This window comes from Magnolia sinica, chromosome 3, assembly GCF_029962835.1.
Source record: "Magnolia sinica isolate HGM2019 chromosome 3, MsV1, whole genome shotgun sequence".
NCBI lineage: Eukaryota > Viridiplantae > Streptophyta > Magnoliopsida > Magnoliales > Magnoliaceae > Magnolia > Magnolia sinica.
The window spans coordinates 47,446,984-47,591,162 of record NC_080575.1 but is presented as its reverse complement, the minus strand read 5'-3'; the positions used below and the strand labels follow the sequence as shown (position 1 = coordinate 47,591,162).

The following is a 144,179-nucleotide window of genomic DNA, read 5'->3' as shown; positions in this document are numbered from 1 at the left end:
TATTTCAAAAAATCCTATTCAGCATTCTCGTACTAAGCACATTGACATTAGATTTCATTATATAAGGGAATTAGTAGAAGAAAAAGTTATATCTCTAGAATATATTCCTACCGAAGATCAACGAGTTGACATTTTCACAAAACCTCTCGATAAAAGCAGGTTCAAAAAGATGAAATTTGATCTTAGCATGTGCATTTTAAATTGATTATCTATGCCTACTTGTATTATAGTGTATATATTTACTAGATTGAATTCCAATTTCTATATAATTTGCAAGAAATATGTATTTTTGGGCATTCTTCGACCAGTCGTGAGTATACACGACCAGTTGTCCTACGACCGGTCGTAGATACCCACGACCAGTCGTAGAACTCGGGAATCACTTAAATTTGAGAATTTTTGCTTTCTTCCTCATTTCGGTTTTCTTCTCTAAAGAGCCGTGCTTCGACTTGTCGAACCCATCTTTCTAGTTCTTCAAGGTTAGTGTTCCAAATCACTTTTTCTTGCAGATTTGTGTTTAGATTGTTTTCTTTTCAAGCTTTAAGCTTTCTATTTTGGATTTCATTGAGATTTGGGGTTTGGATTTTGAAAATCTGTTTTGAGTAAACCCACTTCTCAATCCTTTGCAACTTCTTAATTCCTTGATATCCTTGTTGCGAATGGCTTCTAGAGGTAGAAAAACTACTTCCCGTGGTCCTTCTTCTTCCTCCAGATCGACCGCTATCTTTAAACGTCATCTTCTTGTTCCCAATGATGATCCATCATATGTTAGGGACATTAGATTACGTAATGTTATTGTTGAACATCCTGTTGATGTAAATCATATTGCACCTTTTGACATCCTTCCTATGCTTGAAGCTGTAGGTTGGGTTAACTTATTACATTGGGGTGGGCCTGCATACCGGTCCATTGCCCAATCCATGTTTACATGTATTAGTGCTTTCTCACAAGATAATTTAACTTTTAAAATATCTATTAGAGAAGGGCCTTTTGACATTGATCGTCATTTAATTTCAGCCCTTATGGACATTCCTGTGAATGATGAGGGTATTCCTATCCATAACGTAACTAATAAACCCTCAATGTCTGAAAAATGCATGCTCACTAGAGACTTGTGCAACATGGATGTCCAATAGACTCAAAAAGGGAATGCGCTTCCCGCAAGGTATTTGTTACCCAAATACAGAATTCTCCACAAAATCTGTGTCTAATCTGTATCCTCGTTCGGGTAATAAATCCGACTTGACTTCGTTTATGGTTCGTGTTATCCATGCTATTTCTAATGGTACTCAGATTTGTTTACCATCCTTAATCTGTCATTTCATTCTTCAGTTTAGACTCCATCCTGGTCATAGTGACATTCCTTTTGCCTATTTAATGACTGTATTGGCTACACATATGTTAGTCGATATGCCGGTTGATGAGACACCTACCCATCATCTGATCTTCAACAATACTAATATCAATAAGATGAAGCTGGATCTACTTCCTGAACAAGGTGGTGGTGGTGGTGGTGGTGGTCATGAAGAAGCTACTGATGACATTAATATGGATGACATTTTTGAGGAACTAGATTCTGACTAAACAAATGATCCAGATTTTGAACCATCTGATGTTGATGCACGTCTAAGTGCATTAGAGGGTAAAGTTGAGAATATAAATGTAAAGTTGGAAAACATGTCTGTTGCTCATGATTTACAATTCAAGTACATGCGCAAATATCTTAGGCGATTGAACAAAGGCATGTAGCAACTTGATCCCTCTATTCCTGCTCCATCATCTGGTTCTGGTTCTGACTAGTTTATTTGAGACTTCTGGTCTGTAATAACTTTATAACTTGTCTCTTGGTTGACTGATTTTGAGTTGGATACTATCTATGTTTTATGCTGGATATTTATTCTATGTGAAGCTATGCTGAGTATCTCTATCACTATTTTACTATATTCTCATAACTCCTCATGTTTACTCTCATATATTCCTTTATTTAGTTCTCCTTTGTCATATTGTGACAAAAAGGGGGAGAATGGTTTGTTCTTAACAATGTGATTATGAGAGGAGTAGCATTGATTATGTTACTCAGGGGGAGTGGGGGAGTATATGTTTGAACTAGTTGAATGAAACTGGTTGAATGTTGAATGTTGAATATTGAATATTGATTTGCAGGTAAGCTAGTTGATATGACCTGGTTCATAACTCTTTAACCAGTTGTTATGTTTATCTTGGTTATGTGTTTTGTCACAAATTTGACAAAGGGGGAGATTGTAAGTGCTATAGTTTATATCCCTGTTTGTTGTCAAATTTGTGGTGCCAAAATCACTATTATACTCTGTTATAAGCTCTCTCAAGGATCAACATTCATAATCAAGCTAAAGCTCACATCAAACAAAGCTCACAAGTACAAGAATCAATCTTGAATGAAAGAACTGCTCACAAGACAAGACTCAAGCTGCAAGACTTCAAGAAGAATACAAGGCAGTTTGTAAAGAACTCAAGACTCTTTCAAGATTGAACTACATCAGGACTTCAAGGCTCATACTTCAAGGTCACTAGTTCCTAATGTTTCAATGTCCTTACTTCATGGTTGAGGTTTGACTGACCTTAGGTTGACCTTAGAAGTAGGTCATTTTGGATACATAAGTCGAATGTTTATTTTACATGAGTTTGGTCTGTTCTTCGACTAGTCCTAGAGTTACTTCGACCAGTCTAAGAAATTCCTCGATCAGTCGTGAGTTTGTTACAAATTTCGGATGAAATCTGTTAGGCTTCGACTAGTCCAGGAATCTGTTCGACCAGTCGAAAGAACAATGTCGACTGCATCTTCGACCATTCGAAAAACTTCGACTCAAAATCTAGCGATATGTTTTAGATTCTTCGACCTGTCGAAGGAAACCTTCGACCAGTCGTAGGTGACCTACGACCAGTCGAAGGAGACCTACGACCAGTCGTAGAACGGTCAGAGCTTATCCCGCCGGATCTTTCAAATATCTGTTATTACTTCGACTAGTCGAAGAGCTCCCTAGACTAGTCGAAGACGCGATCTGCTCACCTATAAATAGTGCACGAATCTCAGAAGAAATCATTGAATTAATTAATCTATCCAAGCCAATCTTCGTCGAACTTCTGAGAGATAATTTTGTGCTCCATCTAAGCTAAGTGTGCTTATTTAATATTCTCTTTCCTTAGCTTTATTTAATTGATTTTATTTCTGCTATTCCAATCTAATTTGATAAGAGGAATTGTTATTCCCTTTCTTTGGAATCAAAATCAATTAAGGCAAGCCCTATTTGGTTTAATTTAAAATCTATTAGAATTAGAACCATTGTAATCGAGTACTGGACATTGAACTTGGACATTCAATCATCTACTCTGATTTGGTTCTACCGGGCTGCTACAACGAAGGAGATAATCAGGTATTTTACATTTAATTGTAAATTCCTTTCTGTTTTGGTTTCTTTCAAGATTTGCCAGAAAAATCTTGTTGTATTGGTTATCTGAGGAAAGCCAGGAAAACTTAGAAGTGGGGTTTTTTAATTGTGTAAGCCCACAGACAAAGACACAATTGTAAAGTTTTGGGTGAACCTGGAAAAACCTATTTTGTTAGTGAACACTAATATCCCCTGTGTGAGGATATTAGGAGTGGAGTAGCATTCTGTGTGGCTGTTGTTTAACAGTTGGTGAACACACAGGCGAACCACTATAATCCCTTGTGTTGTGGTTGAATGATTTATACTTCTGATCTTTAATTATTCTTTTGTGGGATGTATGTATGGTGGTGAATGTTGTAATTATTTAATTCAAGCTTTGTGAGAATGTTGTGATAGTTTAGAATTTATTTTCTGCTATTACTTTTTCAGCTTGATTTTCTATTTCTTTTAAAAGTTGTTCCAGCAAGGTTGCCCTGCCATTTTTATGGTGTATGGCTGTCCCTAGAACAATACATTTGTGATTACATTTTATTTCAATTCAGTTTGTATTTATTTCTGTATTCCTCTTCGATTTGAGATTTGATACAAAGATCTTTCTAGAAATAAGGTTGTCCTACCATAAACTCTGGTTTTTGGTGTAAGGTTGTCCTTAGAACAACATTTGTATCAACCTCTCAAGATCTGAATTTTGAGGTTATTTTACTTTCCTGTATTGTGATTTACTTTGGCTATCATATTCTTTTTAATTCCGTTGTTTTAAGTTTTATTTGGCATTGTCCTATTCACCCCCCCCCCTTATAGCTAGGCCTTTTCACATATCAAAAAGGGCAGACAAACATTTGCACTAGTGATGATAGAATACAAGATACAAACCATGAATACAGTCAGTTCTGTTTTGTTACCAGAACGAGGATACAGATTAGAAGTAAAGATACGATCCAAAACTTTGTATCTGGGTAACAAATATTTGGTTGCGAGGGCATTCCCGTTCTGAGTCCATTGAGCATCCATGTTACAAAGTGCTCTAGTATAAATACGTTTTTCAAATTTAGAAACTTTCTCAGCTAGATTGCTAGGTGGAATACCATCATCATTAACAGGTATATCCATAAGGCCTGAAATTAAATGACAATCAACAGGAAAAGGCCCTTCTCTAGTAGCAATAGAGAAAGTTAATTGTTCAGTAGAAAATTCAGATATGCATGCAAACGTGCTCTGCACAATATATTGGTATGCCGCCCCGCCCCAACATAGGATGTTATCCCAACCTACAGATTGGAGAAGAGGAAGGAGACCGAAACGAACGATGTGATCTAAATCAACGGCTTTTTCCACAATGACATTATGAAGACGCAAATCACGCACATAAGATGGATCATCTTCGGGAGACCGAAGATGGCATCTTGTAATAGGAGTTGATCTGGATGACGAGGGACCTCTAGTATTTTTCTTTTTCCCTCTAGAGTCTATATTCTTGAATAAAAACAAGAAATCTCAAAGAAGTAGAGATGGGTTTTTCTAGATCAGTGAATGGAGAAGAAAATCCCAAAAAGCTCAAGGCAAACTTGAATCAACTACTCCAATGAAGAAATTGAAGAAAATAAACCATGAATCTACAAGAAAGACAATCAAAATGCTCTAACCTGGTTGCATTGAACACTCGGGTTCGACTAGTCGTAGCTCAACTTGTTGGAGAGAAAAGTGAAAATAAGGAAGAAGTGAGATTTCCCCAAATTAAAGAGGTCAACGCGCTCCACGACCGGTCTTGGGAAATACACGACCGATCGTACCACGACTGGTCGAGTACCGGCCAAAAATTGCATTTTTCAGCGAATTTAAAAATTTAACCACAAAAATACATAAACATATATACAATATGTTACAATTATGCAAGAATATTCAATATAAATTACACATACCGAGGTCAAACTTTAATTTATTGAACCTGCTTTTGTCGAGCGGTTTAGTGAAAATGTCAGCAAGTTGAGTCTCAGTTGGAATGTATTCCACAGATATTGTTTTTTTCTTCCACTAATTCACGAATGTAATGATACTTAATGTCAATGTGCTTGGTACGTGAATGCTGGATTGAATTTTTAGAAATATTTATTGCACTAGAATTATTGCAATATAAAACCATTGAGTCCTGTGCAATTCCATAATCGCTTAACATATGTTTCATCCAAACAAGCTGAGTACATGCATTTCTTGCTGCAATGTATTCAGCCTCAACAGTGGAAAGCGATATAGAACTTTGCTTCTTGCTAAACCAAGAAACCAAGCAATTTTCAATATAAAAACAACCACCACTAGTTGATTTTCTGTCATCTATATTACCAGCCCAATCAGCATCTGAGTACCCAGCCAACTGAACACTAGTATCATATGGATACCAAAGACCCAAATTAGCAGAACTTGTGACATATTGCATAATTCACTTAACAACAGTTAAATGAGATTCTTTAGGATTAGACTGATATCTAGCGCAAATACCAACACTAAAAGCAATATCAGGTCTACTAGCAATTAAATAAAGTAAACTGCCAATCATGCTACGATACAATTTAGGATCTACATCTTTACCTGTAGAGTCTTTTGAGAGTCTTAAAGTTGTACTCATGGAAGTATCAAAATTCTTACCATTCTCAAATCCGAACCTTTTAATCAAGTTCAAAGCATACTTGGTTTGAGAAATAAAAATTCCATCAGGTTGTTGTTTTACTTGCAACCCTAGGAAATAATTTAATTCCCCAACCATGCTCATCTTGAATTTAGATTTCATTAAATCTGCAAACCAATAGTCATGTTAGTACAAGTTGATCCATAAATAATATCATCAACATAAATCTGAACCATTAAAATATCATTGTTGTGTTTCTTAACAAAAAGCATCTTATCGACACTACCCATTTGAAAATTATGACTGAGTAAAAACTTAGTCAATTTCTTATACCATGCCCTGGGAGCTTGTTTTAGACCATAGAGAGTCTTTTTAAGACGGTATACATGATCAGTTAACTTAGGGTCTTCAAACCCTGTAGGTTGTTCAACATATACCTCTTCATGTAAATCGTCATTCAAAAAGGCACTCTTTACATCCATTTGATAAATCTTAAATTTTCTATAGCATGCAATGGATATAAAAAGTCTGATTGATTCAAGGTGAGCAACTGGGGCAAACGTTTTATCGTAATCGATGCCTTCAATTTGAGTGTACCCTTTTACAACCAGTCTTGCCTTGTTTCGAATTATATTTCCAAGTTCATCAGACTTATTTTTGAAAATCCACTTTGTTCTGATAATGTGTTTATCTTTAGGTCTAGGAACGAGATACCAGACATCATTATGAACAAATTAATTAAGTTCTTTCTGCATGGCAACTATCCAGTTTTCGTCAGAAAGAGCTTCTTTTACGTTAGTCGGTTCAATTTGGGATGTAAAGCATACATAATTATATATGTCTTCTAATTGTCTACAAGTGCACACACCAATGAGAGGGTTTCCAAGAATCTGAGTAGTTGGATGATCTTTAATAGTCCTTAATTCAGAATTAACTTGATTTGATGAATTATCTGGTTTGTTGATTAAAAGAACTTCATCATTATCTGGACTAGGGGCAGGTGTATTCAATTGATCATCAATGACCACATTAATGGATTCTTGAATCACACCGGTCCTGTTGTTCAGTACAAGATATGCACGACTGTTTAAAGAGTATCTTAAAAAGACCCATTCATCACTCTTAGTGTCAAACTTTCTCATATTTTCACGGTCACGTAAAATATAGCACTTGCTGCCAAAAACTCGAAAGTATTTGATAGTAGGCTTCTTATCAAACCAAAGTTCATAAGCCGTTTTATTATTAGATTTATAAGTATAAACCCGGTTAATAATATAGCAGGCAGTATTCACTGCTTCAGCCCAAAGATTTCTATGGAGCTTCATACTATTTAACATTAAGTTTCCCATTTCTTGAAGCACTCTATTTTTTCTTTCCACAATTCCATTTTATTGTGGTGTTTTGGGCGCAGAAAATTCGTGCGATATTCCCTGATTGCTACAGAATTTCTCAAAACTACTATTCTCGAATTCAGATCCATGATCACTATGGATCTTACTGACATGAGAACCTTTTTCAATTTGGATTCGCTTAATGATCTTTTTCACTTTATCAAGGGTTTCTGATTTGTCCCTTAAAAACGTTACCCAAGTGAATCTGGTATAATCATCTATGATAACCAAGATGTATTTTTTGCCACCTCGACTCTCCATTTTGGTTGGTCCTACAAGATCCATGTGGAGCAGCTCAAGTGGTCTTGATGTGGCATTGGAGTTTACCTTTTTGTGAGAGCTCCTAGTTTGTTTACCATACTGGCATTCACAACATATTTTGCCTACTTTTTACAACTTTGGTAGACCTCTAATTAGTTCTCCTTTGCTCAATTTGTATAAATTCCGATAGTGTACATGTCCAAGGCGTTTATGCCATAAATCTATCTTCTTGGTATGGACCATGTAGCACGATTGATTAGAAGAGCTACCATCGCTTACAATATAGCAGTTTGCAGAAGTTCTGCGACCAATTAATATAATAGAACCCTATTTGTTTATTATTTCACAACCTCGATTTGAAAATTTCACACTATGGTTGTTATCACATATTTGAGATATGCTTAACAGGTTGTGTTTTAGTCCCTCAACATATAAAACGTCTTTAAATAAAGAGAGGTTATAGAGTTGGACCGTACCTTAGCTAATAATCTTGCAATTGCTACCATCACCAAATGTGACTGACCCATCAGTCATATCTTTTAGATCAGTGAATAAAGCCTTGTCTCCTGTCATATGCCTGGAGCATCCACTATCTAGGTACCACTTTGAATGGCTTGTTGCTTTGAAAGTAGTGTGGGCAACCAAGCAGGCAACTTTAGGAACCCATTTCAGAACTGTTTTGGGTTTAGGAGTATAATTGGTCTTCTTCTGTCTGTTGTTGTAAGAATGACCTACTGAGTTAGATTTTAAGAGCTCCTTGAGTAAATCAACTATCTTTTCAGCTAGTGGGTTTCGGTTCTGATTTTTAAAGTTGACATAGCTGCTTTTAGGTTTTTGAAAAGTTTTTGTATTTTTAGAAACTTAGGAGGAGTATTCTTTTGTTTAGGAGGTATATTCTTATCATAACCTAACCCAGATCGATCGCCACATTTTCTGGATCCGGATAATAGTTTTTCTAACTTTCGATCACCTTAGGCATATCTCCATATGTCCTTTAAACTCAGAAGAGAAGATACTTCATTTTTAAATTTCTCATTTTTAGATTTCAGATTTTCAATTAGGGAGGTTTTGAATTCTAAATCGCATTTTGATTTTTCAAAACAATCTGTAATTTGGGATTTTTCTAAAAAAAGTGATTCAAAACATTCTTTGAGTTTAAAAAACTTTTCTTTTTGAAGTTTAAGTTTGACAGCAATTTTACAACTTTCCTTGTATAGGGCATTATAAGCATCTTGAAGATCCTCTTCATTTTCACATTCACTGTTCAGATTTTCCTCACTAGTTGAATCATCATGATCTGAAAAAAGTGAACTTGGCTAAAGTCATAAGGGCTTTAACTTCATTACCTGACTCAGTTTCAGAATCTTCTGATTCAGAAGAAGATTCAGGATCAGACGATTCATCCCAAGTAGCCAACATACCCTTCCTTTTTGTTTTGTCCTTTTTAAGACATTTATTTTCTAAGTGCCCGTACTCTTAGTAGCTGTAACATTGACTATCTTCCAAAGATTTCCAATTTTTAGATTTAGATTTAGATTTTCTTATCATTTGATTTTTGAAAATTTATCATTTTCTTGCTTTTGAAAATCTTGTAAAACTTTTTCGCTAAAAGAGCCATGTCGTCTTCAGAATTTTCTAAATCTGAGTTTTCTTGAGAAATACCTTTAGAAGATTTAAGAGTGATGGATTTACTTTTAGGAGCTTTAAAGTTTAACTCATAGGTTTGTAAAGAACCAACTAGTTCTGTAACATCTTGAATTTTCACTATTTTGAATTTTCAAAAATCCTTGAAATTTTTTTTAATTAACTTATATTATCACTTACTGACCGTTAGTACTCAACGTTAGCTTATACACGAGTGGTCCAGTCTGGTCACGATCAGACCGTGTGCAGGCCATCAAGTCAGATGATCGGTTTGTACTCAGCGACAGCTTGTGTAGGCCGTGCAGCAGCCGAGGAAGGTCAGAAAAATCTAAAAATTTGAGAAAACATAGATCTCACTGGGCTTGTGGTCCATCGCGGACCATGGACCCAGTGGACACCCAGAAATAAACTATTCAGGTCGTCCCAACGACACTTGCCAAATGCAACCCACCAATGCCAGAATTGGAATCTGGCACTGGTAAATAAAACTAGGATTTTAGGAATTTCAGCCATCAGATTTCTTCCAAATTTATGGTAAAGGTCTAATGTATCTGTCTACGCGCGCCCACAAAATCTGGGTGCCGATCATGGCAGGGTGACCGTTGATCACGAATCGGACCCGTGCGACCAAACCCCATATCCGATCGTCCCCAAATTTTGCATGGCCCTTCATCGGGCCATGGAGCACCTATCCTATAAGTTTCATGGCCAGAGGGCCACCAGAACTGCCCCGATTCTCCAAACAAACTCTAGACTGCTCGTTGGTGGGCCACTAGTTCCAAAACTATAGAATAATGTCCATCTTACTGGGCTTGACGACCATCGCGGGAGTCGAACCGGGGTACTGTCCAGAACCACTCAACTTAAGCCGAAGGATGAGTGCATGAAAAGTGCAAATACCCTAAAGGAATGAGTTGGAACTTAAGTGAATTAAGTAGTCCACTCTTATGCAAAGTTGAGGATTTCGGACCTTCGGTTTACGACCAAACTTTACACGTGGAGTGAGTATATTTCTCTTCTCATATCTGTATAGCCGCGGCCCCGATCGATAGTCGGTGACCTTTGAACTGAATTTTGATCCTACCCGTCGATCAACGCATCTAAATGACAGGCCGTTCGTGTCTACATGTAGATCATCGCTAGGGTTAATTATCCAATGGTAGGTGTCGACCCTACGCCCCGTAATAGCCCCAAAATGGTAGAAAAATACCCCCCTAGGGCTAGTATGGTAAAAACCCATCCCTTAGGGCCATTTACACCATACCTGGCATTATATAAAGGCCCTATTTGGGCACCCCCTCTCTCCATACGAATTTGCCCTAGGTGGAACAAAGGGAGAGAGGAGAGATAAAAATAAAAAAAAGGGGGAAGGAGGAAGCAAAGAGAGTAAAGAGAGAAGAAAGAGTGTGAAGGAGAGTCAAGGTGGGCCAAAGATCAAAGTGGGGCCCAAGGGAGTCCGCTTCTTGCAACTCCTCGCCTCTTCCTCAATAAGCCCTCCACCACAACCGAGAACTGCTTCCGTTGCTTGCATAGGTAAACCCTCACCCTTTTTTTCTTGAAACCCTTGTGTGAGAGATGTTTTGCATGAGATTCTAACATGCAAGTGAAATCTCTTAGGATTCCGGCCGATCGGCACCGGGTTCGGCGTTTCTAGGTCGTTTTTCAAGACTTCAACGATCCATAGGTGCGAACTATTATTCTTAGGTGGCCTAACACCAATTCTAGTATGAGTTTAATGATTTTGATTGCTTAGATGCTATACTTGAAGAATCTAGAGAAACCTTAGGAACTGCATGTTTGTTGAGATTGTATGGAATTGTATGTTTGGCTCTCATATGATGTTATTCCTGCCTCTCACTTGATTTTGTATATGGATGATTACATGCTCATGCCTTGTTTGATTTTCTCAAATGATGTGCCCTATAACATGTATGATTCATTGATTTTTGTGCATTTTGGTTCTAACGGAGGTGGGAAGTGCTTAACTTCCTCACCAACCCACACAACACACACGCACCTTGTTCATGATATTATTAGCTTTACTTGTTAGTAGAAATTTGAAATTGAATGTTAAGAAGTATGAGAACATGATGTTATTTATGCTAGATGATACATTGATAGTTGACATGTTATGAATCACCACCCAAACCCTTGGGTTGGTCAGGAATACGAGGAGAACGAAGGCGGCCCCGTTGGTAGGACCGCATTGAAGGTAAACCCATGGATGTGGGCGAGTGTGGATGGGCGACAGTAGTTAGACTACATGGGTCACTTGCATCCGATGTCGTTCTCCCACGTACTTGCCTGGACTCGTGCGGTCTAGCCTCTTATCTGACCAACCTTGTTTGTTAACCCTGTTTGGTCACACATGTATGGAACCTAAAACACCCTACAACCATTATAGCTCATCAATAACCCACTTGAAATTGGTCCATAGCCTCATGAGCCGAGCATGGTGGAATGGGACACTGTGTCCGAGCTATCGGCCTACGCTAGGGTACCGCGCCTCCCCGTAGTGACCACGAGCGATCCCTTTCTCTCGGCACTCCTCATGTGCTTGAAGTCGGGGATAAGGAACCCGACGGGATCACGGACCGCGGGGTCTCGGCCTCACGCATTGGGGCGTCTTGGCCTCGCACCCAGTTTAGGGCATTAATACGTGGGGTGTACCAGATTCCCCAATCTACTGGATGAATGGACCTAACTAATAACTCGGCTAACACGATCGCATTGTATCGCACTAGTTAAGGTGGCGACTCGGCAGTCAAGGTCGCACTGAGGGAGTGTTGTCATACGCGATCATTAGATGGAGTCGCTCGAGGGAGCGTTGTGGTGAGGGCATGCATCATATCATCCTGCATGCATGCGCATTAATAAGACTATTTAGATGTTTATGATTGATGTGTTTCATTAAGATTATATTATAATTGATGCCTGTGATAACTTAAGAGTAATAGCACCCACTGAGTTGATCACTCACTCCCACTCTCGGACGGTGTTTTAAAACACCAACCAGACCCGCTCGTAGATGCAGGAGATAGAGATTACGTGGAGCATGGTGATGCGAGTCTCGAGGAGGAGGACGAGTTCCCTTACTTCCAGTTGATGAGCGGGACCCCGTCGGATTAGTAGATGGGTCATTGGATCGCCGAGCAGCGGTTTAGCTTTATTCTTTTTGGACATGCTATTCTTTTTATGATTTTGTTGGGCGTCATCTTGTGTGCCCGTTTATATTCTTTTGGACATGTATATATAGGTATAGTTGATTTTCTTCTATTTCAGTAGACTTATGTGGTTGTTCTTCATGTTCTAGAAAATTCCAGAATGCACATTTAGACTGGATTAATCACATATTAATGAAAACCAGTTATAAGTGACCCCGAGAACTCGGGAGTCGAGCGTATGCACGACCCCCGATTTCCAGGGCATTACAAGATGGTATCAGAGCAATAGTTTGGAATCCATTGGGCCATGGGTCATGATCTCACTAACGCGTCCGCTGACTTGAGAGGATACATAATAGAAAACGCAATAGGGACTTAGAACACTAGGAACCATCCAGGGCCCTGAACCAACAACTGTAGACGAAGGGTAGGACTTCCAAGGACTTAGGAATGGGTAACGAGAGAGGGAATAGTGACGCTAGAGAATGAGATCCGAGATTCTTACAGTGCCACGGCCCATTCCTGAGCAAGAAATTGGGAACTTGATGGCAAGATTCGATTCGATTCGATTAACTAGGAAATTTAGCTAGTTTAGTCCGCCAAGTTCCTAGGGCCCGTTGGGCCAACTGAAATAGGTGGGATTAGGGTAGAATGAATTTTATAGTAACGATAAATGCAGGTAAGGTATTGTCCCTGGGATGAGTACATCCCATGTTCTATAATGCCCGTTGGAATGTATTCAATTAATGGTAAATTCTGGGTCTTCCTTCCCAATTATGCTTAGAAATTCATCATCTTGGGATTTGAAAATCCCACTTACACCTTCCAACGCAAGGCTCAGTTTGCAAAGCCTATGAAATTAATTTTAAATCCCATCCCACACTCATTCCAGACATGTCATTCCCAATCTGAGTTGGGAGTAGCATTGTAATCCCATTTAGTACAACTAAATGCCCATAGCTAGACAAGCCTAAGTCAAAATTCCTCTTTCTAACGTATCTCCTCAAATAATCCCCTGACATCATTCTATCCTAGAACTTCCCCAGTACATTGGTAGGAACAAGTCAGAAATCGAAAGATTTGACGGTCGGAACCATCGTCCTTGACCAAATGAGCTAATACCAGGCTGAACTTAGTAGTTCCGACCCATTCGAGGATAGAGAATTAGGGGTAAACACAAATTTACTGGAATTAGTAGGAATGTAGGAAAATTAGATTTTTGGCCTCTAATTAAGGAGAATTTTATGAAATAGATAGGTTCATTGCATATATCAGCTCATTCTACCCCAAAATCATATATGGCATGACCTGAGGGGCCTTATTGGCGCCCGAAAATAAAGGGACCCAAGCAGGGCCCCGGCGTGCCCACGCCCAATCCCAACCCATTGCCCACGCCCAAGGCTCGGCGTGACCACGCCCGGAAGTCCAGAGGCTCGGCGTGGCCATGCCCAGCTGGCGTGGCCACGCCCAAACCTCCAGGGGCTCGGCGTGGCCACGCTGGAATTTCTTGGTATTTTAGGCCAATTTCAAAAATTCATATCTCCTTCATTACAACTCTGATTTAGGTGATTCAAAAGCAGATTTAAGCTTGATGAGTCTAGTTTTGTATAAAAATAATAAAATAATAAAATAAAAATTATAATATAGATAAACTTAGGATGTTTTACCAACTGTTAAAAAAATTATTAATTTCGGACGGCTGTTGCTCCTAGAATTTTAGTAATTTATCTACAACTTTGAATGAGATGAAATTTTGTGGTATGATTTTAAACTTAATGATGAAACATTATAAAAATTTTAAAAATAATTCAGTTACCAAATATACCAGAAACGTTACAAGATAGGTCCCCTTTAGTACGTGAACACGAGCGGGGTCCCCTCTCCTTGCAAATAGGACTCAAACCACTTCATTTCCTTCCATTTCCTTCCTCTCCATTGCTCCCAAACACTTGGAAAAAAAATCCTCTCCCCTCCCTCATCTCCAAACTCCATTCCAAAAACCCATTCCTCCAAACCATTTTCTTCTCTTTCACAAAACCCATTCCTTCTTGTTCCACCCATTCAACATCAAACCCACCTTTGTCTCTTGCACATTTCCCATCCTCTCTCACCACCCATATTTCTTTCAATACTCATTCACCAAAACCCCACTCCTTTCACTCTCTTCTTCCCTATTCAAAATTTAATTTCCCAAGACCCATCTCAAAACCCTTCTTAGCCATTTCTTCAAACTCACATCTCAACTCCCATTCTCCAACTCCATTTCTCATAAAAACCCATCTCAAAACCCTTCTCAAATCCCATACCTTCAACCCATTTTCAAGTTCATTTCTTCAAACCCACACTCAACCCATTTCCCCCAAACCACATCTTTAAAGTCCATCTTCCTTAATAAAAATAAAATAAAATAAAATAATAAAAAAGAAAAACCATCCTTCTCCCATTTTCACTTCCATCTCCCTAACCCATCTCCACTCTCTCATTTCCAAAAATCCCCTCTAACACCTAATATCCATTTCCACCTAAATCCCTCATTCACAAAACCCAACCTCAACCATCCACATTCAACCCATTCCTCCCCATTCCAAGACCATCCTCAACTTCATTTTCCAACCCCCATTCCAATCTCACTTTCAAAACCCATTCCTAAAACAAACTCCCAAAACCCCTTCAACAAAACCCATTCAAAACTATCCACTCATTCACTCCCATAAGCTCATTTACAAAATCCAATGATTTGTAAAAATTAATTTTATATACTTTAGCATACATTGATCATTAGATTGTTGCAATTGAAAATTTTTATATAAGGTTTGATAATAATTAAGAGGCAACAATTTACTGTCCATTTTCAACTTCATTTTAGCCTAATTATTAATCTTTTCTATTCTCTTCCTTTCATAGGCCAATTGGTGTTGTTGCCACCAAACGAGCACACCCTTTAAGTTTTGCGGCCACAGACTTTAATTTCTTTCCATTCTCCAAAACTTTCCAGATAAAGAAAGTTGTTAAGGATGCTATTTAGTCTACATAATCAATGGGATTTAAGTTGCCTCTAGGATCAAAAACATCGACCTGGATGGTGTGATCTAACCCTTCAACAGCTTGGGTAGGTATTCCATTCGATAAGTTGCCTTTGTTGTCCTGTTGGAGCTGTAGAAGGAGACTTGATTGACTCCATTAGCTCTCTCCAAACCACCCTCATTTTCTACACCCTCTCTCCAAACCTCCTCACCTTCAACACTCCTTCATTCTCTTCATCTTTCTTCTCCCAAAACCCACTCCCGACATTTATTTCCATCCCATTCTCAACTTTCTTTTCTAAACTCATTCATGAAAACCGACCTCAAACCCATTTTCAAGAGACCCATCCAAGAGCATCCAGCCACTACCCATTCCTCTTCATCTTCTCCAAACCCATTGTCAAACCTAATCCAAAATACATTCCCAACACCCATCTTAAAACCCAAACTTCAAACCCCATTTCAAATTCATATCGAACCCACATTTCTCAATCTCATTCTCAAATCCTTTCCCAAACCTGTCTCCTAAATCCATTTCCCTCTACTCCCACTCCATCACTCTCACTCTCCCATCCTCAAACCCATCTCCTCCTTCTTCTTCTTTTCTTCTTCTCCAAACCTATCATCAAAAACCCATTACTTCAATCCTTTCTTCTTCTTTTCTTTCTTCCAAAGGCAACCATTGAACTAGAATATAATCATTTGAAACTCAAATGAGCCATCTCATGGAATAGTTGAGAAGGAACATCCACTGTTAGTTATATACGGGGTCTACCATGGTCTTTATCTACCACCCAATCCATTCATCTAATGTGCTTCATCACAGATAGGTAAGGTTGCTATAAATGAAAATAAATAAACTGTGATTCCATATACACATCCCCATCTGAATATTACGTTGTCCACAATTAAAGATACTTTGTAGCCATGGACATTCAATGCTAGATTTTGGTACCAATGTTAGGTGTGGAAGTGGCTAGGAAACAGATCAGTTATGAAGATAAATGGTTGATTGGTGAAGACTCTGCTAAAATAGGAGCTGATAAGCAAGTTCCAGGATAGGCTATGGGTGTTGGAAATAGTTCTAGAAGCAGAAACTAAACAACAAGCTGAATCTATTAATGGGTTTTGTTGCAAATGCAAAATAGGTTATAATAGATTGAATTTAAACAGGTCTGCAGTAGAAACCAAGTATGCGGTGAAAGATAAAAATATTATTTCTAATAATACTAGGAATCATCCTATGATTAGACTAATTTTTATATATGTTTTTCTATTTTAAGTAGTTTTCAATGCAATCGAATTAAGACCCTTGAGTAGGATTGGGTTTCACAGTTTAAGGCTCCGAAAGTTCGTATTAAAGGCGGACTATGGAAAAATATGTCAAGTTTTCCTATTCTGTTAAAGAATTAAGGTTCGTACCACATTGAGAAGATGACATTCTTCGTCTTTCCTTTTCTGCATCCTTCTTAGCATTATTAGCACTTCAAACCTCTGAAATACCTTAGAACTTTCGATTCTTCCTTCCCTCTCGAAGTTTAGGAAACTGAAGTGCAGTCTGCTCCTAACTCACTAGACATGAGATCGAAATGGTGATATACATATAAGATTTTATACTATTAGAAATCTTTTTAGGATAATCATTTGACTATAAGCACCGTGGGAGATTTAAATCACTAAGTTAGACAAGAATTAAAGTGAGAACTCTCTCGGACCAAGACCCAAAGGACAACTTTATAAATAGGAGATTCAAACTTTTCAATAATGGTCATTCCCTAAACATTTATATTGATCGGACTACGGAATTATGGAAGTATACACCTGTGAAGTATTCGCGGCTTGACTCAATTCTCAATCCTGAGTGACTACCAATGGACTCACTACTTTGACCAAGTAGAAGACCAGGATCCACCAGGACAAAGAAGGGATACGATGAGTCTTCTACCCTGGTCAGGTTGATGATCGACGTATCGGGTTCAAGCCCACTATAACCGTCTCTCCGTATTGGTCTAACATTGAAAACAAATATTTTTATTCTAGATAGAGGAAAACTGTCGCCATGAATCTAAATCTTTAAAAATAAATAGATAAATAAATAAATTTTAGCAAACCATCAGGGCAAAAAAAAAAAGGATTTTAAGGGGAGTAGACTAAAATGAGCCAGCCTAGCATAGATAGTATACACCCTACCACACATATAAACTTGAAATCAACAAACCTAGGCAAATGAAATAATGAAACCTTTACTACTACCCTTAGGCAATTTCAGGGACGAAATTATTTTTAAGGGGGGTAGATTGTAACATCCTGAACTTTCACTATTTTAAATTTCCAAAAATCCTTGAAATTTTTTTAATTAACTTATATTATCACTTACTGACCATTAGCACTCAACATTAGCTTATACACGAGTGGTCCAGTCTGGTCACGATCAGATCGTGTGCAGGCCATCAAGTCAAATGATCGGTTTGTACTCAGCGACAGCTTGTGTAGGCCGTGCAGCAGCCGAGGAAGGTCAGAAAAATCTAAAAATTTGGAAAAACATAGATCTCACTGGGCTTGTGGTCCATCACGGACCATGGACCCAGTGGACATCTAGAAATAAACTATTCAGGCCGTCCCAACGACACTTGCCAAATGCAACCCACCAATGCCAAAATTGGAATCTGGCACTGGTAAATAAAACTAGGATTTCAGGCATTTCAGCCATCGGATTTCTTCCAAATTTATGATAAAGGTCTAATGTATTTATCTATGCGCGCCCACAAAATCTGGGTCCCGATCATGGCACGGTGACCGTTGATCACGAATCGGGCCCGTGCGACCAAACTCCATATCCGATCGTCCCCAAATTTTACATGGCCCTTGATCGGGCCATGGAGCACCTATCCTATAAGTTTTATGGCCAGAGGGCCACCAGAACTGCCCCGATTCTCCAAACAAACTCTAAACCGCTCGTTGGTGGGCCACTAGTTCTAAAACTATAGAATAATGTCCATCTTACTGGGCTTGACGCCCATCGCGGGAGTCGAACTGGGGTACTATCCAGAACCGCTTAACTTAAGTCGAAGGATGAGTGCATGAGAAGTGCAAATACCCTAAAGGAAGGAGTTGGAACTTAAGTGAATTAAGTAGTCCACTTTTATGCAAAGTTGAGGATTTCGGACCTTCGGTTTACGACCAAACTTTAGACATGGAGTGAGGATATTTCTCTGCTCATATCCGTATAGCCGCGGCCCCGATCAATAGTCGATGACCGTTGAACTAAATTCTGATCCTACCCGTCAATCGAACCATCCAAATGGCAGGTCGTTCGTGTCTACATGTAGATCATCGCTAGGGTCAATTATCCAACGGTGGGTGTCGACTCCTACGCCCCGTAATAGCCCCAAAATGGTAGAAAAATATGCCCTAGGGCTAGTATAGTAAAAACCCAACCCTTAGGGCCATTTACACGAAACCTGGCATTATATAAAGGCCCTATTTGGGCACCCCCTCTCTCCATACGAATTTGCCCTAGGTGGAACAAAGGGAGAGAGGAGAGATAAAAAAAAGGGGGGGAAGGAGGAAGCAAAGAGAGTAAAGAGAGAAGAAAGAGTGTGAAGGAGAGTGAAGGTGGGCCAAAGATCAAAGTGGGGCCCAAGGGAGTCCGCTTCTTGCAACTCCTCGCCTCTTCCTCAACAAACCCTCCACCACAACCGAGAACTGCTTCCGTTGCTTGCATAGGTAAACCCTCACCCTTTTTTTCTTGAAACCCTTGTGTGAGAGATGTTTTGCATGAGATTCTAACATGCAAGTGAAATCTCTTAGGATTCCGACCGATCGGCACCAGGTTCGGTGTTTCTAGGTCGTTTTCCAAGACTTCAACGATCCATAGGTGCGAACTATTATTCTTAGGTGGCCTAACACCAATTCTAGTATGAGTTTAATGATTTTGATTGCTTAGATGCTATACTTGAAGAATCTAGAGAAACCCTAGGAATTGCATGTTTGTTGGGATTGTATGGAATTGTATGTTTGGCTCTCATATGATGTTGTTCCTGCCTCTCACATGATTTTGTGTATGGATGATTACATGCTCATGCCTTGTTTGATTTTCTCATATGATGTGCCCTATAACATGTATGATTCATTGATTTTTGTGCATTTTAGTTCTAAGGGAGGTGGGAAGTGCTTAACTTCCTCACCAACCCACACAACACACACACACCTTGTTCATGATATTATTAGCTTTACTTGTTAGTAGAAATTTGAAATTGAATGTTAAGGAGCATGGGAACATGATGTTGTTTATGCTAGATGGTACATGGATAGTTGACATGTTATGAATCACCACCCAAAATTCTTGGGTTGGTCAGGAATACGATGAGAGCGAGGGCGGCCCCGTTGGTAGGACCACCTTGAAGCTAAACTCATGGATGTGGGCGAGTGCGGGTGGGTGACAATAGTTAGACTACATGGGTCACTTGCACCCGATGCCGTCCTGCCACGTACTTTCCTGGACCCGTGCGGTCTAACCTACTATCTGACCAACCTTATTTGTTAACTCTGTTTGCTCACAAATATATGGAACCTGATCCACCCTGCAACCATTGTAGCCCATCAATAACCCACTTGGAACTAGTCCACAGCCTCGTGGGCCGGGCATGGTGGAATAGGACACTGTATCCGAGTTGTCGGCCTACGCTGGGGTACTGCGCCTCCCCGTAGTGACCGCGAGTGATCCCTTTCTCTCGGCACTCCTCATGTGATTGAAGTCAGGGATGAGGAACCCGACGGGATCACGGACCGCGGGGTCTCGGCCTCACGCATTGGGGGGTCTTGGCCTCGCACCCAGTTTAGGGCATTATTACGTGGGGTGTACCAGATTCCCCAATCTGCTGGATGAATGGACCTAACTAATAACTCAGCTAACGCGATCGCATTGTATCGCACTAGTTAGGGTGGCGACTCGACAGTGGAGGTCACAATGAGGGAGTGTTGTCATACGTGATCGTTAGATGGAGTCGCTCGGGGGAGCGTTGTGGTGAGGGTATATATCATATCATCCTGTATGCATGCGCATTAATAAGACTATTTAAATGTTTATGATTGACTATTTTTCATTAAGATCATATTATAATTGATGCCTATGATAACTTAAGAGTAATAGCACCCACTGAGTTGATCACTCACTCCCACTCTAGGACGGTGTTTTAAAACACCAACCAGACCCGCTCGTAGATGCAGGAGATATAGATTACGTGGAGCCTAGTGATGCAAGTCTTGAGGAGGAGGACGAGTTCCCTTACTTCCAGTTGATGAGCGAGACCCCATCGGATTAGTAGATGGGTCATTGGATCGCCGAGCAGTGGTTCAGCTTTATTCTTTTGGACATGTCATTCTTTTTGTGATTTTGTTGGGCGTCACCTTGTGTGCCTGTTTATATTCTTTTGGACATGTATATATAGGTATAGTTGATTTTCTTCCATTTCAGTAGACTTGTGTGGTTGTGCTTCATGTTCCAGGAAATTTCAGAATGCGCATTTAGACTGGATTAATCACATATTAATGAAAACTGGTTATAAGTGACCCCAAGAACTCGGGAGTCGAGCGTATGCACGACCCCCGATTTACAGGGCGTTACAAGTTCCTCTACCCTCATATTGTCCGTATCACGAAGTTCCTGAATCGCAGTTACTTTAGAGTTGAACCGTTCAAGAAGAGAGCATAGTATCTTTGCACACACTTTACTTTCTGGGATTTTATCGCCAAGACCCCACATTGAGTTTACAACGTCATTTAATCTTATGTAAAAGTCCATAAATATTTCACTTTCCTCCACATGAATTTCTTTAAATTTGGTTGTGAGGAGTCGGACTTTAGATTTTTTGACAATTGTAGTACCCTCGTGTGTCATTTCTAATATATCCCAAGCTTGCTTTGCAGTATCACAAGATATGATTCTTTTGAACTCATCTGGTGATAGTGCGCAAGTGATTGCATTTAGTGCTTTTGTATTGGCACTACTTTCATTTTTCTGAAGGGTGGTCCAAGAGAAATAAGGAGTTACTCTTATTGATTTGGAACCATCGATTCCAGTCACTTCAGTGGTAAGAGAATTCCATTCAGTCACTGTGACTTGCCACACACTTCATCCATTGATTTGAGGAAGATCCTCATCCTGGCTTTCTAATAGGCATAGTTGGAGCCATCAAAGGGTGGAGGCCTAGTGACTGATAGGCCATCAAAATTTGATATCTTTTATATAGCTTAGATCGTTAGCTCAGGAAATAAATCCAAATAAAAAGCAATAACAGCGAGCTATTAGGCTTTGATACCACTTGAAACAGCCTAGCTATACGTCTTAGAGGGGAAGAGTGGAGGGGGGGGGGGAATGGGACTATGCCAAATTATAATTATAACAACGGAATAAAATAAAGAGATAGCCAAATAAAATAAATCAATTCACAATGCTGAAATAAAATCAACCTCAATAAACAAGTATTGAGAGGTTGATACGAATTCAGTTCTAAGGACAACCTTACACCATAAAAACCAAGGGTTTATGGCAGGACAACCGTATTTCTAGAACGTTCTTTGTATCAAAAACTCAATTTGAAGAGAAATAAATAAATAGTAAGGAATTGAAATAAATTGAAAGAATTTAAATCTAAATTATTATAACATTCCACACACTTGCGTGAAATGTAAATTTTACAACATTCACATCCACACATACATCCCACAAACTTAAATGATAAAAGATATAAAACTTAAGCAAGCATTCAAATCACAAGACAAAGAATTATAGTGGTTCGCCTGTGTGTACACCAACTGTTTCACAACATCCACACAGAATGCTACTCCACTCCTAATATCCTCACACAGGGGATATTAGCGTTCACTAACAAAATAGGTTTCACAGGTTCACCTAAAACCTTCACAATTGTGTCTTTTTAACTTGGGCTTACACAATCCAAAAACTCACACTTTCTGAGTTTTCTGGCTCTCCTCAGATAACTACACAATGAGATTTCTCTAGCGAATCTCAAACAAAAACCAAAAGAATAGAAATTTTACATAAACGTAAAATACCTAGATTTCTCCTTTCGTAGCAGCCCGAAAGAACCCATCGGAGTAGAAGTTCAAATCAACATTCAATGTCCAATACTCACTTAAAATGGTTCTAAGTTCTAATTGATTTTAAATTAAATCAAATGGGCTAGCTCTGTTTGATTTTGATTCCAAGAAGAAGGAATTACAGAATTTCCCATTTTCAAATCAGATTGGAATGTAGAACAAAATCAAATAAAAATAAGCTAACAAAAGGAAATATTAATTATGCATAAAGTAGCTTAAAATGAACACTAACTTATCTCAGAGTGGAGCCTTGAATTTCTTTGAATTGAGCTATAAAATTCTAAGATTCGTGCTCAATTTATAGAAGCAGAAATCACGACTACGATTGGTCTTAGGGAAACTTCGACTGGTCATAGCTTCAACGGCATTTTGAATTTTTAAGCGCGATCTTTGAAAACCGTTCTACGACTGATCGTGGGGTGTTTACGACTGGTCATGGACCACCTACGACCGGTCGTAGATGACCCAGGACTGGTCATAGACCGCATGAGTAGGTCGCTGTAGTTTGAGTCGAAGACCCACGACTGGTCAAAGTTCGAGTCGTGAACACACCTACGACCGGTCGAAGGACCTCTAGGACTGGTCGTGGGCTAACTAAAAAATTTCAAAAATCTTCAACAACTTAGGACTGGTCGAGAAATTTCTTGGACTGGTCGAACCAGTGCTATGATTAGTCAAACAAGGTCCAGAACTAGTCTTAGAACAAACCAAATTCATATATAAACATACAGTTTGAATTATGTATCCGAAATGACCTACCCTAAGGTCAATCTAAGGTCAATCAAACCTAAGACATGAAGTATGGACATTGAAACTCTATTCTATCAAATGATTGTTGACCTTTGAACTTTACAAAGCTTGAGATCTCTACTTGATGTAGCTTGATCTTGAGATCTTTGAAAGCTTGACATCAAACTTCAACTTAAGTTGCTCTTGAGTCTTGAAATGTACTTGAGTCTTGTACTTTTTATTGATGTAGCTTTAAACATTGATGTTTACAGTACATGGCTTGACTTGGCTTGAAGTTGATCATTGTACTTAACTTGAAGCACTTCTGAAGCAGTGTCTGGAACATATATAACAACATACAAACACAAGACACAAATAGAGTTTTGGCACAACAAAATTTGACAACCAAAGGAGCATGAGACCATAGCACTTACAAAGATATCCTATGTGAAGTTTTCTTTATATCCATATTTCATATGAAAATGTCTTGGTTTTCTTAGATGAGATTCTATTCAGAACGTGACATGCTACTAATAGTGCTTCTCTCCATAGGCTTAATGACAACTTTGCTTGTATTAGCATTGAGTTCACCATTTTAACTAAAGTCCTATTTTTTTTCTGTCGGCCACACCATTTTGTTGTGGTGTGTAGGTTATTGTGCACTGATGTATTATGTCATGCTCTTCATAATAGCTAGAAAATTCATTAGAAAAGTATCTCCTCCTCTGTCACTATAGAGGATTTTAATCTTTTTAATTAATTGATTTTCTACTTCAGATTTATAGACATTGAATGCATTAAATGCTTCATCTTTAAATTTTAGCAGGTACACATACACATCTTGAACAATCATCTATGAATGTTATGAAGTACATTTTGCCTCATCGGGTAAGAATGTCATTTAGCTTACATATGTTAGTATGCATTAGATCTAACATCTAAGACAATCTATCAATACTATGGAATGGTTTCTTAGTTATTTTAAGTCATATGCATACTTCACATTTATCGTTCTCACTATCATTGTATGAAATTATACCATGTTTAGTCATGAGTCTTATGGTAGTATAGCCAATATGTGTTAATCTACCATGCTATAAGGTTACAGACTTAATCATGTAAGCAGAAGAATTCTTTTCATTCAATGAAAACTTAATCATCCCATTATAAGCATACTCATTTCTCACAAAGTTTCCATTCTTGGACCAGATCAACTTGTCGGATTCAAACACAACCCTTATCTCGGGTTTGCTTAAAAGATTCCCTGAGACTAAGTTCTCACTTATGTATGGGACATGCAGCATATTGATCAGGATTACTTTCTTTCTAGAGATAAACATTAGTTTCATGGTTTTTTTTGCCAACAACTTTCAATCAACCTTCATTTTCCATTTGAACCTCTTGACCGTTAGTCACGTTTTCATAGATTTTGAAGACAGATCTATCGTTGCATACATGTACTATGACACATGTATCATACCACCAACTAGGGACCTTCTATTGAACTATGTTCACTTCCATGATCATTGATACGATACCAATGTCTATTGCATTATCATCTTTTTTTAAGCTTTTTACGATCCCTACAACTTGGGCAAAATGTTCGGTCTTGCCACAAACATAGCAAGGGCCCTCAAGTTTACTGTATTTCTTCTTTTGGATTTTCTTGAATTTCACTTAATCTTTGTTAGGTTTTAGGAAATCATTCTTCTCATAGTTATTTTTCTAGGATAAATTTTCTACTACATTCACCTTATATGAGGATGCACCGTTGGCGTTATCCCTCTTATCTCGAGTATGAGATTCTTCCTCAATACAAGGATGTTTTTGGGTTCAAAGGTGAACTCTTCTGATTTATGTAGTAGCTTCTTCCAGTAGTCTTTCTAACTCGGAGGCAGTTTGGTTATAATATCTCCGACTTGAAAAGATTTAGGTAAATCGATTTTTAGTGCCTTTATTTTATTTACGATCAACTGTAATTCATGAATTTGGGCTAGTAGAGGCTTATTATTTACCATCATGAAATCTAAGTACTTGGCGATTAAAAATTTTTGTGTTCCTTCTTCTTCGGTCTTGTACTTGTATTCCAGTGCATTCCAAATTTACGTTGCTAAAGTTATTCCTATGTACAGATCGTATAGCCAATCAGAAAGAGCGTTGATAATATAATCATAACACAACAGTTCATCTTCTTTTCATTTAATTCTGGCAGCAATCTATTCTGAAGTGTCATTGTAGGTTGCTTCTAGTAGAGGCTGAAGATGGGGTCCAGAATGTAGAATATCTTCAAGGTAGTGAGAAGAAACTTCAAAGTGTCTTGCCACCTGGTAAAGTTCGTACCGTCGAATTGGTCTAGTCTGATCAGATCCCAGTTCATCAGTTTAACTGATGTAACACTTTCAGTATTCATAATCAAGCTTCAAGAATGTTGGAAAAAGTATATTAGAAAGTCGAAAGTAAAATTATTTAAATTAATACCAGACTGAATCACATATAAATACGTTGTCCTTAAAGCTTGATTCACCCCCTTCTCAATTGCTAATGGGTTACAGGCGAATTGCTTCTAGGATAAGACAAGCCTTTTCTCTAAGATCCTGCATGCAACAATCATGAAGGGATCTTCTCAGGAACTCGATTAATGCAATTGATGGTCTGGCAGATTTGATGAGTGATCAAACTCAGTGACTCGAATAATGTTCGAACTACTCAGCAATTTCTTAAAAGGAAAATTGTAACGCCCTGAAATTCGGGGGTCGAGCATAACTCAGCTCCCGAGTTCCAAAACATCACTTATGCAACATATTTGATGATGGATGTATGTTGTCTGTATTAGTGCATAAAACATGGAATAGATTAAGCCAAAGCACAGATATAATTTAGGGATAAGTGAAGAAAGCAAGCGGAAGACTTATAGAAATATATGTGTACAAGTGCAAATCCCTAAAGTACATATACATATCAGGTCGTAATGTAAGTGTTATTATCAAAATTACAAGTATCAAAATTACATCATTTAATTCCCAAAAATAATCCCAGAATCCCGCGCATCAGAACAAGGCTCACTGAACCCGTCTGAAAACTGCATATAAGAGAAAGCAGCCTCATCATCATCCATCTCCCGCTCTGCCTCAGAAGTCGCATCCACATCTGCAACATCAGAACCTAAGATAGAGTCTGGTGGGTGTTTAACACCGCCCCAGAACGTGGGAGTGAGTGATCAACTCAGTGGAACAATAAAGCACAGGTTAACATGTTATCAGTTCAACCAAGCAGTAATGATAAAGCAGAATAAGTAAACAAGTCCTAAGTACTCTTGTTAATGCAAGGATGCATGCAGAATAATGCGTGCCCTCAGGCGTACACCCTCAGCGTCTTCATCTTACGTTACGCATGACACCACCTCAAAGTGCGCCACATCTACAAAGCACATGCAAATGCGGTGCATGAACATGATTACCAAGTTGTTATTAGTCCTTTTCATACAGCAGGATTGGGAAGCTAAAGTACCTTCCTCATATCACCATCCAAACAGTGATCCATTCTAGGGTCATCAATCCAAGGCATCTCATACGATCATATAGTTTCAGGTCGAAGCAAAGGGCTCGTCACCAATCAATGCACGCCTATCATACCTTCGTTACTACACCAAGGCTCGTCACCTTAATGCGGTATCCAGGCAAGCTCGAGGTCACTACAAAGGGCTCGTCACCAATCAATGTTGGCCGACAGCGCAAATATAGTGTCCCATACCACCATAATCGGCTCACGAGTTTAGTTGCTCACTGGTCACTACGGGGAGGCTCGTCACCCCAGCGTAGGCCGACAGCTCAACCACGGTGTCCCATACCACCATGTCCGGCTCATGAGTCTTTGCGGATCAAGGTACCATGGTTATCAGGATGTCATTGGTAAGTCTGGTACCCTAGATTCAAGCAGTAACGTCCATACATGGTGAACATACATCGGACAATCGGGTTACTTGACGAACTCAACTAGCACGAGCGCACGTTGAATTGAACGACATAGAGTGCGCAAACACTCCGCGTGGCCAAACCACTGCCGACAACTCTAATACGACTTGGGTTCGTCTAATCACGTCCTTTGTGGCGAAAGCGATCTCAGCCACAACCTTAAGGTAGATTACCGATTTCCTGGACTAATGCATAGTCCCACACACATTACCCTACAACAGATATTCGCATTAAATGTAGAACAGTAATGGAACAACACCTTCAATCATGTGGTACTCAAACATTTGAAGAACATCAATTTAACATAAATGTAAGCATAAGTAAGACTTGAAATTAAATAACAAAGAATGTAACTGACATGAAGGAAATCATACGCATCAATAGGAGTGTTGGGAATCACTTCTCAACGCCCGCAAATAGTGTAATAAGTTACACTTTAGATCATTCAGGCATTTCTACAAACACTTAGAATACACAATACAACATATATGACATATGTTGAAAAACACACATTTGGACAATTCCCTTTACCAAGGAGTTGTCGTACATACATCTAGCATACATACATGACAAATAATCATGGCAATCACATGTTCATATTTTATACGCATACGGTACTTTATACATACACATAGAATACACAAATCTCAATATATCACATGCATATCAGGAACACAACATAAACACAACATTTGGCATGTGAAATCTCATCCATAACAAGAATAAATCATTAACTGGCATTGAAAGCCTTGAAAACCATAACCTATACACTTAAAGTCCGCACCTTAAGCCAAAAAAGAACACCGAACTGATTTCAGACGAGTTGTCTTCGTCAACGGCGATAGAATACCCTAAAGCAAGAATAGAAATGAGATACAACAACACCAAGACTATTCTAAGCTGTAACACAGATTAGGGTTAGGTTAACTTACCCAAAGATGAACTCAGAATCGCCAGAATAACGATTCAAAGTGAAGGTTCAAGGATGAAGAAGAACAGGAAAGAATCTAAGATGATTCACCAACTTCTCTCTCACTTTCTCTCTCTTTTCCTCTCTCTTTCTAAGCTAGGGTTAGAGAAAATTCGTATGGAAAAGAGAGCTAGGGTTTAAGGACTATAAATAGGCCTCAAATTGATGAAAATAACCCCAAGGACAAGGTATACTTAGGTTATAACCAAAGCAAGCCTCTCTCGATCCAACGAAGCACTTCCGGTGGGCCTAATACCACGAAAGGTCGGACTTAAGCTCACTGACCATGGATCTAGGTCAGGCTGAGTTTTCGTACCGACCGGCTCTTCAGATTAGCCGTGGCGGACCACTCTCAAATCAACGGTCACTGAATCTCGATCAGGTCCACAAGCACAAGGATATGCCTGGGCCACCTTCCCTGATCAGAGGGTGAAATTGGGTCAGAATCCAACGGTCAGATTGCTTAAAATCATCGCGCAAGCGACACGACTCAGATTTCATAAAAGCTTAATAAATTTCCAACCGTTCTCACACTCTTCACTCCGAACTCAATCAAATCGACCCAAAACATCTTCTGGACTTGATTTTCAAGGTGATGGTCAAGCCCAACATGGTGACCACAACAGCCTAAGATCATCGCTATCGGACTTTCGACGCGCGGTCCAGGTCCGATCCAGATCTTCCAAAAATTCTCAAGAACAACTGGATTTAGAGATGGATCCCAGATTTCAGAGTAACATAGCGCTAACTAATCTACACGTTTTGAGTCATGCAGATACAATTTAAAGTGATTGATGCAGATTTCACAAGCAATCGAGGATAGTGCTAATTACCCCAAAAACAACTACATAGGGAAAGATAAGCACAAAATTTTCAGGGTCATTACAATCTACTCCCCTTAAAGAAAATTTTGTCCTCGAAATTCATACCTTCTTAAATTCTTCAAGGATCTGAGGGTAGCTCTTCCTGACCTCAGCTTCAGATTCCCAAGTAGCCTCTTCCTCACTATGATGCGTCCATAGCACCTTCACAAGAGGGATAACCTTGCTACGCAATACCTGCTCCTTCCTGTCGAGAATACGCGTCGGTCGCAGTACATAAGTGGCATCCTCACTCAACTGCACTTGCTCCCAACTAATAATATGCGAAGGATCAGGAACGTACTTCTTCAGCATAGAAACATGAAATACGTTATGCACGCCTGCAAGAGGTGTGGGCAAAGCAAGGCGGTATGCTACCGCTCCCACTCGATCCAGAACTTGAAATGGACCAATAAATCTCGGCGTCAGCTTCCCCTTCTTACCGAACCGCAAAACTCCCTTCATAGGAGAGACCTTCAGAAAAACATGGTCTCCAACCTCAAACTCAAGCGGTCGACGCCTCGTATCAGCATAACTTTTCTGCCTACTCTGCGCTGTCAGAAGTCGACGTTGAATAATGTCAACTTTCTCTGAAGTCACCTGCACCAATTCCGGGCCAAGCAAACTACACTCACCAACTTCTGCCCAGCAATGTGGTGCTCTGCACGGGCGACCATACAACGCCTCATAGGGAGCCATGTTGATACTCGCTTGGAAACTATTATTATACGCGAACTCTGCATACTAAAGACAATCATCCCAATTGTCCTTGAAATCCAAAACACAAGCTCGCAACATATCTTCCAGGACCTGATTCACGCGCTCCGTCTGCCCATCTGTTTGCGGATGAAACGCGGTGCCGAACTTCAGTTTCACACCCATCGCTTCCTGAATACGAGTCCAGAAGATAGATGTGAAACACGTGTCTCTATCAGACACAATCTCCAGGGGAACTCCATGCAGACGTACTATCTCCTTGATATACAACCTAGCCAACTCGTCTGCAGAGTTAGTGACTCTGATCGGTAAGAAATGCGCCGACTTCGTTAATCGGTCGACGATCACCCAAATAGAGTCATATCCCTTCCTCGTTCTCGGCAACCCAGAAATAAAATCCATAGAGATGAAGTCCCAATTCCATTCAGCTATGGGCATGGGCTGCAGCAACCCAGGAGGTCAGCGATACTCTGCCTTGACCTGCTGGCACGTGAGACAACGAGAAACAAATTCAGCAATCTGGACCTTCATATTGTCCCACCAATATGATCTCCTCATTTCCTGATACATCTTCGTGCTACCTGGATGCATCGCAAGCTTAGAACTATGGGCTAACTCGAGAACCTCCCGTCTCAAGTCAGGGATGTCAAGAATACATAACCGGCCACGAAATCGTAGGCCCCCATCAGAACTAATACTCCAGTCGGAGTTCTCATCTGTGCCAACCCGCTTCCTCATCTTCACCAAAAGCTCATCATCTGCCTGAGCTGCAACGATCCTCTCGTCGATAAGGGGCTGTACACGAATGTGTGCGATAATCTCATACGGCTCAACCACCATAAGATTCTGCTCAAAATCACGCACGAACTCCAACATATCCCACTCTACTATCATTAGCGGAGCCACAAACTCAATAGCCTTCTTGCGACTCAACGCATCTGCCACAAGGTTCCCCTTGCCCGGATGGTAAGAAACATCGAACTTAAAGTCCTTCAATGTTTCCATCCATCGATGCTGCCTCATATTCAAATCATGCTGCGTGAAGATATACTTAAGGCTCTTGTGGTCGCAAAAGAGCTGGAACTCCTCACCATAGAGGTAATGTCTCCAAAGCTTTAATGCGAAAATGACAGCTGCTAATTCCAGGTCGTGCGTAGGGTAATTCTCTTCGTGTTTCCTCAACTGACGCGAAGCATAAGCAATCACCCTATCCTTCTGCATAAGGACACAACCCAGGCCAACGCGAGAGGCGTCAGTATAAATAATATACTTAACCCCTTGCTCTGGCAATACTAGCACAGGGGCGGACATCAACTTGTCCTTCAGCTCCTGAAAAGCTAACTCCACCTGCTCATTCCAAGCAAATTTCAAATCCTTCCGTGTCAGCTGTGACAACGATCTGGCAATCTTCGAGAAGTCTTGAATGAAGCGTCGATAATAGCCTGCAAGACCCAGAAAACTCCTTACCTCAGTAACTGAACCAGGCTACTTCCAGTCCTGCACTGCAGCTACCTTGGCAAGATCGATAGCTATCCCTTCCTTGGACACCACATGTCCCAGGAACTTGACTTCCTCTTTCCAGAAATCACACTTCTTGAACTGCGCAAAGAGCTGATTCTTCCTAAGAGTATCCAAAATCGCTCTTAAGTGTTCCTCGTGTTCTTCCCGGCTCGCCGAATAAATCAAGATGTCATCAATAAAGACAATGACGAATTGGAACAAGAATGGCCGAAACACTCTGTTCATCAAATCCATGAACACGGCCGGTGCGTTCGTAAGACCGAACGACATCACAAGGAACTCATAATGACCGAAGCTAGTCTTGAAAGCAGTCTTCTGCACGTCCCCATCCTTGACGCGCAACTGATGATACCCTGACTGCAGATCAACCTTCGAAAAGTACCGTGCCCCCTTCAATTGATCAAACAGATCATCAATCCTGGGCAAAGGGTACTTATTCTTCACAGTTACCAATTTCAGCCTGCGATAATCAATACATAACCGCAAAAAACCATCCTTCTTTTTCATAAACAGAATAGGTGCTCCCCAATGAGACACACTAGGCCGAATAAAACCCAAATTCAGCAAACCATCTATCTGCTTCCTCAACTCCTCCATTTCACTCGGAGGCATACGATAGGTGGGTAATGAAATGGGCGCCGCACCAGGCATGAGGTCAATAGCAAAATCAATCTCATGCTGAGGAGGTAATCCAGGAATCGACTCAAACACATCTTCAAACTCCCGAACTACCGGCGTGCTAACTAACGCCGATTCAGCCATACTCTCCAACAGAGAAGAATAATAATCAATACGAAGAGGGTAACTGACCTAAACTAGGAAAGTAACAGTCTCGCCCTCAGGTCCATAGATCGTCACTGATCTAGCTTCACAATCAATCTCAGCTCGCATCCTCGTGAGCCAATCCATACCCATAATAACATCGTAATGATAAAGCGGTGCGACTAAGAAATCAACACGGATCGATCCACTTCCAAGATCGACCAAACAATCCATACAACGCTTGCCCAAAGCAGAGGAAATCCCCGTAGCGGTAGTAAGCGTCACTCCTTGCATAGGAACAGATCTCAAACCCAAACGCCTAACTGCCGCATAAGATATAAGAGAAGTAGTGGACCCTATATCCACTAATATAGAAACGGGAATACCTTCAATGTGCGCTGTCACCTCGAAGGACCTCGGCACCAAGTCAGACATAGGCGCTTCAGCTGAAAACGCATGAACTCGAGCCTGCTGCTGACGATTCGACGGAGGAACCATAGGCCGCTGAGGTGGCCTGAAGCTAGGAACTGCAGGTCTGAAGGATGGATGAGCTGGTGCTGATCGAAGAGGTGGAAGAGAAATAACCTGAGGCATCGGACGGCTAATCCTCTGTGGTGGAGTAAAACCACTGGCCCACATACGAGAGAAGCAAAAATGGTCCAAATGCCCTGTCTTCCCACAATATGAACAGCGAACATCAGCTCTCATCTGCTGAGCCGACGGCGTTGAATGCCTTGGAGGAGAATCTGGTCGCGGCCTCTTGCCGAGAAAAGGGGCACCCTGAAAGTCCGGTCGCGGCCTAGGAACCATCGGTGCTCGCATGCGGGATGACCTATCCCCGTCCTGCTCTGCTCGCAAGGACATACTCACCAGCTCCACATAAGAAGAGATGCTAGCACAACAAATCTCCGATCGGATCTCAGGTCTCAATCCCTCAGAAAAATGCCGCATCCTCATCGGCTAATCTCCCAGGATCAAAGGAACATACCGCCCCAGCTCAGTGAACCAGTTCTCATACTCCGTCACCGACAACCCTCCCTGGCGGAAGCGATCACTCTCCTTCTCATGTCGGTACGTAACCGGGAAATACTTTTCGTGGAAGCGTGCCTCAAACGCCTTCCATACCACACAAAACCTTCCTCGATAGTGCGAAGAACACTGTCCCACCACAGACTGGCCTCCTTCTCAAACATGAAGGAGGCAAGCTCAACCTGCTCAACCTCAGAGCAGTGCAGCGGTTTCAGCATCTTAGAGATGCAATCGATCCAATACTCGGCCTCCTCGGGTCTATGAGAACCCACAAATGTAAGAGGTCGCAAGTGCTGGAATCGCTCGAAAGTGCCGCTGGCACTGGCGCTCCCAGATGGAGGCATAGGTGAAGCAGGTGGAGTCGCCCCCACTGACTGAGCAAAGATGCCAGCCATGGAAGAGAGGAACTCCTGCTACTGCTGGTGCTGGTGCTGCTGCTGCTGAATCTACTGCTACTGCATCAACAGCATCATCTGCTCAAACCTATCAGAAGGCGAAGCAGACGAAGGCGCACGACTCGGCTTAAGAACCGAAGGCGTGACTGAAGGAGCCATAGGTGTCGGCCCAATACCGGCATGAGACGGGCCCGCCTGTGGATCCGACTAGCCATCGCTCAAGGGAGGAACCCCAGCAAGCAACTCAATCAAGGAGAGACGGGCCGAAGACTTCGAACCCTTAGGAGGTATCCCTACATTCAACAGAGGATGCAACCTATCAGATTCTACGTCACATAATCCATCCATACAGCATTCACAGCACAACTCCAAAGATAAACAACATGCATTCCATTAAAAAAAATCGTCGCAATACAAGTAGTGCAGCATTACATGAATCACGACTAGGAAAGCATGTAAACAACAACATCTAACACTTCAAGCAACAACAAACGACTACAAACAACTCCAACTACGAAGCCAACAACGGCTACACACAGAAAGAAAACAACAAACAAAGCAAAGGACAGCTACACCGACAACTACTCGTCGGAATCAGGAGATGGAGGCGGGGCACCCTTATCCTGCAAGTAACACAGGATAGACTTCAGAGTTCGAGCCACTTTCTTAAACTTATGCCTCACAAGGGCTCGAAGATCAACAATACCCTGGCGTAAAACAGCCTGCCCTTCTTCAAGCCGTGCGAGACGGGCATCACTGGCAGTCTGCTCTGGGCTCTGCTCAGGCGCCACAGGAGGAGAGCTATCACTCGTATCCTGTGCCTCATCCTCTTCCTCATCCTGCTCTGTTTCTCCCTCAATCTGAGCACCACCTTCAGCATAACTCTCTTCACCATCGCTCTCTGACTCATCCTCACTCTCTGAGGCATGACGACCAGAACCGATCTCCATCTACTTAAGAGTCCTCAGATTAATATGACGAACAGGAACCGGCTTCTCTGCTCCAAGCCTATAGCCAAACTCATGTGCAAGCTTGCAAATGAGGCGGTCAAATGGAAGCGACTCGGTCCTCCTAGTCGAACGAGCGATGAGAATAATCTGGCATAGGATGTATGTCGGCACACACAACTTCGCTTCTTGCCCCACCTGATACAGGAAGTCCACCATCAAGCGCGTACACTTGCTGCGGTTGCTCCACCTTGGGTATACATTGAACGTACACATGTGATGAAGCAAACGGAAGTCGTCTGTCATGTAGGTAGCCAGAAGACTCCTATTAGGCTGCCATTTGACCAAACGACCACACAAGGATCGGGTGCGACGATCCCTCTCGCGCATACTGTTCACATTCTTCTCGCTGGCATGCACCTCACCAAGTGGCACATTCAGGAGTCGGGATATCAAAGCAACATTGACAATACCCTCTCGACCGCTACCATAAGGAATCTTGAACTGCAGAGGCTCCAGCGAAGGATCATGAATATTGGCATAAAAGGCTCGAACAGTACTTGCATTCGCACGATACTCGCCTTCAAACAAGGGGCACCAACCAACCCCTTCCAGGCGCTCCAACAACAGAAACTCGCCATACATCCGCGGATCAACATGAGCCTCAAAAAGGACTCTACGGCCTTCATAGACTCCATGCGATAACTCCGCCAACAAGGTCCTACCAATAGGAGCTCGAGGATCGAGGTCCCGTTTGGTCTGGAATTCATGAGTGGAGGACGTGCTAGCAGCGGCACCTCTCGACCTCCGTGCATGGGTTGGACGGCTAAGCCCGGCTTCATCCACGGGTGCTCTCTTCTTCCCCATCAAAGAAAGAAGGGTAGAAATGGAAAATATGGCCGTGATGAACTCAAAGAGGGCCATGAGAAATGAGAGAAATGGGAGAAATAGGAAGATTGTGAAGCTTCCACACACTTGAGAGCCCAAAAGGGAATGTGAGAGATCAAATGAGAAGGAAAGGAAGGGTAAATAGCAATGGGGGTGAGGGTTTTGAGATGGGGTGATGGGGTTTGCACGAAAATGAAGAAAGAAAGAGATTTAGAAGAGTTTTGGAGAGGGTTTTCAAGAAAAGGAGAGCTTGGGAGGGAAATTTGTGAAGGAAGTAGGGTGTAGGAGGTGTTTAAACCACTGAACAATGGAGGGGTGGGCCACATAAGGCCTAAAATGCGTCGGCCCGTGCCGGCCCGCCCGGCCTGGCCTGCTGATCGGCGAGCCCTCACCGAACCGGCTATGGCATCGCCGGTCTCTGGACCTTCCGGCGATGCATAGCCATTTTGGCGAGGTCCTCCTGGTCCCCCAAGCTCAAAAAGATGTGGTTCCCCCCTTGGGCCCCACAGAAAATGCCCCGATCGGCCCCTTGCATGATTTGACGCCTATCGGGCCATTCGGGCAGAAATCTGATTCAAATAAAGATTTCTTGAAAATTAAAGGGTTGAAAAGGGAAGATAGACCATCTAAACTCATTAATAGATGGTCTAGGAAAGGTTTCGGGTCGCTGTGTGTGATCAGGAGAGAGTACATACTCGATCTCGGCGAACGTTTTCAAGAAACTTTCGCCGATAGAAGCTACGGAACACAAACACACAATTTACAATAGACCCGCACCCAAATACACTAAAGTGGCGACAACGTACGGTGTGTGACCATAACCCAGGTCCAGTTTAATCCAGATCATGCTCTGATACCAACTTGTAACGCCCTGAAATTCGGGGCTCGAGCATAACTCAGCTCTCGAGTTCCAAAACATCACTTATGCAACATATTTGATGATGGATGTATGTTGTCTGTATTAGTGCATAAAATATGGAATAGATTAAGCCAAAGCACAGATATAATTCAGGGATAAGTGAAGAAAGCAAGCGGAAGACTTATAGAAATATATGTGTACAAGTGTAAATCCCTGAAGTACATATACATACCAGGTCGTAATGTAAGTGTTATTATCAAAATTACAAGTATCAAAATTACATCATTTAATTTCCAAAAATAATCCCAGAATCTCGCGCATCAGAACAAGGCTCACTAGAACCTGTCTGAAAACTGCATATAAGAGAAAGCAGCCTCATCATCATCCATCTCCCGCTCTGCCTCAGAAGTCGCATCCACATCTGCAACATCAGAATCTAAGACAGAGTCTAGTGGGTGTTTAACACCACTCCAAAACGTGGGAGTGAGTGATCAACTCAGTGGAACAATAAAGCACAGGTTAACATGTTATCAGTTCAACCAAGCAGTAATGATAAAGCAGAATAAGTAAACAAGTCCTAAGTACTCTTGTTAATGCAAGGATGCATGCAGAATGATGCGTGCCCTCACGCGTACACCCCCAGCGTCTTCATCTTACGTTACGCATGACACCACCTCAAAGTGCGCCACATCTACAAAGCACATGCAAATGCGGTGCATGAACATGATTACCAAGTTGTTATTAGTCCTTTTCATACAGCAGGATTGGGAAGCTAAAGTACCTTCCTCATATCACCATCCAAACAGTGATCCATTCTAGGGTCGTCAATCCTAGGCATCTCATACGATCATATAGTTTTAGGTCATAGCAAAGGGCTCGTCACCAATCAATGCACGCCTATCATACCTTCGTTACTACACCAAGGCTCGTCACCTCAATGCGGTATCCAGGCATGCTCGAGGTCACTACAAAGGGCTCGTCACCAATCACTGTAAGCCGACAGTGCAAATATAGTGTCCCATACCACCATAATCGGCTCATGAGTTTAGTTGCTCACTGGTCACTATGGGGAGGCTCGTCACCCCAGCGTAGGTCGACAGCTCGTCACTGCGGATCAAGGTACCATGGTTATCAGGATGTCATCGGTAAGTCTGGTACCCTAGATTCAAACAGTAGCGTCCATACATGGTGAACATACATCGGACAATCGGGTTACTTGACGAACTCAACTAGCACGAGCGCACGTTGAATTGAACGACATAGAGTGCGCAAACACTCTGCGTGGCCAAACCACTGCCGACAACTCTAATACGACTCGGGTTCGTCTAATCACGTCCTTTGTGGCGAAAGCGATCTCAGCCACAACCTTAAGGTAGATTATCGATTTCCTGGTCTAATACATAGTCCCACACACATTACCCTACAACAGATATTCGCATTAAATGTAGAACAGTAATGGAACAACACCTTCAATCATGTGGTACTCAAACATTTGAAGAACATCAATTTAACATAAATGTAAGCATAAGTAAGACTTGAAATTAAATAACAAGGAATGTAACTGACATGAAGGAAATCATATGCATCAATAGGAGTGTTGAGAATCACTTCTCAACACCCGCAAATAGTGTAATAAGTTACACTTTAGATCATTCAGGCATTTCTACAAACACTTAGAATACACAATACAACATATATGACATATGTTGAAAAACACACATTTGGACAATTCCCTTTACCAAGGAGTTGTCGTACATACATCTAGCATACATACACGACAAATAATCATGGCAATCACATGTTCATATTTTATACGCATACGGTACTTTATACATACACATAGAATACACAAATCTCAATATATCACATGCATATCAGGAACACAACATAAACACAACATTTGGCATGTGAAATCTCATCCATAACAAGAATAAATCATTAACTGGCATTGAAAGCCTTGAAAACCATAACCTATACACTTAAAGTCCGCACCTTAAGCCAGAAAAGAACACCGAACTGATTTCAGACGAGTTGTCTTCGTCAACGGCGATAGAATACCCTAAAGCAAGAATAGAAATGAGATACAACAACACCAAGACTATTCTAAGCTGTAACACAGATTAGGGTTAGGTTAACTTACCCAAAGATGAACTCAGAATCTCCGGAATAACGATTCAAAGTGAAGGTTCAAGGATGAAGAAGAACAGGAAAGAATCTAAGATGATTCACCAACTTCTCTCTCACTTTCTCTCTCTTTTCCTCTCTCTTTCTAAGCTAGGGTTAGAGAAAATTCGTATGGAAAAGAGAGCTAGGGTTTAAGGACTATAAATAGGCCTCAAATTGATGAAAATAACCCCAGGGACAAGGTATACTTAGGTTATAACCAAAGCAAGCCTCTCTCGATCCAACGAAGCACTTCCAGTGGGCCTAATACCACGAAAGGTCGGACTTAAGCTCACTGACCATGGATCTAGGTCAGGCTGAGTTTTCGTACCGACCGGCTCTTCAGATTAGCCGTGGCGGACCACTCTCAAATCAACGGTCACTGAATCTCGATCAGGTCCACAAGCACAAGGATATGCCTGGGCCACCTTCCCTGATCAGAGGGTGAAATTGGGTCAGAATCCAACGGTCAGATTGCTTAAAATCATCGCGCAAGTGACACGACTCAGATTTCATAAAAGCTTAATAAATTTCCAACCGTTCTCACACTCTTCACTCCGAACTCAATCAAATCGACCCAGAACATCTTCTGGACTTAATTTTCAAGGTGATGGTCAAGCCCAACATGGTGACCACAACAGCCTAAGATCATCGCTATCGGACTTTCGACGCGCGGTCCAGGTCCGATCCAGATCTTCCAAAAATTCCCAAGAACAACTGGATTTAGCGATGGATCCCAGATTTCAGAGTAACATAGCGCTAACTAATCTACACGTTTTGAGTCATGCAGATACAATTTAAAGTGATTGATGCAGATTTCACAAGCAATCGAGCATAACGCTAATTACCCCAAAAACAACTACTTAGGGAAAGATAAGCACAAAATTTTCAGGGTCATTACAAAAATATTTGGAGAGATCATAGCGAATTCTAATTCAATCTGTTGGACTAGAATGATTTTGGACCTGGGTGGTTCAATTTATATGGTATCTGAGCTGTGGACCATTGTTAGGTGGTCATCAATTACTGGATCTATTATTAACTCTGGGTATAATAGATGCGTAGAATTTCTTACAATCAATTACTTAGATCTTCATGAGAAATTGATCAATTAAAGTTCATATCTGTTTGGATATTTTACATTGGTTTAATTGTTCTATCTCCCTGTTTGGAAGGAATCCTAATTCGATTTCAATTGAGTTATCAGATTGGATTGACAAATTGGCATCAAGAGTTTATTAATTGGGGATCACTGGATCCTTAGTTGTTGGTTACTATCATTTTAATCTTCTTAATCCATTGGAAACTCTAATTTTATATTTAACTTAGTTCTAATTTTATTTTTATTTTTAAATCCAAATTAGTCCATGTGGATTGACCTCGATCTTACCAAGTATATACTACTTCGCAACCTTGCACTTGGGGTAGCTAAGATCAAGTTTTTGGCATCGTTGTCAGGGATTAAACGGTTAAGAACACTTTAGGATAGATTTAGTTCATGTTTTTATGTTAGGGTTTTTTTTAATTAGTTTTTTTACTAACCTAGTTGTTTATTTTGTTTTTCTAGAATTCCTGTTTTTAGGCTAGCTTTGTTTTTTTTATTAGTTTTTTACTAACCTAGTGTTTATTTTGTTTTTTTTTTTTAGGATTCCTGTTTTTAGACTAGCTTTGTTTTATTTTTATTTTTATTTTTTTTTTAGTTCATCATTTCTGCCATATGTTTGTTTTTGCTATAAGATTATTTTTTAGTTGAGTGTTGTCATCTCGGTAACGTCCGTCCCTCACTCTTTTTAATTGCTTTCATATATAATGATTTCTATGTTTTTGCTTTTCTAGGGTTAGGTTTTTCTTATCTTAGGGTTTTGTGTGATTCATACCTGAGTGGACACGTGATTACACACTTCGACTTCTAGAGAATGAGGTCGGGTTGAAGGATTGTCCATACATCGTCGTCTTGGAAAACACCTTAATTCTTTTGAATCAACTGGAACTATGGCTGTGAATGAACCCAATCAAGTTGAGAATGAACCAAATTATGATGAGAACAAAGTGCACAATGTCCCGCTGGTTAGGACGTTACGTAATTACCTTCAACTAACAAGAACAACCATACCCTCTTGTATGGTTTTTTCGGTAAACATGGGCAACATTAATTTTAAACCTGGTGTGATACAACTACTTCCAAAATTCCATGGACTTTATTTTGAAAGTCCATACTTACACCTCAAAGAATTTGATGAGATCGTGGCTACCTTGCATTACAACAATATCTTTAATGATGTTGTTAGACTTAAATTATTTTACTTTTACTTGAAGGAGAGAGCCAAGTCATGGCTTCACTCCTTAAGGCCGAGAAGCATCAGAACATGGGCTGAGATGACCCGGGAATTCCTTAAAAAGTTTTTCCTCTCCATAGGACCAACACACTGAGATGAAACATTAGGAATTTCTCCCGAAAGGAGGATGAAAACTTGTTTCTAGGGTTGGGAATAGTTGAAGAAACTCTTACTTACCTACCCATATCATAGCTACAAAATGTGGTGAGCTATTAGCTTTTTCTATGATCAGTTGAGTCCGAACATACATCAATTAGTAGAGATGATGTGCAATGATGAGTTTATAAGGACCCCAATGACGCTTGGGAATATTTTGATCCTCTAGTTGAGAAAGCCCAATCCTCGGACACTTCTAACAAAATGGATAGAACCAAGCCCGTGGCCTAGAAGAAATGAGGTATTTACATTCTGAAAGAAGAAGACGATGTGAATGCAAAGATAGCCGGTCTCACACGTAAGATAGAGGTCATGGAATTAAGGAAGGTTGATGTTGTTAACACCAACGAAATTAAACACCAAAAGTGCTTGTGGGATTTGTAAGAGCAATGCACACTTAACGAAGGATTGCCCCACAATCCCGACTTTTCATGAGGTGTTGCAAGCTCAAGTTAATGTCATGAATGCGTATCAATGCCCCTTTAATGTTTTAAATTCAAACACGTACAATCCTAATTGGTGAAACCATCCAAACTTCAATTGGAGAAACAGACCTAATGTTAATGCTAGCAATGATCCTCAATGATGTAAGACCTAAGACCCCGAAATCTGGTTTGTACACTGGATAGCCGTTAACTATAGGTCCATTAGCCTCAAGAATGTTTTGACCTAATCATAATGTTATTCTGTTATCAAGCCGCAAGCCGTATTTCAACCCGATGTCTGAATTTAAGATATATGGACTTAAAATTAAACAATCTGAGAAATGATAATTATGTCTTTATTTTATCTGGCGGAGCCCCACCATCAAGTTTTCAAAATCCGTTAGGTCCAAGAGCCTAACCGTTGTAACCGTAGTCAAGTTACAGAGTTAATGGCGAAAACGGCATGTCAATAAGACACCTGGAGTGTAAGTTATGTATAGATATGTACATGTATATTTTGAGAAAATATACTCAAATGACCTCGATGTTTTAAAACTCCTTGGAATACGTTAGTTCCAACTACTTAAATAACATTGTTATATTGCTACTATAGCTTAACCTTTTCAAAATCATCACAACACATCCCATAATCCTTTAAAACCAATTTCAAGTCCACACATATGAAAACCCTCTTGCAGGATTTTATTTTTCAGCACTCTTTCTTGTTGAATGTGAAGTTGAGAAGAAGAAAAGGAAAAAGAAGCTGAGATTGCAAGTCAATCCTTTGATAGTTCCAGGTGAGTGTATAGATTAGGAGCAAGTATATGTGTACGTTGAGGTTCTCTTCAAAACCCTATCGCTGAAATTTTTGTTTTAAAGTTAAAGAATTGCTGGATTTTTTGTTTTAGGGTTAGGGATTTCTGTTTTAAAGTTAAAGAATTGCTGGATTTTCTGTTTTAGGGATAGGGTTTCGCTGGATTTTCATTTAGGGTTAGAAGAGTGAAATTTCTGTTTTAAAGTTAAAGAATTGCTAGATTTTCTGTTTTAAGGTTAGGGATTTCTGTTTTAAAGTTAAAGAATTGCTGAATTTTCTGCTTTAGGGTTAGGGTTTCGCTGGATTTTCATTTAGGGTTAGAAGATTGCTAAAATTTCTGTTTTAAAGTTAAAGAATTGCTGGTTTTTCTGTTTTAGGGTTAGGGTTTTTGCTGGATTTGTATTTAGGGTTAATAGATTGCTGGATTTTCTTTCAAAACCCTATAGAAGACTAGCTTTGCTAATTTAAATTCGTTAGGGTATTGTTGGACTTTCTTAAGGTTATGGCTGATTAGATGAAAGGGGATTTTCTACGTTAGTTGACTAGGTTATTAATGGTTGATGTAGATGAAAGTCATACGTAGTTCTAACAGGTTCTCTCTTTGTCCCTTACATCCGCCCACTATCTGTTTGATAAATTGTTTCAAAGAAAAATCCTACATCTTTTGAATGTAGTTACTTCTTGAGAAAAAGCATGCTTGTAGCAGGAAGTCTTATAGCAGAATAAATCCCGAATTAGAATTAGATTGGCTAAGTCATGTGCATATCATATGCATGACTTATAGTTATTGTATCATTGTATGCTTGAGAGTGCATGATTCATATCATGATATGGTGATCATAGTGGGTTGTGGTGCGACACACGATGTGTCTATGATGAGTATGTAAACCGTCTAGATACATGATGTATTACATGAGACCCTTATGAGGAATTTAAATGTGGAACTTAAATGTATAAGGAGACCACATGAGGAAGGTCGTCCTATGTTTGCTTTGAAAACCATGACATATTGTGCTTGTATGTAGACTTATGCATATGGTAATTGTAAATGCGATGAAACATACTTTATTATAACTTGAGTTGGACACCACACCGGAAATGTGTAATTCGACAGGACATGATTAGAGGGTCCGTGGGTGAAAGTCTCTAAACCCCAATTGGTACCATTGGGAACAACCAATGCTTAAACCGGGTGGAAGAACAGAGCGCTGGAATGCCGAAATACCAAAGTAGGCAGTGACTCCCACCGACGTGTGTCGATTGGTTGAGAGGTTTGACCTGACCTGCTTATGGGCAAGCAAAGATAGGTTGTGTGTGACGAGCTCGTAAATTGTCCACTATCGTTTTGCCAGGCGACTTATTACTTCTCGCTGTTAGGCAGATAGTGAGGTTTAACACAAGTGGGTTAGACTAGTTCGGCCCGTGAACTATGTAGTCCCACCTCTGTAGTTGACCACGGTGGAAAAGTCTACACAAGTGGGTAGTAATCATATGCGAGTCCCACCTCTGTTTTAGACCCTGGTGGTCCAATTAAGAAATGTGGAAAGTTATGAAAACGTTGAAAGAGTAGGCATTGTATCTTTATTTTATTGTTATCGAGCCAGAAAGCATGTACATTAAAGGAGCATGATATGAAAAATGCATTTTCACTGCACACACGCACTTACTGGGCTTAGTTGCTCAAGCTTTCCCTTCTATTTCTTTGTTACAGGTAAGAGTAGGGAGCTGCAGGAGTAGAGGTTACAGACTCCAGTTGTCCTTTTTGTGTTATACATATCAGTGTATATATTTTTTTGTTTTGTAATACCCCGAATATGTACAGCGGGTATAGTAAATATGACATGGTTTATGTTCTTTTTCTGCCTTGAGGTGCTCAGTTGTACACAATCATATATGTTGAATATGATGAAATTTTGAGACATACATGCTTGTTGTCTTTACTTTCAGAAATCCTCCTTGTGGAGCCCCGCTTATGGGACTTAGGATGTGATAGTCACAAGTCCCAAAATCGGAGTTCTACAGAAGCTGTCAACCAAAATTTGGTGTCCCGTAATCATGGATTACCAACACTAGATTTAGGGTCGTGACAGAAAATGGTATCAGAGCATGATCTGGGAACTATCTACATAAATCCTAATGTATTTACTATATGTTGTTGTGTTAAAGTTGGTAGGTCCATGTTTTGTGAAGTAGAGGAGTTGTATGGTTATTTACTATTGTTTATATTGTATTGGTTTACTTGTTCCTAGTTCTTTTTAGGCTAATTCGGTGTTTTATCTATAGGATGCCGCCTAGAAAGAATCCTGTTCTAAGTCAAAATCTACGTCGAAATCTGTTCAGACTCCTCCAGTACAACCCAAGTCTAAGTCACAATCAACGTCAAAATCTATTCCAGATCCAGTTATACTTATTCCTGCAACACAACTTCAACAACTGTTGCAGACTATGTCAACTATAACGGCTAATCAAAAGTAGCAAGGTAGACAACCCTTACCCCTTCAGACGCAAACTCGTGTTTATGCAATTCAGAAGAAAGATGGTAAGGCCGAGGTCGAATCCACAGGGACTGATACCTGTACGTTATCTGAAACCAAGTAGAACTAGAACTAGACTAAGATGTGATCTACACCAAATAGAATTTAAGAAATAATTGTGGAAGAATTATCTAAGACTTTAAGGAATTCTGAGATAGGGAACTAGGGATTCAGAGGATCCACTTGTAGAGATCAGGGAGATCGTATACCAAGATCACAGATTACGGAAATTTACTGAACTGCCATTGATATAGGTTTCAAGAGGTGAAAGGTGTATGAATTAGAATAGATTCCATCACCAAACCATGCCCAGGAGACAAAGCAAACAACAGAATTAATCTAATTATCAATCAATCAACATGCCATGAAGATCAGGAAGGTACTGTCATCCTACCATGCCCATGGGACAATGATGAACAACAGGGCCTCCTGACGTCATAAACATCAAAAGAGAAAAGAAATATTTAAAGCCATTGCAAACCCATTGTAATTTCAGTCACAACAGACCATTAAAGACTAAGAAAAATATTCCTTTAATAATCAACTATATCAAATTCAGTTTTTAAAGGCACACAGTAAAATCTCTCCCATCAGGCTACAAGCTTCACCCCTTAGCCCTAGCTAAGAGGTTTAGCCGAGCATGATATAGGTTAAATTCCAACTAAAAAAGAAGAAGAAGGAAAAAAACATTAAAGGAAAGGAACAAAAGAAAAATAGAACACCACCGTTTCCACGTAGCAGCAGCCGAACCCCACTGTTTCCACGTAGCAGCAGAACACCCAGAACGTGCTTCTCTCCAGCCGTTCTCTCTCTCTCTCTCTCCCTCACCATGGATAACAGCCGCAGCCACTCCTTCAATCGTCCAACTCCCAAAACTTCTAAAACCGATCCCCTTGCTCAGCTTCCACTCTCCTCCTCCCTTATAGGCAGGTGCATATGGCCGTGGAGAGGCTGAGTCCGAGAAGGAATAGGTTGCGGAGGACGAATTTACGCAAGGTTGGAGCGTAGAGGCGTTTTGCAGCCAAGAAAACGGAAGGGAGAACTTCCACTTCCATCCCATTCTTTCCAAGCAGATGACGTCCCTTGGGAGATCTCTGGACGAGATACACGATGGATGGTTAGGATCAAGCCTCTGATCAACTGTGGTGGGCCAGAACCGCACGGAAAATCCGGGTTTTCCGGACGCAAAAACAGAGTAGCGTCATCTTACGCTGTGACAATGGCGTATCCCACTTAAATGTTTTTATTGGAAATCCAATCCGTCAGTTGGATTCAGGACAAAAAACTGTTCAAGAAGGGACGGTTTTGGTTAGATTTCAGTGTGGCCCACTTGCTGGTTCAGTCCACCGTCCATCTTCCGTTCGATCCTTTTTTTTTTACATGTGTGTGCATGATGGGACGAATAGGGCATCTAGGTGAGGGTTACGCCCCACCTATTGGTCGATTGGACGGTCCAGATTATCATAATACCAGATGGGTGGGGCCCACGATCAACGCCCGGAAACAACGTCGAAGACGCTGTTGCGTCTCTGATATTTTCGCGGAATTCATCGGTCAGCGCAAGGCTGACCGATATATATTCATGTGGTGCGCGACGGTTCCTTCCAAGCTGTGCACATGCACTGCTTGTATGGGTCCTATGGTGATCTATACCAGAGATCCGATCCATCCAATCGTTGCTCCATCTTATCTTAACCGTGGGGACCAAATTTGAAGCGTATCCTGATAGCAGGCGGGCCCCATATAATGATTAAATGAGCTGATTTGTCCGTTGGGCTACTTCCACAGTGATCCAGGAGCTGAAATTTCACGTGTACGGTTCATTTATGGTCCTCAGGCCACATATGGAGTTTCGAACTGATCAGATGGTGGGAACCCTATGATCTTGCATTCTGGACACTTTTCAGGCCACCTGAGCTTCAATTTCTCGATTTTCTTGGATCCTTGACGTGCAAATCTATCGATCTTGGTCTCCTAGGGTCCGTTCCTTGCCTTGGTGCTCCTGGAGCGTCAAATCCATGCATTTACCACCCTTTTTCAGTCCACGCTTGTAAATACATTCTGCATCACAAACACAATTAAATCAGCCATTAAACGGTATTATGTTTGTAAATCCATGCACTAAATGGGTCTGATATGCAATATTTGACCCTCAACACAACCCCCAACCAGCATTTTGCTAGTCCCGAGCAAAATATGCGAAAAAATAAGTTGAGAATTACAGGAGAATTTCTATGAACCCAAGTGATTTTGGAAAACAATCCAGATATTTAGAATTCACAATTTATGAATGTTGGGCCTTACTCTCTCCTAGACTCGAGCACACGATAAACTTCGTAATTAAGTTCAAAATATTAGTCCATCAATTAGAACAATTCTAAACATTAAATTCCATGGATGCATAGTCTAATCTTGAAACATTAAAATTCACTTCTCTATTTAAGGAGTTCAGTGGTAACCAATAGGAGAATTCACGATAACCAGAACTTGTCTCACACATTATCTTTTTATTCTTTTAATTTTTTGACTTTTCCATTGAAAGTAATGTCAAGAAGGGGAATCAAATCCTTACCTATAGGGAGCAAACCTAAGGTAAAGACTGTACACCCAACTTGTTCACATATCATTCATGGGGAATTAAATCTACACCTATAGGGAGCAAACCTATGGTGTAGACCATTCGCCTAATCCTTTCAATTTTCCAAGTTGGTTCCTTTCATGTTTAGTGATTACTAAGTTAATCCTTTAATATCGAACTGAAACCTTAATATGCAAGCGAGATGTGTCCTGCGAATTTATGACTCAATCAATGTTTACAAATTCTAATAATGGATTAACAATTCAAACTTAGCTCTGAAATCTAATAGATAACTGAATCCAAGAGTTATAAAGTACCAACATCACGCATCTTGAAATTCTAAATCCAAGATAGCCATCAAAATCGCTTCGAATTTATACGAAATTCTAGAAGAAATTTTTTTAAAATTTTTTCACAATTTCTGCTCAAGACTAAACACTGATTAGGGAACCTAATCTCCCACCCCCAACCAAAAATCTACATTGTCCTCAATGTAAAAAGAAATAGTCATGCAATGCACATGGGACAAAAAGAGTAAATGAGAAGTAATGGGAAGATAGTACCTGGATGATGCATAGAGAGACACTTTTCAAGAGATCACAGCCTGGGCACCAATCAGCACGAGAGAAAAAATAACACAAAATAAAATCCTACCTATACCACTTTCGTAGGTGCTCTCGATTGCATTTAGCGCATGCAACAAGCCTTTAAACCCCTAGGTTACCCCTAGTGGACGAGTTGTAGTCTCGTGAGGGTTTGCAGTAATGTTACCCACAAACATTGAACTAATGAATGAGAAAAGTGAAATGGAATGAAAATTTGGGTTGCGTCCTAGGAGCGCTAAGTTTAACGTCTTCAACTAGACAAGCAACTACCATAATCCTATGAAAGCGATAAACCTATCTATACCTCCATCAGACTAGGAGATCAGTCCTGGTAAACAGGATCAGTCAGAGGCATGGACATGTCCTCTGAATCAAATTTCTCGACAAATGGCTTTAAACGATGTCCATTTACTTTAAACTCCTTGCCATTGTCGGGATCTCTTATCTCGACGGCCCCATGAGGATAAGCGGTAACAACAATGTAAGGGCCGGTCCATCGAGATCGAAGCTTACCCGGAAAGAGATGTAATCGAGAATTGTACAAAAGGACCTTCTGACCCGGCGTGAATGATTTTCACAAAATGTGTTGGTCATGAAATGCTTTCATCTTGTCCTTGTAAATTCTCGAATTATCATACGCATCATTCCGGATTTCTTCAAGTTCATTCAATTGAAGTTTACGTAGCGAGCCAGCGTTGTCCAGATTGAAATTAAGATTTTTGATCGCCCGGTACGCTTTATGTTCCAACTCCACGAGGCAAGTGACAAGCTTTCCCATAGACAAGTCTAAAGGGAGACATTCCAATAGGAGTTTTAAATGCAGTACGGTATGCCCATAAGGCATCGATCAATCGGATTGACCAATCCTTACGATCAGGGTTAACCGTTTTCTCCAAAATGTGCTTAATCTCCCTATTAGAAATCTCGGCTTGTCCACTTGTCTGTGGATGGTATGGGGTGCTCACCTTATGAGAGATACCGTATTTCTTCATTAAGCTCTCGAATGGTCTATTACAAAAGTGTGAGCCCCCATCACTAATGATGGCTCGAGGCGTTTCGAATCGAGAAAGGATGTTTTCTTTTAGGAATTTAATGACCGTGCGATGGTCATTCTTTCGACACGGAATCGCTTCGACCCATTTAGTGACATAATCCACGGCGAGCAAAATATACAGATTTCCAAACGATTGGGGGAATGGTCCCATGAAATCGATGCCCCAGCAATCAAATGCTTCAATGATAAGAATGGGATTCAAAGGCATCATATTTCGACGGGACAATGTTCCCAATTTCTGACAGCGCTCACAAGCTTTGCAAAACTCATGAGTGTCCCTAAACATAGTGGGCCAATAGCCACAATGCAGAATCTTGGCCGTGGTCTTTTTAGCGAAAAGTGACCACCACAGGCCTCGGTGAAAATTAGATGACACTTCGATGCTCATCGTCTGGTACACATCTCCTTAGAATTTGGTCTGGGCAATATTTAAATAAATAAGGATCATCCCAGAAAAAGTTGCGCACCTCGGTGAAAAATTTCTTCTTATCTTGCGTAGTCCACTGTGTCGGTATGGCACCTGTAGCAAGATAATTAGCAATATCAGCGAACCAAGGTGAATGGAAGACTCTGAACAGTTGTTCATCAGGGAACATATCATTGATATGCGTCGTCTCAAGGGACTCAGAGGTATTAAGGCGAGAAAGGTGATCAGCCACTACGTTCTCTACTCCCTTTTTATCTTTAATTTCCAAATCGAATTCTTGAAGTAGGAGGATCCATCGTATCAGGCGGGGCTTAGAATCATTCTTAGAAAGAAGATACTTAAGTGCCGCATGATCTGTGTAGATAATGATCTTGGATCCGATCAAGTAGGACCTAAATTTGTCCAAGGCGAACACTACAGCTAAGAGTTCCTTTTCCGTAGTCGAGTAGTTCACCTGGGCAGGATTTAGAGTCTACTTGCGTAGTGAATGACGTAGGGCTTCTTGTCTTTTCTCGGCCTAGGACCGTCCCCAAGAGCATAATCGAAGCGTCGCACATAAGTTCAAAAGGAAGGTTCCAATCGGGTGGCGCATGATAGGTGCGATGGTTAACGTGCCCTTAAGCTTGGTGAAAGCTTCCGGGCTCAGTCCACTCGTGCGGAGCATCCTTTTGAAGAAGATTACATAAAGGACGAGAGAGAGACTAAAGTCCTTTATGAATCTCTGTAAAATCCTGCGTGTCCTAAGAAGGATCGCACGTCTCGATGTTCTTGGGTGGAGGTAGGTTAGAGATAAGATCGATTTTTGCCTTATCTACCTCGATTCCTTTGGACGAGATGATATGCCCAAGGACAATTCCCTTCGAACCATGAAATGGCACTTCTCCCAATTAAGTACCAAGTTCTTTTCTTCACATCTTTTCAACACACATTTAAGACTTTCCAAGCACTTGCTGAAAGATGGACCATAAATAGAGAAATCATCCATGAAGACCTCTAGATATTGCCCCACCATGTCAGAAAAAATACTAAGCATACATCGCTGAAAGGTGGCGGGGGCATTACATAGTCCGAATGGCATCCTTCGATAGGCAAAGGTGCCGTAAGGACATGTAAATGTGGTCTTTTCCTGGTCTTCAGGGGCTATCTCTATCTGGTTGTAGCCGAATACCCGTCAAGAAAACTGTAATAGAAATGACCAGCTAACCTTTCCAGGATCTGATCAATGAATGGTAAAGGAAAGTGGTCTTTTCTTGTGACGGTATTCAACTTCCTGTAGTCAATGCACATTCTCCAACCAGTATTGACTCTAGTTGGCACGAGTTCATTATTAGCATTGGCTACAATGGTGATTCCGGACTTCTTAGGGACCACTTGAGTTGGACTCACCCATTGACTATCGGATATAGGGTATATAATACCCACGTCCAATAGTTTAAGAACCTCGGTTTTAACCACTTCCTTCATGTTTGGATTTAGTCTACGTTGTGGTTGCCGAGCGGTTTTGCATTATCCTCAAGATATATGTGGTGAGTACAAATCGAGGATCGATTCCTTTGAGGTCCGCTATCGTCCATCCTGTGGCTCCTTTATGCTCAATGAGAGTAGATATAAGCATACTCTCTGTTCTTTCTCCAGTGGGCAGAGATCACCACGGGTATGTCTCATCTTGACCCAAATATGCATATTTCAAATCGGGGGCAAAGGTTTTAGGTCAAGCTTCGGCGGCTTGAGGTTAGACGGTAGAGGCACTACATCGGTTTGTGGTAATTCTTCAAATTGTGGCCTCCATCGGTTAACTTCAAGTACCGGTGCAGTAAGGCGCACGTCTTCCTAATCATGTCATCATCAAAATCATGGGAGTGGGCCAGGCACGTCTCTAGATGGTCGGAGGATAAGGTCGAGGTGTCGTATCTTCCACGAAAGAGTCAATCATGTTAATGTCATGGAAATCGTCATCATCCTCTGAGTTGCTGCCGTTATTGAAAAAATGTTTGACTCCAATGTCAAATTTTCAAAAGACATAGTCATGATACCATTCCTGCAATTGATAATTGCATTTGACGTGGCAAGGAATGGGCGACCAAGAATGACGGGAATCTGAGTGCTCATGTTATTGATGGGTTCGGTGTCCAGGATGATAAAATCTACCGGGTAGTAAAATCTATCAACTTGGACCAACACATCCTCAATTATCCCTCTTGGTACACGAACAGAGCGATCGGCAAGTTGTAGTGTGGTTAGGGTGGGTTTTAATTCACCCAAACCTAACCTGTTTGTATACCGAGTAGGGAATCAAATTGACGCTCGCTCCTAAGTCAAGAAGTGCGTGATCAATTCGATGGTTCCCGATTACACATGATATGGTTGGGCGACCGGGATCCTTGAATTTCTGCGGCACGTCTTGCTTCAGGATGGCACCTTTCTCAGTCAAGAAGATTTTCTTTTGAATAATTTTCCGTCGCTTGGTCGTGCATAAGTCTTTTAGGAATTTGGCATATGAAGGTATCTGTTTAACGACATCAAGTAGAGGAATGTTGACTTTCACCTGTTTCAACACCTCTAGGATATCCTGAGAGTTAGAGAGAGGTTTTGGTGAAACCAACCGTTGGGGGAATGGAGCAACTGGCTTCTCTAGAAGTTTCGGTTCCACTTTTTGTGGGGCATCAGTGGATCCATCATTGTTGTCCTCTTCTGGTTCTTGAGGCTTTTCGGCCTAACCGGAAGAGTTTTATCAATGATCTTCCCACTCCTAAGAGTGGTGATGGATTTAGCATGCCCCATCTGATTTGAAGAGCTGGGATCATTATTCTCGTATTGCGGTTTAGGATTGGGGGAGATTAGGTTGTGCAGGAAGCATCCCCTTTTCTATAACCGTCATACGAGAATCTATCTTTTGCATAAAATCTGTGATTCCCCGCATTGCCTGAGCCAGCTCTTGTATGGGATTTTGAACCGGTTCCTCTTGAGGTTTCACTTGATTTGGATTTTGATTGAAGAAACCTGGAGGAGTCGCCGTTTGTCCATTCCTCCAACTAAAGTTTGGATGATTTTTCCAACCAGGATTGTATGTGTTGGAGTTAGGTCCAGTGAAAGGTCTTTGATAGTTATTTACGGCATTGGCTTGTTCATTCAACACTCCTCGAAAGGCGGGTATTGTAGGACAATTTTCAATTGTGTGAATGTTGCAATCACAGATGCCGCAAACAACTTCATTGACCTTATCCTTCTTTCCTTCCATGGCCTCAACTTTCCTTATGAGCGTAGTCACTTTACACTTGAGATCATCCTCTTCTTTCAAGAGATATAATCCACCTTTCTCCTTTGATTGAGTTGGCCTAGACGTGGTGTTCGACTTTGGGTAATAGTCCCAAGATTGTGTTTTTTCAGCCAAACTATCGAGGTAGTCCCATACCTCGTCGATGTCTTTATTAATGAACTCTCCATTACACATTGTCTCGACCATTTGGCGAATTGATGATGTCATTACATCATAGAAAAAATTTTTAATGCGACACGATTCAAATCAGTGTTGTGGGCAAGAACTGTGCTATTCTTTGTACCTTTCCCATCATTGAAATAATGTTTCATATTCCTTTTTGGCAAAGTTCATGATCGCTTCCGAGGGTAATCGTTTTATGATGTGGGAAGAATTTTTTATGAATTCCCTCTGCATGTCCTTCCATGTGCCAATGGATCTAGGACGCGATGAATGTAACCACGTCTTAGCTTTCTCTTTTAAGGAAAAAGGAAAGAGTTTCCTAATTGTATCCTCGGATACATTAGGAAAACATAATGTGGCTATAATTTCATCGAACTCTTTCAAATGCAAATATGGACTCTCGATTCAAGTCCATGGAATTTGGGAAGGAGTTGGATAACTCTGGCTTGATGTCCATTTGTCCTGTGTTTTCGGAAAAATCATGCATGAGGGCGTACTCACTCCCGCCGGTTGTAGAAAATCTCGTAAAGTACGAGGCGGGGGTGCCTGTTGCACCTCATTCTCATCTTGGGTATCCTCCACCCTGGGTGGAAGTAGAGGAGGTTGGTCTTCAGCCATGACCTCAGTTAACTCAGGGGATTTCGAGCGGTGTCTAATCCTGCGATGGATAGTCAACCCCTCAACTAATCCTCCTTCAGTCAAGAGACGTCGTGTGTTGTCACGGGCCCACTTGGGCATGAAACACTCGCAGCCCTCAGTTAAAAACTTAACCCTAGGAAAGAAAATCTAGAACGAAAGAGAGGGAGAATTGGAAAGGGATTACCAAATTGAAGCTCCTAAGTTAAGGACCTGCAAAATAAAACAAAAATAAGTTAGATTCTATAAAGGAGAGAAACGATACTTTAAAAGAAAAATAACAGTAAAGTAATTTCTAAAAGAAAGTATTCTTTAAAGAAAAACGGAAATTTCTAAAGTAAACTAGGAAAGCCTAAACTAAAAAGTAAATTACTACAAGAAAATTGAAAAATAGAGAGTAGGGAAGGAGTGTACCAAAATAGAGATTTCTATCTTAAAGGCCTACAAAATAGGAAGGTTAGTTTCTAAACAAAAATCCTAAAAATAAATTAAGAAACAGAATTAGATTCAAAAAGTGTTAGAATTAGAAAGTTAATAGAACCAAAATAGAAAGTCAATTTCTAAATAACCTAAATTCTAAAAATAACCTATTTCCTACAGAACAGAGGATACTAGAATTAGAAAGTTTCTAAGATCTAAACCCTAATTCTATAAAAAGAAAAAGTAGAGAATTTAGGAAAGAATTACCAATTTAGAGATTTTATGTCAGGATCCTACAAAACAGGAAACAAGTTAGTTCTAAAAATCAAATAGAAATAAAAATCTAAAACTAAAGTTAATAAAATCCTAATCTTATCCTAATTCTAAAACTAATTAATTTCAGAAAATCGTAACTATCAGTCCCCGGCAACGGCGCCAAAAACTTGTTCACACCCCAAGTGCAGGGTTGTGATGTAGTAATAAACTCGGTAAGACCGAGGTCGAATCCACAGGGACTGATACCTGTACGTTATCTGAAACCAAGTAGAACTAGAACTAGACTAAGATGTGATCTACACCAAATAGAATTTAAGAAATAATTGTGGAAGAATTATCTAAGACTTTAAGGAATTCTGAGATAGGGAACTAGGGATTCAGAGGATCCACTTGTAGAGATCAGGGAGATCGTATACCAAGATCACAGATTACGGAAATTTACTGAACTGCCATTGATATAGGTTTCAAGAGGTGAAAGGTGTATGAATTAGAATAGATTCCATCACCAAACCATGCCCAGGAGACAAAGCAAACAACAGAATTAATCTAATTATCAATCAATCAACATGCCATGAAGATCAGGAAGGTACTGTCATCCTACCATGCCCATGGGACAATGATGAACAACAGGGCCTCCTGACGTCATAAACATCAAAAGAGAAAAGAAATATTTAAAGCCATTGCAAACCCATTGTAATTTCAGAACAGACCATTAAAGACTAAGAAAAATATTCCTTTAATAATCAACTATATCAAATTCAGTTTTTAAAGGCACACAGTAAAATCTCTCCCACCAGGCTACAAGCTTCACCCCTTAGCCCTAGCTAAGAGGTTTAGCCGAGCATGATATAGGTTAAATTCCAACTAAAAAAGAAGAAGAAGGAAAAAAACATTAACGGAAAGGAACAAAAGGAAAAAAAAATAGAACACCACCGTTTCCACGTAGCAGCAGCCGAACCCCACTGTTTCCACGTAGCAGCAGAACACCCAGAACGTGCTTCTCTCCAGCCGTTCTCTCTCTCTCTCTCTCTCCCTCACCGTGGATAACAGCAGCAGCCACTCCTTCAATCGTCCAACTCCCAAAACTTCTAAAACCGATCCCCCTTTCAGCTTCCACTCTCCTCCTCCCTTATAGGCAGGTGCATATGGCCGTGGAGAGGCTGAGTCCGAGAAGGAATAGGTTGCGGAGGACGAATTTACGCAAGGTTGGAGCGTAGAGGCGTTTTGCAGCCAAGAAAACGGAAGGGAGAACTTCCACTTCCATCCCATTCTTTCCAAGCAGATGACGTCCCTTGGGAGATCTCTGGACGAGATACACGATGGATGGTTAGGATCAAGCCTCTGATCAACTGTGGTGGGCCAGAACCGCACGGAAAATCCGGGTTTTCCGGACGCAAAAACAGAGTAGCGTCATCTGACGCTGTGACAATGGCGGAGCCCACTTCACTGTTTTTCTGGGAAATCCAATCCGTCCGTTGGATTCAGGACAAAAAACTGTTCAAGAAGGGACGGTTTTGGTTAGATTTCAATGTGGCCCACTTGCTGGTTCAGTCCACCGTCCATCTTCCGTTCGATCCTTTTTTTTTTACATGTGTGTGCATGATGGGACGAATAGGGCATCTAGGTGAGGGTTACGCCCCACCTATTGGTCGATTGGACGGTCCAGATTATCATAATACCAGATGGGTGGGGCCCACGATCAACGCCCGGAAACAACGTCGAAGACGCTGTTGCGTCTCTGATATTTTCGCGGAATTCATCGGTCAGCGCAATGCTGACCGATATGAATTCGTGTGGTGTGCGACGGTGCCTGTCCAAGCTGTGCACATGCACCGCTTGTGTGGGTCCTATGGTGATGTATACCAGAGATCCGATCCATCCAATCGTTGCTCCATCTTATCTTAACCGTGGGGACCAAATTTGAAGCGTATCCTGATAGCAGGCGGGCCCCATATAATGATTAAATGAGCTGATCTGTCCGTTGGGCTACTTCCACAGTGATCCAGGAGCTGAAATTTCACGTGTACGGTTCATTTATGGTCTTCAGGCCACGTATGGAGTTTTGAACTGATCAGATGGTGGGAACCCTATGATCTTGCATTCTGGACACTTTTCAGGCCACTTGAGCTTAAATTCCTCGATTTTCTTGGATCCTTGGCGTGCAAATCTTTCGATCTTGGTCTCTTAGGGTTCGTCGCTTGCCTTGGTGCTCCTGGAGCGTCAAATCCATGCATTTACCACCCTTTTTCACTCCATGCTCGTAAATACACTCTGCATCACAAACACAATTAAATCAGGCCACTTCAACAACTGTTGCAGACTATGTCAACTATAACGGCTAATCAAAAGTAGCAAGGTAGACAACCCTTACCCCTTCAGACGCAAACTCGTGTTTATGCAATTCAGAAGAAAGATGTTCAGACTAAGGAAGGAGTCATAGAAGGTATACTTGTAATATCATCCCTTTTTGCACGTGTCCTTTTCAATTCTGACACATCACATTCATTTATAGCAGATAGTTTTTGTCAGTCGTTCGAATAGCCGAGAACATCGATGACCAAGGGATTAGAGATCTTGACTCCTTTAGGAAAACGAATGGTGTTGAGTTCTATATGCCAGGACTGTCCTGTTTACATAGCAGAGTATGCCCTTCCAATCAATTGTTATGTTTTGGAGTTGTTAAAGTATGATGTGATTTTGGGAATGGACTGGTTATCCAAGTACCATGCAGTGTTGGACTGTACCACTAAGATAGTCACCTTTTCTATACCTGACCATCTTCAATTTCAGTTTATGGATGATCCTAAAGATAAGTTTATAGAGACCTTGATGTCCTGTCTTCATAACGAGTCCAAAGGTGTATGTATTGAACAGTTGTTGGTAGTACGTGATTTTTCAGATATTTTTCAGGAAATTCCAGGTTTACCACCCGTTAGACAGACAAAGTTTCGAATAGATCTTATCCTTGGCACTGCCCCTATATCCAGAGCCCCTTATCGTATGGCACCGTTAGAGTTGCATGACTTGCAAAGGAAGATAGATGAATTACGTCGGTTAGAGTTTATTTGCCCAAGTACTTCACCTTGGAGAGCGCCTGTGCTTTTTGTAAAGAAGAAGGATGGTTCTTTATGGTTGTGTGTCGATTATAGAGGACTTAATAAGGTTACGATTAGAAACAAGTATCCACTCCCAAGAATCGATGATTTATTCGATCAGTTGAGTGGTGCGCAGTATTTCTCGAAGATAGATTAACGGTCTGGGTATCATCAAATTCGGGTTCGGGGGGAAGATATCCCGAAGACAGCTTTTGTGACTCGCTATGGACAATTTAAATTTTAGGTCATGTCATTTGGTCTGACTAATGCACCTGCAGTATTTATGCAGTTGATTAATGAGGTATTCTGTCCTTATTTGGACCAATTTATAGTTGTTTTTATTGATGATATTTTAATATATTCAAAGACAATGAAAGATCATGAGTGTCACTTAGAGATGACGTTACAAACCCTTCATGCCCATCAGCTATATGCTAAACTGGAAAAATGTGAGTTTTGGCAGGAAGAAGTGAAATTTTTGGGGCACACAGTTTCGAAGAATGGAGTTTCAGTTGATCCAGCTAAGGTTGAAGCAGTTTTGCAATGGAAACAGCCGAAGAATACATCTGAGATTCGAAGTTTCTTAGGTCTAGCAGGGTATTACAGACGTTTTGTTAAAGGATTTTCTTGTATAGCTGCCCCACTAACTCGATTGACTCGAAAGGATGTAATGTTTGTTTGGAGTGGAGCCTATGAGCGGGCATTCGCGGAACTAAAAACTCATCTTACGATGGCACCGATTCTCACTCTTCCATCTAGGAGTGAGGGATTCGTTGTGTATACAGTTGCTTCGCTTATAGGTTTGGGGTGTGTCCTAATGTAATAGGGCAAGGTAGTAGCATATGCATCTCGTCAACTTAGGCCTCATGAGCAGAATTATCCCGCACACGACCTAGAGTTAGCAGCGGTAATTTATGCCCTCAAAGTATGGAGGCATTACTTGTATGGGGTTAGATTCGAACTCTTTTCAGGTCATAAGAGCCTGAAATACCTCTTTTCCCAAGCCGAATTGAATATGAGGCAGAGACGTTGGATGGAATTGATGAAAGACTATGATTTTGATCTTCAGTACCACCCAGGAAAAGCTAATGTGGTGGCGGATGCTTTAAGTCGTCAGCCACAGGCCCAAGTGGCACAATTAATGATGCAAGAGTGGAAAATGGTAGAAGATATAGTGGAATTTGATTTTGAGATGACTCTACAGTCCTCAGTTGTACAATTAGCAAACTTGACGATTCAACCCTCTTTGATATCCCGAGTAATAGAAGCTCAACAGTTTGATTAATGGGCGTTGTTTTGTAAAGATGTGATAATAGGGAAAAGTCAACCAGAGTAGCAAATAGGTTTGGATGGTGGACTTCGGTTCCAGGGCAAATTATATGTTCCAGATATCTCAGAATTGAAGAAGGCCCTTATGGATGAGGCACATCGCACTCAGTTTACTATCCACCCAGGTTCTACGGAGATGTATAAGGACATGAAAAGGCAATTTTGGTGGACTGGAATGAAACGTGAAGTTGCTAGGCATGTGTCAGAGTGTGATGTTTGCAAACGAGTAAAGGCAGAGTATCAAAAGCCGGCGGGGGAATTGCAACCTTTGGAGATACCAGTATGGAAGTGGGAACATGTAACTGTGGATTTCATTATGGGTTTACCAAGAACCTTACGTCGACATGATGTTATATGGGTTATTGTAGACCATTTAACAAAGACAGCTCACTTTCTTTCTATATGTATATCTTGGTCTACAGATCGGCTCGCAACTTTGTTTATAAACGAAATTGTTAGATTACATGGTGTACCTGTGTCGATTGTATCTGACCGAGATCCGAGGTTTACATCAAAGTTTTGGAAGAGTTTTCAAAAAGCAATGGGGACGGTTTTAAGATTTAGTACAGCATATCATCCACAAACAGATGGGCAGTCCGAAAGAGTTAACCAGATTCTCAAGAACATGCTCAGATCATGTGCCTTAGATTTCTCTGGTAGTTGGGACGACCACTTGCCGTTAGCAGAATTTGTATATAATAATAGTTTTCAGGCTACTATTAGCATGGCACCCTATGAGGCGTTATATGGTAGACCTTGTATGTCCCCAAGTTATTGGACTGAGATTGGTGAGCGATGTCTTTTAGGTCCTGATGTTATCCGAAAAACGTCTGAAAAGATTGATCTTATTCGACAACGTATGCTTACAGCTCAAAGTCGGCAGAAGAGTTTTACAGATCGCCGGCGTAGACCCTTAGAGTTTCTTGAGGGAGACCGTGTATATCTCCGAGTTTCACCAGTGAAAGGTGTAGTACGATTTGGTGTTAAGGGTAAGCTAGTCCCGAGGTTTATAGGGCCCTTTGATATTGTTGAACGAGTTGGCACCATAGCTTATCGTCTCGCTTTGCCACCCCAATTATCTGGAGTTCATAATGTTTTTCATATCTCGATGCTTTGTAAATGTGATCCGAAGATAATAACACCTATTATTGACTGGCAATCCTTAGCAGTTCGGGAAGATGCATCCTATATCGAGCAGCCAATTTGTATCGTTGATAGAAAAGAACAGGTTCTTCGTACTAAAGTCATTCCCTTAGTTAAAGTCTAATGGGGTTATCATTCTGTAGAAGAAGCAACCTGGGAACGGGAAGCTGAGATACACAGTCGTTACCCTCATCTCTTTGATTCCTAGGTACGTATAAATATGATATGGTTATTGTTGTATTGGTATTGTACTGTTATAACCGGATATTTTTTGAAATTTCGAGGACGAAAATTTTTTTTAGGACGGAAGAGTTGTAAGACCCATGACCCAGAAATCTGGTTTGTACACTGGATAGCCGTTGACTATAGGTCCATTAGCCTCGAGAATGTTTTGACCTAATCATAATGTTGTTCTATTATCAAGCCGCAAGCCGTATTTCAACCCGATGTCTGAATTTAAGATATGGACTTAAAATTAAACAATCTGAGAAATGATAATTATATCCTTATTTTATCTAGCGGAGCCCCACCATCGAGTTTTCAAAATCCGTTAGGTCCAAGAGCCTAACCGTTGTAACCGTAGTCAAGTTACGAAGTTAATGGCAAAAACGGCATGTCAATAGGACACCCGGAGTGTAAGTTATGCATAGATATGTACATGTATATTTTGAGAAAATATACTCAAATAACCTCGATGTTTTTAAACTCCTTAGAATACGTTAGTTCCAACTACTTAAATAACATTGTTATATTGCTACTATACGCTTAACCTTTTCAAAATCATCACAACACATCCCATAACCCTTTAAAACCAATTTCAAGTCCACACATATGAAAACCCTCTTGCAGGATTTTATTTTTCAGCACTCTTTCTTGTTGAATGTGAAGTGGAGAAGAAGAAAAGGAAATAGAAGCTGAGATTGCAAGTCAATCCTTTGATAGTTCCAGGTGAGTGTATAGATTAGGAGCACGTATATGTGTACGTTAAGGTTCTCTTCAAAACCCTATCGCTGAAATTTCTGCTTTAAAGTTAAAGAATTGCTGGATTTTCTGTTTTAGGGTTAGGGATTTCTGTTTTAAAGTTAAAGAATTGCTGGATTTTCTATTTTAGGGTTAGGGTTTCGCTGGATTTTCATTTAGGGTTAGAAGAGTGAAATTTCTGTTTTAAAGTTAAAGAATTGCTGGATTTTCTGTTTTAGGGTTAGGGATTTCTGTTTTAAAGTTAAAGAATTGCTGAATTTTCTGCTTTAGGGTTAGGGTTTCGCTGGATTTTCATTTAGGGTTAGAAGATTGCTAAAATTTCTGTTTTAAAGTTAAAGAATTGCTGATTTTTCTGTTTTAGGGTTAGGGTTTTTGCTGGATTTGTATTTAAGGTTAATAGATTGTTGGATTTTCTTTCAAAACCCTATAGAAGACTAGCTTTGCTAATTTAAATTCATTAGGGTATTGTTGGACTTTCTTTAGGTTATGGCTGATTAGATGAAAGGGGATTTTCTACGTTAGTTGACTAGGTTATTAATGGCGGATGTAGATGAAAGTCATACGTAGTTCTAACAGGTTCTCTCTTTGTCCCTTACATCCGCCCGCTATCTGTTTGATAAATTGTTTCAAAGAAAAATCCGACATCTTTTGAATGTAGTTACTTCTTGAGAAAAAACATGCTTGTAGCAGAAAGTCTTATAGCAGAATAAATCCCGAATTGGAATTAGATTGGCTAAGTCATGTGCATATCATATGCATGACTCATAGTTGTTGTATCATTGTATGCTTGAGAGTGCATGATTCATATCATGATATGGTGATCATAGTGGATTGTGGTGCGACACACGATGTGTCTATGATGAGTATGTAAACCGTCTAGATACATGATGTATTACATGAGACCCTTATGAGGAATTTAAATGTGGAACTTAAATGTATAAGGAGACCACATGAGGAAGGTTGTCCTATGTTTGCTTTGAAAACCATGACATATTGTGCTTATATGTGGACTTATGCATATGGTAATTGTAAATGCGATGAAACATACTTTGTTATAACTTGAGTTGGACACCACACCGGAAATGTGTAATTCGACAGGACATGATTAGAGGGTCCGTGGGTGAAAGTCCCTAAACCCCGATTGGTACCATTGGGAATGACCAATGCTTAGACCGGGTGGAAGAACAGAGCGTTGGAATGCCGAAATATCAAAGTAGGCAACGACTCCCACCGACGTGTGTCGATTGGTTAAGAGGTTTGACCTTCTGCTTATGAGCAAGCAAAGATAGGTTGTGTGTGACGAGCTCGTAAATTGTCCACTATCGTTTTGCTAGGCGACTTATTACTTCTCGCTGTTAGGCAGATAGTGAGGTTTAATACAAGTGGGTTAGACTAGTTCTGCCCGTGAACTATGTAGTCTCACCTTTGTAGTTGACCACGGTAGAAAAGTCTACACAAGTGGGTAGTAATCATATGCGAGTCCCACCTCTGTTTTAGACCCTCGTGGTCCAATTGAGAAATGTGGAAAGTTATGGAAACGTTGAAAGAGTAGGCATTGTATCTTTATTTTATTGTTATCGAGCTAGAAAGCATGTGCATTAGAGGAGCATGACATGAAACATGCATTTTCACTGCACACACGCACTCACTGGGCTTAGTTGCTCAAGTTTTTCTTTCTATTTCTTTGTTACTGGTGAGAGTAGGGAGCTGCAGGAGTAGAGGCTACAGACTCCAGTTGTCCTTTTTGTGTTATACATATCAGTGTATATATTTTTTTGTTTTGTAATACCCTGAATATGTACAGCAGGTATAGTAAATATGACATGGTTTATGTTCTTTTTTTTGCCTTGATGTGCTTAGTTGTACACAATCATATATGTTGAATATGATGAAATTTTGAGACTTACATGCTTGTTGTCTTTACTTTCAGAAATCCTCCTTGTGGAGCCCCGCTTATAGGACTTAGGATGTGATAGTCACAAGTCCCAAAATCGGAGTTCTACGGAGGCTGTCAACCAAAATTTGGTGTCCCGTAATCATGGATTACCAACACTAGATTTAGGGTCATGACAAATGACCTCCTCCCCCTACAAATACTCCTGTTGTGCCTCCACCGAAGAAGACCTTTGAGGATATATTGCAAGCATTCATGCATGGACAAATGCAAATCAATCAGTCTACCATGCAAACCTTGCAAGAGCTCAAAACTTCAGTTGAGAGAATTGAGTCGCGCCTCAATGTTCATGAAAAATGGACTTTTCCAGCCCAACTGTAGCCAAACCCCAAAGGCCAATATGAGGTGGTTGATTCCAATCAGTTGACAGAATTGAGTCGCGCCTCAATGTTCAAGAAAAATAGACTTTTCCAGCCCAACTGTAGCCAAACCCCAAAGGCCAATATGAGGTGGTTGATTCCAATCCTCCCAACCCACATTTCGTACATGTTGAGTCTATCACCACCCTTAGAAGTGGTAGTGATCGATAAAGAAATTCTGAATGTTCAAAAACCTGAGGAATCCAGAAAATCTAAAGATGATAATAAGACTAGTGATGTTCAACCTGAAAAAGAACCAGAGCTTGGTCACAAAGTAGTAGCTCCATTCCCCTAACGCTTGCTCTCATCTAAACACTTGGTTGCTAAGCAAGCTATTTTAGAAGTTTTCAATCGGTAAAGATCAACATACCCTTGTTGGATGCCATAAAACAAATACCATAATACACCAAATTTCTCAAGGATCTTTGTATAGTAAAGAAAAAGCTTAACATATAGAAGGCCTTTTTTACAGAACAAGTGAGTGGTATGATCAAACTAAACACTCCCCCGAAATATAAGGATCTGGGAAGTCCTACCATCACTTACATCATAAGGAACTTTCGGATTGAACAAGCACTTTTAGACTTGGGGGCTAATGTTAATCCCATACACTATTCGGTATATGAACAGTTAGGACTTGGTGAATTAAAACCAACCAAGACAACTTTATGATTAGTTGATCGCTCTGTGAGAATACCGAAAGGAGTAGTTGAAGATGTGTTGGTACAAGTTAATAAATTCTTCTTCCTAGTAAATTTCATTCTCTTGGACACCCAACCCATTATGAATGCTAGCACCTAAATTCTAGTCATCCTTTGACGTCCATTCTTGACAACTTCTAATGCCATTATCAATTAGAGGAATGAGGTCATGAAACTCTCTTTTGGTGATCTGACGTTGAAGTTAAATGTTTTCAATATGTGTAAATAATAAGGAAATAATGATGGGGTCTACAAGATAAACATGATTGATTCTATTATGGAGGATGAGTTCCTTTTAACCTCACTTTCCGATCCCGTAGAGGCGTGCTTGACTCACTTTGTTGATTCTAATGATAATATGATTTTAGATGTAATAAATACCTTCTTTGATTCAACTGCGATGCTTGAGATTTACCGGTGGAGGCTTCGCTTTGAGAGTCTTCCCTCTATTGGTTCTAAGCCTTTACCCTCAAGTATTGAAGCACCTAAGTTTGACCTGAAACCTTTGTTGTCTGAACTGAAATATACTTATTTGGGTTAAGATGATACTTTTCTAGTGTTGATTTCTTCCCACCTTGATAAAGACCAAGAAAATAAACTAATTTCTATTCTCAGATAACACGAGCGCCATAGGATGGACAATTGGGGATATCCAGGGAATAGGCCCCTTGATTTGTACTCATAGAACACACCTCGAAGAGAATTCTAAAACTTCTAGACAACCACAACATCGATTAAATCCAAACATGAAAGACGTTGTTACAACCGAGGTTCTAAAGCTACTGAATGTGGGTATCATCTACCATATTTCAAATAACCAATGAGTGGATCCAACTCAAGTGGTTCCTAAGAAATCTAAAATTACTATAATTATCAATACGAACAATGAATTAATGCCCACTAGAGTTACTAGTGGTTGGAGAATGTGCATTAACTATAGGAAGCTGAATACAGTCACTTGGAAAGATTACCTTCCTTTACCATTCGTTGATCAAAATTTGGAAAGGTTAGCCGATCATTCCGACTATTGCTTCCTTAATTGCTACTCTGGATACAATTAGATAGAGATTATTCCAAAAGACCAGGAGAAAATTACATTCATGTGCCCTTTTGGCACCTTTGTATACAAAAGGATGCCTTTTGGGTTATGTAATGCTCCTGCTACTTTCCAAAGATGCATGTTGAGTATCTTTTCTGTCAAGGTTAAGCATTTTCTAAAATTCTTCATGGACGATTTTTTTCTCTTTGGTTGTTCGTTTGATGAGTGTCTAAATCATTTATGTTTGGTATTGACAAGGTACGAATTAAAGAGCCTAGTTTTCAATTGGGAGAAGTGTCACTTCACAATTCAAAAGAGAATTGTTTTTGGACATCATTTCATCCAATGGAATTGAAGTAGACAATGCCAAAGTTGATTTAATTGCTAACCTCCTAGCTCCCAAAAGCATACGTGATATTTGATCATTCCTAAGTCACATAGGATTTTACAAGAGATTCATTAAAGATTTTAGCCATATCTCTTGACCGTTGAGCAATCTCTTACAATAGGACACCCTGTTCGTGTGAAGCAATGAATGCCAAGAAGCTTCCACAAAGCTTAAGCGCATGTTAGCAAGTGCACCAATCATGCAACCACTCAATTGGAGTATTCCTTTTTAAATCATGTGTGACACTAAAGATTATGCCGTTGGGGCAATTTTGGGACAAAGAAAGGACAAAAAGTCCTATATGATTTACTATGCAAGTATAACTCTAAACAGTGCTCAAGTTAATTATTCCACTAAAAAAAGTGAACTCCTTGCTATGGTGTTTGCAGTGGACAAGTTTAGGTCCTACTTGATTGTATCCAAAATTGTTATCTTCACTGATCATGCAACTCTTAAGTATATTCTTACCAAGAAAGATTTTAAGCCCCGTTTTCTTAGATTGATCCTTTTACTCTAAGAGTTTGATCTAGAAATTCGTGATGAAAATGGAGTAAGAATAGTGGCCAACTACTTGTCTCGCCTTGGACTTTCATATTCCATGAAGACAACATCTATTAAAGATACATTCCCTGATGAACAATTGTTTGTTGTCTCCCAATTACATTGGTATGCTAACATTGTCAATTATCTTGTCACAAGTAAAATTCTTACTATTTGGATTGCACAAGATAAGAGGAGATTCTTCACTGAAGTAAGCAAGCTTTTCTGGGATGATCCATACTTGTTTAACTATTGCCAAGACCAAATCATAATGAAATGTATTTCTGACCATAAACAATCTAGTATCATCTCCTTTTGTTATTCTCATGCATGTGGTGGTTATTTTTCTACTAAGAAAACCATTGCTAAATTTTTGCAACATGGTTTTACTAGGCATCAATGTTTAAGGACACCCATGTATTTTGCAAAGCAAATGAGTGTTGTCAAAAATTGGATGGAATATCTCGTACGAATATGATGCCTTTGAGCCCAATCTTAATTGTTGTAGTTTTGGATTGTTGGGGCATCGTTTTCATGGGACGAATCCCCTCATCTTTTGGATATTTTTACATCCTACTAGTTGTGGACTATGTCTCCAAGTGGTTTGAGGCGATTCCATATAGAACCAATGATCACAAAAAGATTCTACAATTTTTAAAAGAACTCTAGATTTGGAACACTTAGAGCCATTGTGATAGAAGTTTTCATTTTTGTAATAGGTCATTTGAAACTTTGATGAAGAAATATGGTATTACCCATAAAGTGAGTATGCCCTGTCACCCACAAACCTTGGTGTGTATTTTTGTTGATGCCAAGATGTGCTTTTTGTTTGAGATGATTGTTTCACATGATATCTAGATGTTCTATTATTCATTTTTAGAAGAATCATGGAATCAAAATTTTCTGAAACCGACTCGATCTAGTTTCTCTTGTGACCAATCCAAGCAATCCTATATATATATATATACCCATAATGATGGTTTACCTACGCAAGGAAGCCACTTGCGAAATTTGAGTTACGATTCCTTGAGAAGAAAGACCTGATGATGGTCAGATAGTTTTTGTTCAGGGATTTTTGTCCTAAATCAATCATGTGTATGGCCCACCACTTTTAGCAGGTGGCACCTCCAGATTATTCTTCTTATTTATGTAACTTCTACATTCTGCGATCTTTGACAGTCTACCGATTAGGCTCATGCATTTAGCAGCAGTATTTTCTACTTGATTTTGGACCTGTTTCTTCTAACATTAACCGCTGCTGCTATCATATTTCTTCAAGACCACTTCTAGCTCTTCTAGTTTTGCTTGCTATAGTTTTCTCATATTTGAATAAAGATACCCAAGTCCCTTTAAACTATAAATTAAATCAAGTTAGGGCTTGTATTTTTGTCAAATATGAATACATGTCATCAATTCTTCAATAGTAGTTGTTGCATGTGTTTTAAACTCTCTTGTTTCCTCATTTTCTTAAAAATCACTGCTTCCACAATCCACACCTGCTCCCTCTGTGGATCTCCTAGGAGCCGAGTCAGAAGGTGGATTGTATCCCTGAAGCTGATACTTTGGTATGGATCTTGCTTGAATCTACCAAGTCTAGTCAAGAAATGTTTTCTTAGTTCTTTTCCATTTTATTTTATTTTTTTAAAATCCATTCTATTGATTTTCAATTCATTTTCTTTTTAATTTTTTTTTTTTTTACTATTTTTCTATTGTGGGTTCGACCTTTTTAATTTTCAGCTATGTTTCAACATGTGTTTGCCACCAAGTATTACTTCATGGCAACTCATCTAAGGTACATATGGCATGCTCGCATGAGAATCAAGAGCGTTGGTACTGTGGACTCCAATGTGGAAGGAACATAGCCCGAAATACTGTTGATTGGACAGCCGACCTGTATAATTTATGGCCATTATATGGACGATCCTGATGGAGCTCATGATTTAGTTGGCTTGCATTGCCACATGTACTGTGAAAAAGTTGGCACAGAGTAATACTTTCTAGCAAACTCAAATAGGCTTCCACATCCTTCAGGTTTTTACATAATTTCCATTTTTTTTTTTTTTTTTTTTTTTTTTTTTTGTGGATGTTCATTCTGTCTTTTTAATCCTATTAACTAAATTTGGTTAAGTCAAAGTTATGATGACTTGTGAGTGAATCACCCAAATCATTTCTTTCTGCTTGAATTACTGTTGAGTTTAGCCTATGCCATGAATATCCAACCTTTTTGGTGACTCTTATAACCCAAAATGATAGGTTAGGTGTTTTGTAATCTTGTCATGTTCTTGGACTTTGTTCGAAATGAATTGAAGAAAATAGGAAGCAAACGTATAATTGAGATTTCAGCGTAGGCATTGCATAGAAGCAAGAATCTCCTATAGAAATCAAGATATCATTTTATAATCCACTTTGAAGTATATATTTTGGGGACATTACAAATTTATCTTGCAGATGGAAGGACACATTTGGTTGAAAAGTCTGAGCTTACAATGTCAAGAGGGTGTGATGGGAACCTCAAGTGTGAAGAGTGGATTGAAGAAGAAGTTGAAGGTGCCTTGTTAGTGCTTTGGCTTCCTTTCTCAATCCTAATTGCATCTTGAATAGCCAACACTATTTCTTGCATCTTTGGCCTGGAAGCTCCATTCGGCTCGACACTCAATATTGCAACTTCTATAACCCTCCAGACAGACTCAATTTTGATGTTTCCTGCTAGCTTAGGATCAAGGATACTTGTCACGTTTCCTTTACGAACCAAAGACCTTGCCTACAAAATAATCCAATCTCAGTCATGTAATTTCATTAATCTGAATTTGGAAGTCAGGGATAAAACAAAGGGCTATGCACAGTGTTAACAGTATGTCTAACTTAGTTATCAAGCACTCCCTCTCTGTCCATGCAGCACACATGGAGATCTGGACAGTTAAATCTCTTGGGCTGGCCCTGCCATTCATGAGGCACACAAAAAAATTCATAGCAGTCAGATGATGCTAATACAGTTAGGAGGACTTTTCGCCTACTCAATGCAGACTGTTGGTTTGTATTTCTTTCTAAACAGTCATTTTGAACCCTCACATTTCTTCTAATCAGTGCCTGGGATCATCTGACCGCTGTGATTTTGGGAGTACACCGCATCTACATCAGGGGCCAGACGGATGAACAGTCCAGATTATACATAATTGTGCCAGATGTAAGACAATAGACAGAGTGCTACTAACTTACAAGCTAATAAAACCAACAGCACTGTAGGTTTTTCCAAAAGCAAAAATATGACAGTATTTTTTGGTTTAATCTTTGCTGCTCGTATGATGTGCACAAAATATAGTAGATTAGATACAATCATTTTTTAGCACTAGTATCTATGATTAGATATCAGAGTGGCTAAAGGAAATCCTTTAATGGGTATAGAAAGTTGAAAAATTGCAAAGAGAATATACCCAGTGAACAATGTTCCATTCAGCACCATAATCTTCTGCAGAGACAGGCCTCCTTCCAGAGATCAGCTCTAGGAGAACAACTCCAAAACTATAAACATCGCTCTTCTCAGTCAACTGTTGATTTGCATAGTACCTGAAAGGAATACATGCTGAATTAATTGAGTACCTGAATTAACGAAAATTAACAGACTATAAATAATTTTCTTACTCAGGATCAAGGTATCCCACTGTTCCTCGGGCAACACTTGATATGTGAGTGAGATTTTCATCAGTTTGCCTTGAAAGCCCAAAGTCTGACACCTTTGCCATCATACTAATGTCTAAGAGAATATTGCTCGTCTTGACATCTCGATGAATGATACTTGGGTTGCATCCGCTGTGTAGGTACTGAAGGCCTGTAAATATCTCACATCCTTTTCACACCATAGACTAAAAAACAAACATACACAGAGAGAGAGGATACAGTTATCAGGATCAAACCTTTAGCAGCATCCTCTGCAATAGTGAGACGAGATAGCCAGTCCAAATGCTTCTGGTTAGCAGAATCTGATGAGCAGATTATGTTATATATCTATGTGGGAAAAGGTTTAGCTGAAGTTGGAAAATAGGAAATGAGTAGCGCGTATATCCAATGAGGATGTACCATGTAGATGATCATGCAGAGTCCCATTGTGCATATACTCGTAAACTAAAATTCGTTGGGATTCTTCTTCACAGTACCCAATAAATGGAACCAAGTTTCTATGATGAATTCTTGATAAGAGGGCAACCTGAAATTATGTCATGATGATAGGTTGTGAGAATGTGATAAATTCTTCCAACAGCTAGTCATATTGTGACTTTATAAAATGCTGTCCCGGTATTTCAGAGCTCATATGCTATTTTCATGGCAATCAACAAATGCAGGAGAATCTTTGAGAAACTATATCCCTAGAGTCACATTGCGAAAAACCCCAACCCTTCCTAATCTTATAAAAGACTCTCCTAAAACTTCTCTATATGGTCATGACTTGTATGCAGGAACCCAATTATAATAAAAAGTCGAACCAAAAACCCCAAATGGCTTATAAAGACGCCATTTAATAAAACAAGATTATTAAAATGGCCATAAAGTAACGGCTTTTTCTTTGCTTGTTGAGAGGAAGAGGGACCTGACTATCGACAGCCTCCAAAAATGGTCAATGATGCTCCCTAATGTCTGCATTCTTTGCCTGGCTAGTGCGGAGATAGTTGACCACCTCTTCATGCAGTACCCCTTTGCTCTAAAAATCTGGGCTAACTTTTTTAATCTTTTCAAGATGACATGGATAATTGAGTTCAATTGGTGACTTACTAACACCTTGGCATGATGTAGGGCTCTGTAAAGAGAGGAGTATGTGCTGGCGACTGGCACTGATGGCAGGCCTTTGCGCAATTTGGGGGGAAAGGAATGGTATGTGCTTGCAAGATTTGAGTGGCTCAGATGGGTAGGTTTTTAACAAGGCAAAGTTCTATATAGTAGAATGGGCCTATGGAGGATTGCAAATTTATTTATTTTTTCCTTTTCTTTTGGGTGTGTGATTCTTTGTGCTAGCTCAACTCAATAAAATATCCTCACCTTCAAAAAAAAAAAAAAGAAAAAAAAAAGAAGAAGAAATACCCCTAAAAAATAAACCCCTTTTGAAGAAAGAGCCGTTAAAAAACTACTAAAACCCTAAATGATGGCAAATCAGTCCCTTTCAGCACTTAAACACAAGCATATCACATGTGGCGCCTAAGAGATGGACGTGTGTACTATGTCCTCATCAATCGCCTCAATTGGCCATCCTGGCTTGCATTTTATATAAATAACATAAATTATTGATAAGTCAATTGTGAGTCGTGTTTGTAATCATGTATCAGTAGGTTCATTGATATTGAGAAGCCAGCTACTCGAATACATCCTTTTATATTTATGAATATTTTGTGCTTAGAAATTTGCATGGCAACTCCATAACCCTACATTACTTGGTCACCTTCAGTGCAGTCATTGTCTAATGCAGTCTGATGTGCCTCATATTGTTTTGTTTTTCAGCCTGGAGAAATAGGCCCTTTGATACTTGATATTTGGAACCTTGCTCTAAGTGAGTCATTGTGTTTGTCAATCATGGTGGTGCTCTATTGGGAGTGTTTTCGTTGATAGGTGGTCATTCCATTCTTCATATCTTGAAGAAGTGGATAAGTCACCTGTGCATTGAATCTTGAAGGCTCCAATTGACTGTGTTTCAGGAAAACCAAAATGGCCATGTAAATCTCTAGTCCTCAGATCTCATATCTATGAGGCGTTTGAGTTCCTTGTCATGAAGTTTTCAATCAGTCTGTGTGTGATCTACATGGTATCTTTTGACAAAAATCTTGTAAAACATAAAAGAAAACAACAAAAGGGGATCAAGGCATTGAAGGTTGTGATATCTATGAGTTCCTAACAAAGGTGCAGACAGATCCTCTAACCTCAATGAATGATTCCTATTGTCGTTTAGACAGAAACATACTACTATGGAGATGTAGTAATATGAATAAACACTCGCCTACAAGTTCTCTTCCATGTGAACAAAGCATCATGATATGTACCATTAAAATGCTGGTAAAGGAAACTACCTCATTTACAAATTGTTCTGTTCCATGGTTAGATGCATCAGCCAAAATCTTAACCGCCACTTCTTTTCCATCTTTCATTTTTCCATAATAGACAGGTCCAAAGCTCCCTTTCCCTATTTTCTTGGAAAACTGTTGAGTGGCTTCTTCTAGCTCTGAGAGTGTGATATAAGCAACATCAGGGCCATCATCTATCAACGATCCACCCTGTATAAGGGAATAGGAAGTTGAAGGTTTGGACCTGGCGCGTAGAGAATTACCTAAAAGATACAAGATAAGGGATTAAGGAAAAGTGAAAATGATGGATAATTACGAGATGTACCAAAAAGTGAAGCATCAAGAGCATGCACCTTTCTCACTAATTTTCTCTGGTGGTGCCTTTCTTTGAAGATATCGAAACACTAGTAGGCTTCCAATGAGAAAAAGTATAAAAATAGTAAATGCTGTCATTGAAGTGCTGAGTATTAGCTTCAAATGATGCCTGTTCTTTACCATTTTAATCAGTTCAGGATTGCCATCATAGCTGCAAGTGAAAAGATCATGGCTGTTAGGCGATAGTACTTTATTCACAAGAACAGTGCCCCTTAAGCTTTTTGGAAATTTGTCTTCATTGTTTCTTGCACTGGCATGCTGACCTATATGCTTCTAATGCACATGTAGTGGCATCGATCCTGTCTTTGGACACTGTCATAAGTTACGTGGGCCATAGGGCCAAAACTAGCTTGATTGGAAACTTCGGTGGGCCACACCATAGGGGACAGTTAAGAAGGGATGCCCAACCAATAAAACCTTCTTTGCATTTTTTGGAGCTCATCGTCTTGTTTATATGCCATCCAGTTCATTTACTAGACACGCCACATCCCACTGAGATGAAGGGACCATAAGTAGGCCATTCCAAATTTTAGGTGGACCATGATATGTGAATATAGAGGTTTTAGGCATATTTTACATTGTTATATAGGTAGAAATATGTAGATATGGAAATGATTCAATGAAAATGTTTTCACCGTTATTATATATATGGAAAATGATTCAATGGAAACATTTTATGATGAAAATTGTGGACCCATCATGATGTGTTGATGACATCCGCTCTGACCAACTTTTTGGCCATGAGGCCAAAAAATAGATCAATCTATGACTCAAGTGGGCTGTGGGACACATGATACGAAACAACTGAGGTGGAATGCTCACCATTGATTGTAAATGGGGCCCACATCCAATCCATGCATATGACAAATCTTCCTCAAATACATTATATGTATGGTTTAGATGGCATATACACAACATGCAGGCCCCATATGCAATCATTGGTGGGCATCCCCTCATAAGAAACAAACTGATGCAACAAAGAAAAACAACACACAAAACACAACAGATTTATGTGGTTCGGCATTGTGCCCACTCCACGGATATACCCTGTCGAAATCCCTATCTTCTTAAAGGATTACATCCCTAAATCTTTCTAGCACCTAAAGAACCCAGAAAAACTTCTCTCGTGTAACCCTAATTCGAATCACATATAGAATATTTAACCTTGTACAAAGAAATGCCCAAAATACCCTATTCGGTCAGGTCGGGTCTCATACAATTCGCATTGGGGGGCAAGTGCCCCCACACCACTAGTGGGGCTTTATATATACCTTCCCCTACATTGTTCTACATATAGAGTTTTCGACCCATGGCCAAATAAGAGAGGGCATAACTGATGGATGGGTTGCACTTGACACGCACGGATGCACACACGCACGCCCAGCTAAATGAGCCAGGTCACAACTGATGGATGGGTAGGACGTCACACACATGCAGGCGCGCACAACTGATGTATGGGTTGGACTTCACACATCATCGTCATAATCATTATCATGTAAACCTTATCCCAATTAATTGGGTTGAGCTAAATGAATCATGCTCTACCATTGCCCTCCTCTATCAAGGGTGATGACACACTGACACAACAAACATACATATGGATTTTGCTAACATTCCCATAAAGGTGGGGACGTTAACAACATCCCTAAACCCTTTGAATGGCATGCATGATACCCAATCATTGATCATGACAGTTAAGAAGAATCCTTGTTGGCATTTTAATCTTTTCATTGTTGGCATGCAAATGCATGGTTAAGAAGAAATATACCAACAAGCCGCATTCAATGTAGGAAAGGGCAAAGATTCGATGGCTAGGACTTTCCAATCTAGGAGATTTGGTGGGCATGACACAGACTAGGGTTGGCCATTGCTTGGCCCTAGACCTCTAAGCTTTAGCCCCAATCGGGCCTTCTAATATCGGTATCATATCGGTCGTTGTAAGACCCGTGACCCGGTGAGACCGACCGTACGCTTCGTATTCAATGTCAACACGTCCCATACGAACCAGATAAATGAGTTCTGATCATGACCCTATTTTAGTACAGCAATGACCCGAGACATATACCTTGGTGACCGTGAAAGCGCTATGAATTGAACAGAGCGCGGCACGCCCCATTGCTACACCCAGATTAGAAGTTTTAGTTTTTGGCATAATCTGAGGTGGACCGCGCAATGCACGAATGACGTAGGCCCCACTTGCACAAATCCCGAGGTTGTCCTAACAACCCATCAATCACACCTCTCTCTCTCTCTCTCTCTCTCTCTCTCTCTCTCTCTCTCTCTCTCTCTCTCTCTCTCTCTCTCTCTCTCTCTCTCTCTCTCTCTCTCCCCTCATTAGTTAAACAAGCACATGCCTCCCATCCCTCACCCATTCCCTTGCCCATGATAAGCCACTCCCCTCTCTCTTTCCCTCTCCCTATTCTAACCCTTCATCTTTTTCTTATTTCTCTATCTATCCAAAAAGTTCTACCACAAAGCCCCCAAACCCCTCTCATTTCCACAATTTTACTAGCAAGTAAGAGTGAGAAGAAAAGAGAAAAAATATTAGAGAAAAAGAAAGAAAAGATTAGAGAAATAGAGGCTAGGAGATTGTTTGAAAGAAAAGAGAGAGAGTAAGATAGACTAGAGCTCAAGGGAGGGTTAGAGGAATTTAGGGGAGGAGCTTCGCCATCCGAGATGTCCAATCGACGATTTGGCCCAATCCGACTATCTATCCGTCATTGTGAGTATAAGGGAGGTCAAACTCTCCCTTTTCCTTGCTTTCTTTCATTTTAGTGGGCCCATAACGATGAGAACCACATTGTGTATGTATGAATTGTATGCTGGACCCCATAATGGCAGGAGAGCCGCCCAGATGGTCGGAATCCACTCTTTCCTTCCTTTCCCTTTCCTTTATCTTTGTAAACTAGTGGGCCACAATGTGAGATAGCATGCCCTGCATGCTGTCATAACGTGGACTACCTTGTGTGGCCCACCATGTTATTTATTTTATTTAAATCTAACTCATTTATAAGATCACACAAATATGGATGAATGAGAAATCAAATCAACTTGATCCAAGACTCTTTGGGCCCACCAAGTGATGGCACAAACGATCGACTGATTGGATTGTCCGAAGTAGACCCCACCTAGCATAGATTTCAAAAAACATAATACATACAAAAAAAAAAAGAAGGAAAGAGGCAATAGTGTTAGAGACACTGGTTGCAGACAACGTCAATAACGCTGTCACCTTACCGTGTAGGAAGGTGTGCCCGCTCATGGGACCCACAATGGTGTATGTGTTTAATCCATACCGTCCACCCATTTCGCTAGGTCATTTTAGGGCAGGGTCAAAAAAATGAGAGATCCAGATCGCGGATGGGCCACACCATAGAAAACAGTGATGACAAGGACACCTACTATTGAAACCTTCTAAGGGCCATCGTGATGTTCGTATGCCATGAAACTTGCCTAAGTCCGGGCTCATTGAGCCCATCATGAACTAGCCAACCCGATGGACGGATTGGATTTCTCAAGTGGACCCCACCAAGATGGGAAAACAAGAAAAAAAAATAATTATCAATGCACTAGATGCTAGAACAGTGGACGTTGCTACCCAATATCCATTCAAGGACAGAAGCCCTCCTTGGGCGTGAACTGGTGTCCCGATCATGGGACCCAACTTGATGCATTTGTTTCATCCACACCATCCATCCTTTTCACTGGATCATATTAGGTCCAGGGTCCAAAAATCAGCTTGATCTGGACCTCAAGTGGGCTACACCATAAGAATCAATGGAGGTAGTGACATCCACCCCTGCACCTTTCTAGGGACATCCAAAGGAGCCCAACGTTAAAAGGGGCCCCACCTTGTGTGGCCCACCTTGATGTATTTATTGAATCCAAACCACTATTCATTTTGCCACATCATTTTAGGGTATGGGCCCAAAAATGGGACAAATCGCGATCCCAGGTGGACCACACAACAAGGAACAATTGGGAATATGATGCTGAATGTTGAAACCATCGTAAGGCCACCTTGTTATATGTTTTCCATCTAGAATTGTGGCACATGACCACACAGGCCTGGATGAAGGGAAAACACTAATATCAGATTGATTCAAAACTTATGGGACCCACAGGGGGGGTCCCACACTACAAGCAATGTGCTTGGGCATGTTGCAAGCAAGTGGCCCACTCCGTGGGGCCCACCATAATGTATCTGTCGTATCCAAGCCGTTCATCTACTTTGAGCAGATTATGTTAGGCCATGGGGCCAAAAAAATTTATTTAAATCTGAACTCAAATTGGCCTAGGCACCTAGCAGCGTTGAAACCTTCCTTGGACCCATTCAAATGTTTATTTTCCAACCATCCAAGGGCTATGGGGTCGCACCTTGATGCTTTTGTTGAATCTCCGCTGTCCATCCATCCTGGTAGCCTTCGGGTGGCGTGGGGCCCAATTTTGAGAGGGCCACACTTAGAAAATAACAGTGATTGAGTGCTCACCATTGAAAACTTCCACGAGCCTATTGTAATGTTTGTTGCCACCCAACTTATCCGTGGGGCTTATTGCGGACCCCACCTGGTGCATGTGTTTGTTTAGGATATCCCAAGTAGGTTCCACTCAGTGTTTGAAGTATCGGTATCACTACAAGTTTCGCTAGCCAGGGATACAGCAACAATATTAATATCGCCGATAATATCATTGATAATCGGAAAAGTGGGGAAACATGGGAAGAATGGTGGAATTTTCAGTGAAACTTTAGGAGATGTTAAAATCATATTTACAAATAAAAAAACTTGCAAAAAGAATGCATACATAACAAGTTTCCATTTAATGGGGCCTTAAAAGCATGTACTGTTGTAAGAAATCAGTCCAACCATCCTATTTAACCATCCATCCTTCCATCCAAACATCCATCGATATTGCAAAATATCAACAACAAGTGATATTTCACCAAGAAATCATCAACAATTCAAAATGAAACGAAAGATTGTGGTATTAATATCGTGCATGTTGCAATATCGATAATATCGAGATATTATCAATATTACAAATTGAACACTACATACAACCATGTGCCCATGAGAGAAAAAAAAAAATGAAATAAAATTTTACTATTGAAATATCGTCGATAAACTTATGATACAAACATTACCTAGAATTTACATAGTAAAAAATATTGGCAATACAAGCAACACAGAGAATTTAAATAGTTGAAAATATTGGCAATTACATTAGCAATATTGATACGTTGGCAATACATTGCTAATACTTAGATTTTCTTATACTACCAACGTTATCGGTATAGCTACCAGTGTTATCGATATCACTGAGCTGGAGGAGATAAAGATAATATCAGAGATAATTCGAACACTGGTTCCACCTTGATGTCTATATTATATCCTCATCAATCATCCGTTTTACTAGATCATGTTATGTGCAAAGGCCAAGTGTGTGGCCGATTCTAGTCTCAACTCTCAAGTGGTCCATGCCACGTAGAGCTTTACATTGCTAGGGGGGCCCACTAATCTGGTCCCACTCTCTAGATATTTCGGGCCATTTAAGGCCGATTATCATATGATATGTTTGATAACATGAGCGTACTTTGCTTGATGGGTTGACACCGATAATATGCTTAGTGTAATGGATACCATGCCCATTCATATGCCCATACGCATTATCTGTGTGCCTATTATAAATGATGATTGATCATAGCATATGCCTTTTGGCTTGAGATACTTAGGGGACCCGTACAGGATAGGGTCGCCCCACATGATCACGCGGTATGCGCAAGATTGATGCATGATTTGAGTAGTGTGATTCATGCATTGTGGGTTATATATGACACATTGTATCTACTCTCTAGTGACACCAGGGATGTAGTCCCGCAGCCCTGTTGTGGCTGGTGGATGATTTTATGGACACTAGAAACTATTGAGGTTACAGGGCATCACATGCCTCCTTCTGTGAAAGTCCCTTAACCCTGTGGTACTAGTAGTATGCTCCAATGTCTCGACCTAGTAGATTCATGAGTGCATGATGGCTAGATACCAGTAGGCCACATCTCCCATTGTGTCGGGGTCGGTTGGAAGGGGGTTTGACCTTACCCATCCGGGTGCAAAGGGCTATATGCTAGGTTAAGTCTAAGCAGCTTGTGAAATGGGTTCACTATCGACGAGACGGGTGGGTTTTCGTATACTGCTGACAAGGCGAATAGTGAAGTCCCTTGCACTTGCTTGGTCTTACGCGCGATGGGCGGCAACCAGTGTCAGAAGTGTACTAGACCCCAATGATGATCCAATTATGAACTATTCTGATATGTGGACTAGTGAAGGATTGACATGTTGCATTACATCCATAGCATGTGACATTCGACCATATAGGCCCTTGCATTACATAGCCTGGGTATAGATGATAGCATTTATGGACTTATCAGTTTAGCCCTCCAACATTTTTGCTTACTTTAATATCTGTACACTTGTCATATGCATTGCACGCACACGCACGCACTCTCTAAGCTTCGTAGCAAGCTTACGCATGTTGTTTATGTGTAGGTTATGCTAGACCGCAACAACATTGAGGTAGGAGCATGTGCTTGATCTATTGGACTTTTGTTACATTTTGTATTTCCCCTTTCAGCACTATACTCGAAAGATATTATAGTGGAAATGTGATGATGTTTTTGGTTTTGTTATACTTGTGGTTATGTTAATGTACAAAAAAAAAAAAAAAAAATCCCTGAAAATCCATCTTGTTTGATCCCATGATCAGAACCTAACATGTGGGAGTTAGAAGCCGAGAATGGGGTACTACGGAGGCCGTCACCACTGGATTCAAAGCTCGAGAATTCTTTGAACCCGTCCATCGAGTTTAGGGTGTGATAGAAGTTGGTATCAAAGTATAACTTGGGAATACATGCGAATGACATCACATATCTACTAAATGGCCTTAGATTAACTATCCTTCATTGCGTGATTGTTGTGAACTTAGAATGATTAGGATTCAAATCTCGATAAACTTAGAAACTCACCTAATGTTTTCACCATGAAGCTAGTTTAAAATAGAATTCCCTATTGTGAGCATTCGAGAGTGATCTAATGTTAAGGGGTTCATGTCCTTTTCTATAAGACATGGCACCTAAGAGAGCTTTTGGCAGACCACCGACGAGGATTGGCATGTCTCAGTCGGCCCCAACTTAGCTATGACCACAACGCAGTTCCAGTAGATGAGGCACGTGATGACCTCTATGGTGGACTACTAGGAGAGGCGATCAACTAATACACTAGTCCTTTCCAAGCAGGATTGCGCCCTTTCTTTACTAAGGGATTTCAAACGAATGGATCCCCCGCGTTTTCAAGTCAAGCCAGACCCGACCACAGCAGAGAGATTGAAATCTAAGGTAGAGAAGATCTTCACTATGATGTGATGCACATCTGAACAATGACTTCCTATCATCTTCTTCCTCTTTCAAGGAGAGGCCAAGTAGTGGTGGGCATTAGTGATCCGGGCAAAAGACCAAGACTTCTAGTGGACTTGGAAGGAATTTTTGGATCGATTCGACGAGAAGTTTTACCCTGAGCATGTTCAGGAGTAGTGCGCTTTGAAGTTCGAGACCTTAATGCAAGGGGACATGATAGTGGCACAATATGAGGCGTGCTTTATTGAGCTATCCCGATATGAGCCTACCTAGTCATCAACTTGTAGAAGAGAGCCCGTAGAATTGAGTGTGGGCTATGTCCTGGACTATGGTCCCGAGTCATTGGACTCAAGCTTCCCATGCTCAAGGACGTGGTTGAGAGGGCATAGACTCATGAGACAAACTAGGAGGAGATGTAGAGGGCCCGAGACCAGGGTGGAGATAGGAAAGGCAAGAAGAAGATGCCCTCCAACAAGTTTTAGCATCAGCACACCCGACCACCGTCAACGCCCACAACCCATCCTTTCTTCAAGGCACCAACAACACCATCAACACACCCGGCATAGCCACTGCATCAGCTCCTCGGCGCTTGTTTCGAGTGTGGAGAGGCTGGGCATCATAGGAAAAATTGCCCCCTACTTTAGCAACGGTAGCGACCATATCAGCCACCATGACCTCAATAACAACAACAACGACAGCAGTACCAACGGCCAAGGCCTCAACAACCGTAGCGGCAGTAATACCTGCCGCTGAGACCTCCCCCACAGCAGTACAGGCCACAACAACAACAGCAACGACCATAGAGGTGACATGCACCTCCCCAGTAAGTGTAAGGAAGATTCTACGAAGCCTAACAGGATCCTCAAGCACCAGGAGTTGTCGAGGGTACAATCCTTGTCTCTGCATGCATAGCACATGTCTTGTTTAACTCTGGTGCATCTTATTCCCTTGTATCCGATATTTTTGGGCTGATCGACTATTTTTCCGTTAGAGCCCTCGCGTGAGCGTTTGTTAATGTCGATGCCCTTGGGGAAGATCGCAACATTAGGTTTATTTTGCACATCTTGCCCCATCCTGGCAGAAGAGACCTCTTTTCTTGCCGACCTGTTTGTACTGCCTAGGACTAACTTCGATGTTATCTTTGGCATGGATTGGCTGGCCAAGTATAATGTTGTATTGGATTGTTTCGCGAGGACAGTCACCTTATACTAGGAGTGTTGCAGTTTCAATTTGTAGCTGACCTAGTGGAGAGCAGTTGTCAGCCCTAATGTCTTATGCCATTAATGTCTTGTGCCATTGAGGAGTCGGTTGCCTTGTGCATCAACCAGTTGCCGATTGTTTGTGATTTTCTAGATGTATTTCAGGAGAATCTAGGGTTATCTCCTATTCGGCACCCCGAGTTCTAAATTGATCTTGTGCTCAATACCATGCCTATCTCAAAAGCTCCGTATCGTATGGCACCATTGGAGTTGTGGGAGTCGTAGAAGCAGTTGGACGAGTTGTGCGAGTTAAGCTTCATTCGTACGAGCAGTTTACTGTAGGGAGCGTCGATGCTCTTCGTGAAGGAGGATGGCTCGTTGAGGCTTTACGTGGATTACCACAAGCTCAACAAGGTCCAAATCAAGAATAAGTACCCACTTTCGAGGATCAATGACTTGTTTGACCAGTTGCAGGAGGCACAATTCTTTTCGAAGAGTCCGTTTATCATCATGTTCATGTCTAGGAGGATATCCCGAAGACAACATTCAGGATGCACTACAATCATTTTGAGTTCTTGATTATGTCCTTCAGACTGACCAATGCGCCTGCAATGTTCATGCAGCTGATAAACGAGATCTTCCATCCTTATCTTGACCAGTTCGTTGCGGTGTCATCGATAATATTATGAATTATTCGAAGATTCAAGAGGAGCATGAGCAATATTTGAAGATCACCCTGCAGACCCTCCACGCACACCAGCTCTATGCGAAGCTGCAAAAGTGCGAGTTTTGGCAGGAGGAGGTGAAGTTCCTCGGTCACGTGGTGACGAGGTAAGGAGTAATAGTGGATCCTTCGAGGATTGATACAGTGCGACAGTGGGTCCAGCCCATGAACATGTCCGAGATTCATAGTTTCCTGGGGCTAGTAGGTTATTATCATCATTTCATTGAGGGCTTCTCCCATATTCCAGCCCCATTGACCAGGTTGACCTAGAAGGGCGCTGAGTTTATTTGAAGTGATGCTTGTGAGCGGGCATTAGCAGAGCTAAAGGATCGTTTGACGTTTACACCAGTCCTCACTCTTCCTTCTGGTGGTAAGGGATTCGTAGTTTTTACAAATGCATTGCTTATTAGTTTGGGTAGTCCTGATGCAGCGTGGCAAACCTGTGGCCTTCGCATCTTGCCAATTTAAGGTCCATGGGCAGAACTACCCCATGCACGATTTAAAGTTGGCAGTTGTTGTCTTTACACTGAAGGTGTAGAGGTGCTACCTATACAAAGTCGGATTCGAGCTATTTTTGGACCATAAGAGCCTGAAGTACCTCTTCTCACAATACGAGTTGAACATGAGGCATAGGCGCTAGATGGAGTTCCTAAAAGACAATGATTTCGATCTTTTGTACCACCTCGGCAAGGCCAATGTGCTAGCGGATGCCCTTACCCACCGGTCACGAGCTTGGTGGTATATATGATGTCCAGGAATGGAGGATGCTTGAGGGGGTAGCAAAGTATGACTTTGAGCTCAGCCTGCAATCTTCCATCGCACAGTTATCGAGCTTGTCAATTCAACCATCTTGTTTCTAGGGTGATCAAGGCTCAACAAGCATATAGACGTTATAGGATTACCGAGCAGAGGCAGCGTCAAAGGGTTGGATAGATTGGTAGATTGGGTCAGATGGTGGACTTCGTTTCAGAGGCCGGTTGTGTCCCAGATATTCTAGAGTTGTTCAAAGATCTTATGACTGACGCACACCGATCGAGGTTCACTATCCACCCGAGCTCCACCAAGATGTATCGTGATATAAGGAGGCAGTATTTTTGGGTCGGAATGAAGTGTTAAATCACCAATTTCGTATCATAGTACGACACCTGCTAGCATGTCAAGGCCGATCATCGGAAACCTCCAGGTCCCTTACAAGACTTTATTATGGGCTTGTCGAGGACTCAGCATGGTTGCAACGTCATCTGGGTTGTCACGGATCGCCTAACGAAGTCGGCACATTTTCTTGTGATATGTGCGATCTGGCCATTGGACCGACTTACGGAATTGTTCATCGAGGAGATTATGAAACTGCACGGTGTCCCAGTTTCGATCATTTCCGATCAAGATCCAAGATTCAAGTCACAGTTCTGGAGGATTTTTCAAAAGGCGATGGGGCCTGCCTTGAAGTTCAGTACCGCGTATCATCCACTAACTAAAGGACAGACCACAAGGGTCAGCCAGATCCTAGAGGACATACTCCGAGCTTACATGCTGGATTTCTTGGGTAGTTGGGATGAGCACATGCATTTAACTTAGTTTGCGTATAATAACAACTACCAAATGACTATCGATATGGCTCCTTTTGAGGAATTGTATGGAAGACCTTGCAGGTCACCGAATTATTGGACCGAGGTTGGAGAGCGCCGTCTCCTAGGTCCCGAGCTTGTGTAGAAAACATCAGAGGCTATCAGTATCATCAAGCAGGGGATGCGCTTAGCTCAGAGCCGGCAGAAGAGCTTTGCAGATCGTTGGTGTCGTCCCTTGGACTTTGCCGATGGGGAAGGTCTCGCTGATGAAGGGTGTGGTTCATTTTGGAGTCAAGGGGAAGCTTGCCCTGAGAATCATTGGACCCTTCGAAATCATTAGGCGCGTTGGCGTCGAAGCTATCGGCTTGCCTTGCCACTTCAGTTATTTTTTGTTCACAACATTTTCCATGTTCCTATGTTGTAGAAGTGTGGGTTAGATGTAGTTCCAGTGATAGACTAGCAGTCGTTGGAGATTCGTGAGGATGCTTCTTACATTGAGTAGCCGGTTTGTATCCTTGATCAGAAGGAGCAAGTCCTCCGGACCAGCGTCATTCCCTTGGTGAAGGTTAAGTGGGGTCATCATAGCATAGATGAAGCGTCTTGGGAGCGAGAGGCTGAGAATTGCGAGCGTTATCCCCATCTTTTCGACTTTGATTATATTGTACGTTGCATTGTTATATAGTAATGCGATTCCCTTCTCTAGAGCATTTTGATTGGCTTGGATTCGCTGTGCAAATTTTAAGGATGAACTTTTTTGTTAGGAGGGTAGAGTTGTAAGACCCATAACCCTGTGAGGTTGTCACCACCAGATTCGGAGCTCGGGAATTCTTGGAGTCTATCCACTGAGTTTTTTGGGGTGTGATGGTCGATACGACCATATTGAATCCACATCGGCCTGATACAATATGCGATATGGGACTAAATCAGCCCAGCCCTTAAAAATGGACCCTCGGGCTATATCAGCCGATATGGAGCATGTCAGCTCCAACATAGACCAATACAAGCCAATACACCCATAAATGCCCAATTTTGATTTTTTTTTTTTTTTTTTTCAAAATTTCAATCATGATTCTTCTTTTTCCATTTAAACCATGGAGGAAGCTTAGAAAGTCAGTTTAGGCTAGATCAAGACCTGTTTTGAGATCAAAGCAATGGGATTCAACAAATCAAAGTGAAGTGGATCATTATGGGAAAAATCAGTAAGAAGGGTAAACCTTCACTTTCCTTTTTACGTTTTCATCTTCTTTTTATTCTATTCTTCTATTCCAATATAATGGGCCCTAATTCACCAAATCATGCTTGATTTGTGTTCAATTAGGGCCCATTTGGTTGACTTTCAATACGTCAAACTGACCATGGTATGCCAAAATGCTTACATAATGGTAATAGTGGTAACCGTTACGCATTACAGGCTGAAATGGCCATAATGGCCATTATAGAAAAAATGACCTGAAATGGTCCCCTAATGGTCCCAAAACAGATCATTTTTTTTCAAGAAAAAAGGCCGTTATAGCCATTAAAATCCATATCGCAATGGTACTGACAGTGGCCATTATGACCACCGTTACCATTATGGAACACCTTGAAACCAACATACAACATTGTTATCAAAGAATGATCTGATACACCATTACATGAATGTCCAAAATACAAAAGAGGGATTCTTGGATATCTCAATTTTCTCTCCTTTTTTTTTTCTTGATATTTTCTTTAATTCGTTGGCTTTAAAGAAAATTGACCAATATGAGCCGATATGGTATTGTTTTTTGGCCAAGCTGATACACCCCCCGATCCTGATAATCAATATCATGGGTTTGAGTTAACAATTTTTTTTCTTCTTGGGTACCATCCATTCACGATGAATCACATCTCATGAATGATTTGGATCATTGAAATATGGTCCCAGGTCCAACAAGTTATGAGTGTCCTCAAACTACACATGTACATTGAATGGGAACAACTAACATCTAAACCGTCCATTCTTTTTGTATAACGCTGGCCCACTTGATGATTAGATTATGCCAATGGGCCAGGCTAGGCTGTGCCATCCATCGTTGGCCTGCTCATTGGGCTGGATTTCAAGCTCAGTCTAGGCCTTCAGGGCAAGGTCTTCAGGCCCAATTCAGGGGCCCAGACCTTAGCCCTTCATGGCTGGGATGGGCTGCCCTGCCTGTTGTCACTCCTGCTCTATGTGCCTTTCATGAAAATAATATATATAAACATCAACACCGATGCATACTCACTTGAATATTAACTTTCCAGTTAACAGAGCTGGAGGTATTTCCCCACTTAAAGAGTTGTTGTGGACATACCTGCAACATAGGGAGTTGACCTTAAGTTCATATCCCAAAGATGTCATATTCAGTATAAGGAAAAGGTTTATGATAAGATTCTGTCATTGATACAAGTGAAATTCTAAAGAGGAAACTTATAATGTTTGATTGAGCATTGCTCAGCCCAACAAACTGTGCATAGATTTTCAGTCAAGCATCATATTCAATTCTAAGAACTGAATGGACTGATCAGTCATGCACCCTATCATGTTTAACCTAAAATTATTCCAGATGTCGTCAACCCAAAAAAATAATAATAATAATAATAATCGGTGGTAGATTACTTCGATTTATTACATACAGTTCTCGCAAGCTCGGCAAATCACCCAAGTAAGAAGGTAACTGACCAGTCAATCTGTTGTTCTCTAGATGCCTGCAAATTTATGGGAAGCCAAAAATTGTAGAGGAGAATCACATTCTCAACCTTTTGAGTTTACACTTCTGAATATAAAGCTTGAGAAAAACACGGAGGAAAAAAAAAAAAAAAACAGAGAACTTACAAAATAGTCAAATTGTTGAGATTGCTCATATCCGGGATGGACCCAGTCAAGAAATTGCCATCTAACCACCTGAGGAATCAAAAATCCATTAACCAGATATGAATAGTTACATTTGGTACATGTCAACTGTAAGCATTATGTGGATCATGATAGCATTACTTACACCTCTGTTAAGCCCTCCATTTGCTTAATTTCTGATGGGATTTTACCATCCAAATTCTTTCCAGACAAAGCTCTGTTTAAATTGTCAGTAGAATTCAATGGTCAGCATGATTTTGTTATAAGAAAATGTTAGAGCAGTCCGTTTGTTCAAAACAAAGTATCTCCTGTTCCTCTTCCGTAATATCATACTTATTGCAAGGCAGATAATAGCCCCCTGTAGTTGTAGTCATTTTCCTGATGAAAAGCATTCAACATGTATTCTATTGCTAAAATCATTAAATGCTATCTTAAATGTTAGTCCAGAAGAATTATCCTTCTTCTAAAGGAGACAACACTATATACTATCTTAACCTTCCAAATAGACAAAACTACTGGCATGCAATAAGGAATTACAGACGTCAAGTTGAGAAAGGCACCAAATTTGAAGCAACCATAAATAAGAGTGTGTTTGGCTTGCTTTTTAATTATGGTGTTGAATGTATCCGTATAGCACTATGCATCGCATACTTGGGATATGGAAATATTGTGGGAGACATCGAGAAATATCACATGTATTGCATAGTGTAACACTGTCTAATGGAAACATTTGGAAACTTTATGAAAATGGTGGAATTTTTCAGTGAAACTTCAGGAGATGTTAAAAGATCCATGATTGCCCACCTAGAACTGAAAATATTAGAAAAAGAACAGAAAAAATCTACGCATAACAGTCTACCATATTTCTGGAGACAAAACTATGCTCCGAAATCCCCCTACATTTTCCTATTTCTCCACCAAATTCATTTTTAATGCCAAACAGCTCAAGTTGAGTTGTTAAAACACAACTACAAAGAAAATATCCAAAAGAATAGGGCAAAAAATAGTTTTTGGTGTCTCATTTCTTCAGTTTTTTTTTTTTTTTTTTTTTTTTTTTTTTTTTTTTTTAACAATTTGTGCTGGATTTTGTCAAATATTGCCAATATTGTATCACCCAAATGTCAACCATATATCAGCAAAATGTTGCAAATATCATGATAACTGCGAAATATCATGATATATCGGCATCAATAGATGATATTGTTGCGATTCCGAGTAATTTTCGTCCCCACAGTTTTGTATCACTGACCTGTGATACCAAAAATATTGGTTGATATATTCAACACTTTGAACATTGCTTAGAAGCTTGAGCTGTCAATTCCAATTTATCTCTTTGCAAATATCTTGGCTTTTTTTAAAAAAGCAATAAAGCCATTTACATTGTATTTCACTTTGCTGGACTGCTCATAATCATCTTTCTGTCCTTCCGGCAAAGAGAAAGCTTATAAGTTCCATTTGTTTTGAGCGCATGTGCCTCCTGCAAGACATGGTATTAAATATCGTTTACGATATGGCTGTATCATAACTGTATCAGCCATCCATGTTTCATGATATAGGGATGAACCAGTCCGTTATGGAAAAAAAATGGCTGTATCGGCTGATACAGACTGATACACCCCATATCAGCACCAATTTGGACCGATATAGCCACAAAGGCCCCAATTTTAAATCTTTTTTATTTTCAAAATTTCCCTCATTTTTTCCACTTCTTCATTTCAACCATGTTGGAAGCTTAGAAATTAAGTTTAAACTAAATTTAGGCCTTTTTTAAGGATCAAACACAAGATCTGAGTGGGATTTGATGAAAGTAGTATGGAGCATTTTGGGGAATACTGCAGAAGGGGGTAAATCACCACCTTTTTTTTGTTTTTTATTTTTCTTCTTTTTGTTGTACTTACATGTAAAGGGCCCTAATCCACCAAATCAGGCTTGATTTCTATTTGATTAGCCATATTTGGTTGACTTAAAGTAGGTCCAGCTTATTGTGTGCAGCCGCCACACATTAGGCACGGAAGCAACCTTAGAACAAATCAAACACGCAACAGAGAAATGAAAATTAGAGCAAACACGAAGAACACAACAATTTTATGTGGAAAAACCCTTGCGGGAAAAAACCATGACACCAAGCAACAACAAATCCACTATAAAAAGAGAATTACAAGAGATGGACAACTTAAAAATTCAAATCCTTGTCTCCACAAACGAATACCCCTTCTCAAAACCCTAGCTCTCTCTCTAGCATGCGTTATATTAACCCTAATCCTGCAATAACCCGGTTTACATAGCATGGTTACAAAATTAGAAAACTAAACCACACACTTACACAGAAGTTGCGCAAGCTGTCGATTGAACCATCAATCAAATCGACTCCAATCGAGGGCCATTGATTGAATCGACCATACTGTCAATCGAATTGAAAGTGCACAAAAGGGTACAGAAAGAAAACTTGTATTTTCAGATTTTCTTGATCAAATCGACGTTGTTGTTGATCAAATCGAAATCGTCAAAATCTGTCTAGTGATCAATCTGAGAAATTTAGGATTTTCTCGATCTTATCGAAGTTGATCTCGATCGACTGAAATCCCCTGTATTGAACCAGAATGAAGGCACCCTGATCCAATGTTTTAAATATTGACGATATCGGCCGATATATCCTGCGATATATTTTGTATCCCACCCGTGTGATACGAAACACACAGGTAGTGCCGATATATCCCACCCGGGATTTATTTATTTATTTATTTATTTTTAAATTTTGTCAAATCAGTATAAAATTGTTACAAATTCATTGGTTCTTCATGTTTTGCATGAAAAATCATGGAGTTGGAACTTTGATTTTGATATTCATTGGTTCTTCATGTTCTCCGTGTTTTTTTTTTTTTTTTGAAATTTTCCTTTAACCAGTTGTCAATTAAGACTAATTTCAAAATATTTGGGAGTATTTGATGAAATGATCATCACATACACTCTAATTTCAAATTTTGAGTGTAGGTGGTCCAATTTGGAAAGAATAGGGAAATTTTCAAAATTTTCCCAATTTCTCCCAAATTACTTGCAATGTTGCACTCTAAACATGAAATCAAGCATGTATGAGGGCTGATCTGCTGATTTGTTTAGTCCTTGTCAATTTTCAAAAAATAAAAATTATTTTTTAATAAAAAATTTATTAAAATATTAATGTTTTTCGAAATTTCCCTTCAACCAGCTGTCAATTGAGACTAATTTCGAAACATTTTGGAGTATTTGATGAAATGTGCATAGCTTAGGACCCTATACAAAGAAAACCTATTATGTACACTTCTTTTTTGAGAAGTTATGATTTAAAAGTGTGTATTAAGGTCTTTTTTAACAATCTCTTAAGTTTCATTGAAAAATTCAACCATTTTCCCAATGTTTTCCCATGTTTCCCAAAAAGTGCGATAAATTACCCGATACAAACGATATATCTCATGCAATAAACGATACATATCTATATCCTAAGGATGCGATACGTAACGCGATACCGATATTTCGAACACTGCCCTAATCAACAATCTCCACCATGGCTTCAATCTTCCATCTCCACTGCTCCAAACTGCTAACACCATCTCCAATCTTCATCATAGCTTCATCATCGTTTCATGTGCACACTCCGTCTTCATTCATCCTTCACCAAGCCTAAAGAAGTCAAGCAAAACCTTAACTTCTCTACAAGAACCACTTTCGTAAGCATATCTGTCAGATTTTCACTATGTGAATCTTCTCAAAAGTAAAACCCCCTTCCTCTAACATCTGTCAGATAAAGTGATGACGCACATCAATGTATTTAGTCCGGGAATGATACACCTAGTTCTTTGCCAAATTGATCATGCTTTCGCTGTCACAATGCACAAGCACAGCTTCTCAGTCATCATACCTTTCAACCAAACCGCGTCCTCAAATGCTTTTGTCACCACCATATACTCAGCTTCAGTTGTGGAAAGAGCTACCATAGATTGAAGCTTCAACACTCTAACTAATTACTCCACCCGCTAACACAAACGAGTAACCGGAAGTTGACCTTCTGATGTCCACGTTTCGAGCATAATCAGCATCCACATAGCTTATCATTTCTCCTCAGATTTTTCAAAGGTCAAGACGTAGTCAGTCATACCTCGTATGTAACGAATTAGCCATTTCATTGCCTCCCAGTGTTGTTTGTCGGAGTTTGACATGTAGCTGCTCACAACACCTGCATGTAAAATACCGGATCTAGTACAGATTATGGCATACATAAGACTGTCAACCGCGCTCGAGTAGGGCACACGAGACATATACTACTTTTTTTCATTTGCGTAGGACATTGTTCCAAAGAAAACTGAAAGCAAGCAGTGTGGGGTGCACTAACTGGTTTAGCCTTTTCAAGTCCGAACTTGACCAAGACCTTCTCAAGATACTCCTCCTGAGATAACCATAGCATGCTCATTTCCCTGTCCCTGTGTACATTAATGCCGAGAATCCTTTTTGCAGCCCCCATATCTTTCATCTCGAATGTTCTAGATAACTGAGTCTTCAATATGTTGATTTCGGACATCCTGTGGCTTGCGATAAGCATATCATCAACATACAATACCAAAATTATAAATTCCCCATTACTCAGTGATCTGAAGTAGACACAATGATCGAACACGCTTCCGATAAACCGCTAACTCATCATGAAAGAATCAAACTTTTTATGCAATTGCCTAGGTGATTGTTTCAGGCCGTACAACTACATCTTCAACCTGCAAACCTTACTCTCTACTCCGTACACCTCAAACCCTTCAGGTTGTTTCATGTAAATCTGCTCTTTTGGTTTCCTGTGTAGAAAAATTATGTTTACATCCAACTATTCCAATTCCAGATCGTATTGGGCAACTAATGCCAATACGAATCTGATAGATACCTTCTTCACAACTGGTGCGAATATCTCGCTGAAGTCAATGCCTTCTCAACCACTCTCACCTTGTACCTATTTAGTTTCTTACAGAAGATCCACTTGCACCCAATTACTTTTCGCCCAATGGGAAGCTCCACCAGGTCCACGATTCATTCTTTTACAAAGAATCCATCTCATCATGTATCACCGCCATCCATTTCTCAACATCCGTGTAATCTAATGCTTCCTAAAAGGTAGATGGATCCCCCACATCCATAATGAGGGCAAATGCAACATTTCAGTCATTCATGTATCTCATTGGTTACCTGAAATTTCTCAATGGATTCCTCCTGACTAGTGGTGCAACCACCTCCTCCTGTACCTCTTCCTATTGCTCAGCTTCTTGAGGTGTTTCACCTCTGTTTGTTTTAAAATTAACAACCAATTTTTTTGGTTTCCATGTGCTCATCTTTATGATACAAGGAACCTTCATCGAATTTAACATCACGGCTAATTATGATTTTCCATGAAACCCGACCGTACAATTTGTACCATTTCACCCCATCACCATAGCTGAAAAAGGTACACTTTTTTGCCCTTTAGTCTAGCTTGTCTCTCTCAACAGACGGTACATGAGAGTAAGCATCGCAACCAAATATCTGCAACTCCAAGTAGTCAACTTCTTGACCACTCCATATTTCTTCTAAGATTTTACAATCAATCGGCGTAGATGGAGATTGGTACATTAGATAGCAAGCCGTGTTAACGGCCTTAGTTCATAGCTTCTGGCCTAAAGCAACATTACTTAGCATACTTCGGGCTCTTTCCAAAAGAGTTTGATTCAAATGCTCCGCCACACCATTCTGCTCTAGAGTATGCCTTACTCTGTTATGCGTCACGATCCCCTCATTCTTGCAAAACAGATTAAACTCCTAGGAAGTAAACCCTCTGCTGTTATCAGTACTAAGAACTTTTAGTTTCCGCCCTAACTATTTTTCAACCATAACCTTCTATTACTTGAAAATGGCAAAACATCAGATTAATTTTTCATGAAATAAACCCACGCCTTTCTAAAGAAGTCGTCAATAAATGTTACGAAGAATGGCGACCCTCTTCTCTAAAAAACGGGCAATGGCCCCCACACATCAGAATGTATAGAGAATGCTAGTGTATTGTGTATGTGGTTAGTGGCCCTTTTAGCGTAAGTGCATGTGCACACTTTCCTCCTCCCGCGGTGTACTATATGCTCTATTATAATAAAATATTATGTGTTAAGGCAAGCAAGTCTAACACAACATCTTTCCCAAACTCTCCTCCTCCTTCTCTCTCAATCTTCTTCTTTTTTCTTTATATTATTATCACCAAATCATTCCCTACTTGGTATCAGAGCATAAATCCAGGCATTCCGCATCCAACAGATTGAGAGGCGACACGTCACCTAGCTGACGTTAGCAGCCGTACGGCTGACATCAGTGTTGTACGGACACATGGACTCCGTTTGAGCTAAAAGTTTAGGAGTTGGATAGATCTTGATTTTAGAAGATTTGTCATGATTTTTTCAAAATTTTTTGGACCTCCTTTCATGGTATTTTGGGCGAAATAGAGAAATTCGAAAATCAGGCCCATCTTCCGTTTTTCTTCAATCTACCTCAAATCGGTAAGCTTTTCTTTGATTTCTTTGCTCAAGATGGACCGAAATCTTCCTCCCAAGCTACCCATGGAGGATTTTTTTTACTTAAGATCAATGTTTGAGAGGGTTTTAACCTCAAACGGACATGCGACTGGGCCGTTTTTTATTGAGTTTCGTGTTATTTTGGATGATTGCTATTTGTTTGAGGTTTATCTCTTATTATCTTGGAGGATTGAGTGAGATAAAGTTGTTTGAATCAATCCTTCTTGGCGTAGGGCCTCTCTTTGGCATAGGTTTATTATCTCTCTTAGACTCTCCTATGGTTGACAAAGGGCCCTCATCTCTTGGCATAAGGTCTCTTGAATCCAACCCCTTACAGATTACCTCCACTAAGTTGAATGGTGACAACTATCTTCAATGGGCACAATCTAAAAAAGTGTTCTTAGGAGTCCGTGAGAAGTTGTCGTATATTTTGAATGATCCCCCAAGCTCTACAGATGTTACCAACAAGTCTTGGACAAAGGAGAATTATCAAGTTATTGCATGGTTGTTGAACAGTATGGATTCCTCGATTAGCCACTCAATGATGTTTTTATCCTCGGCTAAAGGCATTTAGGATACGCTTCATGATATGTTCTCGGAGTCTCAGAATTTTTCACGGGTATTCCAGCTTATTCAAGAAATTGGTCGGTTCTAACAAAACTCAAGATCATTAAAAGATTACTATTCAACACTTCGGGGTATGTGGGATGAGTTGGATATGTATCAACCTCTTCCTTCCAAATGTAAAGAGAATCATAAGCATGCCCATAAGCAGCGGGATGATACTCATATCATGCAGTTCCTAGCTGAGTCGAATTCCGATTATCTTTATGTTCGAGATCAAGTTGTTATGCAGGATCCTCTTCCCCTATTGACAACAGTCTATGCCATGTGTTGGCATGCTACTGTCTCTACTCTTCCTTCTCATTCATTTGTGCCACCCGAGCGTTTGGCACATCTTGTTGGCGATCAGTCCTCTCTTGGCCTTCGAGTACCATCTAAGTTCAGGGCGCATTTCTGGTTTTGGTGGTCGTGGTAGAGGTCGGGAGGGAGATCGCAGTCGTGGCGGTCGTAGTCTTCGTGATCGTGGTGGACGTGGACAAGGATGTGATGGTTCCCGCATTTGTTCACATTGCGGTGGAACTAATCACACCGTTGATTATTGCTGGCAGATACATGGTCGTCCTACATATGCCGCTGCTTCTGTTGCATCCACAGTTGCTCTTGAGACAGTCTTCCACCCTGATAGCTGAGCAGTCTACTTCAGGGGAGTCTCTTATCATTTCTCGGGCTGCATATGACGCCCTTATGCGGCTTCACATTCGTGATATTCTTGAGTCATCTCACGCAGCTTCAGCCCAGTCAGGTACTGCTCTTCTTGCATCATCCTCTCCTACCTCTTGGGTCATAAGACTCTGGAGCTTCCTCCCATATGACTGGTAAGTCTCAATTCTATTCCTCTTATTCTCCTTCTCCTCACACTCACAGATGGAACCCAAACTCCCATCTCTAGGATTGGTTCCATCCCTCTTTCTTCTTCCTTGTCTCTGTCCTCAGTCTTGCATGTGCCTCGTTTTCCATTAAACTTATTGTTTGTTAACTCCCTTACTAAATCATTAAATTGTTTCATTACCTTCTTCCCTTCTTATTGTTTGTTTCAGGACCTACAGACTAAGAGAGTGATTGGTGGGGGCATGAGCGAGGAGGCGTTTATCTTCTCGATGATACACCTATTGTCGCTTCTAGTACCCTTTCTCTGGATCGAGAGTCCATGACTCGGTGGCATTGCCGCTTAGGCCACCCATCAATAGCTAGCCTGAGAATTTTGTTTCCCTCCTTATCTGGCACTAAACCATTATGTTGTGATATTTGTGAATTGTCTAAACATCATCGTGCTACGTTTCCTCCTAGCTCTTCTGAGAGGAAATCTCAACCTTTTATCTGGTTCACTCGGATGTCTAGGGACCAGATCCAGTTACCTCCACTTTTGGATTTAGATATTTTGTTACCTTTATTAATGATTATTCACACATGACTTGGATTTATCTTTTGAAATCTAAAAGTGAAGTGTTTGATGCATTTAAAGTGTTTTATCATGTAGTGTGCACTCAATTTCAATGTTCCATCAAAACCCTCTATTCTGATAATGGGGGGGAATACATGTCTACTACCTTTCTGTCCTTCTTGCAGGAACATGGTATTTTGTCTAGGATGCCGTGTGCTCGCACATCTCAACAAAATGGTATTGCAGAACAAAAAAATCGTCATCTTCTTGAAGTTATTCACACCCTTCTGCTTGGTATGCATCTACCTAAACATTTTTGAGGTGATGCTCTTCTAACTGCTACTTTTCTTATTAATCGCATACCCTCACGTATCTTGTCTCACAAATCTTCATTTACTATATTGTATCCTCATGATAATCTATTTCCTCTACCACCTAAAGTTTTTTCTTGCACATCCTTTGTTCAAATTTTAGATGAAAGTAATGATAAACTTAGCCCCAGAGCAATTAAATGTGTCTTTTTAGGGTATACTCGGAGTCAGAAAGGGTATAAATGTTTTGACCCGTTGACTCACAAGAAATATGTCTCTACCGATGTAACCTTCTTTGAGGATATTTCTTTTTTCTCAGCTCCAGGTCGATCCCTCTGTGATCCTCTTGCGAGTCAGGGGGAGTATGACTCCTATCTTCTTCCTCTTTCCACTAGTATCATGAGGAAACTCTTCTCCCCTCCCTTCAGCATCCTGTTGGTGATTTAGGTGAGCCTAAGCCTCCGCAGGTGTATCATTGTTGAAATAAATCTTCACACGCTCAGCCATCTACCATTCTGCTCACTTTGGATGTTGGCTCAGGTGACTCTCCTACGTCAAGTTTAGATCTCCCTATTGCCTTGCGCAAAGGGTCACGATCTTGTACTCAATACCCCATTAGTAATTCCATTTCATATGATCATCTTTCACCGTCTTTTCAATCATTTGCAGCTTCCCTTTCATCACAGACTATTCCTCGGTCTCTCTCACATGCTCTTCAAAGTCCCGACTAGACGAAGGCGATGATAGAAGATATGTCTGCTCTTAAGAAGAATCATACTTAGGACCTTGTGCCCTTCCTTTAGGTCATAAACTTGTTGAATGTCAATGGGTTTATACAATCAAGTTTCTTCTAGACGGCTCCATTCATCGCTATAAAGCCCATCTTATTACTAAGGGTTACACACAGACTCATGGTGTGGATTACTTCGAGACATTCTCTCCGGTGGCTAAGCTTAACTCGATTCGCGGTGTGATCTCCTTGGCCGTTAATTTATCGTGGCCCTTGTTTCAACTTGACGTTAAGAATGCATTTCTCCATGTGGACCTTCCAGAGGAAGTTAACATGCATCAACCTCCTGGCTTTGTTGCTTCTCACAACCCTGAGCTTGTATGTCGGTTGAAGAAGGCTCTTTATGGACTCAAACAATCCCCACGTGCATGGTTCGAAAAATTCAGTCAGGCTCTCTTGGAGTTCGGCTTTGTTTGTAGTCATGCCAATCATTCTCTCTTTATATGTTGTCGATCGACAGGCATCATGGTTCTCATTGTCTATGTGGATGATATTGTTCTGTCCGGTAGTGATTCTGTTGAAATGAGGGAGGTCAAAGAATTTTTGAAGACCAAGTTTGAGATCAAGGATCTTAATCCTCTTCGCTACTTCCTCGGAATTGAAGTTGGTCGCTCATCATCCAGCTTAGTCTTGTCACAACGAAAATATGCGCTCGATCTTCTCCTAGAGATCGGCATGTTAGGGTGCATGCCCGCTACCACTCCCATGGATACTTCGCAAAAGCTTCAACCAGAGGATGATGCTCTCCTTACTGATCCCGGGATGTATCGACAACTTGTAGGCCGGCTTATTTACCTGACTATTACTCGCCCAGATCTCTCATTTGCGGTGGGCATTGTTAGCCAATTCATGCAAGCTCCATGTACTTCCCATCTCACAGCTATCTACCGCATACTTCAGTATCTAAAATCAGCCTCGAGTCTTGGCCTACGCTTTCAGTTGCATGGTGATTTTCATCTTTCTGGCTATTCCGATGCTGATTGTGCAGGTAGTACTTATGATCGCCACTCTACATCCGGCTTCTGTGCCTTCCTAGGTGGAAATCTTATAACATGGAAGAGAAAAAAGCAACTGGTTGTTGCCCGATCCTCGGCTGAAGCAGAATATCGTGCTTTGGCTCATGCGACGTGTGAGTTTGTGTGGCTTTGCAACCTTCTTAAAGAACTTGGCTATCCTCCTTCAGATCCTGTTCCTCTTCACTGTGACAACCAAGCGGCCATCCATATTGCTCATAACCCGGTTTTCCACGAGCGAACCAAGCATATTGAGGTCGACTGTCACTTTATTCGGGAGAAAGTAGCTTCTAAGGAAATTGTCACTCCTTTTGTTCGATCTGGGGATCAACTTGCCGATGTTTTTACAAAGTCCTTAAGTCGAGATGCTCTTCATCATGTTCGTGACAAGTGGGGTCGATCAGCATCTATGCTCCAACTCGAGGGGGAGTATAGAAAATGCTAGTGTATTGTGTATGTTGTTAGTGGCCCTTTCCCTTTTAGCGTAAGTGCGTGTGCACACTTTCATCCTCTTGCAGTGTACTATATGCTCTATTATAATAAAATATTGTGTGTTAGGGCAAGCAAATCTAACACAACATCTTTACCAAACTCTCCTCCTACTCTCTCAATCTTCTCCTCTTTTCTTCACATTATTATCATCAAATCATTCTCTACTGAATGCACATAGTTAAGTAGTCTTTTACTAATATGTTTTCCAATTTTAAATGACAATATTAATTGTCTATCGTATATGCAATGCTCACATACATCTAAATCAAACATTTTTAAAGCAGGAATTAAACCACGATCGAGTAGTACCTTCATACAGTGCTCGCTCATGTGCCTTAGGTGCATTTCACACACATGTAGACATTAATTCTGCTACAGACGTTACAACTCTACCCGATACAGTGCTCCCGATCAACCTGTAAAGGTTTCTGCTCCTTTATGCCTTCATAACAGTGAATGCCCCTTTAGAAACTTTAAAGACAACTTCATACCCAGCGAATTTTCATCTAAGTGACTCAAAAGCTCCCAAAGATATCATACTCTTCTTCAAGTCCAAAGCGTGTGTGCCTCACATTGGTCAGAGGACGCTCCACCCCATCGAACATTCTTCTACGAACCGATCCAATTCCAATCATCTTACAGGCATTATTGTTGCCCATAAGAACCAGGCCACTATCATACTCGTACATAGTGAACCAACTCCAATGAGGACACATGTAATACAATACCCCCATATCCAAAATCCACTCGTTATACACGTGTTCGACCTTGGACACAAACAATACGTCGCAACCACTTGTCTCCCTATTGGATTCCACTTAATTGGCCTCCTTCGGTGAATTATCTAAGTTCTCATCTTTATGGGTTTTGGGACGTGTGCAGTCATTCACATGTCATGCCCTGCCACAATTCCAGCACTTAAACTTCCCTTTGCCCTTCGACTTGGACCTCAATCGTGACTCACCTTTCTCTCGTTCACACAGCCTCCCCCTTGTTACTAGTGCCCCTGCAAAAGTACCTTCCCCACCATTATTCTTTCTCTGCTACATCGATTGAAGGGCAGAGATAACGGTATCGAGGTCCAAGGTATCATTACCGTGGCACAAAGTATCTAATAGATTCTCGTAGGAATTCGGTAGGAACGTCAACAACATTTGAGCTTTGCTTTTTTTCATCGATCTTCACCTCCACATGTGTCATTTTGCAAACGAGTTTGTTGAAGGCATTGATGTGTTCAAAGAGATCCAACCCTCCTACCATCTTCAGAGTATACAACTGTTTCTTCAGACATAGGTGATTGGAGAGCGACTTCATCATGTAGAGGCTCTCCAACCTCACCCATAAGCCCATAGTAGTCGTCTCATTAATAACATTATAAAGGACCTCGTCGGCTAAGCATAATTGAATTGCACTAATTGCACTCTGATCTAAATCGTCCCAATCCTCTTCCTTCGTAGTTTTAGGCCGTCTTGTTTTGCCAATAAGAGCCTGTGACACCCCTTGCTGAATAAGGAGGGCTTTAATCTTTAACCTTCATAATTCAAAGTTATTTTTACTTGTAAATTTCTCCGTCTTGAACTTCACATTCGATCCCTTCGATCCCATGTCTCAGATTCAAGCTAATAACCCCAACGTAAAGCCTACGCTCTAATACCACTTGTTGTGCACAGTTGCCGCACATTAGGCGTGAAAGCAACCGTAGAATGAATCAAACACTCAACAGAGAAATGAAAAGTCAAGCAAATACAGAGAACACAACGATTTTATGCGGAAAACCCTTATGGGAAAAAACCGGGCATCAAGCGACAACGAATCCACTATGAAAAGAGAATTACAAGAGATCGACAACTTAAAAATTTGAAACCCTCGTCTCCACAGATGAATTCCCCTTGTTGAAACCCTATCTCTCTATCACACGTTATATTAACCCTAATCCCACAATAACCTAGTTTATATAACATGGTTACAGAATTTGAAAACAAAACTGCACACTTCCGCAAAAGTTGCACAAACTGTCGATCTAAGCATCGATCGAATCGACACCAATCGAGGGCCACCGATCGAATCGACCAAACTATCGATCAAATCAAAAGTGCCCAAAACGGTCCAAAGAGCAAACTTATATTTATGGATTTTCTTGATCGAATCGACATTGTTGTTAATCAAATCGAAATCGTCTATATTGAATCAAATTGAAGGCACCCTGATCAACAAAACTGACAAATAGAACTCTTATGAAAGAATGACCCGATACACCATTGAACGCATGTTAAAAACACAAAATTCATAGATTCTCATGTTTTACATTTTTCTTCTTCTTATTTTACAGAATTTTTTGTGCCATTTATTTTATTTTATTTTATTTTTTTCAGGCAATACAAGCATGTAATGCCCAATGCAGGCCCAATACAAGCTTATATGCCCGTATCATATCGTTTTTTGGCTCCAGCGACCCATCAATACTGTTATTACTGTTATCCAAAACCTTGCGGCAACATGGCATCTTTCAAGCAAGATGGAAGTGGCTTTATGTCGTGACCCAGGTTACACACCATAGACCCTTACTAGAAAAACATGATAATTGGTTATAAAGGCGCATGAGGCAGAATAGCCAGGCTTCGAAGAAACATCTCTAAAGTGACCTTAAGCTCATAGGAGTCATGAGTGGTAGAGACAAGTCGTGATGTAGGTGTTTGGGGTTTGGACTGTTGGGGATTGGGACTGGTCCCAAATCTATGATATAGGTGCATTGACCAGATGTTTTCAAATTTCAACAGATCATATGAGAAGCAATCAGCCATATCTTGTTTTGGAGGGAGTAAGGAAAGGCTTTCAACAGCATAATCAGGCTTCAGTTCTTATGAGTGGTGCCTAAAGTTCAGGAATCCAAAACAATTGATCTGTTGCATAACACTATTGATGGCCTAGTCCCCGAAAACCTCATTGAATGCAGAGTCCTAACACTTTAATTTGTGGGCTACAAATAGATGTTGACAAGAAAAATGCAACAACGATCCACATTATCCTCAAAAAAAGGCTCAAAATAGGCAGTTAGGATCTTCCAATCTGAGTAATCATGAACATAGATTAATGAACTGGATTATCAGAAACATAGGACCCACTTGTCAGAACTGAACACCTGAATATATTGTGTGAAGCCCTGAGTCAAGGATCCTAGAATTCCTCTTTCTTTTGGGCATGGGTTTTATAATTGCTTTCAATGCTTCTTATTTAACATAACTTGTTACTTCTACCTGCACAAAGGTGAAAGGTATAGCAAAGCAAAAGGTGTATATGCAGCGGGCTACCCATGCAGCAGCCTATAGGTGCATGAAGTGTGAAGAGAAGTGGCAACAGTTTGCCCCTGTCCATATCAAAATGTTAGCAAGTATAAACAGCTGGGAAGCAGGAGTGGGAGAGTGATTCAAAGCAGGAGCAGCACCTAGTCAGAACCAGAAGGAACATGCAACTAAGGCCCGCCCCTTCTTTCAAATAGTCCACTTTGCATTATATCCCTTTTTTGACTCTCCAAACCTTCTTTTCTATCATTCTCCTTTTCACTACATATCTCTTGCTCAACACTCAACCCACACCTCCCTCTCTTTGACCAAAGGGCTCTTTCTAACATTGGAGATAATCTGATACACACCTCTTGGCTGAATGAACAGTAATACCTTGAAACTGCCACGCCATGCTGTTGCCCAGTAGTATGACTCAACAGAAAGTCACTGTCATGAAGATGGCTCCTGCTTGGGTTCTCACTCACATCATCCACCCTGGGGACTGCATCATGCTTCTCGCTGTTATTTTTTCAAGGGAACAGCATATAACTCAGCAGTTTCAGCCTATTTTGAAGGTTATTCTGGGAATTGATAACTTCCAGCCTTCCCATGTGACCTTAAATCTTTCATATGTTAGGCAGGAGGCATTCGAGTTTTCAGAATTATCTGAAGATTGTGTAAGCACTAAGCAACCATCGGAACTGTCATATCTCAGTCTTGCAATGGGCCCACTCGTTGAACAATTTGGATCCTGAGTCAAAAGTGTAAGGTGCTTCCCCATGGCCTGCTCCTCAGTTTTCCTACTACTAGTGGGTATAGGAACTGGTTTGTCACTAGTTGGAATGCCATTTTGGTTCCAAGTAGGAAATTGTGGGCCCTTCTGGTGCTAGAGATAGTTCTTGCTTTTTGTTGCACAATTATTGATGTAGGACTGAATTAAAAAAGAAGAAGAAGAAGTACACTTTAATATCTTATTCGAAGTTCTGGGTTTAAATCCACATCAAACTTGAAATTCTTGCTAAGTCATTCCTCACTTCCAGGGCTACAGATGCGAATGAAGCAGAAACTCAAGAAATCATCACAAGGATGACTGATATGCTTCTGTAGACATTTAGTAGATGCAATAATTTGTGACCTCTCAAGGAAGGGAGAACCAGGGAAGATTTTCATCATCAACAAGAGTTTAGAGTTAGTAGTCAAAGGGCACTCCAGGTATTATCTTCATGGTCTCTCAATGAAGGGAGATTCATGGAAGTTTTCATCATCTATGAGAGTACAGAGTCATCAGTTTCACATGGTTCTTCATTCAACCTTTTTTCCTGGAGAGCCAATGAGTTGGCCAATTCACTAGCTACAGAGTTTCTCAATCTAATTATGCATTGGATCTTCATATCTTTTTTCTTGATGGTTTCTTTGTAATTTTCTTTCATCATCATCATCAGCAGCAGCAGCATCTAAATCATATGCTAATTAATTGGAGTCAGCTATATGAATCCTTTTCCGCCATTCTTCAGTTAGACCAAGTCTTTCCTTATTACTTCCATCCATGTCCTTTTGGCCTTCCCCATGCCCTTTTAGAACCTTCAACTTGTGTGTGGTTCTTGGTCTACGTAGCACATGACCAAACCATAAGTCTACTTTCCCTCATTTTATTACCTATTGGTGCTACTCTTAAGTTCCCTCAAATGCATTCATTTCTAATTCTATCCTTCCTCATCTTGCCACTCATCCATCTCAACATCCTTGTTTCAGCTACACTCATCCTATGAACTAGTTGTTCCTTAACTGCCCAACATTTTGTCCCATAAAGCACGGTTGGTCTTATAGGTATTCTATAAAATTTCCCTTTCAGTTTAGCTGCCCAACGTTTTAATGTAATTTGGTCTCTTTTCTTATTATAATCTCGTTCCAACAACCAAAAAAAAAAAAGTGTGGTGTGCCAATGGAGATTACTGAATTTAATAAAAAGAGATTTTGGACAGTTGAGGAGTTTTAGAGGTCACCGGGAGACGAACAAGGAAGCAGATGCCCTTGTTGAGGGTATTTCTACACCATCATTGTTGATGACGATTGAAAGTCATCATTTCTTATTTCTCGTACATTCATAATTATGGGTTTTCTTTTCTAATGGATGTTCTTGTCAGAGAACATGAATGGATGCAACTTGGTGATCATCACCTTGAAACTAATGCAGATCAAAGTGAAGGTGATAGCATAGAGATAATTAGTGTTGGGAGCAATAAAGCTCCATAGGCAGCCTGCAAAGAAAACAAAAGGGGAACTGTATAATGTGTCCACTGCAAATTAAATGATTGATAGAATCAGACTAAGTAGCCGGACACCTTTGTTCGAAACACCTCATCTGATATTTGTCTAATGCCACATGTTGTCGACTATGGTCAACATGACTATTGTAATGGTTTGGGAGTCGGGACTACTTCCTCTGTGTTCTGTTTAAAATTGGGGTTCACCTCAAGCTCAAGGTTTCCTCCATTTGATGCAAGACAGGTGATCTAACCTAGAATGATGTACCGAAACTAAATGGTGGATTAATTAAAGCATTCAAAACACAAAATAAAACTACTCTATCACAAAGTTAAAGAATCCAAGTAACAAAATATGTTCTAGTTCAAAGCCATAAACAAATCCACAATGCAGATTTAATAAAATATGAATCGATTAGGATCTATGGAAGGTAGAACTTCCACCTGGCATAGGGATTAATCTTGATTCAAAGGGAATCACTTGTCCTAGTTGGGCTTTTTTGTACATAAGGGTTAATTTTAGGAACTAGCAAATTAGGAATTTAGATTAGGGTTTGGGAAGGAAGTTAGGATTTGGGAATTAGGGGTTTGAGAGTTTGGAAGATTTAGGGTTAGGGTTTATGATTAGGGTTTTGGGGAATATAGGTTCTAGGATTGGGCTTTAGGGTTTTAGGCTAAAGGGTATGGATTTTAAGGAAAAGGGATCAAAGCTCAAAGAGGGAAAAAATTGGGGGGGGGGGGGGGGGGGTTGGTACGGTCACATTTGTATGGTCGTATAGTCACGGGTTGGGTTCCTTACAGTTGTACAGTTAGGGTAGGTTTAGGTTTAGGTGGGTTTTGGAGATGACAGGGATGGGTTTAGAGGGAAACAAAAGGAAGATAAAGGAATGGAGAGAAACAGAGGGAGATTAAGGGATGTAGAGAGAGGGAAAAGAATAGAAAAGTGTAGATAATACCTTGAAAGAAGAGAATGAGAGAGAGAGAGAGAGAAGATGGAATCACTCCCTGGCTTCACACCACTCCAATCACATGAGGTTTTCTTTGCTAAAGTAAAAGAGAGTTTTTTTTTTTTTTAAATTCAATGTGTCATAATGCTATGGCATTCACATGCTCAACCCTTTATAGGCTTTTGGGGTGTTTTTTACAAAAATACTCATTTAGCTAAAAAATGTCCAAAATACCCCTTAAATCAACTAAAACATAAAAGAACCCACAAAATAAATAAAATAACTAAGAAAACAACTAAACTAATGTCCCATGATTTCCATGGCCAAGATAGGCTAATGATCAAGATGGGCCAGCCAACAGTCTTGATGATCCAATGCGTGAAATCCAATATTCCGATAAAAGCGTCCACTCAATCCAACGACCTAGATGTTTTCAATGAGCTCCTATATGTGGCCCACATGCATATTCCTAGTATGGGGTCTTCAAAGATGCATAAACATGCATGTGGGGTCTTACAACACAGCTACGTCCTCGATCCAAGTCCCATATAATGATCATCTAACCATAGAGATGCTAGAATTGGGGCCAAAGATCTCTTCCTCCTCTGGTAGATTCTGACTGGTGCTCAGATGTCATCATCAACTCCCATCGGCTGGGAAGAGTTCATCTCTGGCAAAATGAAACTACGATAATTCTCTAGGATATCCGAGTCTAGCCTCTGAAGCTTGGTCTCTTTAATCCATCTATTGTCTTACTTTGGTCTGTTCTTCCATTTGACATAATATTTCTGATAACCTCTGTGTATGGTAGAAACCACTTGTTCGTCCAAAATACCTTTTATCTCTTCTCTTTTGGTAGGGATGGATGGTAAATGAGGCAAGAGCCATGGGTCATGGAATGGATCGGGATCTGGGTCACTATGTGGGTTGGGAGAAAGGCTGGTGCATGGAGATGTTGGACCGTTTAAAGACACAAGATCTTCTACATTGAATGTAGAACCAATGCCCATATCAAGTGAAAGATCTATAATATATACATTAGCTCCCAATCTTTTCAATATTTTATAAGGTCTTACACTACACACTCGTAATTTCTTCACAGTCCCTTGCGGAAACCATTCTGGCCTTATATCTGAACCATCACATATTCCCCTACTAGAAATTCCTTAAACCTGCGATGAGAGCCAACAAATATTTTGTACTTTTCATTGCTCACATTAATCCGTTTCTTGATTTTAGCATGCAAATCATGAATGTCGTGCCAATGCATCTGCGGACTCTGACGGTCTATGGGAGATTAACATGAGAAAGAGATCTATAGGCTTCCTAGGCTTGTAACCATGGCACTATCTCAAAAGGACTCATGACTATCAACCTATTTACTGAAGTATTATATGCAAACTCTGCGACTGGTAAAAATGAATCCTAGGACCTAATATGGTCACCCACGAGACATCGTAACAAGTTTCTTAAGCTACGATTAACCACTTCTGTTTGACCATCACTTTGGGGATGGTATGCCAACGAGAACTGAAGTCTTGTTCCCATCATATGCCAAAGTGTCTTCCAAAAATAACTCAAGAATCTCACATCTCTATCAGACACAATGGTCTTTGGTAAATCCTACAAGTGAATCACCTCTCCAAAGAAAAAATTGGCAATGTTGGAGGCATCAGACATTTTGGAACATGGGAGAAAATGGGCCATTTTTTTTTATAAACGATCCACCACCACAAAGATGAAATCGTGCTTTCTGATTGTCTTAAGTAGCCCAAGCACGAAATCCATACTAATATCTTACCACGGGGCATGTGGCATTGGCAAGGGCTTATATAATCTAATGTTCTACCTTTTCTACTTTGCTAGTTGATAAGTCCTACATTGCTCGATGATTTTGACCACGACTCGCTTGAAGCTAGGCCAATAAAACCTATCCTTGACAAGGGCAATAGTCTTGTCTCTACCGAAAAGACCAACTAAAAAGTTCTCAAATTAAGAAATACCGAAGGGAGGTGCAGGGAATGCAGAGTCTATCACCTTTGAATAAAAACTCATCGATCAGGACAAACCCACTCTCACTCCTCAACTGGTCACCCAAAAGCAACATGTACGCTTTCCCAAAATCTGGGCATGTAGAATATTCTCCTTTCAATTGTTCGAACCTAGTAACTTCCACGCTCATTGATTGGAGTAACGCCACTCAACCATTAAGGATATCAGCAGGTTTGTTCCTGACCACGGCATTGTGTTTCATAATAAAGGTGTACTCCTGGAGAAACTCAACCTACTTGGCATGCCTTGGGTTTAATTTCTTTTGGGAGTTGAGGTATCTCAAGGCCTCATTATTAGAAAATAAGACAAACTATTGTGGTAGTAGATAATGTCACCAATGTCGCAAAGATTAGACTACCGCGTAGAATTCCTTGTCATAGGTTAAATATTGTTGCTTCGCTTCATTCAACTTCTCACTAAAATAGGCAACAGGGTGCCCTTCCTGACTAAGCACTCCACCTATCCCTATTCCAGATGCATCACATGCTTCCTCGAACACTTTAGAAAAGTCAGGAAGGCGCATGATAGGAGCCTCAATCATCTTGCGTTAAATCTCTTTCAATGCTTTGGAGGCTGCATTAGTCCATTTGAACTCTCCCTTCTTAATGCAATCCGTAATGAGAGCCATAATGGAATTAAACCCTCGAATGAACGGCCTATAAAAGGTAGCTAAACCGTGGAAGCTACGCACCTCATGAATGTTTTGCAATTCAGGTCAACTTACTATAGCCTTAACTTTCTCGGGATCCGTAGACATGCTCTCAGATGAAACAATAAACCCTAAGAAAACTTTGTCGGACATGAAAGAACACTTCTTCAAGTTGGCATATAACTTCTCTATTTGAAGGACCCCGAAAACTTGCCTCAAGTGGTGGAGGTGTTGTTCTTTAGAGGTACTATAAATGAGAATGTCGTTGAAATATACCACCAGGAACTTACCCATAAAGGGCCATAATACCTGGGTCATTACTCTCATGAACGTACTTAGAGTGTTAGTCAGGCCAAAAGGCATGACAAGCCACTCGTTTAGCACATCCTTCGTCTTGAAAGTTGTTTTCCATTCATCTTTTGTACAAATACATATCTGGTGATACCCACTTTTGACGTCAATCTTGGAAAAGATCGTGGCACCGATCATCATATCCAACATGTTGTTAAGACGCAGTATATGAAACCGATACTTGACCGTGATCTTGTTGATGGCCCGTCTGTCCACGCACATGCGCCAAGTGCCATCTTTCCTAGGGGTGAGCAGGCTGACACGACACATGGACTCAAACTCTCCTGAATGAACCTTTTTTCCTAAGCTCATCCACTTGCTTCTTCAATTTCGCATGCTCCACGGGGTTCATTCGGTTGTGAGGAAGGTTTCGTAGATTCCACCCAGGAACAAGATTTATGGCATGTTGAATGTCCCATATGGGTGGAAGCTCATCCGGTAGGTCCTTTGGGAAAACATCACTAAACTCCTCAAATAACAAAATCACTTTAGGTAGCAACCCTACACTAATCCCGAGTGTGACATCTCTTGCCATGAGGGAAAACACCACCGAATCAACTTTAGTCTCCCTTTCAAACTCCTTAGCATTTATTATGCAAAAAGACTTAGGCTGGGACTTCCTCACTTCTTTAGGATCACCCTTCTTAATGTCCTTCTTCTTTTCCGAGGTGCTTTTGGGCGAAAGAGGATTTAACTTTATTCTCTTACATTTACACATAAATGAACCTATATTTGAACGGTTGAATAATGTCACATCACAATCATATAGCCAAGGTTTGCCCAAAATAATGTGGCCTACGTCCATAGGCAAAACATCACACCACAGAGTGTCTTTGTAAGAAGCAAACTAAATGGGAATAAGACACTGCTAAGAAACCGGTATCGAGGACGCATCAACCCATGCAACTCGATAGGGTTGAAGGTGAGGTGCAGGTTTTAAAACCAAACAAGATATGGTGCTAACGGAGACCACATTAGTGCAACTATCATTATTAATTATCACCTTGTAGTTTTTATCACCACAATTGATGTATGGAAAATTGAATTCCCGTGCTAATCATCATTCTCTTTAGCCTGGGCCAAGGTGCATCTGACAACTGCAGGTGGCATGGTCTCAACTCCAACTTTCTTCATCATTAGCACCAATTTCAGGTTGATATTCTTCTTCTTCGAAATCGCCCTGATCATCCATGTCCTCTTCAAACTCGCCAATCACAAGGGCCTTATTTCGCTCTTTCGTAGGGCACTAGTGTGCGAAATGATCATATCATTGGCAGTTATAACACCACTTTTGTTCACCAACCCTCGAGTTGGTACTAGACCCTTGACATCCCTATTAGTGGATTGATTACTAGTAGAGGCTCTGGATTGACCCCTAAAATTAGGCTTAGCTCCCTAAGGAGTGGCCCTGACATTGGATTTACAAGATTCGAATCGCCTCACGAATTGTGGTTTCAAAAACCGCTCAAGTTCCTGCACTACTTGGTGTGCATTCTCTAGGATGCTCACATCATGAGGAATGAGCTCACGCTAAAGCTCGGATCGGAGGCCCATTCTGAAATGGGAAAGGGCTATCAACGGGTCCTCAATGTTACAATGCATCATGTATTCGTCAAACTTGGTAATGTAATCAGCCACAAGCATTGATCTTTGATGAAGGGATTGCCACTAATTCAAGAGCTTCTGCCAGTAAGAGAGGGAAAGGTACTTTTCCTTATCTCTTTCATCTCGATCTCGACCAACTTCATCTTGGTGAACCTCACCCGACGGCAATTGGACATATTGTACCACTCAAAATAATGATCCATGTTTGCAAGCCAATTGAGGGATGCCTTGCAGTCTAAGTGACCACCGTAACTCAGAGCCTTAACTTTCACACTTTTCATTACTTGCTCATCAAGATCATGATGATCTGGATACTCCCCAAGGGGTGGCTAGGTATGCACCCCACCATGGCCAACACCTCGGCCACGACCTCTTCCACACCCTCTAACTTGGTTTCTTCTAGTTTTGCCTCCCACTTGAGATTGGTCATCTCCCCCATTGTCGGGGTTTGTCTGGAGGGAAGCTTCCAACTGGGTTGTGCGAGTGTTAGTTACAACCAATTGGTTGTTGAAGGTCCTACCTTAGGCCTCAAGGGCCGCAAGATGGTTGCTCATAGCATTGATAGCCTCAGTAAGATATTCCAAACTCATTGTGGGATACAGATCAAAATCATGCCCAGTATGAGTGGGCATAGATTGAGGATCTAATGGGGAACCTAAGAACTAGAGACTCTACGTACAACGTAATGAGAATGGAAAACCTATTAACCCTAGACACGTCAATATGAAAATCCACCCTAAATGCAACATGAGAGTCCTATGCTAAAATCCTAGGCCTTGATACCAAAATTTGATGCAAGACGAGTGATCTAACCTAGAATGACGTGTTGAAACTTAATGGCGGATTAATTAAAGCATTCAAAACACAAAATAAAACTACTCTATCACAAACTTAAAGAATCCAAGTAACAAAACACGTTCTAAGTTGTAAACAAACCTGCAATGTAGATTTAAAAAAATATGAATTGGTTAGGATCTATGGAAGGTAGAACCAGTGTTCGAAATATCAGCATCACGTTACATATCGCACCTTTGGGATACAGATACATATCGGTTACCGCACGAGATATATCGGTTGTATCGCGTAATGTATCGTTGTCGTTGGAAACATAGGGAAATTGGTCGAGTTTTTCAATGAAGCTTCAGTGATTGTTAAAAAACACATCAACACACACTTATAAATCAAAACATTACAAAAAATAAGTGCACATAATAGGTTTTCTTTGTATGGGGTCCTAATCTATGCGTTGTCTAACTGAATTGATGCAAGTATATTCAAAGTTCATTCACATAATTTATAAATATAAGAAGACGTATGGAAACACAAGCAATACATTCAAAATCAAAAGAAGAATCACTAAATTAGGTTACATACATGTTTGATTTTATGTTTGGACACAAGGATTACAACCGATTTGCGAGCAAGTGGGAAATTTTGATTTTTTCAACTTTCCGTAACTCGGCCCATCTCCTCCAAATCTCAAAATTGAAGCTCCCAATCCATGTTATTTCATGCAAAACATGAAAAACCATGTATTTCTAACAATTTGACGCTGATTTAACATAATTTACAGAAAAAAAGGATCGAAAATCGGCAATGCTCACCGAATCAAACATGTGAGATATATCGCACTACTTGTGAGTTTCATATCACACAGGTGGGATACAAGATATATCGTGGGATATATCGGCCAATATCGTCAATATTTAAAACACTAGGTAGAACTTCCATCTAGCATAGGGATTAATCTTGCTTCAAAGGGAATCATTTGTCCTAGTTTGAGTTTTGGTAGGTTAGGGTTAATTTTAGGAACTAGAAAATTAAGAATTTACATTAGGGATTGGGATTGGGATTGGGATTGGGGAAGTTAGGATTTGGGAATTAGATTTTGGAAGATTTAGGGGTTAGGATTTATGATTAAGGTTTTGGGGAATCTAGGTTCTAGGATTGGGCTTTAGATATTTAGGCTTAAGGGTATGGATTTTATGGAGAAAGGATCAAGGATCAAAGAGGGAAAAAATGAGGAGAGGGGCTGGCCATATAGACGGCCATACGGTCATGTCCATACGGTTGTATGGTCACGGGTGGGGTTCCGTACGGTTGTACGGTTAGGGTAGGTTTTGGAGATGGTTGGAATGGGTTTAGAGGAAAACAAAAGAAAGATAAAGGAATAGAGAGAAATAGAGGGAGGTTGGTGGAAGTAGAGAGAGGGAAAAGAATATAAAAGTATAGATAATACCTTGAAAGAAAAGAATAAGAGAGAGATATAAGATGGAATTACTCAATAGCTTCACACCACTCCAATCACAAGAGGTTTTCTTTGCTAAAAAAAAAAAAAGTTTTTTTTTTTTTATTCAATGTATCATACTTCTAGGGCATTCACACGCCCACCCCTTTATAGTCTTTTGGGGTGTTTTTTACAAAAATATCCCTATGGCTAAAAAATGTCCAAAATACCTCCTAAATCAACTAAAACATTAAAAAAAAAAAAAAAAAAAAAAAAAAACCCACAAAATAACTAAGAAAACAACTAAAAGTGATGTCCCTTGATGTCCACGGCCAAGATGGGACAAAGGTCTTAATGGTCCAATGCGTGAAATCCAATGTTCCGATAAAAGCATCCACTCAATCCAATGGTCTAGATGTGTTCAATGAGCTCCTACATGCAGCCCAATGCATCCTCCCAGCGTAGGGTCTTCAAAGATGCATAAATATACATGTGAGGTCTTTCAACGCGGCTACATCCTAGATCTGGGTACCATATAATGATCATCTAACCATAGAGATGCAGGAATTGGGGTCAAAGATCTCCTCCTCCTCTGCTATACTCTAACCGGTGCTCAGATGTCCTCATCAGAATTATTCTAACTGCATCATGACCCCTACTCGAAGTTTCTCACAACAGTTCACTCCAAAAGATGCACCTCAAAACACCTACAGAACTATGCTAAGTCAACTGAGGGTATTCAAGTTACTAATTCATTAGTTCTTGTTGTTATTAAAACTGCAGCCCAGTGATTTTGATAATACTTTCCATTCTTGGTTTCAGAATTTTAGATGGTGTAACAATCTGTAAAAAAGTACAAGCAGTGACTATTGATCAAGTCAATATGAACGTTCCCACACTGTATTGTAGCAACCATTGTATGCTTAAGGAACTGATATAGCCCCAAAGTTACCCTGTAATTATGCATGAGGTGAATCCCTTGTCTTTCTGATCATCTCAGCCTAAGAACTACTTCATGTGACACAAGCACTTCATACAACTTATATTTAATACAAGAATGAAGTTTTTGATAGAGTAGAGAAGGCAAATCTAAATTCCTCAGATTTCACAAACAGGTGATAGAATGAAATTTTGAATATTAAATGCTTGATGTAATACAGTTGTTCAATTCCCCAAATGAAACCAACACTTTTATAGCTAAAACAAGTCATGAAGATCTTACATTTTTGTAATCCTCGGTGGTGTACTAGAGCTGCAATTCACCCATTCCCAAGGAACTGGGATGCAAGGGTCGCCATCATCATATGCCCAGTCACTTTGAGAAGACAGAGAATGAAGAGCCTCCAAAACAGTAGCTTCCATTCAAGAACATTTGCTACCCATCAACTTGAGTAAGAAGAATAAATTGCTTGATGTTGCAAAAATTCATGACATATGCATGAAAAAATAACTGTTAAATGTTAATGTATCGATGACACTCTACATATAATGACAAGAAATTATGCGATCCTTGACCTAAGGATGCAATATGCTCAGCGTTTTAGTTTCTATGATTGTGGTCAACAATTCCGTGATCCATAGAATTGATACATTGTGCGCTGCTAGGGATAGGCAATGTTCCAAATTTTTCCTTGATAGGACAATTCTAACTATTAACAAATGTGGAGATGTGGGTCATACCACTATACAACCACCTAGACTTTGTTTTAAGTTATGTCTTCTTGTTATTAGTTGTTTATATTTCTCTAGGATGCATAGGGTATTTTCTCTTTTGTTGTTAAGGGTATTTTTGTCATATTGAGTTTTTATTATTAATATAACTGAGAGAGGGTGACGTCCAACACTAACTGACCTTTCCTCTCTTCTCCCATCTTTCTTCTCTTCTCTTCTTAATGCAGGGGCATTTTCACACCAGGCTCAAGTGGGGTTGCTTGTGGGATGGAGGGGCACACTTGGGGTGGGCGGCCCATGTGAGGCGGGTGGCTCGTGTGAGGCATGCCCCATCCGTGTGAAGCGGGTGGCTCGTGTGAGGCGTGTGGCTTGTGTGAAGTGGGACCCATGTGAAGTGGGGTCATGCTCTATCAATTCGAGCTTTTAGAGCAAGTGGTTAATTATCCTACATCCAATGTTTTAAATATCGACGATATCGGCCGATATATCCCACGATATATCCTGTATCCCACTTGTGCGATACGAAACGCACAGGTAGTGCCGATATATCCCACATTCGATGTAGAGAGCATTTTCAATTTTCGATCCTTTTTTAAAAAAATAATAATAATGTTAAATCAGTATCAAATGGTTATAAATCCATTGCCTCTTCATGTTTTGCATGAAAAATCATGGAGTTGGAGCTTTGATTTCGATATCCATTGGTTCTTCATGTTCTCCATGTTTTTTTCAAAAGTTTCCTTTAACCAGCCATCAATTGAGACTAATATCGAAATATTTAAGAGTATTTGATGAAATGATCATTACAAACACTTTATTTTTGAAATTTGAGTGTAGGTGGTTTGATTTTGGGAAAATTAGGGAAAATTCAAAATTTCCCCAATTCTCCCAAATTGCTTGCAATGTTGCACTCCAAACATGAAATCAAGCACGTGTGAGGGTTGGTCTACTGATTTGTCAAGTCCTTGCCAATTTTCGGAAAATAAAAATCATTTTAATTAAAAATTATTAAAATATCAATTTGAATATAGTTGCATTAGTTCAGGAGTGTTTAGGAGTGTTTAATGAAATAATCATCACATACACTCTAAATATAATGCATTCAATTTGAATATAGTTGCGTTAATTCAGTTAGACAGCGCACAGCTTAGGACCCTATACAAAGGAAACCTATTATGTGCACTTCTTTTTTGAGATGTCATGATTTAAAAGTGTGTTAAAGTCTTTTTTAACAATCCCTAAAGTTTCATTGGAAAATTCAACCATTTTCCCCATGTTTCCCAAAAAGTGCGATAGATTACTCAATACAGACAATATATCCCGTGCGATAACCAATACGTATCTGTATCCCAAGGATGCGATACATAATGCAATACCAATATTTCGAACACTACTAGCATCAAGCTGGTATCAGAGCGGGAGGTCTCGTGTTCGAGACTCCTCACCAGGGGTGATTAATGCAAGGGCATTTTCACACCGGGCTCGAGTGGGGTTGCTTGTCGGATGAAGGAGCACACTCGGGTTGAGCGGCCCGTGTGAGGCGGGCCCCATCCGTGTGAAGTGGGTGACTCATGTGAAGTGGAACCCATGTGAAGTGGGGCCCACGAGGGGGTTCGGCCGAGGTCCTAACCAGTGTTCGAAGTATTGGTATCGCTACAAGTTTCGTTGGCCAGGGATACAGAAACAATATCGACATAGCTAATAATATCGCTGATAACCAAAAATGCGGGGAAACATAGGGAAAACGATGGAATTTTCAGTGAAACTTAAGGAGATGTTAAAGTGTCCATATTTGCATATTTAGAAATTAAAAAAATTGCCAAAAAAAAAAAAGCATATATTACAAGTTTCCATTTAATAGGGCCTTAAAAGCACGTGTTATTGTAAGAAATCGGTTCAACCATCCCCTCCAACCTATTTAAACATCCAACCTTCCATCTAAACATCCATCCGTATTGTAAAATATCAACAACACATGATATTTCACCAAGAAATCATCAACAATTGGAAAGGAAACGAAAGATTGTGGTCTCAATATCTCACGTGTTACGATATTGATAGTGTCGAGATATTATCAATGACAAATTGAATACTACATACAACCATGTGCCCATGAAAAGAAAAATTAAATAATTTTTTTCTAATAAACAATTTTGATATCATTACGTTGGCGATATTATTGGAATATCGTCTATACACTTATGATACAAGCATTGCCTAGAATTTACATAGTTGAAAATATTGATGATTACATTAGCGATATTGATACGTTGGCGATACTTAGCAATGCATTTCTAATACCTGGAATTTCTGATACTACCAGCGTTATCGGTATCGCTACCAGCGTTATCGGTATCGCTACCAGTGTTATCGGTATCGCTGAGTTGGAGAAAAAGATAATATTGGAGATATTTTGATAATATCAGAGATAATTCGAACACTTTTCCTAACCCATGCGATGTGGGGCCCGGGCTATGAGATAAAGGGATTAATTCGCCATGCTCTATCAGTTTGAGCTTTTAAAGCAAGTGGTTAATTGTCCTGCATCACTTCTCTTCTGTTGTCTTCTTCTCTCGTCAATCTATAATTTTACATGGAATCAAAGCATACTTGTTTCCAATATAATTCATCTTTCTCTCCCTTCTATCCTATGATTTTTTTTTTCCTTCTTTTATTTTTGTTCTCTCTCATCCTGAAAATCTTTTAAAAAATCTAGGCTTTCCATTCTTTTTGTTGTGTTGGGCCTTTATAATAGTCCATCTGTGAGACAGGGATGAAGTGCTCATGATCATCACCTCTCTTATGTGGGATGTGAAATTGTATGAAATTGATAATCAAGAGAAATAATGAAGAGAAAAGAGAGGAAGAATGGAGAAAGATAGAGGAGAGGAGAGTGAAAACGCTTGACTTCTCATGCCTCCACATGTCCCCCACTCTTTTATCTTATTAGGGCTCTCACTTATAATGTTGAAATTACAATATTACAATAGAAGGTGATTTGATGATTATGGTGTGGAGAAAAGAAGAGGAGAGAGAGAAGAAGAGGAAATAATAATGTTTGGGGAAATGTTGTGTGTAGGCCAACATGCCCTAACACACAATGTTATATTAGAATCGAGCATATAGTACACTGCAGGAGAAGAGGAAAAGAGTGCACATGCACTTACATTAAAAGAGCCACTAACCACACACAATATACACTAATACTCTCTAGTCTCCACCTCAATTTGGAGCATAGATGTTGATCATGTACAACTTGTCACGAACATGATGAAGAGCATCTCGACTCAAAGACTTTGTAAGAACATCAGCAAGCTGATCCCCAGATCGAACAAAAGGGGTGATGATTTCCTTAGAGGCAACTTTCTCCCGAATAAAGTGGCAATCAACCTCAATATACTTGGTGCGCTCGTGGAAAACCGGGTTACGAGCAATATGGATGGCTGCTTGGTTGTCGCAGTGAAGAGGAATAGGAGACGAAGGAGGATAGCCAAGTTCTTTAAGAAGGGTGCGAAGCCACACAAGCTCACATGTCAAATGAGCCATAACATGAATTCTGCTTCAGCCGAGGACCGAGCAACAACCGGTTTCTTCTTGCTCTTCCAAGTAATAAGATTGCCACCTAGAAAGGTACATAAGCCGAATGTAGAGCAGCGATCATAAGTACTACCTGCACAATTGGCATTAGAATAGCCAGAAAGATGAAGATGACCATGCGACTGAAAGCGGAGGCCAAGACCCAAAGTTGATTTTAAATATCGACGTATGCGGCATACAACCGTGAGATGTAAAGAACGAGGAGCTTGCATGAATTGGCTAACAACGCTCACCGCAAAGGAGAGATCTGGGTGAGTAAGAGTCAAGTAAATGAGTTGGCCTACAAGTCATCGATACATCCCGAGATTAGAAAGGAGAGCACTATCGGCCGAAGCTTCTACGAAGTATCCATGGGGGTGGTAACAGGTTTCCATCCTAACATGTCGGTCTCCATAAGAAGATCAAGCGCATATTTTCATTGTGACAAGACCACCTCGGATGAGGAGCGACTAACTTCAATTCCTATGAAGTAGCGAATAAGACCAAGATCCTTGATCTCAAACTTGGTCTTTAGAAATTCTTTGACCTCCCACAGTCCAACCGAATCACTATTGGACAGAACAATATCATCCACATATACAGTGAGAACCATGATGCCCGTCGATCGACGACACATAAAGAGGGAATGATCGGCATAACTATGAACAAGGTCGAACTCCACGAGAGCCTGACTAAATTTTTCAAACCATGCATGCGGGGATCGTTTGATTCTATAAAGAGCCTTCTTCAACCGACATACAAGCACAGGATTGTGGGAAGCAACAAAACCAAAAGGTTGATGCACGTAGACTTCATTTGCAAGGTCCCTATGGAGAAATGCATTCTTAACATCAAGTTGAAACAAGAGCAGGATATATTGACGGCCAAGGAGATCACAACGTCAATAAAATTAAACTTAGCCACTAGAGAGAATGTCTCAAAGTAATCCACACCATGAGTCTGCGTGTGGACCCTAACAACAAGACGGGCTTTATAGTGATCAACAGAGCCATCCGAAAGGAACTTAATCGTGTAAACCCATCGACATCCAACAGGTTTATGCCATGAAGGAAGTGGCACGAGCTTCCAAGTATGATTCTTCTCAAGAGCAAGCATTTCTTCTATCACCACCTTCGTCCAGTCAAAACTTTCAAGAGCATGTGAGAGTGACCGAGGAATAGTCTGTGATGAAAGGGAAGGTGCAAACTATAGAGAATGTTTGTGTATAGTTTTTTTAATGTAAGTGCATTTGCACACTTTCCCCCTCTCTTGCAGTGTACTATATGCTCTATTATAATAAAATAATGTGTTAGGGCATGTTTAGCCTACCACAACATCTTTCCCAAAACTCTCTTCTTTCTTCTTCTTCTCTCTCAATCTGCTCCTCTCTTCTTCATACTACAATCATCAAACTATTTTCTACTTAGTATCAGAGCATAGATCCAGGTATTCCGCATCCAACGGGTTGAGAGGCGACACGTCACCTTGCTGACGTTAGCAGCCGTACGGCTGACATCAGCGTTGTATGAATGCATGGACTCCATTTGAGCTAAAAGTTTAGGGGTTTGATAGATCTTGATTTTAAAAGATTTATCATGATTTTTTCAGAATTTTTTAGACCTCCTTTCATGGTATTTTGGGCAAAATAGAGAAATTAAAAAATCGGGCCCATCTTCCATTTTTCTTCGATCTACCTCAAATCGATAAGCTTTTCTTTGGTTTCATTGCTCAAGATGGACTAAAATCTTCCTCCCAAGCTACTCATGGAGGATTTTTTTACCTAAGATCCATGTTTGAGAGGTTTTTAACCTCAAATGGACGTGCAGCTGGGCCATTTTTCACTCGGATGGACTGTTTTTTATTATGTTTCGTGTTATTTTGGATGGTAGCTATTTGTTTGAGGTTTATCTCTTATTTCCATGAAGGATTGAGTGAGATAGAGTTGTTTGAATCAATTCTTCTTACGTGGAGTCTCCTATGGCTGACAAAGGGCCCTCATCTCTTGGCATGGGGTCTCTTGAATCTAACCCCTTGCGGATTACCTCCACTAAGTTGAATGGTGACAACTATCTTCAATGGGCACAATCTGTAAAAGTGTTCTTAGGAGCCCGTGAGAAGTTGTCGTATATTTTGAATAATCCTCCAAGCTCTACAGATGCTACCTACAAGTCTTAGACAACGTAGAATTATCAAGTTATTGCATGGTTGTTAAATAGTATGAATTCCTTGATTAGCCACTCAATGATGTTTTTATCCTCGGCTAAGGCATTAGGATACGCTTCATGATATGTTCTCGGAGTCTCAGAATTTTTCACAGGTATTCCAACTTATTCAAGAAATTGGTTGGTTCCAACAAAACTCAAGATCATTAAAAGATTACCATTCGATGCTTCGGAGCATGTGGGATGAGTTGGACTTGTATCAGCCTCTTCCTTCCAAATGTAAAGAGGATCATGAACATGCCCATAAGCAGCGGGATGATACTCGTATCATGCAGTTCCTAGCTGGGTTGAATTCCGATTATCTTTATGTTCGAGATCAGATTGTTATGCAGGATCATCTTTCCCCATTGACGACAATCTATGCCATGTGTCAACGCACTACTGTCTCTGCTCTTCCTTCTCATTCATTTGTGCCACCAGAGCATTCGACACATCTTGCTGGCGATCAGTCCTCTCTTGGCTTTCGAGTACCATCCTTGAGTTCAAGGAGCATTTTAGGTTATAATAGTCGTGGTAGAAGCCAGGAGGGAGATTGCAGTCGTGGCGGTCGTAATTTTCATAGTCGTGCTGGACGTGGACGTGATGGTTCCCGCATTTGTTCACATTGTGGTACAACTAATCACATTGTTGATTATTACTGGCTGATCCATGGTTGTCCTACATATGCCGCTATTTCTGTTGCATCCACAATTGCTTCTAAGACAGTCTTCGACTCCAACAGCCAAGTAGTTTACTTCAAGGGAGTCTCTCATCATTTCTCGGGCTGCATATGATGCCCTTATGCGGCTTCACGTTCGTGATATTCCTGAGCCATCTCACGCAGCTTCAGCCCAGTCAACTACTACTCTTCTTGTGTCATCTTCTCCTACCTCCTGGGTCATAAACTCTTGAGCTTCCTCCCATATGACTGGTAAGTCTCAATTCTTCTCCTCTTATTCTCCTTCTCCCCACACTCAGTATGTCACAGTCGCAGATGAAACCCACACTCACATCTCTGAGATTGGTTCAATCCCTCTTTCTTCTTCCTTGTCTCTGTCCTCTGTCTTGCATGTGCCTCGTTTTCCATTAAACTTATTGTATGTTAACTCTCTTACTAAATCATTACATTGTTCCATTACCTTCTTCCCTTCTTATTATTTATTCCAGGACCTACAGATGAAGAGAGTAATTAGTGGGGGGCATGAGTGAGGAGGCGTTTATCTTCTCAATGATACACCCGTTGCCACTTCTAATACCCTTTCTCTGGATCGAGTCCACGACACGGTAGCATTGCCGCTTAGGCCACCCATTAATAGCTAGATTGAGAATATTGTTTCCATCCTTATATGTCACTAAACCGTTATGCTATGATATTTGTGAATTGTCTAAACATCATCGTGCTACATTTCCTCCTAGCTCTTCTGGGAGGAAATCTCAAACCTTTTGTTCTAATTCACTCGGATGTCTGGGGACCAACTCTAGTTACCTCCACTTTTGGATTTAGATATTTGTTACCTTTATTGATGATTATTCACGCATGACTTGGATTTATCTTTTGAAATCTAAAAGTGAAGTGTTTAATGCGTTTAGGTGTTTTATCATGAAGTGTGAACTCAATTTTAATGTTCCATCAAAACCCTCCATTCTAATAATTGGGGGGAGGGGGGGGGCCTTTCTGTCCTTCTTGCAGGAACATAGTATTTTATCTAGGGCGTCGTGTGCTTACACACCTCAACAAAATGGTATCGCAGAACGAAAGAATCATCATCTTCTTGAAGTTGCTCGCACCCTTCTTCTTAATGTGCACTTACCTAAACATTTTTAGGGTGATGCTCTTTTAACTGCTACTTTTCTTATTAATCGTATATCCTCACGTATCATGTCTTACAAGTCTTCATTTACCATATTGTATCCTCATGATAATCCATTTCCTCTATCACCTAAAGTTTTTTGTTGCACATGCTTTGTTCGAATTTTGGATGGAAGTAATAATAAACTTAGCCCTAGGGCAATTAAATGTGTCTTCTTAGGATATACTCGGAGTCAGAAATGGTATAAATGTTTTGACCAATTGACTCGCAAGAAATATGTCTCTGTCGATGTAACCTTCTTTGAGGATATTTCTTTTTTTAGCTCTAGGCCGATCTCTCTGTGATCTTCTTACGAGTCAGGGAGAGTATGACTCTTATCCTCTTCCTTTTTCAGCTAGTGATCACGGGGAAACTCCTCTCCCCTCCGTTCAGCATCCTGTCAATGATTTGGGTGACCCTAAGCTTCTGCGGGTGTATCATCGTCAAGATAAATCTTCACACGCTCAGCCATCCACCCTTCCACTTACTTTTGATATTGGCTCAGATGACTCTCCAACCTCAAGTTTAGATCTCCCCATTGCCTTGCGCAAAGGGTCACGATTTTGTACTCAACACCCCATTAGTAATTTCGTTCATATGATCATCTTTCACCATTTTTTCAGTTGTTTACAACTTTCCTTTCATCACAGACTATTCCTCGGTCTCTCTCACATGCTCTTTAAAGTCCTAACTGGACAAAGGTGATGATGGAAGAAATGTCTGCTCTTGAGAAGAATCATACTTGGGACTTTGTGCCACTTCCTTTAGGGCATAAACCTATTGGATGTCAATGGGTTTATACAATCAAGTTTCTTCCAGACGACTCCATTGATCGCTATAAAACCCATCTTGTTGCTAAGGGTTACACACAAACTCATGGTGTGGATTATTTTAAGACATTCTCTCTGATGGTTAAGCATAATTTGATTCGCATTGTGATCTCCTTAGCCATTAATTTATCATGGCCCTTGTTTCAACTTGATATTAAGAATGCATTTCTCCATGGGGACCTTGAAAAGGAAGTCTACATGCATCAACCTCCTGGCTTTGTTGCTTCCCACAACCCTGCGCTTGTATATCGATTAAAGAGGTCTCTTTATGGACTCAAACAATCCCGGCATGCATGATTCGAAAAATTCAGTCAGGCTCTCTTAGAGTTCGGCTTTATTCGTAGTCATGCCGATCATTCTCTCTTTATATGTTGTCGATCGACAGGCATCATGGTTCTCATTGTCTATGTGGATGATATTGTTCTGTCCAGTAGTAATTCTGTTGGAACGTGGGAGGTCAAAGAATTTTTGAAGACCAAGTTTGAGATCAAGGATCTTTGTCCTCTTCACTACTTCCTCGAAATTGAAGTTGGTCTCTACTTCCTCGAAATTGAAGTTATTCGTAGTCATGCCGATCATTCTCTCTTTATATGTCATCGATCAACAGGCATCATGGTTTTCATTGTCTATGTGGATGATATTGTTCTGTCCAGTGGTGATTCTGTTGGAATATGGGAGGTCAAAAAATTTTTGAAGACCAAGTTTGAGATCAAGGATCTTGGTCCTCTTCGCTACTTCCTTGAAATTGAAGTTGGTCGCTCCTCATCCAGATTGGTCTTATCACAACGAAAATATGCACTCGATCTTCTCATGGAGACCAGCATGTTAGGGTGCGAACTCGTTACCACTCTCATGGATACTTCGCAGAAGCTTCAACCAGACGATGGTGCTCTCCTTACTGATCCCAGGATGTATCGACAACTTGTAGGCTAGCTTATTTACCTAACTATTATTCGCCCAGATCTCTCATTTGCGGTGGGAGTTGTTAGCCAATTCATGCAAGCTCCCCTTACCTCCCATCTCATGCAAGCTCGATCTTCTCGTGGAGACCGGCATGTTAGGGTGCGAACTCATTACCACTCCCATGGATACTTCGCAAAAGCTTCAACCAGACGATGGTGCTCTCCTTACTGATCCCAGGATGTATCGACAACTTGTAGGCCAGCTTATTTACCTAACTATTATTCGCCCAGATCTCTCATTTGCAGTGAGCGTTGTTAGCCAATTCATGCAAGCTCCCCGTACCTCCCATCTCACGGCTGTCTACCGCATACTTTGGTATCTAAAATCAACCCCGGGTCTTGTCCTCCGCTTTCAGTTGCACATTCATCTTCCGATGCTGATTGTGCAGGTAATACTTATGATCGCCGCTCTACATCTGGCTTTTGTACCTTCCTAGGTGACAATCTTATAACATGGAAGAGAAAGAAGCAACCGGTTGTTACTCGGTCCTCGATTGAAGCAGAATATCATGCTATGGCTTATGCGACGTGTGAGCTCATATGGCTTCACAACCTTCTTAAAGAACTTGTCTATCCTCCTTCGGATCTTGTTCCTCTTCATTATGACAACCAAGCAGTCATCCATATTGCTCGTAACCCGGTTTTCCACGAGCGAACCAAGCATATTGAGGTTGATTGTCACTTTATTCGGGAGAAAGTTGCTTCTAAGGAAATCGTCACCCCTTTTGTTTGATCCAGGGATTAACTTGCTGATGTTCTTACAAAGTCCTTGAGTCGAGATGCTCTTCATCGTATTCGTGACAACTTGTGCATGATCAACATCTATGCTCCAACTTGAGGGGGAGTATAGAGAATGTTAGTTTATAGTTTTTTTATGTAAATGCATGTGTACACTTTCCCCTTCTCTTGCAGTGTATTATATGCTCTATTATAATAAAACATTATGTTAGGGCATGTTTAGCCCAACACAACATCTTTCCCAAAACTCTCCTCTTTCTTCTTCTTCTCTCTCACTCCTCTCCTCTCTTCTTCACACTACAATCATCAAACCATTCTCTACTCAAATGGCTAAAAGGACGGTGAAAGATGATCATATGAAACGAAATTACTAACGGGGTGTTGAGTACAAGATCGTGATCCTTTGCACAAGGCAAAGGGGAGATCTAAACTTGAGGTAGGAGAGTCACCTGAGCCAACATCCAAAGTGAGTGGAAGGCTAGATTGTTGAGCATGTGAAGATTTATCTCAACGATGACAAACTCGCGAAGGCTTAGAGTCGCCCAAATTACCAGTAGGATGCTGAACGGATGGGAGAGGAATTTCCCTGTGATCACTAGTGGAAAGAGGAAGAGGATAAGAGTCATGCTCCTCGTAACTCACAAAAGGATCACAGAGGGATCGACCTAGAGCTGGAAAAAAAAATATATATATCATCAAAGAAGGATACATCGGCGAAGACATATTTCTTGCAAGTCGAGGGATCATAACATTTATACTCTTTTCTGATTCCGAGTGTACCTTAAGAAGACACATTTAATTGCCCTGGGACTAAGTTTATCATTACTTCCATCCAAAATTTGAACAAAGCATGTGCAACAAAAAACTTTAGGTGGTAGAGGAAAGAGATTGTCATGAGGATACAGTATAATAAATAAAGATTTATAAGACAATATACATGAGAGTATATGATTAATAAGAAAGGTAGCAGTTAGAAGAGCATCACCCCAAAAATGTTTTAGTAGGGACATACCAAGGAGAAGGGTGCGAGCAAGTTCAAGAAGATGATGATTCTTTCGTTCTGCGATACCATTTTGTTGAGGTGTGCTGCGAGCACGATATCCGAGAAAAAATACCATGGACAACCCCCCCCCCCCCCCAAATTATTAGAATGGAGGGTTTTGATGGAACCTTGAAACTGAGTGCACACTTCTTGATAAAACACTTTAAACACATTAAACACTTCACTTTTAGATTTCAAAAGATAAACCCAAGTCATGAGTGAATAATCATCAATAAAGGTAACAAAATATCTAAAGCCAAAAGTGGAGGTAACTGGGGCTGGTCCCCAGACATCCAAGTGAACTAGAGTAAAAAGTTGAAGTTTTCTCCCATAAGAGCTAGGAGGAAACGTAGTACGATGATGTTTAGACAATTTACAAATATCACAACATAACGGTTTAGTAACAAATAAGGAGAAACAAAATTCTCAATCTAGCTAATGATGGGTGGCCACCGTGTCATGGACTCTCGATCCAGATAAGGGTACTGGAAGCGGCAACGGGTGTATCATTGAGAAGATATACGCCTCCTCTCTTATGCCCCCCACCAATCACTCTCTTCGTATGTAGGTCCTAGAACAAACAATTAGAATGGAAGAAGGTAATAAAACAATTCAATGATTTAGTAAGAGAGTTAACAGACAATAGGTTTAATAGAAAACAAGGTACATGCAAGACTGAGAACAAAGGCAAAGAAGGAGAGAGAGATAGAACCAATCCTAGAATGGGAGTTTGGGTTTTAATTGTGAGGGTGACATACAGAGTGTGGGGATAAGGAGAATAAGAGGAAAAGAGCTATGACTTACCAGTCATTTGAGAGGATGCTCCAAAGTCTATAACCCAGAAGGTAGGAGATGATGATGCAAGAAGAGTACCGGATTGGTCCGAAGCTACATGAGAAGCCTAAAAAATATCACAAACATAAAGCCGCATTAGGGCATCATATGCAGCTCCGGAAATTATGACTCCCCTGAAGACTACTCAACTGTTGGGGTGGAAGACTGTCCCTCAGGAGCAACTGTGTAAGTAACAAAAGCAGTGGCACACGTAGGACGACCATGGAGTTGCCAGAAATAATCAACAGTGTGATTGGTTCCACCGCAATGCGAACAAATGAGAGAACCATCATGTCCTCGTCCACGTCCACCACGACAACGAAAATTACGACTGCTACGACTGTGATCTCCCTTGTGGCCTTTACCACGACCACCATAACCAAAAGTGTGCCCTAAACTTAAGGATGGTGCCCGAAGGCCAAGAAGAAGAGAAGATTGATCACCGACAAGATGTGTCGAACGCTCTGGTGGCATAAATGAATGGGAAAGGAGAGAGGAGACGGTAGCGCACTGGCACATGGCATAGACCGTCATCAACGGGGGAAGAGGATGCTGCACAACAACCTAATCCCAAACATTAAGATAATCGGAATTCAACCCAGCTAGGAACTGTATAATATGAGTATCATTCCGCCGCTTATAGGCATGTTCATGATCATCTTTACATTTGAAAGGAAGTGGCTAATATAGGTCCAGCTCATCCCACATGCCCCGAAGTGGCTAATAGTAAACTTTTAATGATATTGAGTTCTATTGGAACCGACCAATTTCTTAAATAAACTACAATACCCGTGAAAAATTCTGAGACTCTTAGAACATATCATGAAGCGTATCCCAAATGTCTTTAGCCGAGGATAAAAACATCATTGAGTGGCTAACCAGAGAATCCATACTATTCAGCAACTATGCAATAACTTGATAGTTCTCATTTGTCCAAGACTTGTAGATAGCATCTATAGAGCTTAGAGGATCATCCAAAATATACAACATCTCATGGACTCCCACGAACACTTTTATAGATTGCGCCATTGAAGATAGTTGTCACCATTCAACTTGTTAGAGGTAATCTGCAAGGTGTTGGATTCAAGAGAGCCCATGCCAAGAGATGAGGGCCCTATGTCGTCCATAAGAGACTCCAAGTAAGGACTGATTCAAACAACTATTTCTCACTCAATCCTTCAAGGGAATGAGAGATAAACCCTAAACAATCAGTAATCCTCAAAAATAACAAAAAATCCAATTAGATCTGACTCAAATGAGTAAAAAATGGCTTAGCCGGATGTCCATTTGGGTTTAAAACCCACTCAAACATGAATCATAGTTTTAAAAAAATCCTCCATGATTAGCTTTTGGGGGGGGGGGGGGGATTTCAGTCCATCTTGAGCAAAGAAACCAAAGAAAAACTTACCGATTTGAGTCAGATTAAAGAAAATTTGATTAAGGACCCGATTTTCAAATTTCTCTATTTTGGCCAAAACAACTTGAAAGGTTTAAAAAATTCTCAAAAAATTATGACAAATCTTCGAAAATGAAGATCTATCAAACCCCCAAACTTTTAGCTCAAATGGAGTCCATGCGTCCGTGCAACACTGACGTTAGCAAGGTGACGTGTCGCCTCTCAACTTACTAAATGCGGAATGCCCTGATCTATCCTCTGATACCAAGTAAAAGGTGATTTGATCATTATGGTGTGGAGAAAAGAGGAGAAGAGTGAGAGCGAAGAAGAGGAAAGAAGAGAGTTTGGGGAAATGTTGTGTAGGCAAACATGTCCAAACACACAATGTTTTATTAGAATAGAGCATATAGTACACTACAGGAGGAGAGGAAAGAGTTCACATGAACTTACATTAAAAGAGCCACTAACCACACACACTATACACTAACACTCTCTAGAATTACCTCCCTTGCTTAGGTAACTTAAAGAGACATAATAATGGGCCTAAAACTCTACCCAAACATGTATATTAGGCCCAACATCCCATTGAGCCCATGTGTGGGACGATTTTAACATTTAACACTCCCCCTTAGGCTAGAGCATAAATATCATCCATGCCTAGCTTAGATATAAACTTTTCAACCTAAAATTTCTGAAAAGCTTCGGTAAAAGTTTTTTTTTTTTTTTTCCAGTAAAAGATTTTCGAAGGGATTCATTTATAGGTTGGAAGTTTGGAAAGAGTTTGAAGAAAATGGGCATTGTAGGTTGTACCTTAATGAGGATAGAATGATATATATTTTTTTTTTGGACATTGAAAATGATAAATTTATTTTGATTTGTGTTAAATAAAGAAAATTCAAGTTTGTTTAACGAAACATAGATTTTGAGGATTAGTTTGTGAATATAAAACCCTAGGATCCCCAGTTGAATTCAAGTGATTGTTGAGAAACTTCTTTTTTAGCATTCTTATTTATGATTGTTTCAATTATACCAAACCGTTATTCCCATGCCTATTTGGATTCCTAGAGAAAAAAAATATTGGGAATGTTGGTTATCAAGAAACATCATTTCTAGGAAAAGTAGTTTCCCTAAATTGTTTCCCAACAGGATTTTCTAGGAAATTCCCGTTGAAAAGTTTCTTTGTTTGGAGGAATGAAAAAAAGAATTTTCATGAAAATTTTACTTAAAGATAGGGTGGCCAAGGTGTTCCGTATCCATTATGATACAACCATAAAAGCCGATACGCATAGGTAACGACCGTGACCATTATGCGATACGGGGGTGAAACGGGGCAATTGATTTTTTGGGACCGTATTGGCTATTACAAGGGCATAACGATCGTTACCCCCATAACAGTCAAAAAACGACCACTTATTTTTTCTATGTAAATTCATTTTTTCCTTATATTTTCACTTTTCTCATTCCAAAAATTTGTGTACATCATTCTACAGTAGATTTTGACCACTTGTACTATAGGTTTTTGGATTAAAATAATAGATTGAAGCAACTTGGATGAATAGAAGCTCCAAGGGCCATTTTTTTCAAAAAAAAAAAAAAAAAAAGTGGTATATATGCTTCTTCTTTTTTTCCGATTTCTAATTCTAATGCTTAATTGTAACATGTAAACATTAGAGACATATAACCATGTTCATAAATTCACCAAACAACTCAATACAACACTCTCACTAAAGAGTGGACTGTTACGCTACCATAAACATGCTAAAAAAATGAATACAGATTTTGAATATTTACATTATTCTAGATTTTCTAGATATTTTTTTCAGAATATTTTGGGCTTTTTTTTTTTTTTTTTGAACTGCTATGGGTGTCGTAAAGGTCATTACGCCCCCATATCTATTAGACAGGCCACATGCCTTGTACACCACATGCCTTGTATAGCTAATTTCCATAGATGGATGATTCTGTCTTTATCATTTACCTTGTATAGATGGTTGTAGATCTCTATATATTCAACTCCTTTGGGTTGTCTTAAATACAAGAAAACCAAAGGAGAATCGCTTCTCTTTGCTTTCACTTTCTCTTTGCTTACATGGTATTAGAGTTATCCGATCTCAGCTAATCTGATCCGGCACCACCATCTTCAGCTGCACATCTTGATCCGGCACCTCCTTCAACACTGGCACCACCTCTTGATAGATTCAACCTTTCCTACGCTACCAAACCTCTGCGGCACCACCTCTAGACAAATCCGGCCCCCCGCTGCGTCACCCAGGCCCGTCCGACCACCCCTATTGTATCACCCACTCCATCCGACCACCCCTGCTGCGTCACCCATCCTATCCGACCAACCCCAACCCATCCGCACACCCAACCAACCACCCCCAGCCCATCAGCACACCCGTCCGACCACCCCTCGGACCACCCCTGCTGCCTCCGACCACCCCATCTCCGTCAACACGCACGTACGCACGCACGTCCGACCACCCCCAGCCCATTTGATCACCCTATCTCCGTCCGCACACAAAATCCCCAAGTCCCTTTCTCCCTTGTTGTTGCTATTGTTGTTGTTGTTCTATTGTTGTTCTGTTGTTGTTACTGCAAGGTACCTCCTTCCTTGGTGTGGTTTACATCCATTCAGATCTATGGACAAAGACTCGCGTACAGAGGCCCCACGATGTAGTTTCGATGGTACCAACTACAATCTATGGGCCATCCACTTTCAGAATTTCATCAAGGGTCGTGGTTTGTGGGGACTAATTGATGGATCTGTTACTGTACCCATTTCCACAGATGCCAACAAAATGGCTGAATGGGAAATAAAAAATGGACGTATTATTACCTGGATTCTCGATTCGGTTGATTGGTTAATTGTTGTTGGTCTCACGCCACATCACACTGCTAAGGCAATGTGGGAGCATCTCCAGACAATTTATAAACAGAGTAATTCGGCTCAGTTATACCGCTTGGAACAAGATCTAGTTCACCTTACTTAGGGTGACAAAAGTATTCAAACATTTTATTCTAACATTGTTACAATTTGGACAAAGATGCCTATGATGGATCCAAAATTTCTTCATGACTTTAAGATCTTCCAAGCAATGCGTGATAGTGCGCGAGTTCGACAGTTTCTTATAAAGCTGCATCCTGAATTTGAGCATTGTAGGGTTGCTTTCCTGAACCGTAGCCTAACTCCTTCATTGAATTCGGTTATTAATGATTTATTGGCTGAGGAACAACGACTGAAAGTTCTCTCCCACGTCCCCAACTCAGGGATCATCTGATATGGTACTCGCTGCATCCACCTCTGCACCAAACCATAGTTCCACTCATTTAACTTGTCGCGGCTACAACAAAGTGGGACATGTCGTCGCTCAATGCAAAGATTAGTACACTTATTGTCGACGAACTGGTCATGGTATTCAGGACTGTCGTTCACGTGCCTATGCATCCTCTTTCGGCCATGGATGTAGTGGTCGAGGTCGTGGCCGTGGTCGTGCTCTTTCTGCTACTTTTGCGACTATTTCTGCTCCTTCTTTTAGTGATACTGCATCTACTATTTTTGCTGAAAGACTTTCCTCACCTTTGACTCCTGCAATGCTCCAATAGATCGTGCAAGCCCTTTCTACGGCCGTTATGTCAGGTATATCCTCATCTTTTACATGGTTCTTCGAGTCAGGTGCTTCCAATCATATGACTGGTGCCGTATCCCATCTTCACGACATTCGTCCCTACACCGAAAATCAGGCTATTTCTACTGCGGATAGCACTAGACTACCCATTCAGTCCGTTGGATCATTTACTTTCTCTCCTTCTGCCCATCGCCAGTTCACCCTTCGTGATGTGTTTCATGTCCCTAACCTCTCCTCAAATTTAATTTCTATTGGTTAACTTACATCCAATAACTACTTAGTCATATTTCTTCCAAACTGTTGTTTTGTGCAGGATTTGACAACGGGGAAGGTACTTAGGAAGGGTAGGCAGCATAGTCATCTGTACGTGCTGGACTTTGACTTATCTGTCACTCTGGCTCGTTGTTTCTTTTCTCCATCTTCATCAGATATTTGTTCGGCAAATAAATTGTGGAAACTCTGGCACTTTCGCCTAGATCATCCACATTCAGATCGGTTAATTTAGTTCTTTTCTTCTAGCATGTTAGGGAATATTTCTCTTAATAAAAGTGATTTGGATTATTTTTGTTCTTCCTGTTGTCTTTCAAAAAGTAAGGGTATTCTCTTTCCTCTAAATACTACAAAATCATCATTTATGTTTGAACTAGTACATACAGATGTCTGGAGTCCTTCACCAATTATGTCTTTCTCTGGGTTACGATACTATGTTATATTCATTAATGATTTCATACGTTACACTTGGATTTACTTTCTGCACTCTAAGTCACAGGTTTTTGAAATTTTCAAGTTATTTCACTCTATGGTGGACACTCAATTTCGGGTAAAAGTTCAAACTCTCCGCTCTAACTCAGGGAGAAAATATCTCTCAACAGATTTTCGTACATATCTTTAGGGTCATGGGATTATTCATCAGACCACTTGTTCTGATACTCCACAACAGAACGGGGTGGCTGAACGAAAAAATCATCATATTGTTGAAACTGCCAACACCCTAATGACAGCTATGAGTGTTCCTCGTTCTTTCTAGGATGAAGCAATGTTACATTCAGTCTACTTAATTAACGAATGCCAACTAAAGTTCTGAACAGTAAATCTCCCTACTTTGTTCTCACCAGCTTATCTCCTACATATTCCACATTTCGTGTTTTTGGTTGTGTATGTTATGTTCACCTGGCATCATGTGAACGTAACAAACAATCTCCAAAATCAGTCAAATGTATGTACTTGGGATTTGGAGAAACTCAAAAAGGTTTTCGATGTTATGATCTGGTTTCTCGTCGTGTTTGGGTATCATGTTGTTTTTCTTGAGCATATTGCCTTTCATTCATTTGTTCCTCCTCCGCACGCACCAAACTCTCCTGGTCTTACCGCCTTTCCTGACATTCCTTTTGCCTCGAGTACTCTCCCTCGTCCGTTGCAGGTTTACTCACAACGACCACGTACAGATCCACCACCTATTACTCTCCCTACTATACCTGTTTCCGATCCAGAACCCGCCATGATACGGCATTCCGCTTGTGTACATCGACAACCTAATCGCTTGATATACTCTGTCTGCCATGAATGCTACTCTGGACACTCAAGCAGCTACTCATGATTGTTGGAAGAAGGCTATGGCAGAAGAACTTGCAGCATTGGATGATAATCATACGTGGGACATTGTCACTCAACCCACTAACCAACAATTAATTGGTAGTAAATGGATTTATTCTGTAAAGCTCAAATCTGACGGATCATTGGATTGATACAAGGCTCGGCTTGTAGCTCAGGGATACAAACAGGAACACGGAATTGATTATGATGAGACATTCGCTCCCGTGGCCAAGATGAAAACTGTTCGTAATATTCTGGCAATATCATCCGTTCATTTTTAGCCACTCGCTCAGATGGATGTGAAAAATGCTTTTCTTCATGGAAACCTATAAGAAACAGTATATTTGAACCCTCCTCCTGTCTCTTTAATCCCTGCCAATAAGGTATGTCGCCTAAAGAAAACTCTGTACGGCCTCAAACAGGCACCTCGAGCATGGTTCCAACGCTTTCACGATGTTGTTACAGGTGCTGGCTTTACTCAAAGTGGTTATGACCCATCCTTATTTTTGCGCACCACTGATCGCGGTATTGTCATTGTTCTCGTATATGTTGACGACCTACTCCTAACTGGTAGCGACGCTGCTGGCATCTCGACATTAAAAGAAGTTCTGAAATCATCCTTCAAGATGAAGGACCTCGGCCATCTAACATACTTTCTTGGGCTTGAATTTTCACATTCTCAACGTGGGATTCTGGTCAGCCAGCGTAAATATACGAAGGATCTTCTCGCTTTGGCTTCATTAATGGATCACAAAACAGTGCAGACTCCCTTAGAACTTAACGTTCAATATGGCCGTGACGATGGTCATCTTCTTGCGAAGCCCACATTATACCGCCGTTTGGTTGGTAGTCTAGTTTACTTAACAATGACTCGCCCTGATATTGCCTACGCTGTCCAAGTTGTCAGCCAGTTTGTTTCAGCTCCTCGGACTCTTCATATGACCGTGGTGTTGGGCATCCTACAGTACGTATGTGGAACTCTAGATCGATCACTGTTCTTCTCCTCCACGGCAACTTTGAACCTTCGTGCTTATTCGGATGCTGACTGGGCTGGTTGCGCTCTCACACAAAAATCTACCACTGGTTACTGTGTTTTTCTCGGCACTTCTCTCATCTCTTGGAAGTCTAAGAAGCAGGCCACTGTTTCCAAATCAAGCACGGAAGCCAAGTATCAAGCAATGCCAGTTGCTTATAGCGAGCTTGTCTGGTTTCGTGGACTTCTTTCCGAATTGGGCGTTCATCTACAGAATCCTACTCCACTCCATATAGATAATTTGAGTGTCATTCAGATTGCCTCTAACCCTGTTTTCCATGAACAAACAAAGCATATTGAAGTTGACTGTCACTTCATCTAAGAGAAGTTTCAGTCTGGGCTCATTTCTCTTCCACATGTTGCATCTCATGATCAGATTGCAGACATTCTCACGAAGTCCCTCACTTCTGCACGTCATTTCTAGTTGGCAAACTATTACTTTTCGATGACCAGCATTAGTTTGAGGGGGGATGTTAGATAGGCCACATGCCTTGAATAGCTAATTTCCATAGATAGATGATTGTGTCTTTATCATTTATCTTGTATAGATGGCTGTAGATCTCTATATATTCAACCCCTTTGGGTTTCTCAAATACAAGAAAACCAAAGGAGAATCGTTTCTCTTTGCTTTCAGTTTCTCTTTGCTTACAGTATTGGCCGTTAATACCGATACCTGTATCGATAACGATGGTGGCCGTTATGGCCACCGTTACCAATACGAAATACCTTGGGGGTGGCACATTCGTGGATAAAAGATGGATTGTGGCACATTGGCACATGTGGGCTTCTTGAAGATGGCTAGTGGCACCTATTGCACATTTGGCACATCGACACATGAGGAACATGGGGCACTTGAAGATAGATGGTAGCACGCATAGCACATGTGGGCTGCTTGAAGATGGTCAATGGCTCATGTCACACATGTTGCACATTGGCACATGTCTAACACTGGAAGATGGATAGTGGCACATGTGGGGAGCTTGAAGATGATGATGGCACTTGTTGCACATGAGGCACATTAGCACAGGTATAGTCCTTTAAGATGGTTGATGGAACATGTTACACACGTGGCACATGGCACATTAACACGTGTTGCTCATGTGGCACATTGGAACATGTAGGGTGCTTGAAGATGGACACTTGCGCATTTGGAGCACTTGAGGATGGTCGGTGGCATAGGTGGCTACCCTACATGGCACAGCATAGAGAGGGGACGTTACCTCTCCTTTTCTTCGTTGTTGGAAATTTTGTTTGTTGAGTATGGGCAAGGAAATGAAGAAGAAGAAGATATTTTCCAAGAAATGGAAGGGAAATGGAAATGGCATATCCTGGAAATTTACAGAAACAAAGAACGGAAATGTTGTTTCCTTGGAATTTGAGATTCATCAATTTATGTTTCTGTGATTCCATACAGGCCCTTAAGTATGTTCTCTTGGCAGTTGGCAGAGATTGAAAATGGATTCAATTCTAGATGCCCAGATCAGATTCAGTATTCGAGTCAGTTTATTTTGACCAAGATTAGATTGTGAGGGAGCTTTGGCAAGGATGGAGCAATTGGATGAAGATGAACTAATAAGGCCATTTTTGTCAAGAAATTTCAGTGACAAATCTTATAGATACTCCAAATTGACTGAAAAACTAGCCATTTATTTAGGTTCTGATACAGCAGATGACAAAAAAGGTCCAACCACTGTGGACTCATTGACTTATGCTGCATATATTCTGAGCTAACATGTCCCTATTATACAATAATTTTCTTTTAATTTTTTATCATATTAATATTGATGTGTCAATGTGTTGGGTTTTCTAGGATTACAAGTCTGACACCTTGTATCCATGTCCAACACCAATGTATCTCCATGTCTAACACTCATATTCATGTCTGACATTGACACAGTTCCATGTCTAAGGCATGCATGCTGAATATATTATTCTACATGATGAAAATTGACTGGAGTTGAACCAAATAGACAAATAACAAGGTGTTGTTTGTTATTGACTTACCATCTCTGCCATCTGTCTTTGGGGTAATCTGCACATATTTGCTAATCTCAATTGCATTTAGAAGTGGTCCACGGGTAGAATCTGGAGTCTTCACGAATGAAAATGACAAAACAAAATCTAATGACACATTCATGTAGCTGGGTTCATAAAGTGCGTAACTGCCATTGGCATTTTCTGCAATATTTACCACAGCATTGCTATACCCTGGCACATAGGGCTGCCGTATTGAGAACTTCCGAGTCTCATTGATACCTAGATCTTCAATTTCAGCTAGGTATGCATAAGCTCGAGCATTTGCAGGGAAACCATCCAGATTTAACCTATAGGTGAGGCTTCCTTTAGTACCAACCACAGCAGTTTGCATGACTTGAACTGGTGGAAACTCTCGAGCACCCGTCTTTATTTTCTTAGAAGTAGCGATTCTTATTGTGCCAGGAGCCACTCCAACTAGAAAGTTTTGCCGCCTGTTTAGATCAGATTCCCATATTCGGTCATAAGGATCATCAGGATAGCTGTTACAAAAGGAAAGTAGTTTGGTTATTTTCCAAGATGATACGGAAGACAGAGTCAACATCTATTTCTTCTGAGTTAAAGAAGTGCAAACAAGGCAATGAGAGAACGAAAGAGTGAAAAAAAAAAAAACACCATATCTGATACTTGTTAACACATCCCCTTAATGCTTGGCACTAAATGATGTGGGAGGCTAATGCCAGATTTGATGCTCATTGATCGGCAGACTTCCTGTACATGTAATCTCTAATATCAAAAAACTTAGGCTCTGTTTGGATGTATACCAACCCAAATCACCATTTCTTTTGTCAGAGATTTATAGTGATTTCGATAAACATCTCATTATGATGTGTTTGGGGTGACTGTTATTTTCACAAGCACATTTGAAGAAGGCATACTTCTGCCTCCAAATCAATATTTGCAACTTCAAGTGGCACTGGAAGCTATTCGGATGGAGAAAAGGCAAGACCTTTCCACATGCCACAAAAGAAAGAAACACCCAAAGAAGTGCTTGGCTGATGCCTATCGTTAAAAAGTGGGTTAATGAAAAACATAAGAACAAATGTCTGAGCATCCGAGTGTTTGTTCTGCATTCAAACTACTAAAACCCACTTATTTTAGAAGAGAGACAGAAAAAACAAAACAAAACAAAACAAAACAAAACCAAAAACCAAAAACCAAAAACCAAAAAAACAAAAAACAAAAAAGTTCAACTCCTTTTTTAAAATTGCTCTTAAATACCATGAGTTGCCTTCCTAGGCCTATTCGTTGACAATGCGTGGGAGTGCACATGATCCTCCATGCTTTGTAAGTTATGTACTTACACAATATCACCTTCATCCATAACCCCTCTTGCTCATCCCTATTCCCCAACCAGTTCAGTATGTGGCACTCATGCCTTCTCATCAAGTGGCACTTGTGCCTCTTCATTCCTTGCTGAGGAAGTTCCTTTTGGGATCTTTCAATCATGTGTGTTCACTATGCAGATTCTGCAATGGAGCAGAGACAAAGTGGTGTATTAGAGAGAGCCACCCTAATCAAGGCTATGAGACCACCTAAGGAAAGATACTGCTCCTGTACCTTGATGACTTTCTTTTAATATGTTTGCTACCAGATCCCATAATTCTTTACAAGGTAATAGGCAGAGATAAAACCCTGCTTCCTGGAATAGTCGTAAGGTCCATCACCATCCCCTCAACCCTCTACCCCAATCTCCGTACTCAAAAGTTCACCTTGCAACTCAAGACAGCCTTGAAACATCTCAAAATCGTCTTTAAGCGAATGTCTAGTGCAAAAGGAAAACTTTTATGAAATACACAAAAATGGAAATGGAAAATTACTATTTGGGTGCATTTCCATTTCCATTATAAATCTGACGCAAGAATGACCCATCATGACGTCATTTCTGTTTTCCATGTTTGGGAAATTTTCATGGTAAAGCTGATATGGAGATATATTCTAATCATTTTTGCCTTTTTGAAAAGGTTGGGCTTGCTTCTTGAGAAGAAACAATGGTGGATGGGCTGGGCTCACTTCTAGAGATGGAAATGGAAAACAATGTGTTAAATTCAAAAATTGGAAGTGTAAATAGTGAAAAAAATAAAGTAATGATGAAATGGAAATGGGAATGAAATTAATTTATGTGGAATGAGGCATGTCTTGAAACTCCCAAATACAAAACTAGGTGTTTCCATATAAGTGCCTTTCAACACATCTAGACTGGCCCCTAAATTACTCACCTGCTCCCTAGACCTAATGTATCAAAGAAATGTCTTCTCAGTGAATTGCCAGTAGGCAACCTGGAAATCCGCGCTTCTTGATATTGAAGCCTTATATCAGCCACTTATTGACCATCTAATTAAGAACTTTTGCCACCATCACAAAATAGAAAGAGGACAAGGAATCACCTTGTTGGATGCCTGGCATAGTTTTAAAGCACACTTGTGGCATTCCTTGAACCAAGACTGAGATTCTCATAAGACAAAATGCATATTTTCATCAATCTTCTCCATTGAACTCTAGACTCCATCCTTACCAGCATATATTCAAGGAAACTCCAGTCGAAGTTGGCATATGTTTTCTCCATAGAGAATTCACAAATTATGCCCAGTTGCTCCCTCTTATGCTGAGAATCAATGCATTCATGGAGTGGAGAACCCTATTGAGAATGCCTTCAAGAAATGAAGGCTCACAGAGTCAGCAATGCACTAAAAGGTAGGACACCCATCCTAGTCGCCAACACCTTTGACAAAATTTTGTACAATTACCAATCAAACTTGTGGATAGATCCATGAAGGAAACTGCCAAATCATTCAAAGGGACCAAGCCATCAAGGTTATGAAGCAATCCTTCCTGTTCAGGGAAATCTTTGATAAAATCCAACCTGTGAAAGAGAGTTCAACATTAGGATGTGAATGAATAACACAAGGGTTACCACCATTTAATGCTTCTTTTGTTTTTTGATACACTGGCAGAGCATGACCATTGTATGTATGCATACTGCTGCTGTGCATGTGGCACCTATGTACCAAATCCAAACTGTCCAATCACTGGCGTTATTGTATACAAAGCATATACCTGGGATCAGACTAATTCATTGTCCTAACCACTTGCATTAATATATCACTCATTTATAATAAACTTAGAAAAACACCATTCAACGCCTGTGGAGAATCTTTGCTCCACCCGTATCCTTAGATTCCATCATTCCTTCCCATAATTAACACCCGCACATGTTCGGGTAACATAGGTAATACCTGGTTATTTAATCTACTGAGTGAGCATCCATTTGAATGATCTGCTGTTGCTAACTTGCCTATAGCTTATGAATGGGAGTTGTTCTAAAACAGACCATGGGTGATACTGTCAAATGAGTAAAGTTCCAATTCATGTCCAATATGGAACTGTTAAAAAGTGAACCACTGTGTTTTTAACTTAATGCTAAGACCCTAATGGAATGTGATTCAGGAGGACCCAAAGAAGAAGCGAAATTGACAGATTATTCAATGAAAGGTAGCATTGATGCACAAGAAAAGATCTGGAATGTGTATTTTCCCTTGGATTCCAACCATGAAGGTCTTGTTTGGATGGCAAGTGAAAATATCATATTTGTGAGACAATGGTCACATGGTTTCTTATGCTATTATGGAAAGTACAATGATTGCTATATGTTAAATCCTCCCTTTTCTCTTTTATCCAAATATCCCAAAGTGTCACATTAATGGAAAACCTTCTCCATTTCCTTTCTTTTCCCTTGGATTCCATGTATCCAAGCATGGCCTAAGCATATAGAAAGAGAAACAACCTTCCTGTATTGGACAGCTCGTTACTACTGTAGTCACAAAGGTTAATATATATAAAGTGAAATGAAATACTGATTGGGAGATTAAACAAGTGCGATAGCTAAAATTGCACATACCGTATGGCATCCTTACTGAGAGCACCAAAGTTTACCCTTGCTGCAACCTTAAGGTAAAAATCATCCTCATAATTAGTAGCATACATTGAAAAATTTAAGGGCCTCAGCTCTAGAGTAGATATGAAAGGAGAACCCGTGGATGCACAACATAGACACACATGGATAGAAGTAGAGGGTGCCCTGATGATCATCTCCTCAATGTATATTCTCGAAGCATCAGTAATCATTATGGTAGACCACCTAGTACTGTCCAAGTAGAGTTGGAAACTGGGGTATGGATCATCAGTATTAGAATTTCCATATAGAAATGTTGCTCTGACAAGATATCGCCTTCTCTCTACAGTACTTAGAGTGTAACAGTACTTCTTGCTGTCTGCAGGGAAGTATCTGTATTGCATGTATTGTTGTCTGTTTTCACTTGAAGTCCTAACTTGTGATGCATTACCATATCTAGTGAACCGATCATCTGAAATCCATGTCAGTCCCGTGCTTGAGTCAGTATAGTTAGCACTACCTCCACAATCTATACTGACAAAATCTGCACATAACATGGTTATCACATAGCTTAGCATTTTGGTCTCATCACAAAATTACTAGCAAAACAGGAAGCTGGTCTATCAGTGCAGAAAGAAGACAAAATCCATGTTGTTGCCAATGCTACCACGTAACAGTTATGCTTGGGCTTTGCAAAGGAAAATAATGGCTCTAGTTTCAAGGGTAAAGATAATTTCAAAATGAGTCTTTTTTATAGTTGAATAAAATTTTGAGTAGGAATTCAATGAATCAAAACATGTTTTCATGACTAAATTTCAGTTGACTTGAACTGTTCCCTTGTGACCAATTTTACCAATTCAACTTCTCGATTGTGAAGTAATAATTTTATTCAAGGTAGATATTACCTTTCTAATGTTTCCCATATGCTCTCTCGTTAGTGTTAGTATCCAATTCTTGCACTGCTCCCTAATCTTCATGAGTGGAACAACAAAGACGAAAATTTTCCTTGCCAATTTCTTTCACAAGTATTGCCTACTCATGCTGATTTGGAAGAAGTTGTATCATTTTCGTTCCATGGATCAGTTGCACCAGGTAACTTAAAACCACAATGTCTATTTGCATTACTTATAGATTATTATTATTATTATTATTATTATTATTATTATTATTATTTATTTTTGCATTACTCATGTAATTGGTGCATAGAGAGACCAAAGTTTCTATGTTAATGGTTTGCTTCAGTTTGGGGTTTTTCCTTGGTTTGTAATTCAGTGGTTGCATAGTGAATCCAAGTCGTCAATCCAGTTTGCTTTCATTTTGTTCAGTACTTCACTTCAGGTCTCATTCATTCAATTTGTGTATCCTATTCATTAGATCATGAATTCGCTTTGAATAGTATTACCTCTTATTCTCATGCATTCCTAATAGAAAAAAAAAATTATCCCATTATGCAAATTCTAGTCATGTGAGCTCTGAATTAGAAAAAAAATTAGTTAATACAAGCTATTTGGAGCTCTGAACTAAAAAGAGAATTTTTATGAAAGAGAAGAGCTCATTAGGCCCTTTTGGAAACTCTTCTACATAACTATATCTCACTCCAAAATCAACCACCAAGCTTAGGTATTTAAGGAAAGGGAGGGAGGGAGAGAGAGAGAGAGAGAGAGAGAGAGAGAGAGAGAGAGAGAGAGAGAGATTGCATAATAAGCATCTAAAAAATCCAATGCTATAAGAACACTTCGAGAGAGATTTATTTCATTTCAAAAAGGAGTCTCTTGCAATCAAGGGTCTGCCACATATTTCTCCAATGAACAACCATCAAAAGTCAGGATTATGGATTTTGGAGCTTCATTAAGGACACCCCCACTATCATGTTTTTTTTACTTTTCTCTTATTTCCTTTATTTTTATTTTTTTTCAATAATTCCTTTTAATTTCAGAAGTCTTACTTTTTATGAAATGATCATCTTGATGACTTATCTAAAATGATTCGGATAGGATATAATTTCATGAAGTGTGAACGGAATCAGTAATAGATTTGGGAGGCATCTAGAGCATGAAGTGGAAGTGGGAGCGCAAGTCCGGAGCATGATTTAAAGCACAAACATCACCTAGGTATAAGGTTCATGCAACCAGGGGATGGGAGAGAGATCTTTAATGATTTTATTTTTTTTTTCCTTCTGCTGTTCTCAAAATTTAATATTTAAAAAAAAAAACTATTCTAAGCTTATGTGAAAAGAATCTTATGGTTTTAAAACTAATTCATGATTCATCATAAAACCATTTATGATTAACTTAGATTTTAGAAAATTGTCAGCAGCCATTAAAGATCTTGAGAAATATCTTCTGAAAAAGAAATTTAAAAATAATAATAATAATAATTTTAAATTGAGCTTCTCACTTGCAAATTACAGGTGTGTTTAATCCTTTAATTTTCTGAAGCATTTAGCCGTGTTTCAGATAGAATGTTCTTGTCATTTTATATATTATATCCCATCTTCTAGTGCAAATAGATAACACAGATAATTTGGTTGGACTCTTTTCTTGACTTGACGAGATTTCAAAATAAGACATCAGGAAACTCACTCATGTCACTGAGTTGGTAGACATGTCGAGTCAGTGAGATGGGGTTCCAACCCAAATCAAGCTACCAATGCACCAAGCATTGTGTGCCTATTTGTTTTGCCAATTTTGAATACTTATGAGTTTTAAGTATTCATCATTATCTTAAACAATCCTTAATTAATTTATTAAATATCGAGTTGATTCGAATGAAATCTCAGTCAAGTCTCTGAGTCCACCCAACCCAGCTGGATATCGAGTTGACTCTTTGAGTTGTTAAACAATATTTGTAGGAGAAAGCTTCAGTGCATGTTTTTCTATGTTTCTTGTTTATGCATGCTATCAATTTCAGCAAAAGAGAGAACTGTCATCCCTGCCTTACAAATGGCATGCTTATTCAGTTTGTTGACCTATCGGGCCACCACATGGCCGTAGGCCCAACATTATTGTGGGAGTCGAACACCCTCCGACTCTTATGAGTTTTCCTTTTTTCAAATTCGACCATTTATCTTTCTTTGAGTTAATTATCCCTCTTAATACAGCTAATCAACTAGTCAAATGGCCGATCATGTTGTAACCATGGGATCAACTGTCCGATCACTATCCACAGGCACTTGTATGTATAGTAGAGATGCTGTGGTGTGCATTTCATGGAATTACATGAATTGTACATCTAAGCAGAGCATTATTTTCAAAAAAAAAAAAAAAAATTGCTACCCAAGTGTAAAAAGTTGCATGAAGAAAACATCATTAGAAAGTAGGAAATCATACCTCTAAATTGAGAAACAACACAAGGAATCAGCTGTAGAAATAAAAGCAGCAAGGAAGAGAAGAGACCCATGACAAGCAAAGTTGATAGGGAAAGGAAACACTTTCTATCTCTCTGTTACTCTCAACATCTCTAAAGCCCAAGTAAGCTGAAGCTCCAGCAGCATTCAACACATCAACCTTCTCCTGTACTTTCGTATTCCTTTGTTTTGGGATGAGTGAGGTGCGTGGGCAATGTGCACTCACAAGTCTCTTTTCGTCTCGGGAATCTGCTTTATTAGAAAAAAGACTATACAGAAGATCTTTCATTCTCACTTTTTTTTAAAAAATTTAAAGAGTAGGGACATCGACTCACATTCACAGACCACTCTATTGGAATGATCCAGTGTCATTTTTGTACACTGATTGATTGGTGTAGATTCTCATCCCTACCGTCAGCGTAGTCCGGTAGTGATGAGGTGGCGATTCGTCGGACACTATTAACCGTTACCCGGATCTGCAGGTACCCAATGGACCCTACCCAATTTTTCAGACGTGTTTAGGAACTCGGTGTTGGGTTTTTTCAAAATAAGAAGAAAAAAAAATTGGAAAATAAGGGTCGTGGCTTTGGTGATTGTTGGTGTGAATGGTGATGCCTTTTGGTAAAAGGAGCATCTTTTAAATTTGAAATGGAGGGATGTCATTGTTAGAAAGATACCGCCATTGATGAAAAGACACCATGGAAGAAGATGTCTTTTCATGAAAAGGGCCTTAAGCATCTCTTGTAATTCTATATAGACCCATCTTTGAGTCAATCCGAATTCACAATTTCCAACAATATCTTCTCCATCTTCTTCTTTTTCACCGTTTTCATTTTTGAAAGGTTTTTTGGAAAGATACAGTTTTCAGGCACTAAATTGCAAATAGTTTTTCAGGCAGTAAATTACAAACAGTTTTCAGGGGTTAAATTGTAACAGCACAGAAGTCAGAGTTGTACACTGTAAAAGTGTGTTCGGGGTGCGGTTTTTTGGTTTTGCAGGCCGAAACCTACATTTCTCCGGTTTTGGAGAAGAGGCTTATTGTATCCTGGAGGCGGATTTGCTGTAACCCTCTTGTAAATTGGTTTAATCACCAATAGGGTACGAATATCGCCTTAAAGATAGCGACATCGTAATGTGCCTTAAGCCTATCTTTAAGTGATTCATTTTCTATTTTCCCGCCTCAACAATAACAATTTTAAGGCGATATTATGGCTTCTTCTATGGGTCATCCTGACTTTATTCGAATTACGCCGTTCGACGGCTCAAATTTTTTTCGATAGCAATCGAGGGTCCATTTCTTCCTCACATCACTCAAGTTGGATCATGTGCTCACTCAAGATCCTCCTTCACCACTATTTGACGATGATACGTTAGAACAAATTCAAAATAGACAAAGTTGGGAGCGTAACGACTACCTATACAAAGGTCATATCTTCAACGCTCTTTCTAATTCGTTATACGCTTTTTACCGTAAAAAGAAGACCGCTAAAGATTTGTGGCAGGCACTACTCACCAAATACACATCAGAGGATGAAGGCAACAAAAAATTCCTGGTAAGTCAATTTTTAGAATTCAAAATGTTGGATGAAAAACATGTCCTTGATCAAGTACATAAGTTACAGGTCATCATCTAACAGATTATTGCTGATGGCACTAATCTCAACGAATCTTTCCAAGCATCCACCATTATTGCTAAACTTCCACCTAAATGGAAGGATACTAGAAAATCATTGAAACAGAAAAAAAGAGAAAATGTCCTTTGAGGACCTCCTAATGTTTCTTCAAATAGAAGAAGAATCTAAGCTCCATGACAAAAATGAAGAACAACAGGAAGCCCTAAGTAACGTTAATATAGTCGAGAATAGTATAAATCGGGAATTAGAGAAGCCACTTTTCAAGAAAGGTGATAGGCTCAAACCTAATAACTAAGGGTTCAAAAAGAACACATCCAAGAAGGGTCCATGCTTCTTTTACAAAATCACTGGTCACTTTAAGAAAGACTGCCGAAAATACAAAAAGAAAATGAAAGAAAAGAAACGGCAAGTCAATATGATGGAAGACATGAATCTGACAGCTGTCGTCTCTATATAGACCTATTTTTGGGTCAATCCGAATTCACAATTTCCAACAATCTCTTCTCCATCTTCTTCTTCTTCACCATTTTTGTTTTTGGAAGGTTTTTTGGAAAGATACAGTTTTCAGGCGCTAAATTGCAAATAGTTTTTCAGGCAGTAAATTACAAATAGTTTTCAGGGGGTAAATTGTAACAGCACAGAAGTCAGGGCTGTACGCTGTAAAAGTATGTTCGGGGTGTGGTTTTTCAATTTTGCAGGCCAAAACCCACATTTCTCCGATTTTGGAGAAGAGGCTTATTGTATCCTGGAGGCGGATTTGTTGTAACCCTCTTGTAAATTGGTTTAATCACCAGTAGGGTATGAATATCACCTTAAAGATAGCGACATCGTAACGCGCCTTAAGCCTATCTTTAAGTGATTCATTTTCTATTTTTCTATCTTAACAATGACAATTTTAAGGCGATATTATGGCCTCTTTTATGGGTCATCCTGAATTTGTTCGAATTACGCCGTTCGACGGCTCAAATTTTCTTCGATGGCAATCAAGGGTCCATCTCTTCCTCACATCACTAAAGTTGGATCATGTGCTCACTCAAGATCCTCCTTCACAACCATCTGACGATGATACGTTAGAACAAATTCAAAAGAGACAAAGTTGGGAGTGTAACGACTACCTATACAAAGGTCATATCTTCAACGCTCTTTCTAATTCGTTATACGCTGTTTACCGTCAAAAGAAGTCTGCTAAGGATTTGTGGCAGGCACTACTCACCAAATACACATCAGAGGATGAAGGCAATAAAAAATTCCTAGTAAGTCAGTTTTTAGAATTCAAAATGTTTGATGAAAAACCTGTCCTTGAACAAGTACATAAGTTACAGGTCATCATCCAACAGATTATTGCTGATGGCACTAATCTCAACGAATCTTTCCAAGTATCCACCATTATTGTTAAACTTCTACCTAAATGGAAGGATATTAGAAAATCATTAAAATAGAAAAAAGAGAAAATGTCCTTGGAGGACCTCCTAATGTTTCTTCGAATAGAAGAAGTATATAGGGTCCGTAACAAAAATGAAGAACAACAGGAGG

The 144,179-nt window shown here is 40.3% G+C and overlaps 1 protein-coding gene across 3 annotated transcripts; it reads right to left on the bottom strand.

Annotated features, from left to right (window-relative positions):
- Positions 1–68,060: 68,060 nt before the first annotated feature.
- LOC131239903 (probable LRR receptor-like serine/threonine-protein kinase At1g67720) lies at positions 68,061–141,298 on the bottom strand. 3 transcript variants are annotated; one of them, XM_058237820.1, is made up of 15 exons: positions 140,996–141,297; positions 137,673–138,210; positions 133,745–134,256; positions 111,608–111,740; positions 85,996–86,067; positions 85,833–85,901; positions 85,634–85,705; positions 85,243–85,311; positions 72,085–72,257; positions 71,738–71,994; positions 69,765–69,891; positions 69,602–69,667; positions 69,330–69,516; positions 69,122–69,254; positions 68,061–68,451 (listed from the first exon to the last, which is right to left on the bottom strand). In XM_058237820.1, the coding sequence occupies exons 1-15, from the start codon at positions 141,063–141,065 to the stop codon at positions 68,128–68,130; spliced, it is 2,802 nt and encodes a 933-aa protein (XP_058093803.1). In that variant the 5' UTR covers positions 141,066–141,297; the 3' UTR covers positions 68,061–68,127. The 3 variants fall into 3 exon arrangements, with proteins under 3 accessions (XP_058093803.1, XP_058093804.1, XP_058093805.1); XM_058237821.1 differs by lacking the exon at positions 85,996–86,067 and having other exon boundaries at positions 140,996–141,298; XM_058237822.1 differs by lacking the exons at positions 85,243–85,311; positions 85,634–85,705; positions 85,833–85,901; positions 85,996–86,067.
- Between the last annotated feature and the right edge of the window lie 2,881 nt (positions 141,299–144,179).

Bases quoted from the DNA above. Each gene is read 5' to 3' on its own strand.
- LOC131239903 (XM_058237820.1), bottom strand. From the start codon at position 141,065: ATGGGTCTCTTCTCTTCCTTGCTGCTTTTATTTCTACAGCTGATTCCT. The intron at 69,668-69,764 runs GTACATCCTCAT...TCTGCTCATCAG, and splicing joins TCTGCATGATCATCTACATG to ATTCTGCTAACCAGAAGCAT. The intron at 69,255-69,329 runs GTAAGAAAATTA...TATTCCTTTCAG, and splicing joins GTGGGATACCTTGATCCTGA to GTACTATGCAAATCAACAGT.